This window comes from Pecten maximus, chromosome 5 (genome assembly GCF_902652985.1).
Source record: "Pecten maximus chromosome 5, xPecMax1.1, whole genome shotgun sequence".
In the NCBI taxonomy this organism is placed as follows: Eukaryota; Metazoa; Mollusca; class Bivalvia; order Pectinida; family Pectinidae; genus Pecten; species Pecten maximus.
The window spans coordinates 32,970,719-33,114,897 of NC_047019.1; the positions used below are offsets into that span (position 1 = coordinate 32,970,719).

Consider the following 144,179-nt stretch of genomic DNA (forward strand, 5'->3'; position numbering starts at 1 on the left):
GTTGTGTAGGTGTTACGAGATCACATAATTGTACAGTCTAGGGGAGATAATCTAACTCCATATGTATGAGTTATTCCCCTTTGTTGTAATTCTTTTCGTTTATGAGATACATTTTGATGATTCATATAAAGACATGGAACTGGAAAGACGTTTGTGGTTTTGCTTGTCGATATGTAACGTACAGCGAGTTCCCCATACCCCACAACATTACATGGTGGAGAATCTTAATCCGGTTTGCTGTTCAACTACTACTATGTAACTTTTTATATTGTATTTCGTCGTTTGGCCGGCGAGTCTTTGTACTCGTCCCGGCTCGTCGGCCAGACATTTCACGCCATGTGCTAAGTTGGCGGAAAGTGCTGACTTCAGGTGAATTCACACTGGTTATCATATCCACTGACAGCTAGATGTATCACTTAGTGACATTTATAATATATCGGATATATATATTCCACTGTTGATGATGTCTTTATATTTCATACAATGTGCCAAGACATCACCAACATGATGATAGATGGAGGATGTGAGTATGACTACGGTCCGCGGTATCACTTCATTTACTTCGTTTTTCCAAGGAAAAGTATTCCTTTATCCTGATTTGTACATTTTAACGATCCAGTATCCTGATTATCGTACCTGACGTCTAACCATGACCCCGGGATAATGCTGACGGTATTTTGCTGAATTCAGTTGTTGGCTTGTTGCAGTTAATTTTCCATTAACATTTCATCTCGGTTCCAGTTCCAGTCTGACAACTTCAACTTATATTATACTGGTCTACCTACAGATATCTGGACTTGTCTGGACTCCATACCAATATTTGAACTTATTTTCAACCTACTATAGCAGTGACGTTCGACTTGCAACAAATGAAGAATCTGAACTAGACATTTATTATATATAACACAAATAGGTACCTTTTATCTAGCTCTTAATTTATCGATGTTGATTATTATTGCTCTTTTGCCATGTTTTGATTATATTGCACATCATTGTTTTCCAAATGCTAGTGAATGTTTTTTCTCAGATATATTATATCAGAAATATACTATTAATTAAGAGCGAAATCTCTGTTGATATCACTGTGATAACATGTCATATTGGTTAACAATTTATAGGATGAGCATATGTCATTGGATAGATTTAGGATGGTATTATGTTGTATGTCGTGTATTTTGCCATGGAATTCTGTGCTTTGATATATGTGTTTTGATTGAATAACCATAAGGCCATGCCGAGATATTTTTCAGCGCGTATATGAAGCTACGGCAAGGCTGATAGGGATAAGTATAAAGCTGGCAGGTTAATGTTATATATTGTTTGATTAGTTGAAAGTTTTATTACGGTTCATTACTCTATAACTTTTAATCACATGGTCTTATGACGCAACATGATGATGTTGCAATGATATAAGCAGTTAGTTGAGTAATGCCAGAACAAACTATTTAGATGCCTCTGAAACATGTATCGATATTGTCTTATTGAATCTTGAGCTTGATAGAATGTTACAGAAGTTTAACTTGATATGCTTAGCTGAATATCTGAAGTCATCTGTATGTAAAATCTCTTTCATCTTTGCTATTGTTGTCTGGATGTTGTATGTGTGATCCATATTGAGCTCAGTGGAAAGTGCAAGTGTGAGAGTTAGATATCAGGAATTGCATTGTATGAGAATGATTTTTATACTGCCAGTTACATATCATTGATGCAAATTTTAGACATTGTCTTCTGGTTACAGTACTTCAACAATTTTCTAACATTTTCGTAACAGGTCAAATACAGTATGTCTATTTGGTTCGATATCATTTTGACCTTTTCATCATTTATGATAATCTCGTACACCCATGGTAAAATTGTGTATGCCAAATTTTATTTTGTGGGCGGGGATGTTGTGTATGAGGTTGTATGGGTGTTACGAGATCACATAATTGTACAGTCTAGGGGAGATAATCTAACTCCATATGTATATGAGTTATTCCCCTTTGTTGTAATTCTTTTCGTTTATGAGATACATTTTGATGATTCATATAAAGACTTTGAACTGGAAAGACGTTTGTGGTTTTGCTTGTCGATATGTAACGTACAGCGAGTTCCCCATACCTCACAACATTACATCATCTTACATTTGATATTTGGCATTTCGGGAGGACAACATTAGGAATACTTAACAACAGACAAAGGTAACACAGATATAGGGCCTAATGCACTCAATGTTTCCTTTGTTCATAATTAGTCGTCTGACTATGCCGTAAATATTTTTATTCATGCTGACGTCACGAAAACAATAAAAATACAACTAAAATAAAATGTTTTCCCCCAGTGATTTCTTCTTCCACTACGGCAAATTTTTATCACACAAAATCATTCGATTCAAACTTCATGCCCACGTTCGTAGTTCACGTAACAATGTAAACGTAAATCAACATAAATAAAAAAAAATCATCACTTAGATGTTAGACTACATGGTAGTGGCCATGATAAAACTTCGGACTGGTACCTAATACAAAATCACATAAAACAATACATGTAAGAGTTCACTATAACAGCGACACCTATCGGCGACGGCGGCGTGATCTCATCTTCCTTCTGTTCCCTCTTCTCCTACTGCTACCCTTAGTACGTGTTATAACTGTTCTGATTGGCTGTTTCCTCCTACTGTTTATGCTGCCGTTACTGTTTCCAGTATTGCCACTTCCACTAGTTTTAACCTCGTATGGTCGAGCTCCATTGATGTTTCCTCTGAAGAATGATGGAACAAATTAAGTTTTAAAATTATTTTTGTGTCACAGTTTACATGAAGAGAATAGAATAAAAAAAACTGTAGGAATTCTCGCTGTAAAGAGTGCAAATTAAAAAAAAATAAAATTAAAATAACCTTTTGAACCGAAAATTTTATGCAAACAACACGAGGACCTACACGATATGTGGAACTGAACATTAAAACCTTTGTCTTACCCTGGGCCGTAGTTGCATACGACATAGTAAGCGTCACCTCGTCTCCAGAACGCTACCTTCCTACAGAAATGAATTCCACAACCCACCATGTTCGTTGTCGCCCAAATCATCTGAAATCAATATGTTCTCTTAATAAAACTGCACGGTGAATTGGGTATACAAAAAAATGTAGGTGAGATGCGCACTATTTTACATGGGTCTAGAATATATATTCATGCTAATTTGGACCCAGGTTCATCAATATTCCCTAACTCGAAAATCCATTAACGTAAATTTTGCCATCACAAAATTAACTAGAAAAATATATCGATTTGTAAACGAGACTATAATTAATACTCAAACGAAACAAGATTTAAAAAGATACCACTGTAAAGTGCTTCAATACAATCAAGTCTGTCTTACAAATTAGCGTCGTCTGATGCATAGATGATACTCACCATCGAAATCAATGTCCTTGGTCAATATAAATGAAAACAAGAACCGGGATAGCGCCATATACTTAGTATAGTATATAGAGCAAGTAATGGAATACCAAATCAAAAGCGACATTATAATACTGCAGCTTGGGAAATCAAGTGCACTACTATTGATAAATGGAAATTTCACAGACTGCAAAGAAACTTCAGCAACCGATGGCGCGGTGTCGATATCATTAAAAGTAAGTGGAAATCTAGCTGAAATACTGAGGCACACATATCAGGACGTGCTCTAAATCATTCTCTTCTTGACGGCACTACCAATGAACTGGCCACTTACCTGAGTGTAGTGTCCACATTGCTGACCAGGGACACATGTATTGGCCCAGTAATCGTAGAACGCCTTTTCGTCCGCCCAACTCTTCACACTCTTCGTCACTCCATATGCTGTGATGGATAAACATACAGGCTATATTTCTACTTTGTTAATATAAACGAATATATTTGCTATTTTCAATATATTCCTCGATTGTAATAAGACTGGCGTGTTAAATCATATACACTATTTCTCTTTTGGGCCTATGGTTACCGCAAATATTACAATCACAAAATTTTCAAGAATTGGTTGTGCAATACTGAAGTCGAGAAATTAAGTCCAATTCACGGTTGATATTGTTATCTATCGAGAATGTATAAACTGGTTTGGTAAAATTCCATATTGCTATTTCTTCACATTGGTGATTTTACAGCCATGATGTTAACCTATGGTACAAAGACCATGACTAGTTTCTATGATTTACACACATTCACTTAGAAATCCTACATAATTGTGTATGTAGATATGGATTCAATAATTCAATGTCAGACATTGAATTAAGCAAAACACCACAATAAGCATTTCAGTATAAATATTTGACAAGGAAAAGGAAAACAATAATGAAATGTGAGGACATTTTGTGACTTTTGTCTTAACCATAATATCATTAAACGAAATACCAATTATGTTTATCGTTCGAGTCACAGGGATTTGGTTCGAATTCCCAACCCACGGTCCATATATACGTAGACACAATAATACACATATGTATGGGCCGTGAGTGGGGAATTCCTGCAAAGTGTCTGTGGTTCCAGCCATGTTTTTTTTGTGAATGATGTCATCTGGAAGGTTCTAATTGACCCGATATTTGCAGTCAATTAACGTGTATTCAGAGACCGTTTGCGATAAAAAACAAAACAAAAACTGTTGTATCGGCGTTTTGCGAGGATGATCTCTAAAAGACGAGAACGTACATGGTATTAGTGATAACTGTTGGCCTATAAGCAAGCTACTTATGAATGTTTTACCAGAACATGTACGCGTTTTATGTGACAAAAAGGCCAGTATTTATATACAAACTTACATGTGGAAATGTACAGGTTCTCCCCGATAAAGCGATAGCCAAGCTTATCTCTCCGACCAGATTTGTCACTGTGTTGCCACTCACACTTCTCTGCGTACTCCTGAGCTTTTTTAGCCAGGGCGTCGCTCCATTGCTGCAAAACATTGATATGAATATTAAAAACAACACCATGATTCCATTATTTCTGAATTTTGCATGGATACATTAAGTCCGTGTGACCATTAAAATACCTAGTTTGTTTCCATATTTCGCACCTCCGTTCGTATGTAAAGGTTTGTGTAGATTTAGTCGGTATACCACAATACAGTGACAATATTTGTCAGCCGTAATTGGACAGCTAAATAGAAAACGTCTAATGAACACTGTAGTTTTTATGTTAATAAATCTGGATTCACCAAAGGGAATTACTTCTTGTTATTAATACAACTATGTGTAATATGCCTCACTTAGAAAATTAAATATGCGAGGTCCGTATGAAAACTTAAGCAGATGAAAATACAATAAAATGAAAGAATCTTAACAAATGGATGAAAGTGTGTAAAACAAATAATAGAAGGATAGAGTCAATACATCTGACAAAATCATAACGAGAAAAAGAAACAGTAACTGAGAACAACCAATAGGGAACGACATGAGCATAAAAAGTGAAGGTAAAGCGATGTGTAATAGCTAGTCGGAATCCGTCATGGAAACATAGATATTTCGACTACACCAACAAAAAGTTAACACCAATGACTAAAACTAATGAAATCCCTCAATTTTGCATTTTGCTATCCAAGAAATGGTGCAAAATCCTGCATTCTGAGAAAGTGATCTATGGTATTTATGCAATCTATATTTTCAGTTATTTTTTTTTGTTTTTTGTTTTTGTTTTTGTTTTTGTTTTTTGTTTCTCATGATAAACTGTTTAGGATGCATATAACAACGGAAACAGGGCGGGGTCTGGGGCCGCCCAGGTCCCCAGAAGTTCTCGACAAGCTGATGTAATTCAGAGTCTTTTGACCATATTTTTCAAATTTTTCTTTTTAGTTTTTTGGTTTATATTTATGATATTTTTTTTTCTGAATGATGTTTTTAGGATTAACTGTTTAATGTGTACTAAAACGAAAACAGGGCAGGGGTCTGGGGGCCGCCCCAGAAGCACTGGAACAAAATGGTGTATTATCATCATCTTGTGGAAGTTTCAGGATCACATTTCCTACTTTAATTTTCACGATTAACTGTTTAGAGGGCGTATGACAATAAAGAAAATAAAGCGGGGATATCGGAGCAGTCTGAGACCGATTGGTTTTAAAATGGAGCTAACAAAACGATACTATCTGTTGTGATTATCTTTGAATGTGTTTATGTCCACACAAACTCCCAAAACTGCATTTTTTATAGATTTCATAGCACACATAAGATCGTTTTCTATTTCAATTTGTTGTCGTACATTCTTTGTTTTAGATTTACAAATGCTAAGGCAGCAAGATATTGTTTCGATTGTGAGTTTTCGAGGTGTTTTACAATGCAAACGACTGAAAACTGTAAAGGAAACTGAGAAAAGAAAGATGTTTGAAAGAAAAAATGAATGAAATACTACCCCCATATGAAAAACAGAAACAATTCTTTATGTTATTATTATTTTACATAAACATCACCTTCAGATGTCATTGCTAGGAGATACTCTTCTACACACTACATGTCGAAAAACTATAGCCATTGTCTGGAAAATGAGACCTATTAAGTACTCACTCTATTGTTATATATACATGTATATATGTATTATGGTAAAAGTACGGTATGAGTCTGATTTGGGGCGTAGCCCCGAAATTTTTATAAATATTTCTACCTAATATATGATTTGCAGTGCTTTCTGATGATAAAATTCTTTGATTTGATTCTTGCGAGATATGGTCACTTGGCAAATTTTAGGGGGTGGGGGGAGGGGGGAGGCGCCTATGTCCCCAATCGACAATCACAATTTTCTCCAGTCCATGTACCGGCCTGTACTCCAACTCGACCCCAACTGACGGTTGCATTGACAGACAAGGCGAATACATGTCAAGTCTATATACCGGCCTGTACCCCAACTCGACCTGAACTGACGGTTGTATTGACAGACGAGGTGAGTACATGTCCAGTCTATATACCGGTCTGCAACCCTTCTCAGTCCCAAATGACGGGTGTTCAAAACGACCCAGATGTATATGGATATGAACGTGATTGCCAATACTTGATGGCTAACGCGAACTTGTAAAATAGCTTAAAATTAGAATTTCGTTCCAGACATTCTGGTACAATGGTGTCTGATCAAAACATAACGCGAAAAAGCGAACATTTGATATCAAAATAACGTATAAATGAGCTATTAACTGCAAAAATCGAATAAGTGAAAATTACACTAATCAGCTACCACATATTACCCTTGTAGACAAGGTATCATAAGTAAACTCAGTCGCATTAACTTTTGTCAGCACATTTTGAATTATCCATTGCGCAGTTTATGGAAATTTTCCATAGCTAATAGGAAAACCTGTAATATAACTATCACTAAGTAACCATTTAACCAAAATCTTCATCGTATTCTATGATATAGTCTATAGCATATATATAGATACAGTCATCATTGCATCACATTACAATGAATAAAACCATTTGCGAAAAATATAACTTGAAATGTATCTAAACTATTAACTAGAATAATAGATATACTGCGACCTAGCATTTATATGGTACAGTACATTAATAAATATTTATAGTATACGGCCCAATTATCTATAGAACAGAGATCAATACAGGGATTTATTACCATATTTGGCTTGTGTTTTTATATTTCCAACATTAGTTGACATTTACAAATATCGTAGATACCGAATGAAGCTGTCACACATTGTAAGATGACACGTAAAAGCTAAGAGAATGTGGACTTAAGTTACTGAAAGATCGGATTAAGTAAAGATATGTGTCATGTGTCTGGTTTAGAGAGATAGATGAGATCTGATTAAAGACCCCCCCTGTCGTAACTGTGCTTAGTTTAGATGTTTTAATCGTGTTTTTTTAAAGTGATGTTGGGAACCTAATCGATCACAGTTTATAAATGATCATGCGTGGACATACGTTTAAAGCAAGCTACATAACACTAAATATAACAGAGTCAATCAAAATATTAAATAATATGACAATCCTGTTTCCAGGGAAGTGACTCTCAAATCAATACATATATTTGAAAGTGACTTACATTGTTTTGTTTTTACTTTCATAGTAAGATCGTTATTGAGATAGTGACAATTAATTTCTGACAACTCATTGTTATTGTACCGATTTTCAACATATATTTCTCGCATAAAATTCAAGGTAAAAGAATTTTTTATCCTTTTTTCAATGCGCATTGTACAGCAATATCAATTAAAACAGGCGATGCTTTTTATGAGTTAGTATCGTTAGATTACATTTGAATAACACGTTAATGACAGCTGATTCGATCTCGATACTTTGAAATAAGACTTCATCGGTGAACTACAGAAAGTTACTGCAACGTGTATTTAAACAATTTCTGTTTCACTCACCATCTGTTCCATAACCTTCGGAGGAGGGTTCAGATTCCGTCTTACATCATTGTGGTACTTCAATAACGTCGCTTGTTCTTGTGGAGTAAACGTCGTCGGTGGCTTTGTACTCTTGTCAGCTTGTTTTTTCCGAGGCAATGGCGCAACCTTGGCTAACCCTGTATATCAAGCCACACTATGTTATAATATACTATTATATTAATGGTAACTGTAAATGTAACAGAAAATGGGATTTAAATTGTACTCAACCTGATAATATTAATCAAACATAAAAAAGCTATACTTTACCATGATTGTACACGTTAACTCGGGTTTACTTTCTCTCAGCCGTAAATGTCAATACTATCATCTCGTGGGGATCACAAACAGCGACAAACACTGACATTTTGTGTTAATAGTTTTAGTTATATTTGATTAAACACATCAACGTGAACACATTAGTAAATTGGCATTTAAGGCAAATAAAATTAGTTGTTATTTGGGCAGCATGTCCAGGATTGAGAAACTTCTTCATTGATACCATTTTGCAGAGCAGAATACAAAAGAATGTCTCAAGTTAACCTCAATTGATCAAATACATAATATCATAACTATTCGTCAGATGTTTGCTGATTTATTTCACGATTGCGTTATTTATATTTACTTATCGCAAACAAAAAAGGGACACACAGATTTATTTTGTCATTTTATTTGATCACTACGGTAAATTCATATTCATGTCTTCACAAGTATTCTTTTGAATTAAAGTAAAGAAGATTTAAATCAACCCGACCCATACAGAAAGAATACACTAATTCGTCAAATGTAATTAGAGTTCAAAGCAATGGCCACGATATAGATTGTAGACTGCTTCCTAATGCAAGCATCACATGCAACAATATATCAGTTCACTGTTTTTTTAATGTAATAACACCGATTTCATATGAACACTGTCGTAGGTTCCAATTGTTTCATCTCTGACGTCATAACATTATCGTCACGAAAAAGAGAGGCATTTCAAATCAGTTGATTACATGTTGTTTTCACCAAATGATTGCGAATTGTGTGATAAAAAAATATTTTAGTTTCAATCTCATACGTGATTTATGATATTTTTTTTATCGAGCTTAACATAAACAATTAGACTTGCTTCATGATTTCCCTATGAAATGGACATTTTTATTTTGTTAGATGTGTCTTTAACCAATATTAACGTTAAACAGTATGACCACCTAATCTTATCAATATAACAGCGACACCTATCGGCGGCGGCGGCGGCGGCGTGATCTCATCCTTCTGCTTCCCCTTCTACTGCTACCCTTAGTGCGTGTTATAACTGTATTCCTGGTGTGTTGGTTGTGTGATCCATGTACCATATGCTGTCCACCAGTGTTTACACTGTCCCATTTGTTAGAAGGGTTCGTAGGTACATTATAGTTTCTATTATTCCATTTGTTAACAGGGTTAGTAGGTATACCATGGTCTCCACTATTCCATTTGTTATTAGGGTTAGTAGGTATGCCATTGTCTTCACTATTCCATTTGTTAGCAGGGTTAGTAGGTACATCATTGTTTCTACTATTCCAGTTGTTTCCAATATTACCATTACTGTGAACGTTCCCGTTAGTTCCACTGCTGCCGATATTTGTCTGGGTGCCCCAGTTATCCTGGACGGTTTTACTGATTGTCTGACTTCTCCAGTTGTTGACGCTGCCGTCACTGTTTCCAGTATTACTACTTCCGCTAGTTTTAGCTTCGTATGGTCGAGCACCATTGATATTTCCTCTGAAGTTTGAAAATTTTGTCTTACAATTTCGAAATTAGAAAAATATAAGTAAGGAATTCTTGTTCAAAAATAGTTCAAGCTTTAGCTATCATTTTAAATAGTAACTTTCAAACCGAACAATTTATGAAAAAAAAACCCATATTAGAACCTACAAGATATGTGGAACTGAACATTAAACCCTTTGTCTTACCCAGGTCCGTAGTTGCATACGACATAGTAAGCGTCACCTCGTCTCCAGAACGCTACCTTCTTACAGAAATGAATTCCACAGCCAACCATGTTCGTTGTCGCCCAAATCATCTGAAGTCAACATTGTTCTCTTATTAAAAAAAATGTACCTCATGTATAGAAATGATGATTTATTGAGTATTGTATTTTGGCCAGTATAACCTAATATTAACCGAAGGGGGGGGGGGGGGGGGGGGGGGGGGATAATTAAATCAAACATAAATAAATCAAAAATGATGATATTTTGAACAAGCCATTGAATTCCAATGTTAATACCGTAAGTGGGGAGACTAGGGATCTCGCTATCAAGGAAGAGAATGCTCACAATATAAACATTAAGAAGAGGTCAAAAGGGCCTTAACGATCATCTCAATTTAAACACCCTTGTAATGTTGCAGTATACATAAACAGTAGCGAGTGTAGAGGTGCTATTGGCCATGGCTGCCATCATGAATTTCGGAGCGACCCGAAAAATAACAACACTTCGTCAGGACTATCTCAGGATCATTCCAGGCCGGTTAAAGCTCAGCCCCTTCAGGTAAGATGACCTTAAAGTGTCAAGTTTACCATAACGTTCAGTATATGCCCATACAAAAATGATTGATAGAAAAATGCTTCGCGTTATTAAATCTGTATTTTTGTTTCAAGGATGTGTTCGATGCTGGATAATGTTATAATGTCATTTTCAAGGTAAAGCCACATCATGTTCATAATTTCGTTATGATATCGATATTCTCAGTTTTGTTAGGAAAAAGAAAGTTCCAAATAGAGATAATCAAAACGGATTACGACCACGTGCTTCTTACGAATATGTGTCTTCTCTCCATGCCACTCGCCATGGAAATCGAGGCTTTGGACGAAATAAAGAAAAGGAACACTGTAATGATAATGAGTACTGAGTCCGTCAAACTAGACATTGTAAAAGGAATTCTTTCTCTTTGTGAAAAGTCTATAATGGAAATAACTAGAACAAGACTACTGTATATTTGGGAAGAGGGTGTTACTATCGAAAAATCGAATATACAACAGGGACCTTGCCATCATCATGTCTATCAACTGGTTAAGGACGTAAGCTGTCGCTAATAGTGTTAAACGTGTCGGGAAATGTTCAAAGGATACCAAACACACACAAGTTATTAGCATCGTTCAAAGCAAGACAGACATACAATACAACGCACATGCCTGCATTCTGAATCAAACCAACATTAAAACGGATTAAAACGTGGGAACTTAATTCCATAAGCAGTGTCTACCATCTGTATAATCAAAGGTTTTTACATGCCACAATATAACATCATTTGTAAATATAAATTCAGAGATAGACACAGCAGAGCAAACAACTAATTTAACTGCTGTTTCGTTGGTTGTCCGAAGACTCATCAGTAAAAATCACACATAAATGTATAATTGAATCATACATTTGCAGAGTGTTTAATCGATGCAACTGCTTGAATATGTGAAAGAGTGAGAGGAAAATATATAGAATGGTATGAACGAAGTATGGCGAATGATAACCCTCTTGTGAGAGGACAATGTTGTATCTGTTTTGGTTTTAAAAAACAATATTTATTGAAAAAAAGACGAATCAGTGAAGCTTAGGGCCTAAACTGTTGATACCTAGGGGCAACAGAGAAAACTAAAGAAAAAGACGAATGAAATGTCTATACCTGGATGGGGACATGCAACACCGCAACAATTCAAAGCAAAATTTAAAATTCACAATGTTAGATTTCAAAAGATCTTCATACAACACACGTGTATATATTCTGAACCGTGCTACTATTCTAATGAATTACCTGTGTATAGTGTCCACACTGCTGACCAGGGACACATGTATTGGCCCAGTAATCGTAGAACGCCTTTTCGTCCGCCCAACTTTTCACACTCTTCGTCACTCCATATGCTGTGATTGATGAAAATAAAATAAAAATAATAACAATCCTCAATTATCGTCATTTAAAAGGTTACCAATCAACGTATGCTCTCAAACGCAGGCGCTTGGGAAAGTGGTCTGAAGTTCATGCTTGACTGCACTCATCACAACAGCATTCTACTGTCAGTGCATTACTGAGGATAATTATTTGTTATTCTCAATAAGCGAATCTTTTTTATCTTCAATAAACGGATCTAAATTATTTGTTATTCTCAATAAACGCATTCAACTTATTTGTTAGTCTTAATAAACGCGTTATTTTTTATATTCTCAATAAACGCATCCACATAATTTGATATTTTCAATAGATGCATCCAAATTATTTGATATTTCCAATAGATGCTGCCCCCCCCCCCCCCCCCCCCCCCCCCCCCCTTTTTTTTTTTTTTTTTTTTGCTGGGGTCATGATGTTGACTGCAGTTAATATTTACTTCGTAAAGTGGAAGACTTATTGTTATTATACTTGCTGTGCATGCGTACTTGAGTCGTCTGTGCGTCAGTATTACAAAGATTGTGCAATATCTCGTCAATAATTTAGTTCATATTGAAATCATTGAAGCATATAACCACACTTGTTTAAATATTTATTTCAATTTTACTGGCCGACGTTTCGTAAGCATATCAGTACAATTTAAACAAGAGTGCCGCGGGGCTGGAAATATACGCCCTTCGAATGCCATAAAGTATAATATACTACATGTTTCTTGCATTGAAATAAGATTTGAATCAACTTAAACTGCATGATTGGTTAAGTGGCATGCTACAACCATCATCTTTCAGTACAAAGTCAACGTTTGGTTTTCATTTGTGAAATACAAGTAACCAGGAACTGATATGCACATTTCAAAGAAATCAATAGAAAAATGTAGAACATCTTCGAACGAACAAGATTCTAGATATAAACAAACGTCAACTGTTAATTATATATAGACTACCAACTTTCAAAAGAAATCGGAGGTACTGTGTAGGAGGGAGAAACATTTTAATCAAGATTAGTCCGTTCAAAATGCCTCTCAGGGAAACAATTTTACATCATGATTTTAAAGCCTACAAAGTTTCAAAGAAATCGGTCTTAGGTGGAGATCTCTGGACAAAAAACCCTAATACTAAAACAAATGGCAATACCTTTTGCAAAAATATTAGAATCAATAAATCATCTAGGGAAACTCATCTACATATCATGATTATAAAGCCTACCTTGTTTCAAAGAAATCGGTCGATAAATATCTACAGACAAAAAGTTTACGCCGGACGGAAGACGCCATAAAGAGCTGGATTGTGTCAGGAAATATTCTATGAACGCATCCTACCATATCTAAATTGCATTTGTGTTGATCTAACGCATGTGACCTTTGTGATGGTATATATCACCAGATGTAACTATTGAATACTGTTTGCTGACTTCTGTCGTCCGCAACGACCAACAACTACAATGAGGGTAATCGTACCGATCTACTAACATATCGGATATAACCCGATAAAGAGATATGAAATTTAAATCGTGTATGGAAAGGAAAGTAGTATTGGTAGCACTAGTCGTATTTAGTTAAGCACATGTATATGCGGAGGTTTGCGTATGGTCTTTCGACATGTATTTGGGTTTCCATGTATTTATTCATTTTCTGTTTTTATTATTATTTTTGTTTTTTTTTGTGGTGTGTCTTGGGAGGCTGAAGTATGTATGCTTAGACTTAGACTTTCCTGTGATTGCCAAATTTATAGTGCTACCTCACTGCAGCATACTGTCGAAGACACCCAGCAGAACACCCTGTCCAGTCACATTATAATGCTCATGAGCGAAAAAGTCGTCCCACTGCAAATTTAATGAACGTTAAGCAGGAGTAGAAACAAATCTGGTATGCCTCGGCCAGGCGACAGGGCCCAAGACCTTCCTCACAGAGGTGACCAGTCGACTGAAGGCCAAAAGAGAGGCAGTGTTAAGGGAGATATTATGGAGAAGAAAGATGCATTGAAAAAGAGAAAAGATAATATTCCAAACTTAGTGTTCTTTTGCATTGGATGTAGCGCAGTGGTTTAAGTTGCGGGTATTTTGGCTTGTCGAATAAGTGCCGTAGATCGTGAGTTGGATGCCCGGTCAAGGCACGAGTCAGAGATTGTCTTCTTTCGTCATTTGTGTAATCTTATTGTATATATCTCAACCCTGTAGCAAGGGCAATGAACACACAACTTTATGGACTATCCGAATGTAATCTCTTCAAACAGGCGTAACTATAAATAGTAATCAATTATGAAATTCGGTCAACTTTTATCTATACAAATCTCTAATGTAGATTCTATATGCTAGTGTTGATAGGGCGTTGCTTTCTTGGATAGCTGGATACTTATATACAAACTTACATGTTGAAATGTACAGGTTCTCCCCTACAAAGCGATAACCAAGTTTATCTCTCCGACCAGATTTGTCACTGTGCTGCCATTCACACTGCTCTGCGTACTCCTGTGCCTTTCCCGCCAAGACGTCGCTCCATTGCTGTATTTTCACGGGAAACAATAATGCAGCTAGTCACAACAACGTCATGATTCCATCTTTAATGAATTTCGGACTATCAATAACTCGCATACTTAGACTGTGGTTTTACCTAATCACTACTATACAGATCCATTTCTCAAATAGGTGTTTCGAAGGGAAGACTCCTTGATTATGGTAAAATCTGCTTGTGTCGTTAAGACAATACAATGTATACTATTCCCTATTATGACGTCCTAGATACCGACATATAAAACACACACACACCAAATTAAATAGATTTGGATCCATAAATAAATGAAATAAATGTACATACATATAAAGAATTCGGTGACAATAAGTTTTGATAAATCAGAACTCAAGATACAGACACCAACATGAACTGAACGAAATCAAACGATAGGAAATTTCGCTAAGTCACCAATTCTGAAAATATAGCTAAATAGAACAATTTTATTCAATAATATATGTCTTGTCTGGATTCAAGAAGGATATATGTCTGACATATTTCAAAACAATTTGACTATAAACCATGTTAATTGAAGGAATGATAACATCCTTGCGTCTATTTACTCAATTTCATTTTTGAACCCAAAATACACAAAAATATTATATATGCTTCCGCGATTTTGTTTCAGGAGACACAAAAGTGGAAGTGAACCGTGGTGTATCAAGAATAAGCATCTGTTATTGTGTATCCAGAACAATAAATATATCGACTACAACACGGTAAACATCAAACGTGGGTTTCCCTCGGGTATCTTGATTACCTCAAATAGACTCATCACGCGCTTCTATCCAGGCCAACAAGCGTGATTAACATAAGTTGATATAACTAAGAAATTGTTAAATAAAGAAAGTTTAGACTTACAATTGGGAACACTACCTACTGGTTACGTTCTGTTTCACTCACCATCTGTTCCATAACCTTCGGAGGAGGGTTAAGCTTTTGTCTTACGTCATTGTGGTACTTCAATAGGGTTGCTTTTTCCTGCGCAGTAAACTTCGACGGCGTCAGTGGCTTTGAACTCTGATAAGGCTGTTTTGGCTGAGGCGCTGGTGCCGGGCCCTGGACCACTTGTGGTGCACTCTGAATTATGTGTGAGGTGTGACTCGTTATAATGAACTTTCCATTTCCGCCCTGTTTCTTTATGCGGTCCTGTTGATCTTTGAGCATCTTCCTCATCTGTTCCATCAATGCGTCTCGGGAAGCTCCTGACCCAGTTGCAGATATAAACACCCTTCGACTTGATCCCCCCTGTAATTAGACTGTTTATATTAAAACCAATAAGTAAACTCTATATTTACTAGTTTGCCATATTGTTAGCGATACTCCTCCACGTATATAAAACACAGTGCCATAAAGTTTTAACAATTTCCTTTCGTTTTCATAGGCTTCAACCTTACATATTACTATTATATCAGCCACCTGTCTAGCATCGGTAGTTGCCATCGATTAACTTATTTAAGAGCAGTATCAAGAAGCACTGGTCAACAACGATTTCAAATACAGTCAGTCTTGCTTCTAGCTATAAGATCAAAACAATTGTATGAAATTAATATATATAGTGCATAGTCCTGTCAGAGGGACAAGCACATGTATATGTGAGTATAGTCCTGTCAGAGGGACACACATATGTATATATGTGTATATATTAACTGGCAGGTTTCGAAAATCTGTTGTAGAAAGTGAGGAATGTCCCAATTAGGGAATGCGCGATGAAAATATTGCATTACTAGATAATTAAACAGTTGGTGAAGAAATCTTGCTTATAAGAAAATCGACACCATCTAATGTTATAGGTGTCTGCATACCTGGATATAGAGCTAATCATCTCTGTAAAAGTCGTCGCATTTGTATGTCTTTGTAACAGGTAAATAACTATACATTCAATTGATGTTTGCATTGATATTACTGTAAACTGCTCATCGCTGAGAAAAACCCACTACTGATAAAACGAAATACATTAAATTTATAGGATGATAAAACTGTCTGCTGTCAATATATGTGGTTATTCTCTCGAAATATTTCATAGTTCCTGCAAGATGATAAAGGTACATTTGGTCTATACAGAGTACAAGTAATAATCAAAACAGTTCGTCAGCTGAAAGGCCTCAAGGCCGTAATAGTGCACGTAAAACCCGTTAAATAAATAAATGATATTAAAACAATATTGTTTTCATTTGCATAATAATTATCATGAGCTAAATACCGTATGACAGTGGAATGTAGATCTTATGTTGGTAAAATTACATACACTTGATAGCAGGTCCAAAGTTCATTGTAAAAGACCGTTTTAAGATTATTGTCCGTCAAGCATTTCTTAATATTTCGATTCCAAACTAGCAAAAAAGCGATTAATTCAAATGAATAATACTTTTGTACAATACGCACTGGTAGTGATTACTTTAATTTGTTATTTACGATTTGTTTCTTAAAGATCAAAATTATATTATTCTGGTACGACATAAGGGTTGTCCTGTTGAAGTTGAAATATGAAAGTAAATTGAGTAAGTGTCGATATATCTGACGATGCCGGAAAATTGACATTTCAAACGGTGAAACAACTCACATTTTTTGCCAGGTCATAAATCTGGCATTCTCAATATGCTATGAAAACAAACCATACACTGAAATGTCAACTGAAAACTCACCCCACCAGACACGACCCGAGTCTGGATGTGCGGTTTTGGCGTTGGTGTAGGTATATAGCCTCCATGGCTATTCACTGGAAGACCTCCGGCGTTTATTCCAGAATTTCCGGAATTCCACACGGGTCTACTAGGTTTAGGTTCACGTCTCCGCAAATGTGAACTAGACTGACAAATATAAAATATCACAATACACAGAATAATTTCAATTTTGGACAACCGATCCACCATCTTGTTCGTGGTAAGACATATGCTGGGTCACCGAGCTCTCTCCCTCGGCACGTCAGAAACAACTCATATATTACGTCTCTCGCTCTGGACCTTAATACACACCAAATCTTTGTTTTTACAATTCAAATTAATTACAGTGTGAAATATATCCATTCTAATTAATAGCTTCCCGTATAAATTAATTGCAGGTAAAGCAGTACTGGATCGGAGTACTGAAATGAATAAATGTCATTAATAATTTCGTTCCTCTAAAAATCCCTACAGGTAACTAATATTAACAGTCCCTGAAACATAGTCCCCTCACAGTGTTTGCCACCGATACAACAGGTGCTCGGCAGATCAGCGCTCTTCCCCGGTAGCTATATATCCAGCGCCGAGATGTAATCCTTAAGAAATGTGACGCAGACTGTATGCTCAGTATCAGACTAAGATCCAATCCATCTCTTATTTTAAAAAGCTGTCATGTATAAGTACGCTTAGTTCACCATACTCCAAAACAATGAACGTCTTATATTTAAATTATGGCATGGAATGTTAATTGTTAGCCAACACAATTTACAAACTGTAAGCTATATTAGTTTTATTTTCACTTAGATGTCCAAGAAACGCTGACGTTTGAATAAAATGTTAGTGGAGACTATTAAAAACATGTAAAGCACAAATTGCCTGTAAAGCTCTGGTTTCTGGTCACCACATTTAAAAATATATATTTAAACTAACTCACGTTAAACTGCAATTTAGATATCCTTCTTTTACCCAAAACATTATTTTTATATAAACTTTTATTTAATATTCACTCATTTCTATTGGCGAAATCAAAATACCATATCTCCAAAGCGAATCGGTATACACAACCATATAAATTAATTATAAAATTTTGATTCAGTAACGTGAGAATTTTCTACTGTGTTGCGGACAACATCTTGTTATTAAATTTGGCAACAAAATTAGCCTACAGTCCGCTTATCTATATGGTCGAGATGATATTACAAGGAGGATTCTATATCAAATAATGTTATATGAAATAGATGTGATCACTGACTTCCCTAATGGTACCATGGTTATCAACCCGAAAAACATTTTGAGAACCTGACATCAATCTCTCCCAGATTTAAAGGCTGATTTCGTCAATAAAGCCTAACAAACTTATTCTCTCGGGAAACCTGGTCTTATTCGCTATGCTGTTTTTCGTGGTAGCCATACAAATCTCTCTTTTGCTGATAATCGGTACGTTTGAAGCACACAAGAAAGATATATAATTAAACATTACTTAAATACGATCAAGCTAGATCCGAAAAAGACAACTAATAGCCTTTTCCTAGATGTGCCAGCACACTAAAAGTCTCCAACTAAAGGTTGGTACCCATACTATTGAGGCAGTCCAAGCTGTAGGAAACCTTGGAGTATACTTTAATAGCCTCTGACATGAATAACAGAAACAGGTAAACGCTATCGCAAGTTCATGGTACTACCAAATCAGAAACATTGGGTATACCTGGCATTCCATCACTACATATGAATACAAGATCGTGATACGTTCGCTTGTTACTTCTCTATTAGACTATGGTAATGCTATGCTCTTTGGTGATGCACTGATCAATCGCCAGCAGAGAGTCCAGAACACCACAGCATGCATGGTTCCCCGCACTCGAAAGAGAGAGCACATCACACTAGTGCTTTATCTATTACATTACCTTGCGTTTCTGATAACAGTACATGTTTTGATGCACTCATACAAGGCAATAAATGGAACAGCACCAGAGTATTTACAGGAAGTAATCACTCTCTAACAGCCGTCACAATCACTACGATCGGAGACAGAATCCTTGTTATACCGAACTTTCATACTGTGACTTAAAGTAACCGGTGCTTTAGAAAGGTAGCGGCCACTTTGTGGAAAAGCTTACAATCTGTTACCAGGAAGTCGAAAAGACTGGCCTTATTCAAGAATCAGGTTAAATCTCGCTTGTTTATGTGTGCTTTTTAGAATCTCTTCCAGAGGTCATGTACACATTATCATTCTGTACATTGTTTCACACTTTAAATAAAATGTTATGTAATGTGATACACATTAGAGCAATTTTACAAATTAGATAATGCGCTATATAAATGTCGTAAAGTATTATAATTGTCATTATTATTAACGTGGCTATTGATGGGAATGTCATGAAATCTCAAAAGAGAGTTTTACTCGAAATCTTTGAAATATCATATGAACGCTTTAGTTAAAGCCAATTTAGAAATATCATAGAAAATGTCAGGTATAAGATTTGATGAACAAGTGACAAAAAATAACTTATCATTAAGAAAAAAAAACCCGTTGACATCAGGGTGACAACATTAGCACCCCCTCTCTTCGGCAGACGAACTAAAATGTATCGACGGTCAAAAAAGAGACTGATTTATTAGTGTTCTCGTTTATTTCGAATTTATTGAAAGATCATACTGTGTAAGACAGTAAGTAATTAAAACTATGGACAGTCGCACAGAGTGACAATGTGGGGCTAAAACAGGTTATAACCCCTTGTACCAGATCACAGGGGCTTGGCACGATTTTATAAATGATAGTCCATTTATATATATATATATATATATGTATTATAGTGACAATATATATATATGGACTATTCAACGATCTTCTTCTCTTCTGCGTTATAGTTGCTGGATCATGTATCTACGTATGCTTTATTTTTATCCATTCCATAAAAGTAAATAACAGCATATATCATAAAGTCATATGATAGAGCTAACCCCTTTACATAATGATAATCATATCAGCTGTTACATGTGATCATATTATTATTCAACTTATCAAGCTGGTAGATACATGTATAACATACACTGTACATCCAAATCATACATAAAGGGATGACACCATTAACCATTTAAATTAAACCCTGTGTCATAGTAGTTTTAATAAGAGTTACGAAAACAACAACTTAATGATATACAGAAAGATTCTCCGTTGTTTACTATAACGCTACCAAGCATTAAGTTTAGCAAGCAAACAGGACCATGTTATGAATATTTCATATGTTCCCATCTCCAATGATTTATTAATAACGTGTGTCATTATCATTACAAAACGAACAAGTTTCAGTGTTGTCAATCCGATTCACTACATGTATCTTTACAGCAGTCTAATGTTTACCTAGCGTCAGACAGATTTAAAAGCTGTATCATTACAGCAGAAATGTTTACCTAGCGTCAAACAGATTATAAAGCTGTAAAGCTGTACCATTACAGTAAACATGTTTACCTAGCGTCAAACAGATTCAAAATCTGTATCATTACAGCAGACATATTTACCTAGCGTCAATTTGATAAATAAACTGCACCATTACAGCAGACACGTTTATCTAGCGTCAATCCGATTCATAAGCTGTATCATTACAGTAGAAATGTTTATCTAGCGTCAGTCAGATTCAAAAGCTTTATCACTACGGTAGACATGTTTATCTGGCGTCAATCAGATACAAAGCTGCATCATTACAGCAGAAATGTATACGTAACCCAACCTTATTATCCCACTATCTGGCCACCTCTTATCCTTGTCCATCTACCGAGTCTCCGCTCATCCTGTTGTAATTTTATCAAGCCACAAATCATCTCATTGTTCCAATACTCTCTCTACACTCATCCTATTGTCCCGCTACCCAGCCTACACTCATCCTATTGTCCCACTACCCAGCCTACACTCATCTTATTGTCCCACTACCCAGCCTACACTCATCTTATTGTCCCACTACCCAGCCTACACTCATCTTATTGTCCCACTACCCGGTCTACACTCATCCTATTGTCCCTGAACCCAGCCTACACTCATCCTATTGTCCCACTACCCAGCCTACACTCATCCTATTGTCCCACTACCCAGCCTACACTCATCCTATTGTCCCGCTACCCAGCCTACACTCATCCTATTGTCCCTCTACCCAGCCTACACTCATCCTATTGTCCCTCTACCCAGCCTACACTCATCCTATTGTCCCGCTACCCAGCCTACACTCATCCTATTGTCCCGCTACCCAGCCTACACTCATCCTATGGTCCCGCTACCCAGCCTACACTCATCCTACTGTCCCGCCACCCAGCCTACACTCATCCTATGGCCCCGCTACCCAGCCAACACTCATCCTACTGTCCCGCTACCCAGCCTACACTCATCCTATTGTCCCGCCACCCAGCCTACATTCATCCTATTGTCCCGCCACCCAGCCTACACTCATCCTATTGTCCCTCTACCCAGCCTACACTCATCCTATCGTCCCGCTTCCGAGCCTACACTCATCATATTGTCCTGCTATCTAGCCTACACTCACCCTATTGTCCCGCTACCCAGCCTACACTCATCCTATTGTCCCGCCACCCAGCCTACACTCATCCTGTTGTCCCGCCACCCAGCCTATACTCATCATATTATCTGCTTCCCAGCCTACACTCATCCTATTGTCCTGCTATCCAGCCTACACTCATACTATTGTCCCGCCACCCAGCCTATACTCATCATATTGTCTGCTACCCAGCCTACACTCATCCTATTGTCCCGCTATCCAGCCTACACTCATCTTATTGTCCCGCTACCCAGCCTACACTCATCCTATTGTCCCACTACCCAGCCTACACTCATCCTATTGTCCCACTACCCAGCCTACACTCATCCTATTGTCCCGCTACCCAGCCTACACTCATCATATTGTCCCGCTACCCAGCCTACACTCATCCTACTGTCCCGCTACCCAGCCTACACTCATCCTATGGCCCCGCTACCCAGCCTACACTCATCCTATGGTCCCGCTACCCAGTCACATATCATCATATCGTCCCGCTACCCAGCCTACACTCATCCTATTGTCCCATTTTCTAAAAACCCATTATCATATTTTCCAGCTACCCTGCCTCCACTCAACCTAGTCACCTAATATCCTTGGCCCCACTACCCAGCCACTCACCCTATTGCCCCGCTATCAAGCAACTCCTATTCCACTATTCAGCCACCTTCTACCCTTGTCCCTTACCCAGCCTCCAATCATCCTACTGTCCCGCTATACAGCCGAATGATCCATTGTTCCAGTAGTCTGTGTATACTCATTCTTTTGTCCCACTACCTAGCCACCAAATGATCGTATTTCCCTGCTATCCAGTCACTTCTCATCATATCATCCCGCTACCCAACAGCCACTCCTTTTGTTGCCCCACTATCAGTCACAAATCATCCTACCCTTCCGCTATTGAACCACCAACTATCATTTTGTTCCACTTTTCAGGATCCATTGATCCTACACACCATTTTCTCCCTATATTTAGCCTGAAGTTGGTATATTTCTCCATTACCCAATTTAGCTATTTCTAATCTAGCCACAATTCGTCCTTATATCCACAATTCATTGCATTTTCTGAAGATTTATTCAGTCCCCTAAAGCTATAATGTAACACCTATAACCTCAGTGCATGTATTACAGTTGGAATATAGACATCAATAGAATTAAACCTTTGTATCTAAACAGACATTTAGCCTAAACCCAACATAAAGGTTGTTTATCATGCCTATGTTACAGTTGTGGATTGTTCTCAATTAATTCAAAGTGTGTTGATTAATCATATGCGTCGATAAACAAAGACGGTGCTTCGCCTGTTGTCGCAATTCCCAGTGACAACTCATGCTATTCACACATCACCATTCATCACACTACATATATAGCTTGGAGACGAGTGTTTACACTACATCTATAGCGATGAGACGAGTGTTTACACTACATATATAGCTTGGAGACGAGTGTTTACACTACATATATAGCTTGGAGACGGATGTTTACACTACGTCTATACTTGGAGACGAGTGTTTACACTACGTCTACAGCTTGGAGACGAATGTTTACACTACATATATAGCTTGGAGACGAGTGTTTACACTACATATATAGCATGGAGACGAGTGTTTACACTACATATATGGCATGGAGACGAGTGTTTACACTACATATATACTTGGAGACGAATGTTTACACTAAATCTATAGCTTGGAGACGAGTGTTTACACTACATTTATAGCTTGGAGACGAGTGTTTATACTACGTCTATATTTGGAGACGAGTGTTTATACTACGTCTATACTTGGAGACGAGTGTTTATACTACGTCTATACTTGGAGACGAGTGTTTACATTACATTTATAGCTTGGAGACGAGTGTTTACACTACATCTATAGCTTGAAGACGAGTGTTTCTACCACAATACCCTGCGTTATTCAACTCTCAGACCATCAGTTAATCATTACAGCTGTTGATTAATAATCTGTTTATACCACACGTGGTACGCATTTCGATTGGCTAACACGGTGAACTTTGACCCAAGCTGCAATTGTTATTGACGTCATCAATAATCTAATGACGTCACATCACCGGGTCCCGGACGTCACCGGTACACTTTATTTGCATACGCGAAATTATTCTCGGGCACGTTTCCCTTTGATTCAAGCCGATATTATTGTGGTAGAAACAGGTCACACGACTCGAAATTGTTGGATATGGAATTTATTTCACACTCGTAAGTTATTTTTTAAAAGTTGCAAAAAACACTCGCTAAAGCTCGTGTCTTTTGTAACTTTTAAAAAATAACTTACTCGTGTGAAATAAATTCAATATCCAACAACCACTCGTTGTGTAACCTCTATTTATACTACGTCTATACTTGGAGACGAATGTTTACACTAAATCTACAGCTTCGAGACGAGTGTTTATACTACATTTATAGCTTGGAGACGAGTGTTTATACTACGTCTATACTTGGAGACGAGTGTTTACACTACATTTATTTATTAAGGGGCCGCGGTGGCCGAGTGGTTAAGGTGTACCGACACTTTAACACTAGCCCTCCACCACTGGGTTGCGAGTTCGAAACCTACGCGGGGCAGTTGCCAGGTACTGACCGTAGGCCGGTGGTTTTTCTCCGGGTACTCCGGCTTTCCTCCACCTCCAAAACCTGGCACGTCCTTAAATGACCCTGGCTGTTAATAGGACGTTAAACAAAAACAAAACCAAAACCAAACCACTACATTTATAGCTTGGAGACGAGTGTTTACACTACATATATAGCTTGGAGACGAGTGTTTACACTACATCTATAGCTTGAAGACGAGTGTTTATACTACGTCTACAGCTTGGAGACGAATGTTTACACTAAATCTACAGCTTGGAGACGAGTGTTTACACTACATCTATAGCTTGGAGACGAGTGTTTACACTACATATATAGCTTGGAGACGAGTGTTTACACTACATATATAGCATGGAGACGAGTGTTAAAACTACATCTATAGCTTGGAGTCGAGTGTTTACACTACATATATAGCTTGGATACGAGTGTTAAAACTACATCTATAGCTTGGAGACGAGTGTTTACACTACATATATAGCTTGGAGACGAGAGTTTACACTACAAATATAGCTTGGAGACGGATGTTTACACTACGTCTATACTTGGAGACGAGTGTTTACACTACATATATAGCTTGGAGACGGATGTTTACACTACGTCTATACTTGGAGACGAGTGTTTACACTACATCTATAGCTTGGAGACGAGTGTTTACACTACATATATAGCTTGGAGTCGAGTGTTTACACTACATATATGGCATGGAGACGAATATTTACACTACATATATGGCATGGAGACGAATATTTACACTACACCTACAGCTTGGAGACGAATGTTAACACTACGTCTTTAGCTTGGAGACGAATATTTACACTACGCCTACAGCTTGGAGATGAATGTTTATACTACCTCTATAGTGTAGAGCTTAATGTTTCCTTGAGTATAAAGCTTGGTGACGAAATGGCTAGCGGATGAATATGTAATGTTTACACTACGTCTTTAGCTTGGGGTCGAATTTATACATTTCATCTATTGTTGGCGACGAATGTGTACACTACGTCTTTAGCTTGGGGACGAATGTGTACACTACGTCTTTAGCTTGGGGACGAATGTGTACACTAAGTCTTTAGCTTGGGGACGAATGTATATCGTTTGCTTGGGGACGAATATGCAATGTGTACACCATGTCCTTAGCTTGGGGACAAATGTATACACATCTATTGCTTTTGGACGAATGTGAACACAACGTCTCTTGCTTGGAGACGAAAGTTTACACTATATATATGACTAAGAGAAGGATGTGTGCACTACGTCTATAGCCTGGAGACGAATACATACAGCTCTATAGCTTTGAAAAGAATATACATTGTATTTTGTCAACTTCTATAATGTATATAGTAATATCTATCCCATGTGTACAGACACGAAAGGACTAATTCTACAGCCAGAAACAGAATGTTTATCAAAATAAGATAAATATTCAAAAGTCATACAACAGTGCCAATAATAAGTATTGGTGGAATGCCGATGGTAAAACACACCGGTATATATTAGCGAGATCATGACTGCATGCATTGAAAGAAAAAAACAAAACGTCCACCTGTCGGATAAATATGGTGTAGCGTATATAACAGCTTCATGTTGTATATACTGTCAGATTTTGTGGCCAGTTAAGCCGTAAGGCGAAAACTACAATAATATATGCATGATATGTGTAGTCTTAACCTTGTTTCTATGCATAGTCTGATACTTAGCAGCGAATATAAATTATTGTGATTTGTCGATGTTAACTCACGCTTAAGGCGGTCGATGAGCAGATCGACTAATCTCGCCGTTAGATGCTCTACCTCGGTCGCATGTGTAACAGATGTACAGTATATTGTAAAAATATTGTACTTTTATTTTCCGTTTACTTTAACAACGACAATACTATACATTATCATTTGAGATGTAAATCTCTTCCATCTATAATACCATACACGTATACTTGTTTAAGCATGCACAGAGTTGTTTGTTTGTACCACCCTCAGGAATATTGTACAGTTTTGTTTGATATGTGTCTTCATTGCAGCCAATCAAACAAAGGATGACGGTTCACTGTATTGGTAATTATGCCGAATAGATTTAAAATATATTCCGTGTAATTACCAACAAAGAATGTTAAATGATATCACTATAACATAGACAATTAACATATACATTATTCAATAAACATATTTTGTTCATACAATAGTAGAGGGATAAAAAGTAAAGGTTTTACGAAATGTAGGCTATGGCATGAACAATTTTGGTCAGATTCTTATACAAATTAAAGTTACTTAAAAATCATTTCAGTCGTTTTAATTGTACTCATTAAGATGTACTCTCTAAGTGAACATGCTAACATTTCCTTTCTGTTGATTATATGTATCCACCAATACATGGGAGGAACATTCGTTTCCTCGACATTATCTGTTTCTGTCAGTGTGAATGCTGACACGTATTATCTATTTCTGACGTAATATTAGCTTCAGCTAATCTATTGAAGCAGTAATCATTAATGTTGAACTTTTTGTCTAGATATTTCGGACATACATGTAGCCTAAACATTAATTTACTAACCACAAAATAGACGCCATACATAACTAACTCAGAAAATTGATTTACTATAAATAACTGACCTATTACAGTTAATCAAACACGGAGGATTATCCTAAGAATTAGATACAAAATCATTTTCTAAAAATCTCTTAGTTTACACAACAAACATTAAACAAATGACCGCTTTATACGACTACCAAATACACAGTAAAATTTACTATGTAACAGAAGAGACATCGCTAAATACATTCTTGATATAAACAAACTTTTGAATGAACGTTTCTTCATATAAATCATTTTCATTTGTCAAGAAAAGGACTATAAAAAGGACACCTCTTATTTATGACGCGAAGGTTTTGTTTTATGTCTCTCCTTGCTCATAGCCTTGTACATATATAAATTTTTGAGTGCCTAGTACATGATCTCGTATAATGTCCGCCTTTGCAATATCTCAGCACTTTCACATTTGATATGTTTCTGGAATCTTTAAAAACTGTCCAGAGAAGGTTAGTTTTTTTGTCCACTCCAAGAACATACGACTGCATAGCAGCATCTGGAGTAAAGATTTTCCTGAGAAACGCCCCGTTACCACTGAGGAGAAACACAGATCCAAGGCTGTCAGCAACAGTTAGGTTTCCGGAGTTGTCGTAGGCTACGTCATTGATGAGGTATCGCACAGGGAAATCACACTGATGCTTCTTCTTTAGTTGGTTGTTGAGGATCAGAATGAACGGCCTGCCCCCGTTTCCACCATCAATGATACGGTCCAAGTCGACGATGGCTATGTTGTTGGTAACTGGGCACTCCCTAACAACATGCGGAGTACAAACCACGGATCTTGTACGATTTTTGGGATTCTCTTTTCTGGCGATTACTGTTCTCTTCGTTTGACATTTTTGTATTTGTTGTGTTATGGAGCTCGGATAACTGGTCTCCTATTTCGAAATCAACATTTTTCAATGATGACTCAACAATCTTAGATCCTACCCTTGTATCATCTAAGCTTGTGTCAGAATTGATCACCGTCTCTAAAGAAGATGGCTTCAATGTCCCTGTATTTGCCGTGAGGAAAACATCTGCAGCTGAAAGAGTTTTCGCGGTTTCTCTCGTGAATATGGGATCAGCCAGCGGGGGATCTGGCATATGAAGTCCGGTATCCGTCAGTACATTATGTTTGGTCTCTGACGTGAGTATGACATTCCCGGTAAAGTCGTACAGAGCAAGCTTACCTGATAAACCAATACCTATTTGGTTATTCTGGGTGATGCATAAACACAAAATGGTGGTACCTACAGAGAATCGGAGGACAGGTTCTTCTCTGGATTGGATAAGCTCCATAACACGTCCACCAGCTCCAGAGGTCCAAAGGTTTCCCGAATCCTGGTCTATGTCCAGACCATTTATTAGAACTGGATACTCAACCTCCGTCAATACAGTTCCAACTTTGTCCAACAATGTCACAATCTTGCTGTTTTTACAACACACCCAAGCAGAAGCTCCCGATGACACCGGTGTTACCGTGTAAATATTAAAATGTTTATCAGGGGCTTCGAATTCAAACATTTTCCGTGTTCCTGAAAGCAATCTATAATTCGATGGCCTTTGTAATTCGTTTCCTTCGTCGGCTTTGGCATCAACATTTCGCAAAACGTCCCTCACGGTGTTTCTTCTTCGAAGACTTGATTTGATCATTGTTTAGAGAACTGTCGCATCAAGTTTCAATGCGTGTTCATAGGTTAATATCCGGTAAGGGTAAGAGTTCAATCAACTATATAACAGCCGATAGTATTCGGTACTTGATATGCTGATGTCAGTTGTACCAGTATGTATATAAATATCATCCATATCAATATACAATAATCATAGGTAAACATGTCATATCGTGTCTATTCCATGGTCGGGTAACCTAGCGTCTTTCGGAAATATCAGCGAAATCATCAAACAAAAAGTAGCAAGTATAATGGGCTGATAACGCTGTAGAGTTCACAAAATAGGCCATTGTACTTGATACCCTAAACGCCAGGCCAGAGTCCGGTAATGAGTGATTACCGAGTAACATATACAGATATCAAGTTAACATTAGTAAAGATTAGAGAGGTATCTATACGAAACAGTAAGCATAAACTATACCACACCGTCTATAAAGGAGGATAAAATATATCAATGCGCCAACATATGAAACAAGAGGCCCAGGGGCCTTAACGGTCATCTGACTCTAAATTAAAAACCTTCTATTATTGTAGTATGTATTCTCTGTAGCAAGTATATAGTGGCACTGTTGGCCATGGTGGCCATCTTGGATTTCTGACCGATCCAATAAATAACAACACTTGGCCAGAACCATCTCAGGATCATTTCTGGTAAGTTACAGCTGAATCCCACTGATGGAATTTGAGAAGAAGTTTGAAATAGGTGTTGTTCAGGAAAAACCATGATTGCGCAATCATGTTACAAAATGGCCGCCGTGGCTACCATGTCGAAGCTTTTACGAAGCCAAAAAATAACCACACTTTGTTGCCTCTCCTTCCTTAACATCCTCACCAATTTCCAGCTCAATCGCACCAGTGGAACTGGAGAAGAAGTTTAAAACGTGTTTTTCAAGATGGTTGCCATGGCGGCCATCTTGGATTTCTGACCGACTTGAAAAATAACAACACTTGGTCAGGACCATCTCAGGATCATTTCTGGTTAGTTAAAGCTGAATCCCACTGATGGAATTTGAGAAGAAGTTTGAAATAGGTGTTGTTCAGAAGAACAATGATTGCGCAATCATGTTACAAAATGGCTGCCGTGGCTGCCATGTCAAAGTTTTTACGAAGCCGAAAAATAACAACACTTTATTGGGTCTCCTTCCTTAACATCCTCACCAATTTCCAGCTCAATCACACCAGTGGAACTGGAGAAGAAGTTTAAAATGTGTTTTTCAAGATGGTTGCCATGGCGGCCATCTTGGATTTCTGACCGACCTGAAAAATAACAACACTTCCTCAGGACCATCCCAGGATCATTTCAGGCAAGTTTCAGCTCAATCTCACCAGTGGAACTTGAGAAGAAGTTTCAAATGTGTTTTCAAAATGGCGGCAATTGCTGCCATCTTGGATTTCGGACCGACCCGAAAATTAACAACACTTGGTCAGGACCATCCCAGCATCATTTCAGGCAAGTTTCAGCTCAATCGCACAGGTGGAACTTGAGAAGAAGTTTAAAATGTGAAAAGTTTACGCACGGCGGACGGCGGACGGCGCACGGCAGACGGCGCACGGCGCACGACGACGGACGAAGCATGATGACTATAGGTCATCCTGACCCTTCGGGTCAGATGACCTAAAAATAAAACACATCGCCACTCAAAGATAGAATTCGTCGACTCACAAGGACAGTGTTTGTCAACACAAAAACACCGATAAAACGGACAGGTTTCCATATACAAGGATAAGATATATCACCATCAGTATTCACAACAAGTTAAAGCAACATACTCCAATGCACAACGAATGAGGATTTAGCTTCTCAACCGTCAACACCTAATGATAAACTATATAGCAGTGACAACAAAGTGTACCCATTAAAATACACGATAAAATAATCCACATTAAAAAGACAAAAGAATTAAATGAAACCCAAACATACAGGATACAGCAGAGGAATATTTAGGCAACCTTTGTATGATGTTCATTGAAACATTGGATCTGTATACTTGTTCGTATTTCTTCTAAGTGGATACTGTTTCTATGTAAGTCATGTTGATGTAATGACATGTCTCAATACCGAGTCAATTCTGTCTCTAGGTAGAAAAACTACCGGTGCCCTCATGTAAATAAATCAAATGCTGCTGATGACACCAGTGTATACTTTCTTTTTGTATCGTAGACAAAATAGTTTTAGATAAATAAAAAAAAAACAATTTTATCTGAAGGCGACTTGTCCAGTTTTCCAGAGCTACGGTAGTAAACTTTTGTGTTACCAGTAGCAGACTTGTTCAGACTCTTCACATTATTTGTAGGAGATTTGTCGAGTTTCCTTGGGTTACCGGTAGGGAACTTGTTTAGATCAAATGTACTTGTAGGAGACATGTCGAGTTTCCTTGGGTTACCGGTAGGGGACTTGTTTAGATCAAATGTACTTGTAGAGACATGTCGAGATTCCTTGGGTTACCGGTAGGAGACTTGTTTAGATCAAATGTACTTGTAGGTGACATGTCGAGATTCCTTGGGTTACCGGTAGGAGACTTGTTTAGATCAAATGTACTTGTAGGTGACATGTCGAGTTTCCTTGGGTCACCGGTTAGGTTACTTGTCTCCCTGCCTTGGGTCACCGGAAGGAGACATTCTAGTCTCCTTTGATTATCCATAGGAACTTTTCCAGTCTCCTTGGATTATTCATAGGGATTTGTCCAGTCTGGATCACCCCAGTCTCCTCGGATTAGCCGCAGAAGACATGTCCAGTTGTCTTGGGTTATCCGTGGGAGATTTGTCCAATCTCCTTGGATTATCCGTGGAAGATTTGTCTAGTTTCTTTGGCTGGGGTCACCGATAGACAGCTGGTCCAGTCTTCTCGGATTATCCGTAAAAGACTTGTCCAGTCGCCTTAGATTATCCATGGGAGATCTCCAGTCGCCTTGGATTATCCATAGGAGATTTGTCCAGTCTCCTTGGATTATCCATGGGAGATTTATCCAGTCTCCTTTGAATTACTGGTATAGAATATATATTTTTGGGGGATTCACAACAAGAAAGTTAACTACAGGGTACTGAGGAAATAATTTAATGGCATTCTGTACAATACATAACCATGCTCCCAATAATTAAAATACATGTATATCATATCTCTCATGAATAAAAAAAACCCAATCATAAGCAACTAATTAACTCAATTGCTTAGCCTGATTGATACGAACATCATCTTTTTACTTTACTAAGTATATATATCTTAAGGCGTAAATTACTGATAAATACGAAAGATGGGTTGCTCTTTGATCTAATAGGTATCCGCTTTACATACGCCTACTTGGTGTGTCGAGACATCATATCTGGAAGAAAAAAGACGACACGTGACAAAAGTATATCCCATAACACATAGAGCATTTCCACGCCAGGCATTCACACAAATGAAGCATATACATGCGCACCGTTACTAAGTAATTATGGATTCATTCACGATGTTTAGAACAATATGCCTATACATCTGCCTCAAATTGGCATCATAAAACAATGCCAAATCCAGAAGAATGGAATTCCTTATGAGACTTACCAAAATGTATTAGGAACAGATAAAGACTATGTTTTCTTCTGTACTATGAAGGGTTGTAAAATCGGGTACGAGCATGACATGCATACGGGTCCGCGAGCTGTCAATTTTCGCTTTTTGTATGATGTATGTATACACAAGCTATGAACCTGGGTTGAATCATACAGAACACGAGAAAAACAAATACATTTCGTTCAATCGATTAAAAACGACACTTGGAGACTTATGTTAATTTTAACTTAGTTTTTAAAATACATGTTATGGGGTTGACATAAAATGTCAAAACAAAAATGCGACGATAAAAAGAAAACAGGGATGTTCCAATATTCAATGGATGTCAATTTGATGTCCGATCTCTCAATTTAAACCGGGCCGTGGGGGGTTTCTCCCCGAATTACACAAAGCACGTGCTTGTGTATCGTAAACATGTTCATGTAGTAACACTGTGTATTGTCTATAATTCTTTCGTGTGATTGGTTGGGTCGTTAAAATACATTATGCATTAACTTAAAATTATTCATAATGTCATCTAACATCAGCTTTGGCGAACACCTGTGAACAATCTAAATCTACACTTATGGCATTCACTAAAGACTCGGAGAATGAAGTCTTAAATATGTATACACTATTCTGGGCGTGGTTCTTTCCATCACTCACTCAATGTCCCCGAATGTATCACTGACGAACACATTTAACCATGTTAAAACACACAGATTACAGTTAAGTCATTTGTAAACCGATAGAGAATATATTTAAAACGATACTGTATATATATAGTTTTTTTACAACAAATATGAAAACCAACGTAGTATTAAAATGTTCATCAAAATTCTGATAGTTCACACGAAATCTCATTCAATATTGGTTACGAATGTATACAACATACGATACAATCATGATTACACGTGGAAAACATATACAGTGTACAAGGAAATTGAATTGGCTGTATAAAGGGAGATCACTTTGAAGTTGAAAGTTAAATGCATATGATGTCACATCACCGACAAAGAGTAATCATGATCGATTAAAAACAAGAAAAGTCTATTGTAAAAGTGAATACAAAATGTACAACAACATAAGTTACAAACATTGCGCTGTTATTACCCTCTAAAATGTTCATACTCTTTTTTTTTTGATATATGTATTTCTATACCGTCGGCGTCATTTTCTTTCTGTGACAATCAGCGCATATAGTGCACGTGATGTAGTTTCTGGGACAAAAGGAATAAAACGAAAGACAGAACAATATAACAACATATCATTGATTTAACCATTAAATACTAACAATTCATAAATAAAGTGAACAAATGTAATATTTTGTATAAACGAGAAAAGTATATTGTAAAATTTGAAAACCTTTACCAGCAACAACCAACAATGATAAGGAAGTGATATAAAATGTGGTGAAACCCGTGTTTTGGACTAGAAGTGAACGAAGCATAATCAGTACGAATTACACACAGTTTACAATACTGTAAATAATGTTGATTTCAACACATGATAATTTTCATATTAGGGTACATTCGACACGACATTATTAGAAGTTATTGGAAACAATCATTGAATTGTAATCAATACTAGCAGTTCGTGTGAAGGCCCTGTTAGACATGTAGTGCTATAGTATATAGCTCTATAACTTATGACAGAGTTTATATATTAATATTTGGCAGCGTTTAAATCATAGTGTTAGTTTAATTTGATAGGAAATAATTTGAAATACACGAAACAACATTGGAAACAACATAACACAAAACTGCCCTTTACCTAAAAATCTATAATAATAATTAATTGATATATTCATAACTAGTAAATCTGCAAAATTATAGGAATATTTAGATCGATTACCACGAACCTTAATATATTAAAACATACAGGCAATATCACATCGAGACCTCAGTAAAAGATACGGTCCATCATAAAATCATAATTAGGTTAAAAACAGTGACGTAGTGTCAGAGCAAGATCGGAACACGAATTCGACATGAACATATAACATCTGGTGATGATAGTAAGATATATTGAACATCGGTAAACAACCGACGATACATGCCTTGGAGAGGTAAGGATTTCCTGTAAAAGTTAGACAAGGACTAAAAACCACGAGTACTAGTTACTTATCCCATTTTAAACAGCACCATCAGAATAAAATAACAAACCGAAACAGCCGAGTTTACCATGAAATAGTATTCCGTCATAATCAGTTCAAACAGAACGAACACCGCCATTCAATCATTAGGAAACAGATTTTTCCAGAAAACAGTTGACGACACATAAATGTCGTGGTGAACTATGAAGATATTTTCTTATTTACACGAGACCAAGCTGGGATCACGAAAATGATCAATGTTAACAATACCATTACAGAGTAAGACTGTACCAAACTGTTTGTAAACCTATTATATACTTGTTTTCTAGTTTTCCGAAAACTCATCAAGACATACCAGAATGCCATTGATATATGCGATAAATACGATGTGCATTGTCTTTCGATATATATATATCTTTTTATTCTAATGGCTACAACAATTTAATCTTGAACACAGGTACTTGTGGACATGATTATGATGTTTTGAATCAAAATGTTACATTATAGACGAGTAAATTGTTGTATTACAATCGCATGCTTGATTTGTAAAAAAATAAATATCGTACATTTTAGTATTTATAAGGCCAGGGTACGATATTTTTTTCTTTTTTCTTTTTACAAATTAAGCATGCTATTGTAATACAATAATTTACTCGTCTATAATGTAATATTTTGATTAAAAACATCATAACCATGTCAGCAAGTACCTGTGGTCTTGAATTGGTGATACTGTGGGCTCTTGTTAATTGGCTGCTTAATTATCTCATAGATCTTTACTTACCAATTAGGATGTTCGTTAAGGCGGTTTCGAATTTTCTAACGTAATGTTCGTATTGTAAACTGTTCCTCCACAGCTCAATGTTGGAATCGTAAACGCTGTTTCTCTTCACAATTAACATTTACTATCGTAAACGCTGTTTCTCTTCACAGCTCAAATTTCCTATCGTAAACGCTGTTTTTCTTCACAGCTAAAATTTCTTATCGTAAACGCTGTTTTTCTTCACAGCTAAAATTTCTTATCGTAAACGCTGTTTTTCTTCAGTTCAAATTTCCTATCGTAAACGCTGTTTTTCTTCACAGTTAATATTTCCTATCGTAAACGCTGTTTCTCTTCACAGTTAAAATGTCCTATCGTAAACGCCGTCTGTCTTCACAGTTCAAATTTCCTATCGTAAACGCTGTTTCTTTTCACAGTTAACATTTATTATCGTAAACGCTGTTCATGGCGAAGCGCAAGATCAAATTTACTACAATGCTTGCTGATAATGCATAACATGTTTCATTTTCAGAGATGCCATCTTTCAGCAACCCTTCAGCACAGCTATGGACAGTCATCTTTTCCCAATGAAGGTCAACTATGCATCAAACATCTAAGATAATGAAGCTACAAACACTGCCCGATTACAGTTCAAACCTACAGCAGCCCTATGGAAACGATAAAGGATATTATGGAAGGTTCAATAGTACGTCTGTACCACCAACAGAGTAAAATTCACATGTGATGAGTAAATAAATAACACTATACCCTTCGTTGTGTTTCGTTTTGTGTAGAAAGTTGGTAGTCCAGTCAAAGTATTGGTTTACGGGGAAAACTATAGCACCAATTTCAATTGTCACAAAACAACAGGACAAAGTCAACAGCACAATCACGCTCATGACGCTATGAAAACATGCGGATGTCCTGACGGGCCAATCAATAGCGTCAGTAAACATTTCCTATATCATTATTATTAAAATCATTATAACGAAAGGGAAAGGACAAGAGTGATGACCAATGATGAAAGTATGCATACCAAACATAAAAGGGACTGACCCAAACAAGCATCCTGTGTATATCACTGTCACAGTATTTCAACGACAATGAGTACTACAAGACTCTCTGAACTATTTTAATATCACCTAATGATACTCAAAGAGGAGGTTATGGAATGTGTATACAAAATCGGATACAAAAGCAAAAATCTGCGATCAGATAGACTGGAAGGAGATTTAGAGCCATATTGACCACTGGCTTATCAATGCATTGTTTAAAAAAGTATCTTGATATGCTTAGTAGGTAGACGTTAGGGTAACAATAGACTGTCATACATCTATCACCAGGTGTTAAACAAAGCATAGCCAACCAACACTTGTGGATTATTATGTACAATATGTACAGCTAATGTGTGAATGGCATATAACAGCTTGATTTACTTACATTGTAGCCATTCCATACAAAATTTACTATCTCAGTATCCATATGGTTAGTGAGGTAACAAGAGGCCCAATTGGCCTGTATCGCTCACCTGGTTCTACAGCAACCTTGAAGTTGATCTATGTCATTTTTTGCAGAAACTAAGCTGATTACCATTTTATTCAAAGATCAGAGTAGGCTAGGGTTATTCATGTTAATAATGTTCTACTAGTCTTTCATTCCAGTATACTATTGGCCTAATATCAGGTATCAGAGTCTCTTTGCTATCAAAAAAATAATTGTTTAAAGATTTAAGCCTATTTTACTCATGTGACCATTAATGTAGGTCAAGGTCATTTATTTGAACAAACTTGGTAACCCTTCATCCCAGTATCCTACATGCCTAATATCAAGTCCCTGTGCCTCTTGGTTATTAAGAGTCTTTTTTAGCCTATTTGACCAATGTGACCTTGAATAAAGGTCAAGGTCATTCATTTCAACAACTGACCCCGGTGACCTTGAATGAAGGTCAAGGTCAAGAATGAAGGTCAAGATCATTCATTTGAACAAACATGGTAGCCCTTCATCCCAGCATGCTACTGGCCTAATATCAAATCCCTGTGTCTTTCGGTTATTGAGAAGAAGTTGTTGGAAGATTTTAGCCTATTTGACCCATGTGACCTTGAATAAAAGTCAAGGTCATTCATTCGAGCAAACATGGTAGCTCTTCATCCCAGCATGCTACAGGCCTAAAATCAAGTCCCTGTGCCTCTCGATTATTGAGAAGTTGTTTGACGATTTTAGCTTTTTTGACCCATGTGACCTTTAATGAAGGTCAAGGTCATTCATTTGAACAAACTCGGTAGCCCTTCAACGAAGCATGCTACAGGCCCAATATCAACTCCTTGGGCCTCTTGGTTATTGAGAAGAGTCGTTTAAAGATTTCATTTAGCCTATTTCACCTCTGTGACTTTGAATGTAAGTCAAGGTCATTCATTTGAACAACTTGGCAGCCCTTCACCCCAGCATGCTACAGGCCCAATATCAACTCCCTGGGCCTCTTGGTTATTAAGAAGGGTAGGTGAGCTAAAAACGACACATAAATTGTAATTACAATTATGTACGCTTTCACTCTACAATGACTATCCATTTGACAAGTGATAAGTTATGTCATAGAGACTTCACTCTACATATTAAATCTGTAATTAGTTGTGAGATATGAAAATCTATTACAAATTGACATTAATTGGATTTCATCTGACTTGCATAACAGGTGCCCTTCCTTGACAACTTATGAATCTTATTTTACTACAAAACGTAGTACATTTAGGAGAGTCCCCGTGTAAATCTTTCCTTGTTCTTATATCATCAATTTTGAGATCCGATTTCAGCTTTTCACACCATGGTACAAATTTGCTAGTCGTGTTTTTAATATAATACCCTCCTTGTATTGAACACAATCTGCAACATATATTACACTTGTTTTTTTTTTTATTACAGATATAGAGATTTCCCATCACTGAATATTGGTGTTGGTATAGCCAAGCCATACTTTTTTTCAACCTAAAGATAAGTTAAATCGTCTCTCCATTACATGTGCAAATATCTGTCAGTGAACTCCTTCGTCAGATCCAGATAGTAACGAGGACTCTGCTTATTTCCATAGTCTAGGTACAAATATTTGCCAGTATTCTTGGACACTGCTGGTTCTATCTGTGTACCTTCATGCCACTCATTGAAAGAGGTAATTGATATGATATCTGGCTTAATCTTAAAGGCAGCTTCAAACGCTGATTTATAGTAATTACCAGAATTTCTATTACGGGTGTTTTTAGCATTCCATGGTCGAACATTTGTGTCAATGTAACCTGGTCCAACACTTGGAATGAACATCTTTGAATGTGATTTTGCAAACTTTTGAATATCTTTCCACTTATCCCAGCTACTACCGAATGTGAAGCCATTGGTTGCAAAGTAGGTATAAAATCCATCAAAACCCGCAGAAAAGACATGTACCTTGTGTTGTTGTTCAACCAGCAAACCAATAAAAAATCCATCAAGTTCACTATCTCTTACTGTCATCTTGCCCTTAGGACTAAACAGATCAGCCCAGAGTTTAGCGTTTACTTGATAGGAGTCGTAGATGTAATACAAAGGAAGCATCCTATCCTTTTCCTTGTGGTACCGTCGATAAAAGGCAGAGTGGTTTCCATATGTATCTATTATGTATTTTAAGTTCTTTTTCATTGTCAAATGATCACGACCTTTATATGGCTCGATGTGAAACGCAACCTGAAAAATAAATATATATATGGTAATGCAAGTGAAGACGGACATCAACTACTCTCAGCATCAGAATATACTTCATAAAAACTCCCTGAACTGAGAGCTGCTGTCCTTGGATAAAATGGGATATCTAATAAATTCAAATAATGAAAGAGAAAATGTAACTCATCTTTAAATATCGGTTGTCTTGTTTGAAGAGGTATGTAACAGAAAGAAATTACCGGTAGATATAAAAATTGTTTGTTCTTATTCACTTTTTATCATATTCTCAAAGTAATTCTCTTAATAAAAACTCTGTACCTGGCTTAAACATAATGGACAGTGATAGCTGACTTGGATAAGTTTGGGTCAATAGGGACACAGAAGGAATTAAGGAACTACAGCTAATATGACCAGTGTATCAGTCAGGTGGAAAATTAGTAAGAGTTAATCAACACTTGCAAAAATGAAATAAAGTAGTTCATAGCAAGTTGGTGGCAATGGTGTACCAATATGTGCAACGTTGTGTTGAATCTAGAACCTGTAGAGATCATGCATGTAGAGAATGACAGTCATTGACAGAGGGGACATAACTCTAAGAAAAAATGGAATAACTGCAATTGTATGAAAATATGCCTGTACAACGAATCATAAATCGATCACAACAAAGCATGATGGACAGACAGATGGACAAATAAAGGGTCTGCCCAGATAGAACAAAAGGAGACGTGATATGTGCTCACAAACTGATGAAGGTTCAAACATTCACATAATAAGAAATAATCATGTTTAAAGATGTACACATTAGAAAATCGCTTAATACCTTAATTCCTTGTTCTGCTGCAATATCTAAGATCATTGGCATGAGATTGTCAGGCTCCTCTCCTTCGGAATCTGCATCCCCTGGAGGGTACCATGATACAGCCATTACACCTGAGAAGAGAAATACAGATAAACAGTGAGGAGCATTTATCAAAATTACTAATGATGTTATGAAACAACCCCGCCTAGTTCAATTTCACTACAGTCCTCCCTTTTTCCTACAACTTCACCCATTTTCTTTGGAACAAGGACCGATGACAAGCACCAAAGTACATATAGAAAAGACACATGTGCCATATTGGTTTCCTTAGTTCTGATATACTGGTAGATGATTTTTGCTTTTAAACTAAGATTTAACATATTTGACTGCTGTGACCTTGAAAATAGACCAAGGTAATTCATTAAACAAGAGGCCCATGGGCCTTAACGGTCACCTGAGTTCTGATATATTTAAGATAATTTAATTGACACTTTTTGGCCCCTCCCATCAGCCCAGGGGGTCAGTCAGTGCCAACATGTGCATACCATCGAGCTGTCATCCAATGTTGATAATGTTAAAGTTAGAATGAATTCCATTAGAAATCAAACAAATAATAATCAAATTGTGATTTGCCTATATAAAATAGGGTAAAGGGGCAAATGTTCACAATTTTGGTAGAGCACCTTAAGAGCTTTCGATCTATGAAGAGTATTTGATTCTACTATATCTGGGAGTTGAGAAGAAGATTTTTGAAATTTAAGTAAATTTGACCCTTTTTGGCCCACCTCTCAGGCACCTGGGGGGTCGGGACCACATAATTCACAATTTGGTTGACCTTTGGCCATGGAAGCTTCTTGCCATAATTCCTTGGATTTGGTTCAGCGGTTTTGGAGAAGAAGTCAAAAATATAAATTGATTATAGACGCATGATGAACAAAAGGCGGTTAGAGACTTCATCTCAGGTGACCTAAAATTTTGATAGTCCTTTATCACTGCAAGCTTACTGGTCCAATACAGCCCGCTACTACACCCAAGCCATACCGTCTCCTACTACAAACAGGCTATGCAGCCCCCTAATACTCATAGACTATACAGCCTCTACCACAAACAGACTATACACCTCCTAATACATACAGACTATACAGCCCCCTACTACACACAGACTATACAGTCTCCTACTACACACAGACTATACAGTCTCCTACTACACACAGACTATACAGTCTCCTACTACACACAGACTATACAGTCTCCTACTACACACAGACTATACAGTCTCCTACTACATACAGACTATACAGTCTCCTACTACACACAGACTATACAGTCTCCTACTACACACAGACTATACAGTCTCCTACTACACACAGACTATACAGTCTCCTACTACACACAGACTATACAGTCTCCTACTACACACAGAATATACAGTCTCCTACTACACACAGACTATACAGCCTCTACCACAAACAGACTATACACCTCCTACTACATACGAATACGGAGGGTGCGAAAGGACGGTAACCTTCTCTGACTCCAAAAAGTCCATCACAATACGTACCTTGTGAGCGGGTGCATTATCATGCAAAAGTCGGACATACTTAAGTCCTGTTTTGGGGCGGCGACTTTTGTAGTAGTTCTTCAACTTTCTCAGAACAACGTTTTTATAGAACTTGCCTGTGACCGTTCTGCCTTTTGGCACCGGGATTTGAATAGCTGGACCCTTATTAGTAAAAAAAATAGCATACAAATCCTTCTTTACCGTTCGTATTTGTTTGGCAATACTTGGGCGTCTGGCATTTTTAGTGGCCCATATTCGGTTGGCAACCTTCCGCTTTGGTTCAAAATAATACACCCAGGTCTCATCACCAGTGACTATATTATCAAAAGCCTTTTTACTATATTTTGGGTACATTTTGAGAAGTTTTTTTGCCATTGTTACACGCGTCTTCTTTTGCTCATCCGTTAACAAATGGGGTATCCATCTTGCATTTATCTTTCTAACTTTTAGGTGTTTCTTCAAAATTGCATGAACTCTTGCTAACGACAAGTTTGTCATTCGAGCCAATTGTCTTACGGTGAATCGAGCATCAGTTTTGAGGATATTTCTGATTTTTTCTATGTTACCTTTGGTCGTAGTTGTTGCAGGATGACCTGGGTGAGCAGCATCTTTCAGTTGCTGCTGCCCAGCACTAAATTTACCTACCCACCTACAAACAGTCCTGTGAGACATTTGGCTCTCCCCATAAATGTCACACACCTCGCGGTGAATATCTACAGCCTTTATGCCGAGTAATGACCTACCTTTTATATAGGCCCTAATTTCAAGAACATTTTCAGCTTGTTTTCCTGTCATTTTGTGTCTAGTCTAACGAATAGGCTATGAAAAGATGTACACTGTACCGAGGCCAGTGAACGTGTGGACGAGATATTTACCTGTGTCACGAGCCAGTGATCACTCAATTGACACGAGGTGGTTTTGTGCATCAATTGCACGATTTCCGTGAAATAAAGCACAGATGACATTATTTATGGAACACCCCTCGTACAGACTATACAGTCTCCTACTACATACAGACTATACAGCCTCTACCACAAACAGACTAAGCTTATATAGCCCCCTACTATACACATAGAATATACACCTAATACATACAGACTATACAGTCTCCTACTACACACAGGCTATACAGTCTCCTACTACACACAGGCTGTACAGTCTCCTACTATACACAGACTATACAGTCTCCTACTATACACAGGCTATACAGTCCCCTACTACACACAGACTATACAGTCCCCTACTACACACAGACTATATAGTCTCCTACTATACACAGACTATACAGTCTCCTACTACACACAGGCTATACAGTCTCCTACTACACACAGACTATACAGTCTCCTACTACACACAGACTATACAGTCTCCTACTCTACACAGACTATACAGTCTCCTACTACACACAGACTATACAGTCTCCTACTACACACATACTATACAGTCTCCTACTATATACAGACTATACAGCCCCCTACTACACACAGGCTATACAGTCTCCTACTACACACAGACTATACAGTCTCCTACTACATACAGACTATGTAGTCTCCTACTACACACAGACTATACAGTCTCCTACTACACACAGACTATACAGTCCCCTACTACACACAGACTATACAGTCTCCTACTACATACAGACTATACAGTCTCCTACTACACACAGACTATACAGTCCCCTACTACACACAGACTATACAGTCTCCTACTACACACAGACTATACACCCCCTACTACACACAGACTATACAGTCTCCTACTACACACAGCCTATACAGTCTCCTACTACATACAGACTATACAGTCCCCTACTACACACAGACTATACAGTCCCCTACTACACACAGACTATACAGTCTCCTACTACACACAGACTATACAGTCTCCTACTACACACAGACTATACAGTCTCCCTACTACACACAGACTATACAGTCCTCCTACTACACACAGACTATACAGTCTCCTACTACACACAGACTATACAGTCTCCTACTACACACAGACTATACAGTCTCCTACTACACACAGACTATACAGTCTCCTACTACACACAGACTATACAGTCTCCTACTACACACAGACTATACAGTCTCCTACTACACAGACTATACAGTCTCCTACTACACACAGACTATACAGTCTCCTACTACACACAGACTATACAGTCTCCTACTACACACAGACTATACAGTCTCCTACTACACACAGACTATACAGTCTCCTACTACACACAGACTATACAGTCTCCTACTACACACAGACTATACAGTCTCCTACTACACACAGACTATACAGTCTCCTACTACACACAGACTATACAGTCCCCTACTACACACAGACTATACAGTCTCCTACTACACACAGACTATACAGTCTCCTACTACACACAGACTATACAGTCCCCTAATACACACAGACTATACAGTATCCTACTACACACAGACTATACAGTCTCCTACTACACACAGACTATACAGTCTCCCTACTACACAGACTATACAGTCTCCTACTACACACAGACTATACAGTCTCCTACTACACACAGACTATACAGTCTCCTACTACACACAGACTATACAGTCTCCTACTACACACAGACTATACAGTCTCCTACTACACACAGACTATACAGTCTCCTACTACACACAGACTATACAGTCTCCTACTACACACAGACTATACAGTCTCCTACTACACACAGACTATACAGTCTCCTACTACACAGACTATACAGTCTCCTACTACACACAGACTATAGTCTCCTACTACACACAGACTATACAGTCTCCTACTACACACAGACTATACAGTCTCCTACTACACACAGACTATACAGTCTCCTACTACACACAGACTATACAGTCTCCTACTACACACAGACTATACAGTCTCCTACTACACACAGACTATACAGTCTCCTACTACACACAGACTATACAGTCTCCTACTACACACAGACTATACAGTCTCCTACTACACAGACTATACAGTCTCCTACTACACAGACTATACAGTCTCCTACTACACAGACTATACAGTCTCCTACTACACACAGACTATACAGTCTCCTACTACACACAGACTATACAGTCTCCTACTACACACAGACTATACAGTCTCCTACTACACACAGACTATACAGTCTCCTACTACACACAGACTATACAGTCTCCTACTACACACAGACTATACAGTCTCCTACTACACACAGACTATACAGTCCTCCTACTACACACAGACTATACAGTCTCCTACTACACACAGACTATACAGTCTCCTACTACACACAGACTATACAGTCTCCTACTACACACAGACTATACAGTCTCCTACTACTACACAGACTATACAGTCTCCTCTACACACAGACTATACAGTCCCCTACTACACACAGACTATACAGTCTCCTACTACACACAGACTATACAGTCTCCTACTACACACAGACTATACAGTCTCCTACTACACACAGACTATACACTACACAGACTATACAGTCTCCTACTACACAGACTATACAGTCTCCTACTACACACAGACTATACAGTCTCCTACTACACAGACTATACAGTCTCCTACTACACACAGACTATACAGTCTCCTACTACACACAGACTATACAGTCTCCTACTACACACAGACTATACAGTCTCCTACTACACACAGACTATACAGTCTCCTACTACACACAGACTATAGTATCCTACTACACACAGACTATACAGTCTCCTACTACACACAGACTATACAGTCTCCTACTACACACAGACTATACAGTCTCCTACTACATACAGACTATAGTCTCCTTCTACACACAGACTATACAGTCTCCTACTACACACAGACTATACAGTCTCCTACTACACACAGACTATACAGTCTCCTACTACTCACAGACTATACAGTCTCCTACTACACACAGACTATACAGTCTCCTACTACACAGACTATACAGTCTCCTACTACATACAGACTATACAGCCCCTACTACACACAGACTATACAGTCCCCTAATACACACAGACTGTACAGTATCCTACTACACAGACTGTACAGTCTCCTAATACACACAGACTGTACAGTATCCTACTACAAACAGACTATACAGTCCCCTACTACATACAGACTATACAGTCTCCTACTACACACAGACTAAACAGTCTCCTACTACATACAGACTATACAGTCCCCTACTACACACAGACTATACAGTCCCCTACTACACACAGACTATACAGTCTCCTACTACATACAGACTATACAGTCTCCTACTACATACAGACTATACAGCCCCCTACTACACACAGGCTATACAGTCTCCTACTACACACAGACTATACAGTCTCCTACTACACACAGACTATACAGTCTCCTACTACATACAGACTATGTAGTCTCCTACTACACACAGACTATACAGTCTCCTACTACACACAGACTATACAGTCCCCTACTACACACAGACTATACAGTCTCCTACTACATACAGACTATACAGTCTCCTACTACACACAGACTATACAGTCCCCTACTACACACAGACTATACAGTCTCCTACTACACACAGACTATACACCCCCTACTACACACAGACTATACAGTCTCCTACTACACACAGACTATACAGTCTCGTACTACACACAGACTATACAGTCTCCTACTATACACAGACTATACAGTCTCCTACTACATACAGACTATAGTCTCCTTCTACACACAGACTATACAGTCTCCTACTACACACAGGCTATACAGTCTCCTACTACACACAGACTATACAGTCCCCTACTACACACAGACTATACAGTCTCCTACTACACACAGACTATACAGTCTCCTACTACACACAGACTATACAGTCTCCTACAACACAGACTATACAGTCTCCTACAACACACAGACTATACAGTCTCCTACTACACAGACTATACAGTCTCCTACTACATACAGACTATACAGCCCCTACTACACACAGATTATACAGTCCCCTAATACACACAGACTGTACAGTATCCTACTACACACAGACTGTACAGTCTCCTAATACACACAGACTGTACAGTATCCTACTACACACAGACTATACAGTCCCCTACTACATACAGACTATACAGTCTCCTACTACACACAGACTAAACAGTCTCCTACTACATACAGACTATACAGTCCCCTACTACACACAGACTATACAGTCCCCTACTACACACAGACTATACAGTCTCCTACTACATACAGACTATACAGTCTCCTACTACATACAGACTATACAGTCTCCTACTACACACAGACTATAGTCTCCTACTACACACAGGCTATACAGTCTCCTACTACACACAGGCTATATTGTATCCTATTACACACAGACTATAGTCTCCTACTACACACAGACTATACAGTCTCCTACTACACACAGACTATACAGTCTCCTACTACATACAGACTATACAGCCCCCTACTAAACACAGACTATACAGTCTCCTACTACACACAGACTATACAGTATCCTACTACACACATACTATACAGTCTCCTACTACACAGACTATACAGTCTCCTACTACACACAGACTATACAGTCTCCTACTACACACAGACTATACAGTCTCCTACTACACACAGACTATACAGTCTCCTACTACACACAGACTATACAGTCTCCTACTATACACAGGCTATACAGTCCCCTACTACACACAGACTATACAGTCCCCTACTACACACAGACTATACAGTCTCCTACTATACACAGACTATACAGTCTCCTACTACACACAGGCTATACAGTCTCCTACTACACACAGACTATACAGTCTCCTACTACACACAGACTATACAGTCTCCTACTCTACACAGACTATACAGTCTCCTACTACACACAGACTATACAGTCTCCTACTACACACATACTATACAGTCTCCTACTATATACAGACTATACAGCCCCCTACTACACACAGGCTATACAGTCTCCTACTACACACAGACTATACAGTCTCCTACTACACACAGACTATACAGTCTCCTACTACATACAGACTATGTAGTCTCCTACTACACACAGACTATACAGTCTCCTACTACACACAGACTATACAGTCCCCTACTACACACAGACTATACAGTCTCCTACTACATACAGACTATACAGTCTCCTACTACACACAGACTATACAGTCCCCTACTACACACAGACTATACAGTCTCCTACTACACACAGACTATACACCCCCTACTACACACAGACTATACAGTCTCCTACTACACACAGACTATACAGTCTCCTACTACACACAGACTATACAGTCTCCTACTATACACAGACTATACAGTCTCCTACTACATACAGACTATAGTCTCCTTCTACACACAGACTATACAGTCTCCTACTACACACAGGCTATACAGTCTCCTACTACACACAGACTATACAGTCCCCTACTACACACAGACTATACAGTCTCCTACTACACACAGACTATACAGTCTCCTACTACACACAGACTATACAGTCTCCTACAACACAGACTATACAGTCTCCTACAACACACAGACTATACAGTCTCCTACTACACAGACTATACAGTCTCCTACTACATACAGACTATACAGCCCCTACTACACACAGATTATACAGTCCCCTAATACACACAGACTGTACAGTATCCTACTACACACAGACTGTACAGTCTCCTAATACACACAGACTGTACAGTATCCTACTACACACAGACTATACAGTCCCCTACTACATACAGACTATACAGTCTCCTACTACACACAGACTAAACAGTCTCCTACTACATACAGACTATACAGTCCCCTACTACACACAGACTATACAGTCCCCTACTACACACAGACTATACAGTCTCCTACTACATACAGACTATACAGTCTCCTACTACATACAGACTATACAGTCTCCTACTACACACAGACTATAGTCTCCTACTACACACAGGCTATACAGTCTCCTACTACACACAGGCTATATTGTATCCTATTACACACAGACTATAGTCTCCTACTACACACAGACTATACAGTCTCCTACTACACACAGACTATACAGTCTCCTACTACATACAGACTATACAGCCCCCTACTAAACACAGACTATACAGTCTCCTACTACACACAGACTATACAGTATCCTACTACACACATACTATACAGTCTCCTACTACACAGACTATACAGTCTCCTACTACACACAGACTATACAGTCTCCTACTACACACAGACTATACAGTCTCCTACTACACACAGACTATACAGTATCCTACTACACACAGACTATAGTATCCTACTACACACAGACTGTACAGTATCCTACTACACACAGACTATACAGTCTCCTACTACACACAGACTATAGTCTCCTACTACACACAGACTATACAGTCTCCTACTACACACAGACTATATAGTCTCCTACTACACACAGACTGTACAGTCTCCTACTACACAGACTATACAGTCTCCTACTACACAGACTATACAGTCCCCTACTATACACAGACTATACAGTCTCCTACTACACAGACTATACAGTCTCCTACTACACAGACTATACAGTCTCCTACTACACAGACTATATTCTCCTACTACACACTGACTATACAGTCTCCTACTACACACAGACTATACAGTATCCTACTACACACAGACTATAGTCTCCTACTACACACAGACTATACAGTCTCCTACTACACACAGACTATACAGTCTCCTACTACACACAGACTATACAGTCTCCTACTACACACAGACTATACAGTCTCCTACAACACACAGACTATACAGTCTCCTACAACACACAGACTATACAGTCTCCTACTACATAGACTATACAGTCTCCTACTACATACAGACTATACAGCCCCTACTACACACAGACTATACAGTCCCCTAATACACACAGACTGTACAGTATCCTACTACACACAGACTGTACAGTCTCCTAATACACACAGACTGTACAGTATCCTACTACACACAGACTATACAGTCCCCTACTACATACAGACTATACAGTCTCCTACTACACACAGACTAAACAGTCTCCTACTACACAGACTATACAGTCCCCTACTACATACAGACTATACAGTCTCCTACTAAATACAGACTATACAGTCTTCTACTACATACAGGCTGTACAGTCTCCTACTATACACAGACTATACAGTATATGAACATGCAGGCTATAGAACATGGTACTACATGAAGGCTATGTAAGTTATATACATAATTTACACCACCAACTATATGGTCATGAAGTAATATATATTATCTGTCATCTTTGTATTGGATAGATTTAACATCAATTTAAATCCAAAGGCACTGTGCATATATAAATAGAGTAAGACTTCAATTAGGAAAATAATGACATTACCTATACCAGCATATTTCATGTCTTTTACATGTTTCCTCACTACATTTGGATCTTTGGAGCTGTAGGGTCCAAGCTCTGGATAAAAGTTAGCTCCAATATCATCTGGTGGATTATGATGTCCAGAAGGCCATTTCTTTGCTTCATTTTTGTTCCAGTGTGGTAAAAACGGATGATTCCAGTGTAAATATTTTCCATCAGTTTTTGGATTTCCATACCAAGGATAGTAAAATATGTGAACATTATAGTTGATATTCCTGACCTCATTACTTCTTTTTTCATCACCAACTGGTTGCTTTGGTTGATTCAATGTTGTTTTCGGCACCAAATTGACATAACTCTTCTTTCCAGACATCGTCAAATTATTAATTTCTGATTCAGTATGCTTTATTTTTTCTAATTGTTCATCAATCTCTATTCTTAGTGCTGCAAGTATGTCTTTGTTTTCCATAGGTGATTTTATTTTTTCCAGTTGTTTTTCTAATGTTCTTTTTCCTTTTTCTGCAACATTGTAAAACATCAACACTGTAGTCCCAATGAGGCAAACAATAATAGCAGCTATTACGATGCGTAACAATGCTTTCCTTGACCAGAATTTAACCATGTTGTGACGTTATTTGAAATATTTATCTCATCTCACTGATGTTGGCCCAGCATTTTCCTTTCACATGAAAATGGATCTAACAAAATTCATCTGTAATATCCTGAAAAAGAAAAAACACAGTCAACTAACTTTGGATACAAAGACTTTAAATATAGAACAATCTCTGAAAACCATAAGTTATAAAATCAAATTTGAAATTTGAAACCTTACATCTGAACACAAATTTAAAATTTCTAAAATCATTTTTTTTGTCCTTATTTATAAGATAATTTTCATCTGTAATAGAGAACAAACACAGAACTGCTGAAATCTAGACAAATGGAAAAACAAACTCTGCACCACTAAACTCTAAACAGACGGAAAACAAACTCAGGACCACTGAACTCTAGACAGACAGGAAACAAACCCAGGACCACAGAACTCTAGACAGACGGAAAACAAACTCAGGACACCAAACTCTAGACAGATGGAAAACAAACTCAGGACACCAAATGTATGTAATGTTGCGGAACTAGACCTAGCTGAATGCAGGTGGTCATGAAGCTCAAATGGTTAGAGCATTAAGAAGATCTATATATGATATGCTGTAGCGACAGTTTCTGAATTAATCAGCTCAACTCAGATTGATTCCTGATCTGGTCGATGCATTTTCCCTCTCCTATAATTATTGTAATAAAGACATCAGAAATTACAATTTCTCACACAGGATTGTGGACACATGGAACAGTCTACTGGAGCAATTTACCTCTTCCAGGTTAACAAACCAGTTAAAAAACAGGCTAGACAAGCTATGGGAGAACCATCCACTCAGGTTTGTTCACACCGTCAGCTATGGGCCAGCCTGTACTGGAACGGAGGATAAGTTACCCAGCGTTAAATCAAAACTCTGAGATAATGCAGGCGGAAACTACATCAGGTAACATTATAGTCATTATATACTGGACAAACGTAAACAAACGCGAGGTCTGGTCAGATTTTTCCTCCAAGAACGAACATTCTTATTCTGCCTACCCCTCTCTCTGAAGACGGCCATAAAGAACCTATCAGAAATCAGTCCGTCCGTCATCCACAGTTACGTTTATCAAATTAAAGCTAACGTTAACAGCTGGTCTATTTTCTTTCTTTTTTTGTGGGGACCATATTTTATAATTGTATAAACGACATTTTATACTTTGACAGTGAACAAGTGGTGCAGTAATACATAAATAATTAAAGGCGATATTCTTACATTCATTATTCACATGTTTATACAATTATTGCGATAAAGTGCATTTCGTGTAAAATATTAGTTGATATTACAGGTAGGACCTACATGGTAATGAGTTTACTTTCGTTTCCCCTTGTTCGCAACTATGTTCGCAGAAAGGGAGTACCTGATTGGTTCATGGTGTCAAAAGCGTCCAATCAAAACACATATTACAAATTGCGAATTTGGAAATTATGGGTTGGCGTGTGACCGCCATATTGAACACCACGCCAGCGTAATGACTGCGTAAGATCAGTAAAAAACACACGTTTTTATCCGACAGAAACAGTTTACTACGTGCTGATTCAAGAATATCGGAAAGATGGAGGCAGTAAGAGCCTTCAACAATGAGGTAAATATAGACACTGAATATATTCACCCCCTGTTTCTCTCAGTGATTACCATGTGGCTTCTCGTCCACTGATAAAGCCGGCATGCAAGCGTGGTTATTGTTCACACGCGTCTCGTCGTGTATTCAACATTCATATGGCGATATTGGTTTTGTTAAACTTGGTCGGCATTTGAGGAGTTTTCGTGTACGCAATACCATGATTCTGTTCGTTTGCAAGTTTGACGGTTCTTTGACTTTCCAACTGGGAAGTGATTCCTAACTCAATATCCTGACTTGTGTCAACTTCATAACTCAGTGACGTTGTTGATATCGCTGTCATTGACAGTTTCTCCTTTTTGTTTACTCGAAAGTTTTTATCGATAATCCTTAGTCGCAAATTCAGAAACTGTCCAGACTGCATTCTATTCGATGATGGTCTTGGGTTTCATTACAACACTAAATAAAATTACGATTCTTCATACTAGAAATGTTTGAGTGTCAAGTGGTTCTGGGTCTTAGTTTACACATCCCATGTATCTTTGGTTTTTAAATATGTCTAATCTGTCTATCATAATCAATGAGACCTTGGTATTTATTTGGTTTGCTCAAGCACGGGTTCGTTACAAGTGATATGAGATGGGTTGCACAAAAGGGAAGAAGCTACATCCTGACAGACCTGCCCCCCCCCCCCCCCCCCCCCCCCCTTTTTTTTAAAACAAACATCTGCAACGTTAACACTTTCATTCTTTTTTGTCCACCAGAACGAGTGTGTTCTTTTCCTTTTATATTCTACTGAGTTGGGGAAAAAAATTACCCATTCCCTGAAGCATATGAAATAGTGTCGGACATTGAGCAAGAAATACATTTTTTTTAAAGTACTAAACAGTTACAGCTTGATATCATGAAAAATAAAGTACTAATCAAATACCACATAGCCTATGTCCAATGGTCACATGATATGAATTGGAGTGCTAATAAATGGAGAAGCTAGTTCTGTAAAGGTGCCAGTGTTACAACATTTGGTGCCATCTCTTAGAGTTTAAATATGGCAAAATATTTTCCTTTTCACAATCCTCTGGTAAAATTTCACAATAAACACTGGATTCTAAACTAAAATGCCTTTGTATCATTAGGATTTTGCAGTTAGTATTGTTTCTCCCACCATCTTTACTTCCACTGCAGAGCATATCCAGCTTGTTTTTCTTTATGTAGTTTTATAGCAAAACAGAAAATAGTGGGACAACCAAGAAAGCTATGAGGCTGAATCTGTGCCTAGTTGATCAGCAAATTTTATAGAAATTAAAGACTAATGAAAGTACATCTCAATTTGTTTGTAAGTAGCCCCAACTCTATGTTGAAATATCAATACTGGCTTCAATTCCTGTACTTACCATCACAGCTTTTTACTTTGGTATACCTGTTAACCTGTAACAATTCAGGATTTTCCCCCGCAATATATTGAAGGGACATTTTTTTTCTTTCATTCTGATAATCATTGTTTTAAGCACTTCTAGGTATATACACTATAAATTTATTTCAATCCAAATGGTTGATCCTCTTTAAGACACTCTTGAGATTGCAAAAGGCACTAGTCAGTGTAACTTCTCATAGTGTTACTGTCACTCAGGTCATGCTTCTCGGCTCGGGTAGTAGAGCAAACGTTTATCATGCCGAAAGACTTCAAATGTTAGCTTGGCTTGAAATATGATATTTGTCATTCAGCTGATTGAGTATTATGATTCTATGGATAGATTGATAGATCTGTGGATTAAAATCTTCACACCAGAGACCTGGTTCTAGTATATATTCTTGCTGCGATGCTTAGTTTAACCTTAAACTTTTACAAAAAGGAATTGCAAAGTACCCTCCTTTACAAACTAATGAAACTATATGTTATACAATCAAACCTGCCTTAAAAAAGGACAGTCATACCTATATCATAATACAATAATTTTTACCTGCTATAGCTCTCGGGGATATTCCTGACTGATAATCTACAAAACATGTCATTCAATTTGGATTCCCTTATCTTTCCAAACACCAATTAATTACATGTACCTGTATTTTGTTACATATGATATTAAAATTGATATATGATTGTTTATTTTTGCATGGAGCACTGTAGGGTGGCTGCAGTGGTGCCATAGAATATTGTATTGGTACTTTCACTCAACAGCTAACTATCACTTTACATATTCATCAAAAGATAACTTCGGTATAATAAGAAGTTCATCATTTTACAATATCTGTCTCGATCATTAAAATCATCGGTATAATAAGAAGTTCAACATTTTACAATATCTGTCTCGATCATTAAAATCATCCATTAGGAAATGTCTCTTAGTCTGAGGTGGAGCCTTGTTCATTCAAACTAGTTCAGATTTGTTGTTACAATAAATATCCCAGAATACCCTACCTTCGGAAAAGAAACCCGTTCTTACTGAATAAAAAAATGTTGAGTGTCCCCTGATCGGAGAGACCAGACATATCTCAGACTGCAAAACCATGTACTCTGTTGTTTGCATTGAAGAGGTCTGTTATTAAACTTGCTCCATACTTTTGTTGAGTTAACAGTATCTTGCTGGAACCTGTGGCACTGTGTTCTTAATATGTGATAGCTTACTTCAGTAACTTGAACTTGATTTTGCCTAATGAATTGATTGCATACTAAATTGAGAGTCAATTGTTATTGATTCAAATCAATATGAACGCTTAAATGTGTAAAATAGTTCATTATGATCAGTTACTCCCACTCTAAGTAATATGGCGATGCTGATGGATGTGACTGATGAGATTTGTTGTCCCTAGCATGCAAACTGCCATATTACCAATGATGTTTCTGTTTACTTTTTTCACCTTAAAATGTGTTTGTATTAATCATGATTACTTTGAGCATTTCACGTTCATCACTGGATGGAGTGTCCTAGTCAGTCACTCTCATTTATGTATGTCAACAAAAACATGTTCTATTAATACTGAGAACTCAGGTTAATGCAATAACGTTTTTGATATTTTAGCAGGAACAATATACTGGTTTCCCTAGAATTGTGTATCATTGTATTGACCTTTGTGATTATATCACACACTGCGAGTGTCCGTTAAGCAGGTTTTACTGTATTTAATAACATTTCACTGGTTATCACTCAAACAAGTGTCTTTTGTGTGATTCAAGTGATTTCTTTATATAATTATGTATGGTAATATAAAGTAGAACTGTTACAAGTACCCTAACATGGGTTGGGTTTGTCATGAACCCGTGCCAGGTTCAAAAATGTGTACTTAGGTATCTCAAAATATATATATAGGAAACACTGTCACTCTCCAAATACAATATCCCTGTACTTAATTCTCACAAGAGGAATGCTTTATAAATCTCTTTGGAATGTATTCAAATGCAACATTGTTAGGCTATAATTTTAATTTCATATTGCTGGCTTTCCCAATGTATGGATAGCACAAGATGTTTGTCCCAATGAGATTATGTCCTGCTTCTTGCATTGGTTCCAATGAGATTGTGTCATGCTTCTTGCATTGGTTCCAGTGAGATTGTGTCATGCTTCTTGCTGCGATTTTTGAATGGTCATAATTATGTTGGGTACGTATACCTAGATACGGTTCAGGTATCAAAATTTTGGGTACCTGCGGACAAAATTCTGTACCCATGATGACTGCCCTGATAAAAAGGTACAGGAAAAAAATGTATTGATATCAGAATATGTCCAAAAATTACTGGAATAGAAAATTAATAACCTGCTTTAATATGGACCTCTCTCTTTTTAAAAAAAAAAAAGAGATTAATGCAATCCTCATTAAAGTCATATTTATTTTTCTGTTTTCAGCTCTCTTCATTGTATGAGACCCGGCCACCAATATCTCGGGCAAAAATGGCCAATGTTACTAAAGGTGCAATAAAGGCCATCAAGTTCTACAAGCATGTTGTGCAGAGTGTGGAAAAATTTATTCAAAAGGCAAGTGCTCATTTTTGTCTTTTTTTGTTGATTATAAAAAGGGGAAATTTTCAGAGATAATTTTCGGTATTCATTCTGTAATATGTATTGTCAATACTTGTGTACAGTTCTCCCATTGAAAACTGTTTTCTGCAAAACCAACCTCAGACAGGGGATTCAGGTCCCACTGTAATATATTACATCGTCATTCAACCAACTACTTCTGAAATCTGTGTGAGAATATGACCCAGATTCAGGCTTGGTGTACAGTAGTGCTTGATTTATGATAATTCACTGTTTATAATAATGTTTTTACTTTTGCAGTGTAAGCCAGAGTACAAAGTTCCAGGGCTTTACGTGATAGATTCTATAGTTCGACAATCTCGTCACCAGTTTGGATCAGATAAAGATGTATTTGCACCAAGGTTTACAAAAAATGTAGTTGCTACGTTCCAAAATTTACTGAAGTGTCCCAATGAGGAAAAGGTAATAATAAATAAAAACATAAAAAGATTTTATAGAAGATAGATAAAATCACAATAATGGCATTATGTCTGGTATGTATGTAGATTTACTGGAAGTCCCTAATTAAGAATAAATCTGAAGTGAAGGGAAATTTAGACAATTTTAAGCAAAGAAACTATATTTATGTGTTTTATAGAAAAATCTTAGCGAAATCTAGAAATATATAGAAATATTCTCTGTTAATAGCTAGAGATGCAGGAGTATTACTACTTGAGAGAGTCTAGGTTTGCTCCTGACTAGTCTCATAGGGCATATCTGAGACATATCTCAAAAAAACTGTATTGAAGTTGCATTGTTTGTACGTACACAAGGTTTTATATTTAAACAGCATTGTGAAAAATCAAGAAGAAAAAAATTCTCTTAAATATGTCATCTTCAAAATATTTCTTTTAAACATTTCAGAGTAAAGTTATCAGAGTATTAAACTTGTGGCAGAAAAATGGTGTTTTTCAAAGTGAGATTGTACAACCCTTACTGGATCTAGCTGTTGACTCTAATGACATGAATCTTGTGGCCGCAGGTAAGGCAATACAACATTATAAAATTCAAATTTCATGAATTTACGGATAAATTAATCACAGAAATATGGTAAAATTTTAAGCTTGTTGACATTCAAATGTCATTATGTCTGTTAATTCCCTATCAAAGAGAAATGAGAATACTCATCTGCTGTCATCCATTCCAGTCTGAGATTCTGTATATTGTGTCGTGTTCTAATAGAAAAAAATTAAAATGTAACAATAAGAATCAGTTGAAGTCTAGCCAATTAAAAGCTCAATTAAGTTCTCATCCATATTTGTATGATAGGCTTTTGTTTTGTTCTCTGAAGTAATATGATAATAAAATTTGTATAGAAAAAAAAGAATTCTTTATAGTTCTCTTATCCTCATAAATTCATTTAAATTGAGCTTCACAATCCTGCGTTGTCAGTCTCTTTTTTTGTAACATATTTTGTGTGCGTTGTAATGTAACAAAGTTGTCTGCATGGATTGATTTTGTAGCTCAAAGAGCTGTGGACAATTTGTCAGCGAATAAAGCTGGACCCAGTGCAGCTCCTCAAGCAGTACCACCCCAGCCCAATACTGCTGAGGGAAGTGGTGAGGGTATGGAAATGTCTTCACAGAATGACATGCTCAACACCGTCACCCAGCTACTTCAGCAGACCCAAACGGTAGGGTATGACTCGGTATGAATTATATATCATATCTCAACAGCTATAAAGCTTTCTAAACAATTCAGCTTTTAAAATGAAAAGATAATAGTTCTCATTTTCTGAGATTATAGATATATTTTAAATTCAATGAGATAAGGAAGTGTTGGGCTTCCAAATGTTTAGCTATATAAGGGTGTCATGATACAGGTTCTTCATACCACAATATAAATATTGGTCTGAATTTTTTGCAAACTCAAAATCAAATGTCAAGGATTTATAGAATAGAGTAATAGGTGTCCTGGAATGTAATTTGGTTTTTGGCAGTTGAAGAAATGTAGCTTATGAGTCAACAGATTTGTCGTTCCCTTACCAGATCAAACCTAAGTATTGCAGTGGTTGCAAAAGACATTGCTTTCACACTGAACTTTTTTAGTCTATACTATGGGCTGTTCCAGGAAAACATATATGGGATGGGAGGGAAGGCACTTCGAAATTAGGGACCCACCTATATAAGCCATTTTAAGTTTTGACGACCCTCCAACATATCAACTTTTTTTTGGAACATTACCCTGGTAAAGAAGCAGTTTTAATGTTAAGAAGAAAATCGTAATTTTGTACATAAGACCCGTTTTAGGTTGTTACCCTGGTGAATACTAGCCGCAATATATCGTTCAGCTAGAGAACTCTTCTCTTCAGCTTGATAGGGTAAACGTAAGACTAGTAAGCCTGAGGTCTTGGGTTCGATCCCTTGCGGAGGCAGTGATTTAGATTCAATTAATCATGCGCTCTGTTTTATCTGCAAGAATTTTTGTTACATATGGGTGTAATAAAAGAGAATATTTACAAATTACAAATCAAAACTTCTAAAAATGAAAAAAAAAAAAGAATGCATGAGAGAATTCATAATGAACCGACAATACCAACTGAAGGCTAATATTGAAGAATAAAGCATCCTGTTGCTCCACAGACATCATTTTCTGGTAAAATGTAAATATAACTGCTGAAAAGATTGAAAACATGAAACACATTTACATGAAAAGACATATTTTTAATACCATAGATTTGCGCATATGTGCAGATACGTTTTTGAGGTTAATTTTCCGAAAAGAAAATGGGGAAAAAAATAGAGTAATGTTTAACTTTAACTGCTTGGTAGCTGAATATTCCAGCACAAGACAATAGAAATCTGTAACTTATTAAGGCTGAAATACAACATTTAGTTGAAATCATCGGTCAGATTTGACACATTGGATTGACAGGTTGTTTACATTACGCCATGATAGGCCTAGTCAGCTTGCAAATTAGAGTGGTCCCATCTACAGTGTTTGTACAAACAAATTAATTAATCCTTCCCCGATAAGCTTGTGATTTTTATGCTAGTATGATCTTTTGTGGCATCTGTACAAGATATATACAAAGCTAATTAGGCCCAATTATAACAAGATTGACTAGTCACTAGTTTAAATCAATAAATTAAACATGTCGATAGGATAAATTTTGTAGAAATCATTTGTCGCTGTTTATTTGATAGTGGAAGAATTGTCTTGCTCAAAATTGACTACACGGAATACCATTGCCGATTTACGTAATTCGGACGCGTCTTGTGGTTTGAGTCTTATAAAATTTCAAAAGTTAAAGCATTCTAGTGTTAATTACCAATTACAAGAGTACAAGACTGAATCAAATCGTTGGTACTTAACATACTTTTTCTTTCTACAGAACGTTCACTAATTTTTTTCCTTGTCTGAAAGTACCTATACATTGATTTCTTAAGGTAATTACCTGTGGAAATTGTGATTAAAGTGTCCAATTTTATATCTGACAAAAATTTGCTACTTCTTCTTGGGACCACAATGTGAACACCATTTTCAAAGTCTTGTCCAAATCTTGCTTGTCACGACTACCCCCTTTGCCTAAAAGCAACACATTATGAAAATGAAAACAAGATTTCAATCAAATGATTTTAAAATGATTTAATTGTAATTTATTAAAGTACTGTCCTGGGATCCCATATATGTTTTCCTGGATTTGTATTGAAAACAATTACATGAATAGGAGGGTGGGAGAAGTCGTTAAGTTGGTAAAACTTGCTCACTAATCCCTTTGTCAATTTATGGCAATAAAATATGTTTAAACTAATAGAAGGATGTCTTTGATTTTCTTTCTGCAGCTAAACAAGTAACAAATATCAGAAACATTGACAATATTCTATACAGTGGGATGATATACTATTTATGTCCTGTATTCAAAATGACACCTCGGCCATATATAGATAAAGAATTTGGAAATGTGTAAAAATAAATTTACCGATAAATTGTGAAATATTAAAACATCAAATAAAGCATGATTAGGTAGGTTTTTGTGTACATATACATTATAAATATGGTGTTTTGTATCAGGGAACCACAAGTCTCAGTGCCCAGCAGCAGCAGTTACAACAACTTCAGCTACTGCAGCAACAGTTAATACAGCAGACACAGTTAATGCAACAGGCCCCTTCTCAACAGGGATCATCTCATGCTATTGACAGCAATCTTCTCTCCCACATACAGACTCTCACAAACCAGCTTCTCAACAAGACTGATAAGTCCACAGAAGGAGGATTCAATAAGGTGGGTGTATACTTGTTGGAAGCTTGCTCATCAGATATCGGTACTATGAACATAGCGCAAAGAACTAAATATATTCTTCTTGGGTGCTAACAAGATTCCTGTAGTGATGAATAAGTACCATTGTTTGGATCTCTTTTTCAGAAATTATTAGATTTCGACTACGGTGAAAGTGATGATGAAGATGAGCATGGGATGCCAGGTGGAGGAGGGGGTGGTGGGTAAGTGTGGAAATTTTTAACAAAAATTTTATGCATGAATACAAAAAAAGAAAGCTCTACTACTTGTAGTGGAAATTGATTTGTTTTTAACAGATGCACTATTTCTTCGATTGAACTGAAAGAAAATTTTAAAATTCCATACTTAAATCTCATATTCCATTGTCATGCTCCATGGATTTTGATACTGATAAAGGCTGACGGGAAACCATCTACAATTTTGATAATGGCCATAATGCTCAAAAAGAATGCCTGATCTAAAAGAATCATCTCTTGTGATCCCTAACTCTGTATATTAAATTATGGTACCAATAAAAACAAAATGGCTGATAGATGGCAATCTTGGAACTTTAGATATGTGATTAAAAATAAGTGCTGAAAAAAATTCATGGATTAATTGTTGTTGTCACATATTTTCAGAGTGCCAAATCTTTTAAACGATCCAGCTTTCTTACAACAAATACAACAGATGTCTCAAACAATCCAGAAGACAGAGCAAATACAAAATGAACTGAGCATGCAGAAACTATTACAGCAACAAGCTGAATTTGACCAGCAAATTAGACAGGTGAGAATTCTCATGTAGTGACAAGGCCCGAGGATAATAAGAAAAAGTCATGTATCATAGTCATGGTTTATAAGCCGACCATCATAACATGTTGCGCTAAACAAATCGCCCTTTGTCATCCATCCATGAACAGAATTGTTATCACTATTTCCAGAAAAGTGCTAGATCGAATTCACTCATTTTATTTGGAGGTTCATTTTGGTCTTGATTTTGATTTTTCTCTAATTCATAGATAGTATGATTTTCTTGTTGTCCGCAAATGCAAGTACAAAATCAGTCATTTTGAGACTGTTCAGAAAAACAAAAAATGGCCGACAGCCAGTTATCACTATTTCTATAAAAAGTTCTTCATGGATTGGTTCTCAAATATCAAGGTAGATATTCCTCTTTGTCTCTATTTGTATATGATCATTGGCTGATTAGAATTACAACAGTTGTAGTTTGTTATCACTCTTTCTCGGCCTCATATGTAGGTTCCCGTTGTTTAAATATGATTATAAACAAAAGAAGAAGATGAGAAAAGATCATTCCTACATACACCAAAAAAAGGTTATTTAATGATGGGTACCAATATCCCTCTTTTATAGGTTATCTGGTGAAATTGGCAAAAAATATGAGGGCTACCTGTCTTAATGTATTCAGAAGGGCTACCTGAAAACATTTATGCCTATATATATATATGACATACAAAAATATTTTAAGACACTTAAAACATTAAGACAAGTCAAGATACTTGTTCAAACAGATAAATAGGGTAAAAGTTAACTTAAATCATTGAGTACAAAAGCACAGGAAATTCCACATGCTAGGAAAAGTGATTGATGAAATTTTGAAATAAATATATCATGTCATGTCATTTTTTTTTCTTTCAGCCTCAAATGTCACAGATCCCCTCCCTTATGCCCCCTGAACCACACCCTCCCCCTCCTATGCAGCCTGGGTACCCAATGATGCCTGACCATCAGCCTCCATCGGATGATTATCAGGATATTGATGAGCGAACTCAGGAGCCCATGGAAGAAGAACGTCACAGAGAGGATAGAGATCGGGACCGTAAACACCGTAGATCAAAGCAATCTTCAAGAGATCGATCTCGCTCTAGGTAGTTGTTTGTTAGTGTGGAAGGGTGGTATGTTAGCTCACTTTGCCTTTAAGCAACCCAAATGTTTACCTCATTTTTAGAGATTTACACCATCTAAATTGATTCATGAACAACTTCATTCTAAGAGTATATTATGTCTTACAACAGATTGTTATCAAACTTCTATTTTGCAGAACACCTAAAAGAAGAAGACGCACAAGATCTCGTTCTAGAGACAGGCGGAGACGGTCAAGGTCACGAGATAGGCATCGCAGGTCAAGGTTAGTAAATAAACATGTCATAAGGGGTATCTAGTAAACAAGATGCAATTTTTGTTTATATATTGTCTTGAAAACCCTGTAGTTATAGATATTAAGATATATTTGTTGGCCTATATTCTGGAGCTATTTTTGAGGGCAAAGTCATATAGAAATACAGTCAAACTTCGATGTTTCGAAGTTCAAGGGACTAACAGAAAAACTTCGAAACAGCGGGACTTCGAATTATTCATGGTTGACAATAGATCGATGTTTTCTTGATAATGACCATATCTGTTAACGTTACATGTCCTCAGTGTCTTCGTGTTGATCGTCGCCTGTCAGGCTCACATCGAAAAGTTTAGTTAATTTATACCTCAAACACAACAAAATAAAAATTCTTTTCATTAATTATATCTAAGCATTTTATTAATTAAACAAAATATGTATCGTTACAAAACACTTATATCGCGTTTAACAGATAAAGCAAAAGAAGTACAATGCACACTTACGTAAGTCGTTAGGCTTTTCTGCTAAAGACATGTGCGTTTACGTTATGTGCATATAAAATACGGAATGCCGATCGGTTGGAGAATGCATGATTGAATGACAAATAATCGATTTACTTGGATATTTATGTATAAGTTTGAAACGTGACACTTTGAATATGAGTGAAGCCATCGCTAATTGTTTGTGTTTAAAATTCGTCCGGTTGTTTTACAGTTCCGTAAAATTTACTCACCGACCGCTGATTTCAATGGTGGCGGAGATTATCAGAGACGACTACCGAAATGTTTTACCGGAGTGATTAAATGTCATGGCTTCTAAATACACCTTTTATCTATCAATTTGGTCTGATTATTAATTAACCCCATGACCGGGAGTGACAACACACGCTATCGTTATCCCTATTGTCAGTCAGGGCATTTGGGGGAGAGGTGTGAAATCTTGCCGCAGGGGTCACGACAAACACCTGTCCAGTGGTCAGTACAGGTGAATTTTTTGTTCGAATCATGAGATGTCAATTACCTATAATATCATAGCTAACGGGTCATGAAAAAAGTTCGATACATCGAAAACTTCGATTTAAAAAAAATCGAATCATACATAGTTTCTTTAGTAGTGTTATATAGTGAGAAAATTCGGGACCAAGCAAAAAGTTCGATACAGCGAGAAATTCGAATCAACGAAGTTCGAATCATCGAGGTTTGACTGTAGCTCCAACCAATGGGTTGAAAATTGCAGCCATGACGACATTTGAAGCTTTTGGTCAGGATCTAGGATTGGACTGTCAGTTAGTGTTGTTTCATTTTGATATGTACATATTTGTGTACATTTCAGGTCCCGTGACAGGGAAAGGGAGAAACAGAGGGAACGCGAAAGAGAAAGGAGAAAGAAAGGTTTACCAGCAATCAAAGAGGAATGTCTTAGCAGTAAGTTTTCAATAGTTTTACATTAAATTTCTTGCTGCACATGTCTATATAAAACATTAAATACATTGATGTTTCTGTTGAAATTTTAAGGTTTTAGAGAACATCCTGGCATCAAATTATCTTTATTATTGGAAATTTTTGGGGATAAAAATGAAATTCTTTTATAGTTACTGTAATCGGTTATCTGTAATATTTTCTGACATTTGACATAAAGTTTCAGGGGGCCACGGTGGCTGAGTGGTTAAAGCGTCCCGAAACTTTATTACTAGCCTTCCACCTCTGGGTAGCGAGTTCTAAAAACAACATGGGGCAGTTGCCAGACTGATAGTAGGTCGTTGGTTGTTCTCTGAGTACTCCGGCTTTCCACCATCTCCAAATCCTGGCATGTCCTTACTGACCCTGGCTGTTAATGGGATGTTAAACAAACTAAACCAACCATAAAGTTTTAGTATTATGATTATGAACAGAAATTTAGGTTTACAATATTTTTTCAGTCTGTACCACAACGCTCTTCATTGGACATTTGGCAAAAAGCACATCAGAAGAAGAGTTACGGGAGGAACTTGACAAATATGGAACCGTGGAAACACTTCATGTAAGTTACTAGATATTTATTGTGATTACCTGGAGGGAAAATCCAGTAGAAACTTGGAATAGACGACTTTGGTTCAGCAAAGAAATGTTCATATACAATAACAAAACTAGCCCCTTCTTAAGTTACACAAATAAGCCCACTGCAGCTTTGAATAAAAGTCAGATAAATGTGTAAAAACATTTCTGTAGGTTTGTTTTGTATTTTGCACAACACGTTTGCGTCTCCCATACTCCCAACATCATGTCCAGTTAAGAAGAATGGTTAAGATCATTCTTGAGTAATAACAAGTAGCTTTCAACCCATCTTACATGACTGAGGTATCTAGTGATGTTTATCACATACTATGTTAAATTGGCTGGATCTGACCTATATTTTATGTTTGATTGGCCCATGTTTTCCCCATTACTTTGTGTATCTATTGGTAAACCTTTTGTTATTGAATTAGTTTATGACTAGGGACCCTGAGCTTCCTATATAAGTCGAGTAATGTATTTCGATTTTTCAGATTATACCTCCAAGAGGATGTGCATTTGTGTGTATGTCAAGGAGGAAAGATGCTAACAAAGCATTAGACAGATTGAAGGGATACAAGCTCAATGGATCTGATTTGAGGGTAAGTGCTGTACATGCATATCTGTGTTACAGGAAAATAAAGTTCTGTTTATCTATCTATCCTAACCACTCAAGATACTTTCATGAAGCTTCCTCCATGTGTACCTTAACCTTGATACCTTATATTTCCTTTTGCTATAGCGAAATTTATATTTTCAAAAAATGTTCTTGTTACCATAGAAACAAATCCAGCATTTTCCAGTTTTGCTGTAGTGTTCGTATATGTCTCAAAAACAAAGACAATCTTCATGAAACCTGAGTTAATCTATCAATCTGGTGCTCAGCTGTATTCTATACTTCATTTGACATAACAATGCCATTTGTTTTTAGGTTGCTTGGGCTCCAGGCATAGGTGTAAAGGAGTCGGAATTTCGGGATAAATGGGATGTTGATGCAGGGACCACATACATTCCCTGGAGCAAACTGCCAGATGATCTCAGTAACTTAATAGAGGGTGGAATCATTGATGAAGAAACTTTACCAGAGCACCTCAAAGGTATAAAACATGTGCTAATATAATCTAAAGCTATTAATTACATTTACATCATCAGCCATAGAAGAGCAAGGACTGTTTCGATGGTTGGCATGCCATGTCATTTGCACCCTTTCACATTAGCATGGTTCTTGGTAAAATCCAACTTCAGTCTATATAGTTCATTCTTAGGATATTTCTCTCCTTTGAAGAAAGGGAGACATATTGTGTTAGTCCCGGTTCTGGTTGTTCTTATGATGATTTCTTTTCTGGGACATAACTTCTGAACCCTTGCTGATATGTTGATGAATCTTAGAGGATACTTGCACCACCTAAAGCTGACATGCAGTGCATTACCATTAGGTCACAGTGACCTTGACCTGAAGGTTAAATAAGTGCAAATTTTTTAACAATTTCCTGTCCATACCAATCTTTCTACGCTTTTGAAGATATGTTGATGAAACGTGTAGCATAGTTACGTTGCTTTCTCTGAAGATGTTGTGCTGTGCATAGTATATAACCTTGATAAATCATTAAAATAAACGAAGATTTGCCATTATGTCCCATTTGATAGTCACAGGAGTCCAATCTGCAGTAGCATTATTGGATATCCCTGCTATTAAATTTATAAGTGCCTCAAAGTTTTTGTAGGATTTGAATTTTAAAGATTACTTTATTGTTGGTGTAGGCTCTCTTATTGGGAGAGAAAAGCCAGATATTGTTGAGGAACAGACTCAACAGGCTCCCCCACCTCATCCACCTTTACCCAACAACCAGGGACCACCACCTATGGGACTACCAGGACCCCCCACCAGTGGGCCTCCAGGAGGCCAATTCCCACCGCCTGTTCCAGGTAAGTCTATTCTGAATAAAACAGACATCTTTTAGGAAAATAATGCAGCTACAATGCTGTCAATTATGGCTGCTATCATGAGAATTCTCTTCCAATTTCTACTACGGAACAAATTAAACTTAGAATTAGCACCCGTTAAAATGGAGTTTACTGTACTGCATATAGAGATAATTGATGGAATAGAAAAGGTAGGTATGTATGGCAACTTTTGAAGTTAAATATTGTGATTTTAATACCCAGCATAGCCAGTTGCTCAGTGTCATTGTATAATGTTGCAGGTATGTTGCCCCCTACCTCTGTCATGCAACACATGGGAGTGATGCAGCACATGATGGTACAGGGTGGACTTCCTGGACAAATGCCAGCAATGCCACCACAAATGACAATGGCAGGCATGCCCCCTCAATTACAGTCAAGTCAGGGCATACCCTCAGTACCTGGCATGATACCCCTCCCAAGTGGGATGCCGACAGTCAGACCTCAGGTAATTAATATTTGGCAAACAATTATTTTGCAGTCAGCAGGTTTTCATTATTTTGAGATAGATATTTAAAAGATAAGATCACTGAGAAATTCATCAACCAATATCAAGTTAGTTAATAGAAAAGATGGAAATGATGTGATATATTTGATAAGATCTTTTGTGATAACATTTACATGAATTTGAATTGCAAACATTGTGTTTGAAATAACTGGTGTTACTACTAGGGCAGCAGTGCCCAGCCAATTCAGTTGTTTTGTTCTGAAGTCTACTGAAAATCAAATTGTATGATATATATATGTAAAACCAAATTAAAGAAAAAAAAATACATATTCTGTTAAGGGCTATTCTGGAATTAACCTTATGGGGGAGAGGGCAGCACCTTTACCAACCAGTCAACCAAAATTGGAAAAAACACCAACAGAAAATAGTTCAAAAAATTATTTAAGTATAAATAAGTGAAATTTGTGATGGTATACAGAGATATCCAATAAATTTGACTTATTATTTGCATAACATTTTCAGGTCCCCAGTTTTTCCTTCTTTGTCTTTACAACTCGGGGTATTTGTATTAGACTTTAACACTGACTTTGCATATTTGCATATGAAAATTCTGAAAATATAAGTATTTTGGGGGTGTTAATTTCATGTTTCATTTTACTGGTTATGTCAGCATACACATTGATAAATACAGTCCTGATCCAGTCCAAATCAGACATCACCGCGATCCCTTTTTAATGAATAATTATTGATTAAAACATTTTAAAAGCACATTGATTCTTGAGATTTATTTATTTGGTATATCATCATACCTGTAGTTTGACATTGGTGAAACCATGCTTTCACTACCACTGCTACTGTTAACAAGTGATAATGACTAGCGACAATTGTATGGGGATGCATGAAAAGAAGTTGTTTTAATGTTTGTAAAATGCACATTTGTTTCAAATTCTTAATAATGTAAAGATTTTAAACTTTTTCGCATATGTTTAGTATGCATACCATACACATTTGTTTTGTCAACTGTTACCGCCATTTTCGAAACACAAGCAAATTTGGTCATGACATCATTAATGCTGTATGGCCAGTAAACCCATGCTTCTGATTTTACTTCTTAATGATTTCCTTACAAAATGCAAAATAGCCACCTTATATTTTTAGCCCACCATCATCAGATGGTGGGCTTTTCAAATCGCCCTGCGTCCGTGGTCCGTCGTCCGTCCGTCCCTCCGTCCGTCCGTCCCCCCGTCCCTCCGTCCGTCCGTAAACAATTCTTGTTATCGCTATTTCTCGGAAAGTACTGAAGGGATCTTTCTCAAATTTTATATGTAGGTTCCCCTTGGTACCTAGTTATGCATATTGCATTTTGAGACTAATCGGAAAACAACATGGCCGACAGGCAGCCATCTTGGATTTTGACAATTGAAGTTTGTTATCGCTAATTCTCAGAAAGCACTGAAGGGATCTTTCCCAAATTTCATATGTAGGTTCCCCCTGGTGCCTAGTTATGCATATTGCATTTTGAGACCAATCGGAAAACAACATGGCCGACAGGCAGCCATCTTGGATTTTGACAATTGAAGTTTGTTATCGCTATTTCTCAGAAAGTACTGAAGGGATCTTTCTCAAATTTCATATTTAGGTTCCCCTTGATGCTTAGTTATGCATATTGCATTTTGAGACTAATCGGAAAACAACATGGCCGACAGGCAGCCATCTTGGATTTCGACAATTGAAGTTTGTTATCGCTATTTCTAAGAAACTAATGAAGGGATCTTACTGAAATTTCATATGTAGGTTCCCCGCGGTGTTTAGTTATGCATATTGCATTTTGAGACCAATCAGAAAACAACATGGCCGACAGGCGGCCATCTTGGATTTTGACATTTGAAGTTTGTTATCGCTAAATCTCAGAAAGTACTGAAGGGATCTTTCTCAAATTTCACATGCAGGTTCCCCTTAGTCCCTAGTTGTGCATATTCCATTTTGGTAGCGATCAGAAAAGAATATGGCCGACAGGCGGCCATCTTGGATTTTGACATTTGAAGTTTGTTATCGCTAAATCTCAGAAAGTACTAAAGGGATCTTTCTCAAATTTCACATGCAGGTTCCCCTTAGTCCCTAGTTGTGTATTTTCCATTTTGGTAGCAATCAGAAAAGAATATGGCCGACAGGCGGCCATCTTATATTTTGACATTTGAAGTTTGTTATCGCTAAATCTCAGAAAGAACTGAAGGGATCTTTTTTCAAATTTCACATGCAGGTTCCCCTTGGTCCCTAGTTGTGCATATTCCATTTTGGTAGTGATCAGAAAAAGAATATGGCCGACAGGCGGCCATCTTGGATTTTGACATTTGAAGTTTGTTATCGCTATTTCTGAGAAAGCACTGAAGGGATCTTTCTCAAATTTCATAAGTAGGTTCCTCTTGGTGCCTATTTATGCATATTGCATTTTGAGACCAATCGGAAAACAACATGGCCGACAGGCAGCCATCTTGGATTTTGACAATTGAAGTTTGTTATCGCATTTCTCAGAAGGTAATGAAGGGATCTTTCTCAAATTTCATATGTAGGTTCCCCTTGGTACCTAGTTATGCATATTGCATTTTGAGACCAATCGGAAAACAACATGGCCGACAGGCAGCCATCTTGGATTTTGACAATTGAAGTTATCGCTTATTCTCAGAAAGCACTGAAGGGATCTTTCTCAAATTTCATATGTAGGTTCCCCTCAGTGCCTAGTTTTGCATATTGGGACCAATCCAAAAACAACATGGTCGACAGACAGCCATTATCGCTAAATCTTAAATTTTATACATTTTGTATATAGGTTCCCCTTGTTTGAAAAGTACTAGCTATAGAGGGCTGTTTCTGAATTTACACAGATTAGTAAGATTTAAAGGAAGGGAAAAGTAGAGAAAAGATCAATCTGACATGGAACCTATGAAGATCATTCAATGGTGGGCGCCAAGATCCCTCTGGGATCTCTTGTTTTTACTGAACACACAAAATACCCAGCTTTATTGATTTTGTGACAATTTTACCCCATCATGCTCAAATTAAACATAAACCCTTGTCAGCCACCCACAACCCCATCAGTCAACCCCTTGCAAGGTATTACCGTAATGAAATATTAACTGCCACTCGCCTACCCATGTGGACATTTCTGGAATAGCCCTAAATTCATTCTCAGAAATATGAAATGTTTTAAATGGTTCATTGGTTTCCATTACGAAATGACTGGCCAGATATGGTTAGTATTGAGCAGTCTTCAATTACAAGTATTATACACCAAATCTCTACAGTTATTCTCTTTCGAACTGTTTTTAGGGATCTTGATGAGTTGTGAACAATTCTTTGTTTTTGAAATAAAATGTGAAATACCACTTTTACATTACAGATTGGTCAAATATCCTCTGCAGGAGGCTTAACACAGATCACATCATCTGCAGGAATACCTCCCTCCTCTGTGGGTAGTTTGTTCACTAGCACAGGTGGGCTTCCCCATGTGTCTGAAGCTGCCATCAATGCTGCTCTGCGCCCGGGATTTCCTGCTGGGGCAGGATTCCCTCAACGCTTTGGAATCAATCTGCCACCAGGACAAGGCTTTAGGATGCCTCTCTTCAATCCAACACAGGGTGTTATCCAACAACCTCAACTACAGCCTAAGCCATCTCTGTTGGGTATAAGACCACCATTTAATGTGAATCCTGCCGATAAAAAAGAAGAAAAACCGTCTCTACTCGGTCGCCCTCCTGGTGACTGGCAGCAACAGTCTAAACCTCAGCCACCACCAGATTTCTCAGATGATCTAGACACTGATGATCGTGATATTAGAGAAAATGCTGGTAGTGGTTCCCAGTCAAAACAAGAATTTGGTGGTATGCCACCATTTGGATCTCAGGGAGTGCCGGCAGCTACATCACAAGACAATATGAATCAATCTGGCCATCCCCCAGGGGCAGGTAGAGGTATGGGACCAGGTCTTGGGCACCCACCTAATGTTGGTATGGCTCCCCCTAATTTTCGGGGACCTAGACCATTAATGGACATGAATGGACCCATGGGCCCTGGCATGGGTCCAAGAATGGGAGGACCACCAGATGGATCAAACAGGTTCATGAGTCCAAGGGGACCAATGCCAGGCAACATGGGACCCAGAGGATACCAGGGAGGTCCTCCAGGGCCTGGTGGACCTGGAGGACCCAGAGCAGGTTTCATTGGCAACAGGCCAGGGATGCCTTTTCAAAGGTTCCCTGGTAATTTTCAACCAAGACCTGGTTTTAGAGGACCTCCTGGTGATATGATGAGACCTAGGTTTGATATGGGAGGCAGAATGAATGCCCATGATGGGGAATTACGTAATGATGAAGAGGAGGACAATTTCCGTAAGGAAGAAAAATTTGATAGAGGACACCCTCCTTTTGGTAAAGAGGAAAGTGGTCCCCCAGGAAAGAATTGGGGAGACAATGATGACAAAGAGGATGACTTTCAAGATGGTGGTGGATTTAGAAGGGACTTCAATAGAAGGGATAGAGGAGGACGAGGTGGAAGACGAGGAAGGGGTAGAGATAGTTTTGGCGGTAGAGATGATAGACGGGGAGATTTTGATAGAAGAGACAGACGTGATGACAGGTATAACAGAGATGACCGGGGAAGGAGTGACTGGGGAAACCGTGATAGAGGGGGAAGGGATAGACGTGACAGAGACCAGGATGGTCCTAGCTTCAGGGATAGGGGACGTGACAGGGATGAAGAGCAGGAGAATGTGGGATTCAGAGACAGGGGTAGGGAAAGGGACAATGAACAAGAAGGTCCTGGGTTCAGAGATAGGGGACGTGATCGTGACAGTGAGCAAGAGGGAGGTTTTGGCAGAGATCGAGGTAGGGATAGGAGGGAACGCGACAACCGTGATCAGGAACGTGACAGGGGAGCAAGGAGAGCAAGTAGATGGAGTGATGTGACAGATGTTGAACTTCAAGAAAGTACACCCACTTTAACGGGAGTGTTACCCGATAAACGTGTTGAAGAGGGTGAGGTAGGAGGTACAAAGGATGAAGAGGTGAGTGCACCTCAGGAGGAAGGGGAGGTAACAAGTGCCCCTGCTCCACTCCCACCTGCTGTAATTAATGAACCAGACAGTGTAGTTACTAAAGTGAATGGTCCAGAACTTGAAAAGGAGGCCGAACATGCTCCTCCTTCAGAAAATATAGTGCCGGTAGTTAAACCAGTGACAAATGGAGAAAGTGAACCCAAACCTGAGGTACCTCCTACACGAGACCCAGAATCATTAGAGGAGGGCGAGATAGAATGAAATTAATGATCATATTAGGCTAATATTTTTTGTTTCTTTGTATTGTGCATCTTTTAAAAGTTTGCTCTGTTCATCAGTTGAAAAGACAGATGAAGTAATGAATGTGATAGGACACGAGTCGTTTTCATGAATTTGAATCATCCTTCATCCTCGTTGGTATACATTTGTATGATTAAAAACAGAACTAAGAATGAAAATATCGTTTGCCTGTTGATATTTTATGAATCTGTTTATATTTTATAGGCTTTAAACTGCTTATAACCAGAAATAGCTACATTTTATTTCTCTGTTACTACACCCGACATCCGTGATGTATAATAAAATAAATTATATGTATATAAAGGTAGGAGCGGCAATTCAAAGTTGCATCCTTGTGTTCATTTTTTTAGATCATGTGAAATTTAATAATTGTAAATATATGGTTTTAATGCTGTGTCTAGCCCTTTGAATGCAAGAGACAGGAAGTAAGAATGTTGTATGAGTGTCTTAGGAAACGAGTTGTACTGAAATTTGTTTCCTGGTATAACATACTATCTTTGTTGTATACTGAATATACCATGTGTGGTTAGAAATGTTGCCAATATCTCTTTGAAAGTAGATGTACCAGCAATGGATTAAGTATCAATTTCCAGTTATTCTGTATATTTTATTTTAATATTGGTATTTTTATATACCTGTCAAATTTCAATGTATTATGCAATACTGACTGCCTGTCAGTCGACAATTTGACAAGTTTTTTTTAAAGTTTTTCTTCAAAGACCTGCAGTTAATTCAAAACGGTGTTTCATTATTGATTCCTTAAAGGGAACTTCATGTAGGTTTAATTTGTTAGAATCTTTTAATTTTTTTTTTTACTAATTTTGGACATGTTTTTACTTTTCGATTACAGCAAAATTTTCAGAGGAAGTATTTTTAAGATATTTCAATATGTATGTACCAATAGTTACAATGAAAAGTACTGTACTGAAAAGGCTCAAAAGGGCCTGTTTAGCACAATGTTAAACTGCTTACGAAGTACACTGTTGCATCCATTTGTGGTGCTACTGTTATATGGTTTTCAAAATTTCAAATCCAGTAGGACATATAGTATAAGCTGTAGTCTTATTTCAACACTTCTCATTGAAAACATTCCGCTAAATTATGCTAAATGCAGACACATATTGTTTCTAAGGAAATTATTGTGACTGTTAAATTCATTATTGTGTTAATTTATTCAAATTCTGGTATATGCTAAAATTTGAGTTTGCCAAAATAAATACTGGTACATTTAAATGCACAGTACTTGGTTTTGCCACTTTCCATTTATTGTAAATTTGTAGTCTTCGTATTTTGAGTTTGCTTGTACATGTATTAATACTCTTCACAAAATTCACAAATGTTCAGAAAGGAATATACATGCATATGTAATGGTTAGTTCAATACAATTCAATTTTATTCAACTTTAGGCCTTACAGCCCATCAGTTAAGTTAAAACAAAACGACCAAATTGTAGAACATAATACCGTAAGTTTGTTTGGGTGGGTTATTTACTTTCTATTTTTAATTACTGTACTATTGGTACATCATTCATACCATCTTTGGTATATATTGTATGCCATTAATGATTCTATTTATGCTAGTGAAACATGATGAATGAGTCTTGTTGGTGGAAACAGAGATGTCTTCTCAAAAAGAAGAAATCTCCAATAAACTTATGAAATGTGAGATGTGTTGAATTCTGTTTTAAGGATATATATGTATGGTTCCGAATATTGGCTAAGGAGATGTTATTAGAAATTATACATTATATTACAAATCATCATCTATGGAGGGAAGTAAGTATATATCTGGTATTTCAACTGCAATAAAATGAGGAACTCCTATAGAAATGCTTTTCAGTTGGATCATTGCAAATAAAAAGGATGGAAGGGTAAAATCAAGGAATGCTCCAGTGGAGTAATGTAGGACAGCAACTTAATTCTTTTTATATCCTTTTTATTTAGCAACTTCGGTGCCTAGAAATCAGTTTCTTGATGTCTTTTAAGACAAACATCAAGTAAGCATAAAGGACGATGGGATGAATCTTAATTTGTACTGAAAACAATTGAAGAAACGGGCATTGTATCGGAATTGGTCTTCAAACCATTGAAAGTGACTGATGGTTCCTACAAAACTTTTGAATACTAACCTAATAAGTCCAATTTTGTAATAAAGGAATCTTTATATTGTCATTCTATTCTAATTGAAGAAATATACAAAAATATCTCCATCCTGGGAAGTCTGCAGCAACTAACATAGGTCACGGAAGGTAAGTGGATATGTTTTGCCGTGATGAAAATAGGTTTCAGCACTACCAATAGAATTTACCAAAATTGATGCAAATGTTAATTGTCTAACCTTAAACTGGGTTTCATTGAAAATCAAAGTCTTCGGTTAGTCGAATCATTTTGCAGACATTGACCTGGTGAATCTTTAAATGATTTTTTTTTCAGTATCCTGTGTTGTGTCTCGAGTTAATCTTGATCTAGTATATTGTAATTTACTAAGTAATTTGGGAATCCTGTGCAATCAGTACATTAAAAAAATTTAAGCAACAATCTTGTGCTCACGTTAAATCCGACTGCAACAAAAATGTTAATTATGGACTTGGAAGGCCAGAGCATGGTTCCAGAGCCATGCTTATTTACCCTACTAGGTCCTGCTAAATTAGAACAATACAAACATCTTTATTTTGTATTTATTTCAGTTTAATAATTTGTTAAACAGGACAACCTATGTATGGACTATTTAGGTTTTCCTCGCTTGAAGAACTATTGCTCTATCGTGTTGCTTATTCCACAGGATCGATACAAGTTGACAAAAATCACATCCAATTCTGTTTCTGATTAGATACATTTTAATTCCATAACTTTGCAGATAAACACTAATTTGTATCAAGATTTGTGCAAATAAAAGGAAGTTGTGTCAAACCTTTGTTGTTATTGCTTCATATCTGTTATGCCTTGTTTACTTAGCCTGCAGTGATCAGTTTTGAACAAAAAAACTGCAATGATCTATCAGAAAAATAATCCTAGCTGGCTGTCATCACTACAACCAAACCTAAATCTTTTCTAACAAAAACGAAATGACAAAGTAGAAAAAAAAAGAATACATTTTTACATGTTCTACATGCTTTAAGGACATGTCTCGTAGTGAAGATATGACTAGTCCACAAAAGTGCTCAAGTGGTGAAAATAATGTCTTTGGCGTCTCATTATTATTAAACAGATAAAGACCACTACACTTTGTCTCTTGAAAACTAGATTTTCTGGATAAACTGTATTTTTCATTATATAACACTGATGTACACAAATTCCTTGGAATGGAGATCTACTTTGAGATGCCAATAACACCACATGCCAATCTTGCCCCAGCATTGCCAGTTGTTTTGCTTAGGTCGTGGCCTCCTTTACCTAGATCATCGACATCAGCATGGATCTGAAACAGGAAATGTGTCTTTAAGTAATTTAATCTTGGAATATTTAGATTGTTAGATGGATATTTGATTAGAAGAAAATTTAGACCCAAACCTAATGTCAGAAGTGTCAAGTCCTAAGGGGGTCAAATTGGCTAAACTTTCAACACTTTTCTTCATATTGGCAAAATCCTACAATCCAACACACTATCTTTGGAAAGGTCCTATGGTGTTTTCTCATATTTGTAAATTTCTCATTCCCTTGAGTCGCAGTTTCCCCGTAGACATGGTGCAAAGTTTACTATAATTTTAAAATAAATCGAAGTCTTGTATGGCAAAAAACATCCATCTTATTTAAAACAAGGACACAGTTGTCAAGATCCCCCCCCCGTCCACGCAGATATTGTATTACATAAAAGTGGGCAACATGCATAAAAACATGAAACACATGACATAGCATAAATTTATAATCAAAACATGTATCATCAAGTTGCTGTGAAAGTAATTAGTAACGATTTAATAACATAATATACTGTATAGTGAACTATCAAAATGAGATGGTCATGCTTGAATTCTCCCTTTCTTCCTACTAGATAGTTCTAACTAAATATGAGTATGACGATAATCAAACTTAGCGACCGGTTTAGGCAATGTCTACCAAGCAAGTTTCATCAAAATCTGATCATTACTTCAAAAGATATCGTGCTGAAACCAATAGGCCAATAAGATAGCAGCAGCCTCATTAAATATGCGCGGAATATGTTGATAATGGAACTTGAGCAAGGGATTTAGGTAATATTGTCTACCAAGCAATTTTCATCAAAATCTTATCATTCCTTCAAAAGATATTGTGTGGAAAGCGAATCCGGAAGGACAGAACCTATCTGGACCCCAAACCTATCACAGAGAATGTATATTTATCCGTCTGATCCCAAGAACCTTGGGTGCAGTGGTAAAACTGGTTGATTTGGCAATTTTTTTTTTCACATCTAGAAATCCTAAAACCAAACTCTTTGTCATTGAATGGGATTCAGGTTCTTTAACCTAACTGAAAATTTCATTATGTTTGGGGTCCACCATTTCACCTTGGGGACGAGATGCATTTTAATGTCATTTACACTTTTTACCAGAAAAGGATAAATAAGCATAGAGTTAATTATTATAATTTCATTATTAATATTTCACACTGAATTATGACACTACTGGAGAACAAAGAAGATGGTATACCCGTTTGTATACACACAGGGACTGGTAGCAAATTGCCCACCTTAACATAGTAGTTTATAATTTATGTAGACTTGTGTTGTAATGACTGCTGTATTTTCATGTACTGAAATTTTGGTTAATCACCATTTTGCATTTTGAAGGCAAATTCAAAGATAATTGTATTTGACATTGATATTACTTTTGATGCATGGCTATTTCACTGCCTTTCAAAAATCATATTTAGGCCAATGAACATCAGAACTCTCTGTAGTGATTGTGGTAATTACTACATATGACCCCGAAATGTTTGGAAACTTGAGTTGGATTATAAAATGAGCGGACTGATCTGTTTATGTGTGGTGACATGTATATGTATGGTATTTTGAAAAATGACCAATGTTTCAATATATTTGTGTTTCTGTCCACAAAATGTGCTGAATATAGATGAAAACATAGACAAAGTGCTGACCCAATGTCGGCAGTTTTTGATTACTTTCATTAAGGCAGGAATTCTGATGTTAGTCGGCCCATATCAGGTTATTAAAAGGCCAATAAAACACCAGAAACCTTTGTTTTAGTATAACCTACCACCATAGTTCTGCCAATGACGGACTCTTCCCCTGTCAGTGAGACCAAACTGTCGGTTATGTTAACTTGAGCTACTCCATCTGCCCCAGCAGTTACATTTCCCAGATCGCCATGATGTCTTTCCTCATCTGAAGGTGCACCATGAGTTTTACCCTTAGGGTTGAAATGTGCCCCAGCACTCGTACAGCCTAGCAAAAAATAATGCAAGAAAATAGTTAAGTAGCAGTGAGTAATTTACTGGACAATACATACTCCAGTAATGATGGGCCTTAATGATCACTAATCTTTATGTGAACATCAAATAAGTGATAAGAATTTTAATAGCAAATAACCGATGCTGCACCACGGCATAATGATCTCACTTGCCCTTTGGGCAGGTGATTAAAGGGCAAGTGAGCTGAAAACTTTGGGAGCGGGATGCCGATGGGTACGACGGGGCAACAGCATAAGCTCATGGTTACTTGTAACCAGCGAGTTAAAAAAAAGGATAAACGAGATCCTAGAGGGATCTTGGCACCAGCCATTGAATGAACTATATTGGTTCTATGTCAGACTGATCTTCTCTCTAGTTTTCCCCATCTTTCCTATTAATAAGAGGCCCAATGGGCCTGAATCGCTCACCTGCTTCTATAGAATGACTTTGGAAGTTAATCTAAGTCATTTATGCAGATACTAAATAATGCAGATTACCACTTAATTAAATTATCAGAGAAGGCTAGTTAGGTTTATTCATTTAAGTAAATTTTGTATAAAGCTTCATTCCAGCATACTATTGGCCCAATATCAGATTTATCATCTCTTGGCTATCAAGAAATCTTTATTTATGGATTTTAACATTACTCCTGTGACCTTGAATGTATGTTAAGGTCATTCATTTGAACAAATTGATAGCAAGGATTGTTTACGGATGGACAGACCATGGACCACGGACGTAGAGCAATTTGAAAAGCTCACCATCATCAGATGGTAGGCTAAAAATGGCACTAATAAAATTTCTGAAAATAAGCATAAACTTGAGGAAAAACTGTAGGAACAAGATATGGCATATTGATCAGATCCAAAACATGACATCTGGAAATCCCTCTTAATACCCACCATTAGTATTGTCACCAAACTCATGCACGTGGAAGCCATGATCACCTTGGGCCAGTCCTTTCAGCTCTCCTGTCAACTTGACTGTATCACCTTCCTGAGAACAAAGTACCAGAAAAATGGAAGAATAAAACATGACTTTACTTACATCAAATCATTAAATCTAGATTTTTTTACACATAAACAAAAGAAGTCATTCATCACAAGTATTATAATGTGGAATTTGGTGATGTTTTCACAGATTAATGTTTTTTGGATGCAACGCTTCGTATTGAGCGACACAGTATGTTAAAGAAGAATGTTTCTCAATGACTGTCGAATATAGTATGCGACTATGCGCTGTATCAGTTTAAATAAACGTTTTTTTTCATAGTCGATTTTAGTGAGGTGGGGTGTGTTTCGCTCGCGACGGAGTTACCAACCTTATAATTTCCCAGGTATGTGTACTGTGGAAACTATAAGGTTGGCAGCTCCGTCGCAAGTGAAAGAGCATCCCACCTGACTTCAATCAACTAAAAAACACATTTATTTAAACGAACGGTAATAATATAGCTAAATCCTTTGTTTGCATTTTCCCCAATGATTGTCCAGTAGAAGTTTAAGTTGTCTTGCATCTGTTGCATCTACAACAGATAGGCACATGCTGTGGCAAGTTGTTCAAGGCATCTAACGTTACAAGTTACAACGCGGAAACTAAAGAAGTTTTTTTCCGGATGTCCAGGTTACATCGATTTTTTAATGACATGTCCTCTTGCGACAAATAATATAGGCCTAACGTTTCGCTAGGCTACACTCCACAGCCTATATACATGTATATAATATATACTATAGGCCTAGATCCTACCGCCTGGTCGGGTTTTGGCCTTCCGGTGGAGTGTCATTCACTTGAAGTCTAGCTAGTACATTACCTGTTCGAAATGCACAGTACCAGTGACATCTCCGTCACCTTTAAACACGCAAACAGCTTTGACTGGCATCTTGATATGGGTCTCTAGTTGTAAAATCTACAATACGATTCGTGACCTATGTACTACGGGCATGGAACTGTGTTGTGCTCGTATACTTTTCTACTGCTAATAAATTCGGAAAACGAAATTATCTTTAATCATAAAAAAACAAATAATTACTGCCACCCTTTTTATCTCATGGTTAAATCTACTCTCAACTCAAAATGAACAATGTGTGAGAAAGAATTTAATTAGGTAAATAACCTATTCGCCCGAATGATGGGAATGCGTTTTCCGTATAAATGTCAGCATTTAGGATTTTATATTATTTAGACCTACCTTTGTCGTACCGTGTGCAAAACTATATGGTTGAATCGATTCATGTTTGAGGTGTATACATCCGGAAAGCACGTAAGAGCAGCACTAATAACCATAGTCTCATTGGCTACTTCCTAGCAGATCCGGGTCATTGGTCGTAGGTCAAAGGTCAAGCAGGGACACCTACACGGCATTCGGCTAACTTCGGCCGATTCCGGTACCCTTCATCTATAGATGGAGTTACGGAATCGGCCGAGATGTGACGAGTGACCTACACGGGTTTCACAGCTATTTCAGCTGTCCAGATAGAATGTGTACATGACAGTTTTGTTCGGAACAATCATTATATAGATCTATATATATATAATCGATTTCAAACAAAATATTCAAACTAATATTGTTTTTCAAAATGTATGTCACTTGTTTAAGAATCGTAAAGAATGCAGTTGTAAATGATATTATATAATGTATTTCTGTAAAAGTAAATTTAATCATATTTTGATTTAGAATCTAATACGAAATATAATGACTTTAATATTAAATGTCTTGTATTGTCTTGGTGTTTTTCTCTTCTTTTTATTAGGAGCTGTCCAGAAAATCGATAAGATCCTGCAGAACTTTTTATCGTCGTAAAATGGTAAAATACACAGATACAAGTTTTTGTAAAACCCACACAGGGTGAGTCCATCGCATTGATAATGCATATGGTGTTTAAAAAAGTATCTAGCTGACCAACACCACATGCACATGAGAGTACGGCTATAAAGTATATATACAAGTAACTTATGGATATGATAAAAGCAATATAAACATTTAAGAAAATGGGCAGACATTAAAAGACTCTAAAAAAGAGAAAACGCTTTGTGAAAACTTTTGAACAGGTACATCTGTAAGAGAATGCTTTTGCCCTATCCCTCCCCTTGCATTCTGGCTTAGGCAGATACGGTGGAGGCTTTCCTTTAAGTTTTAAATAATATGTGACATAAAACTTATAAAGTTACATACAGTACAACTATAATCTAACCTATCGTAAACTTTCTGATCGTATTTCCTAGCTTCCGATACTTCCCCTCCTCCTATGTGGTTTGCCAAAATTAATCGAATATTGCTTAGGCAAAAATATTTCTGCCTAGGCAATATTCGATTTTTGCCCAGGCAAAATTATTTCTGTCGATGCAAAAATAATTTTGTTTCGATTATTGCCTAGGCAAAAACTCGAATTTTGCCTAGGCAAAATTCGATTACTGACTAGACAAAAATAATTTTGCCTATGCAAAAATATTTAATTATGACATCCTTCCCGCGCCATAGATTCCCCAGATTTAAGGTTGCCTCTTTTTTCTTACCCTTTTACATATGTATGACCCGATAAAATTGGTGGAAGTATTTAGTATATACGTCAAAAATTACATATCGGCAATACGTAGGCCAGATCTGGAGATCCCAACTTTTGAATGCGTTTGGCTTGAACTAACTCTTTCTGGTGATACAATTCTGTATAATGCTCTATGGCACTTTTTCCGCCCTCCTAACTCGCCTGTACATTCTTGGGACCATATTGCCCAGTCTACTTGGCACACAATTGCGGATTTCCAAACATTATAGTAACTGTGATCTTAATGTTAATTTGTCATCTAATTTAAATCATTCAGACAAGTTACGACAATTACTCTTTTAATCTTACGCAGCTGGTACGCCCACATTTTTACTAAAACGCCCTCCTACCTTCTTTACATAGTCTGTGTAAGTAACAAAATTCTTATTGACAAATTCATTAGAAGTGATGATATTTTGGCAAGTACATATGAATAGCCATTGGTAAAATTTATTTACAATGAATGTTGCATTGCTTAGCACCTGTGTGCATGCTCATTATAGGTAGGGTACGCAAGGATACGAAATTAATGCTTAAAAGCTAAGCTTACACATGTGGGGTTGATCAACTGCACATGAAGCATTGTCCTCTAATATTATAGTTTAGTAACATTATGTAAAAGTACAGTTGTTACGGCAGTAGCGGATCATCGGCTATAGCGGATCACTCGAAAAACTAAAGCTGATTGTGAAAAAAGTACAACTCCCAGGAGGGTGTTTGTTGTACACATTTTCTCTCCGGCTGCCGATGTAGGCTCGAAGCCGCATCAGAAAAACTCAAAATACCTTGTCAAGTACAGTAATGTTTACAAGTACCTCGACAGAAAGATAGTTGTGGTTATTCAACTTCAAATGCATGACTTACGATCTCCTATGATAACGCACAGTTTGAAAACGTGGATTTCGTACGCATGTTAAAATGACTACTAGTCTACAATATTCTTGGAAGTGACGACAGGACTGATGACGTAACAAAGTGCATATTTTGATGACGTCATAGCAATAGTGTAAAAATGGAAGTGCATAACAACCGACAAGTCAGTAGAGGGGTGGAAAATGCAATGAGCATCGTATTACCAAAAAGGGCTAATGTCGATTTCCTAGCACCGTCGCAGGCTTTGCAGGATGCAAGGAAGAAACTTGGACCGATTTATTTTGACGCCAAATTAATTGAATGTCCACAAAATGCTGTGGAACTTTCAAAACTTATACAGGAATGGGATGAAATAGACAAGAAGAAATTCAAGGTTCTTGAAGAAGCAAGAAGGAATCAGAGGGTGTTACTTCATACGCTGGGCTCTCGGTACTCTTTTTCTAAGCATGTGTCAGGTTTAAGCTCTGCCTCTGACCTACGAGACGTAAAGCTTCCGCCACCAGGCTTCCGTTATCATTCGAACGGGTTACCAAAATTATCTCTTGTCCCCGATCAAGACCGCTTTCCCGAATATACTCCATCGCAAAGCTGGTTAGATTTAAAGTTTGAAGGCAACGAGGAGAAATTTGTGAGACCACTTAGTCCGCCACGACACCATTTGCATGATAAAGATCTTGATATTTCGGAAACTCCGATTGAAAATGTTTCCGGCAATGTTAGCCTTTCTTCGGTAAATTCGGACGCACAGACGACGGAAACTGATAAATATGTTCAAGGCGAGTCTAGAATCACTATTGCGAAGATTGAAAAACAGGAACCGTCTTACCATATTGACTATGAAAATGAAATTAAGAATCTCGAGAACATTATTAAGGAAATAAACGAGGATCTGGAGAAAAACAACATCGACCTTTATGAAAATTCTGGCAGTGCCAAAGGTAAAGTTTATGCGTTTCTTAGAGCGCATGCTCGCGGTGACAAGGTATCTTTAAAACAGCTCGTGGAACCACACGAATCGTCTAGACCTAACGATAGATTTGCTATACTACCTGGATCTTCTACGTTTGATGTTCGTGATTCTTTAGGAAAATCAAAGAGTTTGAAATCAGATCTCCATAAACGAAAAATTAACACCCGGAATCATGGTAATTGTGTGGCATGTGTATGCAGAATTAAACACGACAATGCCGCCCTAACCCAAAAGAGGAAGGATGTCAGCAAAATGGTTCTAAAACGATGGAACAGCTCAACGCGCGGAACGATATACGATAGCGCCTCAACCCTATCAACAGCGTTTCTCAACAAGCGTGCGTGTTCATCTGAGGCGTTACGAAAAAAACAAAGTTCTCCTTCACGAGCAGGCATTGCTTCTCCCACAAGGCTCTCGAAAACTGCCGTTCCTCAGCAGGACGAGAAAAAAAATAATTCAAATATACGAACGAAGAAATCCTCGCAAGTGGTGTTCAGGACAGAAAGTCGGCCTACAAATACCCATTTATTATTAGGCACCACAAAGAGCACACCCGAAACTTCTATACGGAAGCAAAGTTCGAGAGAACATGTACAATTAAGGAATACTAAGAGTGCAATGAGCGAGAGAAAAATAGAGGCATTTGAGAGAAGAGCACAAAGCGTCATGTTTAATCGTCCTTCGTCTTCTTCAAGGGAGAATCAGTCTAGAATGGACTTCCTCAAAGCGGATGCGGTAAGTTACGTTTGCCACAGAAATATGATTCAGTGTCAATCTTGTCATTAACTAGATGCCAGTGAGTGGCATCTATGACCAATTTTGATACTGGTTGCTATCGTTTTCACTTGTGGCGCATTTCCAGGTTTGATTTTTCCAATATTCATTTTTAAGATGCCACAGCGCCGTCAGAGAGTAATTATGATCCATCGATTTACAACACGAATAGCATGTTAAGCATATTTTATACCATACCCAAAGTTAGATACTTTATTTTATTACCACCCTCCAAAACGTAGAGATTCTAATTATATCGTTGTATACCGAAGAAATCAAACCGTGCTCCACCTCTACCAACATGTCACGTCGACCTTTTCCCCGAATACGCAAAGCAGGCGATCCATTTGTATATTGTATTTATCTATCTTGGTGCCTCGAGTACATATAACGTACATGTGCACATTGTGGAGTAACTGGCTGCGATATATACATACAAGCGATTTGGGAAGACAACAGCGAACACTGACGGGTCTTTGAGGAAAAATTGTAATGGATTAATGTTGTATTATAAAATAATATTAAGCTTACTGAGTATAGTCCCTGTGTCGCACGAGACACTTTACTCTAATTGCTTTGGATGGCATGCAGCGGGACTCCAGTATGTTGTTCAGTGGGGTAGTAACCAACTACTACAAGGAGACCCCGGCCCAAAATGACCCTGGCTGTTCATGGGTCGATGAACCCAGCAGAACAAACAAATCGCTGTGATATACTGATCAATGTGTCTTCCTGATGGCTAAAAAAAAGAAACATATCACGGTTTTTGAAATGTAAACAAGTACAGCCAAGGCTTCTGATTACGTTACAAGCCTTGGCTAGCGAAGATGAGTGTACATGTACAAACGTTTATTTGTATAATAATATAACATGTATTAGTTGAGGTTATGAATCGTACTGACATGTTTGATCATAAACATTTAAAAATCGAATGTTCTTGGTCATTGGAGTATCGAACGTGACCTGTGTCTTTCTGGAGTGAATTCGATTTGGCAACAAGGATTTATATACACATTACAAGACAAAATAAATTTGATTATTATTAAGGACTCTTTGCAGTCTCGAGCTTCATGTTTTAAACGGTTACATATACATGTACATACGTATATGCAATATACCTATTTTCCCTTTATGAATACCGACTTGTCTGCCAATCAAATGTCAACACATGTCACCAATGGTATTACATGTATAACTTTAGAGCCTTATCAATCAGCAATATATATCAGAACACTATAATTATCATTATTTGTAACTGTTTCAATTAAGCTCGCCTCTTGAGGGGTTACAACGGCGAGTGCTACAATATAAAGAGTGGTTACAATGGTGAGTGTTACAAAATAGAGAGTTGTTACAATGGTGGGTGTTACAATATAGAGTGGTTATAATGGTGAGTGTTACAATATAGAGAGTGGTTACAATGGCGAGTGTTATAATATAGAGAATGGTTACAATAGTGAGTGTTACAAAATAGAGAATGGTTACAATGACGAGTGTTACAATATAGAGAGTGGTTACAGTGATGAGTGTTACAATATAGAGAGTGGTTATAATGGTGAGTGTTATAATATAGAGAGTGGTTATAATGGTGAGTGTTACAATATAGAATGGTTACAATGGTTAGTGTTACAATATAGAGATTGGTTACAGTGATGAGTGTTACAATATAGAGAGTGGTTATAATGGTGAGTGTTACAATATAGAGAGTGGTTATAATGGTGAGTGTTACAATATAGAGTGGTTACAATAGTGAGTGTTACAATATAGAGAATGGTTACAATGACGAGTGTTACAATATAGAGAATGGTTACAATGACGAGTGTTACAATATAGAGAGTGGTTACAATGGTGAGTGTTACAATATAGAGAATGGTTACAATGGTGAGTGTTACAATACAGAGAATGGTTATAATGGTGAGTGTTACAATATAGAAAGTGGTTACAATGGTGAGTGTTATACTATAGAGAATGGTTATAATGGTGAGTGTTACAATATAGAGAGTCGTTACAATAGTGAGTGTTACAATATAGAGAGTGGTTACAATAGTGAGTGTGCAATATAGAGAATGGTTACAATGGTTAGTGTTATAATATAGAGAATGGTTATAATGGTGAGTGTTACAATATAGAGAATTGTTACAATGGTGAGTGTTACAATATACAGGGTGGTTACAATGGTGAGTGTTACAATAAAGAGAATGGTTACAATAGTGAGTGTTACAATATAGAGAGTTGTTACAATAGTGAGTGTGCAATATCTAGAGAATGGTTACAATGGTTAGTGTTATAATATAGAGAATGGTTACAATGGTGAGTGTTACAATATAGAGAGTGGTTACAATGGTGAGTGTTACAATAAAGAGAATGGTTATAATGGTGAGTGTTACAATATAGAAAGTGGTTACAATGGTGAGTGTTATACTATAGAGAATGGTTATAATGGTGAGTGTTACAATATAGAGAGTCGTTACAATAGTGAGTGTTACAATATAGAGAGTGGTTACAATAGTGAGTGTGCAATATAGAGAATGGTTACAATGGTTAGTGTTATAATATAGAGAATGGTTATAATGGTGAGTGTTACAATATAGAGAATGGTTACAATGGTGAGTGTTACAATATACAGGGTGGTTACAATGGTGAGTGTTACAATAAAGAGAATGGTTACAATAGTGAGTGTTACAATATAGAGAGTTGTTACAATAGTGAGTGTGCAATATCTAGAGAATGGTTACAATGGTTAGTGTTATAATATAGAGAATGGTTACAATGGTGAGTGTTACAATATAGAGAGTGGTTACAATGGTGAGTGTTACAATAAAGAGAATGGTTACAATAGTGAGTGTTACAATATAGAGAGTGGCTATAATGGTGAGTGTTACAATAAAGAGAATGGTTATAATAGTGAGTGTTACAATATAGAGAGTGGTTATAATGGTGAGTGTTATAATATAGAGAGTTGTTACAATGACGAGTGTTACAATATAGAGAGTGGTTATAATGGTGAGTGTTACAATATAGAGAGTGGTTACAATAGTGAGTGTTACAATATAGAGAATGGTTACAATAGTGAGTGTTACAAAATAGAGAATGGTTACAATGACGAGTGTTACAATATAGAGAGTGGTTACAGTGATGAGTGTTACAATATAGAGAGTGGTTATAATGGTGAGTGTTATAATATAGAGAGTGGTTATAATGGTGAGTGTTACAATATAGAATGGTTACAATGGTTAGTGTTACAATATAGAGATTGGTTACAGTGATGAGTGTTACAATATAGAGAGTGGTTATAATGGTGAGTGTTACAATATAGAGAGTGGTTATAATGGTGAGTGTTACAATATAGAGTGGTTACAATAGTGAGTGTTACAATATAGAGAATGGTTACAATGACGAGTGTTACAATATAGAGAATGGTTACAATGACGAGTGTTACAATATAGAGAGTGGTTACAATGGTGAGTGTTACAATATAGAGAATGGTTACAATGGTGAGTGTTACAATACAGAGAATGGTTATAATGGTGAGTGTTACAATATAGAAAGTGGTTACAATGGTGAGTGTTATACTATAGAGAATGGTTATAATGGTGAGTGTTACAATATAGAGAGTCGTTACAATAGTGAGTGTTACAATATAGAGAGTGGTTACAATAGTGAGTGTGCAATATAGAGAATGGTTACAATGGTTAGTGTTATAATATAGAGAATGGTTATAATGGTGAGTGTTACAATATAGAGAATGGTTACAATGGTGAGTGTTACAATATACAGGGTGGTTACAATGGTGAGTGTTACAATAAAGAGAATGGTTACAATAGTGAGTGTTACAATATAGAGAGTTGTTACAATAGTGAGTGTGCAATATCTAGAGAATGGTTACAATGGTTAGTGTTATAATATAGAGAATGGTTACAATGGTGAGTGTTACAATATAGAGAGTGGTTACAATGGTGAGTGTTACAATAAAGAGAATGGTTATAATGGTGAGTGTTACAATATAGAAAGTGGTTACAATGGTGAGTGTTATACTATAGAGAATGGTTATAATGGTGAGTGTTACAATATAGAGAGTCGTTACAATAGTGAGTGTTACAATATAGAGAGTGGTTACAATAGTGAGTGTGCAATATAGAGAATGGTTACAATGGTTAGTGTTATAATATAGAGAATGGTTATAATGGTGAGTGTTACAATATAGAGAATGGTTACAATGGTGAGTGTTACAATATACAGGGTGGTTACAATGGTGAGTGTTACAATAAAGAGAATGGTTACAATAGTGAGTGTTACAATATAGAGAGTTGTTACAATAGTGAGTGTGCAATATCTAGAGAATGGTTACAATGGTTAGTGTTATAATATAGAGAATGGTTACAATGGTGAGTGTTACAATATAGAGAGTGGTTACAATGGTGAGTGTTACAATAAAGAGAATGGTTACAATAGTGAGTGTTACAATATAGAGAGTGGTTATAATGGTGAGTGTTACAATAAAGAGAATGGTTATAATAGTGAGTGTTACAATATAGAGAGTGGTTATAATGGTGAGTGTTATAATATAGAGAGTTGTTACAATGACGAGTGTTACAATATAGAGAGTGGTTATAATGGTGAGTGTTACAATATAGAGAGTGGTTACAATAGTGAGTGTTACAATATAGAGAGTGGTTACAGTGATGAGTGTTACAATATAGAAAGTGGTTACAATGGTGAGTGTTACAATATAGAGAGTGGTTATAATGGTGAGTGTTACAATATAGAGAGTGGTTACAATGGTGAGTGTTACAATATAGAGAATGGTTACAATGGTGAGTGTTACAATATAGAGAATGGTTACAATAGTGAGTGTTACAATATAGAGAGTGGTTATAATGGTGAGTGTTACAATATAGAGAGTGGTTATAATGGTGAGTGTTATAATATAGAGAATGGTTGCAATGGTGAGTGTTACAATATAGAGAGTGGTTACAATGGTGAGTGTTATAATATAGAGAATGGTTGCAATGGTGAGTGTGACAATATAGAGAGTGGTTACAATGGTGAGGGTTACAATATAGAGAGTGGTTATAATGGTGAGTGTTACAATATAGAAAGTGGTTACAATGGTGAGTGTTACAATATAAAGAGTGGTTATAATGGTGAGTGTTACAATATAGAGAGTGGTTATAATGGTGAGTGTTATAATATATAGAGTGGTTATAATGGTGAGTGTTACAATATAGAGAGTGGTTATAATGGTGAGTGTTACAATATAGAGAGTGGTTACAATAGTGAGTGTTACAATATAGAGAATGGTTATAATGGTGAGTGTTACAATATAGAGAGTGGTTATAATGGTGAGTGTTATAATATAGAGAGTGGTTACAATAGTGAGTGTTACAATATAGAGAGTGGTTACAATAGTGAGTGTTACAATATAGAGAATGGTTATAATGGTGAGTGTTACAATATAGAGAGTGGTTACAATGGTGAGTGTTACAATATAGAGAGTGGTTACAATAGTGAGTGTTACAATATAGAGAGTGGTTACAATAGTGAGTGTTACAATATAGAGAATGGTTATAATGGTGAGTGTTACAATATAGAGAGTGGTTACAATGGTGAGTGTTACAATATAGAGAATGGTTATAATGGTGAGTGTTACAATATAGAAAGTGGTTATAATGGTGAGTGTTATAATATAGAGAGTGGTTATAATGGTGAGTGTTATAATACAGGGAGTTGTTACAATAGTGAGTGTTACAATATAGAAAGTGGTTATAATGTAGAGTGTTATAATATAGAGAGTTGTTACAATAGTGAGTGTTAAAATATAGAAAGTGGTTATAATGGTGATTGTTATAATATAGAGAGTTGTTACAATGGTGGGTGTTATAATATAGAGAATGGTTATAATGGTGAGTGTTAAAATATAGAGAATGGTTGCAATAGTGAGTGTTATAATATAGAGAATGGTTATAATGTTGAGTGTTATAAAATAGAGAGCTGTTACATTACGTCTGTGGGTAGTTCCAATATAAGGAGTGGTTACATTACGTCTATGGGTATTTACAATATAGGGAGTGGTTACATTACGTCTATGGATGGTTACAAAATAGAGAGTGGTTACATTACGTCAATGGGTAGTTACAAAATAGAGAGTTGTTACATTACGTCTATGGGTAGTTACAATATAGGGAGTTGTTACATTACGTCTATGGATGGTTGCAATATAGGGAGTGGTTACATTACGTCTATGGATGGTTACAATATAGGGAGTGGTTACATTACGTCTATGGATGGTTACAATATAGGGAGTGGTTACATTACGTCCATGGATGGTTACAATATAGGGAGTGGTTACATTACGTCTATGGATGGTTGCAATATAGGGAGTGGTTACATTACGTCTATGGGTGGTTACAATAAAGGGAGTGTTTACATTACGTCTATGGGTGGTTACAATATAGAGAGTTGTTACATTACGTCAATGGGTGGTTACAATAAAGGGAGTGGTTACATTACGTCTATGGGTGGTTACAATATAGAGAGTTGTTACATTACGTCTATGGATGGTTACAATATACGGAGTGGTTACATTACGTCTATGGGTAGTTACAATATAGAGAGTGGTTACATTACGTCTATGGGTGGTTACAATATAGAGAGTTGTTACATTACGTCTATGGATGGTTACAATATAGGGAGTGGTTACATTACGTCTATGGATGGTTACAATATAGGGAGTGGTTACATTACGTCTATGGATGGTTACAATATAGGGAGTCGTTACATTATGTCAATGGGTGGTTACAATATAATGCGTGTTTAAAATAGTGGATGGTTACAATATAGGGAGTGGTTACATTACGTCTATGGGTGGTTACAATATAGGGAGTGGTTACATTACGTCTATGGGTAGTTCCAATATAGGGAGTGGTTACATTACGTCTATGGGTGGTTACAATATAGGGAGTTGTTACATTACGTCTATGGGTAGTTACAATATAGGGAGTGGCTACATTACGTCTATGGATGGTTACAATATAGGGAATGGTAACATTACGTCAATGGGTGGTTATAATATAGAGAGTTGTTACATTATGTCTATGGGTGGTTACAATATAGGGAGTTGTTACATTACGTCTATGGGTGGTTATAATATAGAGAGTTGTTACATTACGTCTATGGGTGGTTACAATATAGGGAGTGGTTACATTACGTCTACGGGTGGTTACAATATAGTGAGTGGTTACATTACGTCTATGGATGGTTACAATATACGGAGTGGTTACATTATGTCAATTGGTGGTTACAAAATATAATGCGTGTTTAAAATAGTGGATGGTTACAATATAGCGAATGATTTTAACATTTAATAGTCAGTTACACTGTAGTGGGTGGTTGCAAAATAATGGGTGATGATTGATTATGTTACATTGTGGTTTTCGCTCCTTAAATTGTTACATTGTGGTTTTCGCTCCTTAAATGATAACACAATGCTAACACTTGTCTCCATACATAATAACAGCTTTAGGATGGAGTTTATAGGTGTAATTCAAGACCTAGAGTGGGGTTAAGGAGGTAACTGGAATGAGTGCTTTGGGTATATGAGACAAATGCGTGTGTATGGTCGTGGGATGCATATTGTTGAATTGGGTTACAGAGGGTGGGGATGGTACCCGGGGGTGGGGATGGTACCCGAGGGTGGGGAGGGTACTGGGCATTTTGAAATGGTCGAATGGTGTATTGTAGGCTATAACGATCAAACTAGATGGGGCCAGGGATGATTTGGTCGTATGTCTAAGGATTAACCCTTTGTTTTGTCTGGTTTATGAGATCATCAATCCTACGTAAACGAGGTGAATTATGTAGATTATTACGCGAAGTGTTTTAGAATTTACCGACTGAGTTTAGTATAGTATTCTATCTATCATTTCAGCGTTTGGAAGAACTGGAGTGTACTCGGAAAGTGGAAGCGTTCGTCGAGAAAATAAAGAAAATGACTGCGCCACCCAAACCAAATTATGCATTTATTTAGCACATGACACTTAGTGTCCATTTATTACGTGTTGATGTGTGCATCTAACAGTACTGCAATATCCTTCCACCTCCCGGAAGTAATGGGTGCCACCGGTACAAACAGCCGCCTCTATCCTGACCGGATTAATGGCTATGCCCCGTGTACATAGTAGGATGCTTGTTGCTTGTATGGACATGCTGTATATAAACTAGTACGAAGTAAACAGCATGTACATTTTTGTTGATGTGTTGTTTTTATATGAATTTTAGTTCCCACCCCTGAAGACTTAGTTCCATTGTTATATCTTTGAAACCATTGAGATCCCCACCCCATAACCGTAGCATTGTTGGGCATCAAGTGATAAACACATCCACATTGTAAAAAATGGGCCCTGGGGTCTTTAGTCACCCCTTGTGACTTGGATTTTTTTGTTATATCTTTGAAACTGTTGAGATCCCCATCCCATAAATAAACCATAATTATATAGAATTCTTTGAACATGAGCATTATTTTGAAGTTTGGTCAAATCAACCAGGTGAGTGATACAGGCCCTCTGAGTCTCTTGTTTATTTATCAGGAATTTCCATTTCGGATGAAAATCCCTATCGTTTTCGTTATGTTTGCTTGCTGTGAACACTTTCAAGCAAAAACGAAAACAGATAAAACGTTCATATTACAGTACATGATACCGAACAACCGAGCTGGTGATTTTTCTTACATTTTGGTGATAATAAGTTCAAAGGTCAAGGTCACAGGTCAAAACACAGTTGTTGTTTTTTATTTGAACGACCTTAACTTCATACACGATAGTTCTATTTCATGCACGCTCAGTGTGGCATGTAGATCATTGTCGAGGCTAACTTTTTCCATGCAACTTATCATCAAACTGCACTTTATATGCTTTTCTACCAATACTCGGACACATACAGACTTGATATTTAGCACATTTATAGCATGAATGGCTAGCAACAAAGGCTTTATGGAAGCTCAAGGTTACGGTCAAGGTTCAAAGTCAAATGACCGGTTAGAGTAGGGAAGCGAAGAGAAAACTGAGAAAGCGTAGGGAAAATGTAGGTAAAACACATGAGAGCGACCGGCAGAACGATAACATGTCAACGATCATTTTCTGGATGGAAATCCCCTGTTTTGATCTTTATCAAATCTAATTTATATTTATCTTTTTCATAGTGAATTTGCTCGAAGTTTTCACTTAATGAGCGGCGGTGAGATATCTATAACTGATGGGAAAGCGCACGTGGGATCATGAATATAGTTCATGCTCGGAGATATATCCTGGCTGTGGACTTCTTTAGAGTAGTTCGTGAAAATCTATCGAATATCCCTCCAACAAAAATCGTATGCCCACGTTGGATTTTCCCCGACAGGTAAAACAATGCAAATGATCAAGATTAAACTGAAACTCGTTTAAAAATGAATTTGACACATACTAGACAAATCAAAAGAACTAATGTGTGATTAGAAGCTATAATATCAAACTATAACTTATTGTATACATTCAAGTCGAGTCTGGCGTAGAGGATTGTCTTAGCAGTCCTGAACCAGAAATAAACTTAATTAAACGATGCTCCAAAGTGATCTTTTAGGGATAGATATAATCGAATTATTCAAACTTTGGAAAAGAGTTTATTTTTTAATATCACTTCAGTCTGATAGTATAGTCAAGAGATGGTATAGTACCCGAGCCAGAGGCGAGCATATTTTTAGTGCCTCACGCTTACATTTTACTTGTTTAATTTCAACGGAACATTTCACCGCCTATCAACGTCAGCAATTATCGTTGTCGAAAAATTGAAAATATATTAAAATCACCATTTTAAAGTTTTTTTAGTTTTTTTTTAACTTTTTCATAAACAATAAGAAACCAGTGGTGTGATCAGATGCATAGTTAAGGGGCATCTAAACAGCAAACTCGGCAAACTCTTTAAAACAGTGATATTTTACAAGCCTATCAATTCTAGGAGAACGTTGTTGAATTTCAAACACGAATCAACAAAAATAGTCATGCAATATATCAAAATGTTTGTTTGGGCATGTAGTTTCTTAAAATCACCAATAATTTGCTGGAGATGCTAAAAGTATTTTCTTTAGACTTAATTTGTGGTAAGATGTAGCACGGAATCACTCTAAGTCACACAAATAATCAAACCTGAGAAACAGCCAAGCTGTTATGCCCACAAGTGTCTATAGCACACGAAAGGAGTATTTGTTTGACCGGATTAGAATTTATCAACACATAAACTCTTATTTTGCTTTGACCTTGAAATGCAAATGGCGGCTGAGAACAATATTACACACGTGTAACATAAAGGGAAGCATTTCATTAATAAAAATGCTCCTATATCATACTTTTTAAGACATCTGATCATAGACTAGTAGGAAAGACGTTTTAAGACAAATTGTTAAACTGGTGAGTTTGGAACCTTTTTCAGAAATATGTATCTTTATCTCCAAACTAAGCAGTTGGACACTTTGGTCTATAAATAGTCTTCTTGTCATGTCTAGAGTTCTTGATAGCGTTTAATAAGATAATTTGTGATGCTTGAAATACCTCCTTATATGCTATATTTTTTTGTGATATTATTCAAAACCGCCATTTGCATTTCAAGGTCAAACTAGAATCAGTGTTTATAATATTGTAAAGTCGAACATAGTAAAAGAAATACTCCTGTTTTGTGCTTTGACACCTGTGAGCAAAACGGCATGGCTTTATTGTGCAATAAATGTGAAACAAATAAGCTAATTTTGTCCCCCTGAAACATGCATTTTCCCCATTTTGTGGTGGTATTTATATGTAAATTGAATTTTAGATAGTTTCGTATCTGCTGTTTTTCTAATGCTAGTTTTGCCTAAAATTGTAACGCGGTAGTTTCGTATCTGCTGTTTTTCTAATGCTAGCTTTGCCTAACTTGTAACGCGGCCTCGTTTTAGTTATTAGTGTCACGCCATGCTTAGTCTCGCATTCCCCAGACTCTCGTCCTCGCTCGAGACTGCCTCTCGCATTCCCCAGACTCTCGTCCTCGCTCGAGACTGCCTCTCGCATTCCCCAGACTCTCGTCCTCGCTCGAGACTGCCTCTCGTTTGAGGCAGTCTCGAGCGAGGACGAGAGTCTGGGGAATGCGAGACTACGCCATGCTGTGCTAGCTTAGTGGTTGCTGACCGCTGCTTTTTAAATCGTTTTTTAATCTTGCCTCACCAATGTCATCTAGACCTAAAAGATTCAATGCCGGTAACAAGATGGCAGACATCATTCAGAACATCAACCATTCTGAAGAAAGCGACGACGAATTCCACGAATCCATACAGGAGGGTGATCACAGTTCTGATCACGATACCCTTGACGATCATGGGGCAGACGAACACGTGGCTACGAATGATACCGACCCTGAGTTACAAGACCTGGAGCAACAACTCCAGCAACTTCAACGGGCTCGCCGGAAAGCAGAACTAAGACAAACAATTGAAAAGGAACAGGAACAACTACGTCAGCTAACGGTTTGTCGTAACCAGGATAAGCATAAGGAGCCGGGGGCGGCCATGTCTCCTACCCGCAGTCAACAAACCACCACTCCACCAACTTCAGATCCCTCGGGAGGCTTACCGATCGGGACTGCCACCATCACAGAATCAGGTGAGCATAAAACCAAGGCATTGAAAATTGTAGACTTCGTCTGGCAGGACCCCGTCCAGACGTATGAAACCGTATGTATGGGCGGGGGAATGGAATTCCGCATTGGCAAACAAAAAACACTAGATAGAGTTTCAATCGAACAGTGGGGATATGCCAATATTAAGATTATGAATGCATTGATTAGGGATAAAAAGCTGGAGGACCCCGCCCCATATTTGAACTATTCTGCCAAGATTTTCCGGTTAGCTTCAAAATATATTTGGCTAATCGTACTGCTGTATGACCGAGAGTATAGAGAGTTACAAGCCACAGAGGGGTTCCAATGGGGAACATATCGCCAAGATTTAATGGACTTCAATCTCCTCCTCAAAACTGACAATGCAACAAACAAAGCCTTGCTTGATGCTAGAAACAATAGACTTGGTCACACTAGAAACACGAATGGCACACAGGTACACCAATATCAAGACCGACGTCGTGGTCCTGTTCTCAACAATGGGCAAGAAATTTGTCGTAACTTCAATGCAGACAAGTGTTTTAAAAACAACTGTAGAATGGCTCATGTTTGTGCTGTGTGTATGGCTACTGATCACTCATCTACTGGCCATGGTCACCCAAGAGTTCGTCAACAAGGTGTTTCAAAAAACGGGGCCCCCGAAAGGGAGTAGATGTTAAGGCCACGCCCCCTCCCACTACAGACAATTGTTTACATCTTAGTGCATGGGAGGAATTTTTACCCATAGACTATCCGGAGAGAGAGTGGATACTCGATGGTGTACGGAATGGTTTTCGACTTACTACCATGTATGAACCCTATCAGCATCTCGAATGTGATAATTATGGATCTACGTCAAAATTTAAGGCTCTGGTTGAGGAACAGATACGGACAGAGATTGGTCTTGGGAACTATGTCATTACTACAGAAAAACCTACTATCATGAGTGCTTTAGGTGCTGTCGGTAAACCTAATGGAGGTATCAGACTGATACATGACGCTAGTATGTCTAATTTTGGTTGTTTAAATTCCTACACAACGGACAATAGTTGCACATACATGGATTTACGTCATGCCATAAAACTGATAAAGCCATATTCATATCTGGCCAAAGTTGACTTAAAAAGCGCCTACCGGTCAGTACAGATAAATAGTGCAGAATATCCACTCACTGGACTCAAATGGACTTTTAGTGGGGACAAGAATCCCACCTACATGTATGATGCAAAACTGCCTTTTGGCCATTCACGTAGCCCTAGTATTTTTCAAAAACTCAGTTCATCGGTCTGTGCAATCATGCGTAAAAAGTACAATGTCACGGTCATCGCCTACTTGGATGATTTTCTGATAATTGAGGACGACTTCCACTTGTGCAGTAGAGCCCTCCGTATACTGTTAAATGTCCTACGTCGTTTGGGTTTTAATATAAGCTGGTCAAAAGTTGTGGATCCTACCCAGCGACTGGTATTCTTGGGGATTGAAATTGATACATGTGACCTTTCGCTCAGCTTGCCTCCAGAAAAAATGAAAGAATTTCATGACGTGTTGTGTTCATTTCATGTAGGAAAAGAGCGAGTGTTAAACAAATACAAGCCTTGTGTGGAAAATTAAATTGGGCTAGTATTGTGGTTAGAGGAGGACGCACCTTCCTTCGACGCATGTTATCTCTCATCCCAAAATGTGCAAAAGGTTCTCACAAAGTGATTCTTTCCCCGGATTTTTTCGCGGATCTTTCATGGTGGATACAATTTATGTCTGTTTTTAATGGCAAAGTGAATTTTTTATGCAAGCGTCCCATAACTGGATTACAAACCGATGCATGCGACTTTGGCGGTGCTGGATATTTCAATGGTGATTTTTTCTACACAAACTGGCCACTAGACCTTCCCTTTATTGTTACGGAACATATCAATGTTAAAGAAACTGCTGCAGTGGTCTTAGCAGCAGCTAGGTGGGGTCGGTTGTGGTCAGGGAAGCGTGTGATTGTATCAACGGACAATACTACAACTATGTATGCTATAAACAAGGGGTCGTCTAGACATCCTGTGATTATGACTCTACTACGAGTTCTATTTTGGTTTTCGGCACTCTTTAATTTTGAAATAGTTGCAAAACATTTACCAGGTCGTTTGAACATTATTGCTGATAGTGCCTCTCGTTTACATGAAAATGACCAGTTAGCTCGTCTATATAATATACTGAGTAGCTATGAATACTATGACTTTAATGTGCAGGAACTATTACGACATATGTCTCCACTTTTTGTATTCTGCAGATGGTGGTACCCCGGACTTGCAGACAGAAAAAGGGAGACTATCAGAGACAGTCGTTCGCCTACAAAAACAGGGGTGGGCTAATTCCACGTCAGAAACTTACTCCACGCATTTTAAAACATAAAGAACTTTTTGTGATGTGTATAAGGTTGAAAGTGTACCGGCTGACACTACCACTATTGAACACTATATAGCATATTTAGTAGATGTCAAACACTTGAAGTTTAACAGTGTAAAATGTTATCTAAACATTGTATCAATTTTGCACAAATCTGCAGGGTTGCCTGACCCTATTGCATCATCTTGGGCTGTACAACACCTCCTAAAAGGTGTAAAGCGTGAACTTGGTACCGCCCAGTCTTGTAAAACTGCTTTATCACCACATGTACTTTTAAAAATGCATAATGCTTTGGATTTTTCATACCAAAACAATCGTGTTTTTTGGGCAGCCTGCTTAACAGGTTTTTGGGGGTTTTTACGACCAAACAATTTTTTGGTTAAGGGTGCCTTTAACCCTTCTGTTCATGTTCAATACATTGATTTGTTACAATACCCTTGGGGTTTTTTGCTTTCGCTAAAAATTTTAAAAACTCTCCAGTTTAGGCAACACCCTATAGATATTGTTTTACCTAAGCTAGATTCCCACCCGCTCTGTCCTTGTCGGGCTATTCGTAATGCCCTTGTGTCGGGCCAGGACCCCCTCGGCCCCCTTTTTGTGTTATCATCAGGTTCCTGTCTCACATACTCAGTATTTCTAAGAGCTTTGCGTGTTGTATTGAGTGATATCGGTTTTGACCAGTCTTCCTTTGGGGGGCATTCGTTCCGCCGGGGAGCTGCTACATGGGCTCATTCGGCTGGTTTGGAGGGTTCCCGAATTCAATTATTGGGATATTGGGCTAGTGATTGTTTTAAACGATATGTTGACCACGCAAATGATGACAAGCATGCTGCTCTACAAGTTTTTTGCAAAAACCTACCTTTTTTTTCAGCAGTTACACATTACCAACACTCTATCTTCGGGTTTGGAATAATGTATTCTACCAGTATATTGTATATTTTTCCATTAGTCCATCGGATATACTTGTACAATGTTATGTATATGGTGTGAGGAGATACAGTCAAAGGGAGATAATTCAACTCCATTTGTACATGAGTTGTTCCCCTTGTTAACCTCTTTTGTAAGAAAAGAACACTTTTTGGAGAGAGAAGAAGAATAAACGGGAGACATCCATGAGAAGCCTCGTTGATTATATTTTATTGAGCTCTACCCCAATTCCCCGATCACATGGTGGAGAATCCGAAGTCCGGAAGTGTATGTGGAACAGAACTGTATAAACATTATCGCCTGGCAGTGACCTTTTAGTGGAAATGACAATCGACCGTAGGGAATTTTCCCCCCCCCACGTGGTCAGCCATGATGGGTAGCCATGACGGATGAGCGAGAAAACGGAGACCATGATATATTGACACCACAATTTATCCAACAGTTTCATTTTCAGTCATCACCCGGACCAATCGTAATAAACAGTCCGCGGACGCCAGTTGCGGAACAACTGGAGGAGTCATTCAACAGGTTGGCTATAGACAATACATCGGAGAAATATAAATTTGTGTCATCTGATACGCCTATGAACAATGCTGATTTACATGTAAACCTTACCCCACCCAACGATTTTTGTCACGGTATTGATATGAACACTGCTATGGCCAGTAAAGTGGTTTGTGATACATTTTCGGGTTATCCCCACGAGAACGCTTCAAAATTTCTGTCACAATTTGAATCCTATGCACAATTCCTCAATTTGAATGACCCTTACCAAGATTCACGGAAAGTGGCTGCTTTTCATTTGCATCTACGTGGGCCAGCTGTTTCCTGGTTTAACACTCTAACAGACAAATCTTGGGAATGTGTATTGGCAGCATTCAGAACAAGGTTCTTTCTTAACAGTGGAGAGAACCCGACCCTCTTTCTGGAAATGGAGAACTTTTCCAATCTAAAATTATGCGAGGGTCAACCCATTGAGGATTTTCATGCAAATGTTATGGACAAAGGTATGATGTTGGGAAAACCGGATTATGAAATCTTAGGGAAATTTATCAGCGGGTTGCCTGATAAGCTGCGCTTATTTGTAGGTGCAGGTGCCCCAAAGGACATCATGACGGCTTTAACACAAGCAAAGCTAGGGGAAGCTTCAGGATGGCGTCATAGTCAGAATGCTACTAGTACTCCTGTGGTGGCAGCACTTCAGAAGAAGGAACTTGAGAGTCATGCAAATGATAGTATTAAAGAACTTAGCCTCCAGGTGGAGCAATTGACCCAAATGATGAACCATTGTATGACAACGGCCAATAATTCGCATTCCCCAGTTGATGGACAATCTCAATTCCGCCGACAAACATATGGCCCATGTCACAAGTGTCTTGGAGACGGACATCGGAAGGCCCAATGTAACTGGGACGGCCAAGGAGAACGCGCATCTAAGATCAGCTGTCAAATCTGTGGACAAAATGGACACATTGCCCCTCGCTGTCTTCGATACCAAGCTACCATCGGTCCCTTACCACAGTCGGGAAACGCGTATGCCCCGAGAGGCAGTCGCGGTCTCTCGGGAGGGAAGAACTAGACTCGGTATATCGATACAGGCATCGTAGCCTATCTCTGGAGCGTCCAGTAGTAAATAACATTGAGAATGTTACTGATAGTGAGTCTTCTACCATTACATGTACTGATAGTGATGATTCTAATGAAAATGTTGATTGTAAATTTATGTTCATGTCTGTTCAGATTGATCATTTAAAAGTTCAAGCATTGCTCGACTCAGGATGTGATATCAATGTTATTTCAGAGTCATTTTTTAACTCTTTGCCAAGAAAATGTAAATCTCATGTTCAGAAATCAAAAATACAGGTCAAGGTTGCAGATTCCAGTTTTGTTGATGTACATGGAACTGCAAATGTAACAATGAACACACCCTATGGAGAATGTAATTTACATGTACACATTTTATCGAATACTTCTCACCCCTTGATTGTTGGTTCTAGATTTATGTCAAAATATCATGTTGTGTTAGATTTTGGCAGGCAATCCTTTGGTACAAACACACTCAAAGTAAAATGTATGTCAAAGTGCAGTATCAATGCTAATTCTGAATGTATCATGTTATGTAAATTACCAAAGGGTTCACAAATAGGACTACAGGGTATTTGTTCTGTTAGTAAGAAGGCTCTCAAGAAAGGTTTACTTGTTGCCAGATCTATTGTAACTGTACATAAACAGAGAATGTTACATGTGAAGGTTATGAATCCAGGTCCTAGTTCTGTCATTGTAAATAGAAACACAACATTGGCAAATTTTGAATTATTTGATGGATCATATAATGTTTTCCCTACAGAGAATGATTTCGCAAATGTAAAGAGTTCTGAGTTCAACAATGTTGAAGTTCTCAAAGCGGAAAAACTGAATATGTTTGATGACAAAATACATGATCATTCTTGTCCTGAAAGTTCTAGTAATTTTACACAAGCTACTAGTTCTAGTCATGATGTTTATTTTAGTCAAAGTACTGGAAGTACTGCGAACACTACCAGCCCACCAGACAGTGATTTTGATAAATTTGTATCATATTTTGATTTAGATGTTGACTCATGTACACTGTCTAGTTCACAAAAGAGTGAATTACAAAATTGTTTGTACAGAAATAAGGATATTTTTGTGACTGATGAAAACCCATCTTTAGGGTATACTGATGTTGTGAAACACGTTATTCATTTACAACCAAATGCTGTATCAAAACATCACCAACCTTATAGGTTACCACCTGAGAAGCGTGAGGTTTTACGTTCACAATTGGATGAATTGTTGAAGCAAGGTGTCATTGCGCCTGTCAATGAGAGGGAAGATATTCCTATATCTAGCCCTATAGTGTTAGTTTCCAAACAGAAAAAGAATCAGTCTTCTGACCCTCAAAAAGTAAAATCCTCACACTTGTCAGCCTATAGATTCTGTTGTGATTTTAGATATTTAAATTCTCAGACACAACCGTTCCGTTATACAATTCCAAATATACAAGAGTTAACTGAATCATTCACCAATAATGCTCCCAACTTTATCACTGCTATTGACATGAGCTCAGGGTTTTTCCAAATGGGAATAGATCCTGCATGTTCAAAGTATACAGCTTTCAATACCTGTTTTGGTACATTCAAATTTAACAGACTTCCCATGGGACTAAGCACGGCACCAAATAGTTTCCAGTTGCTTATGGATACTGTATTGAAAGGTTTAACATTTAAATCAGTTTTATGTTACTTGGACGACGTTCTTATATGTTCATCAACTTTTGAGGACCACTTGAAAGATATACAGGAAGTGTTTTCTAGATTTGCAAAGGCCAGTTTGAAACTTAATCCACGCAAATGCCTTTTTGCACGGAATCAGTGTGTCTTTTTAGGTCATGAAATTTCACACAAGGGAATCCTTCCACCGAAAGACTAGCTTGACGTAATTCGTGAGTACCCGACACCCAGATCTCTAAAGGAGCTAAAACGAGCTATGGGATTATTTAATTGGTTTCGGAAGTACATTCCAAGGTTCAGTGACACAGCCTATCCTTTGAATAACTTGCTTAAGAAGGGAACACGCTTTCACTGGAAGGACATTCATCAAAGTGCTTTTGATAAACTGAAGTTTCAACTACTCAATTCTAAAGCTTTGGCTTTCCCAAACTTTGACAAAGAATTCAGACTTGCTGTCGACACATCAAGCCACGGAATAGGGTACATGCTTTACCAAATGTCAGATGACAAGGAGATACGTGTTGTTCGCTTTGGCTCAAAAGGTCTTAACAAAACACAGCACAGTTATGGACCTACGAAACTTGAACTGTTAGGCATGGTTTATGCCGTTCTTGATTGTGCTTCGTATCTCCGAGGACGCCAGTTTACTGTAGAGTGTGATCACCAAGCCCTCCAACCATTATTCCAAAAGCAACTACGTGGAGCCATATATGAGCGATGGCTTGCCATTCTACAGGAATTTGAGTTTCAAATAGTGTATAAACCTGCAGCTAGTATGGTAGTACCGGATGCATTATCGCGGTGTCATCCTTTCCCGTTTGTCGGAACACTAGACCAAAGTCCAGATGAGGACGATTTGAATTTTCCATACACTACAGAGTCACCAAAACAGATTACACTACCAACTGGACAGACATTATCATCTTTGTTAGTACAGGATGGGGAATCCACAGATGAGATTAACAATATCATGATACAACCAAATTTCCAGAACTTATCTACTTTTGACATTCCTGATAAGGAATATGATGCTGACTCCGAGGAAGATATCTCAGAGACGCGCAAAAGAAAATGTTATTCTCACAGGAAATCGAAGGACACAGCCAACTTAAGTTTTGGTTCTAGAACAGACTTACCTGTACATTCTGGTCGTGATCAGGATCGGGACGATATTGTACAGAGCGATGCCCATTTAATTGATTCAACAAACATATGTGATTTGACTACAGACATTGACAGTCCTTTACCTGATGGTTTACCGGAACCACTTGTTCCGACAGATATTTATGATTTCACTACAGACATTGATAGTTCTTTACCTGATGGTTTGCCGGAACCACTTGTCCCAACACAAGTTGATCCACATAACACTGTATATTATCAAAATGACACTGTTGTTGATACATCTGTCTCTGACGATCAATACCAACAAGATCCTATGATAGATGTAAGCTCACATGTGGAGGACCTCACCAATGCTGGAAGCTTACCAGAGACCCTTGGTAAAGGTGTTGAGGAACTTGCCAACTTACAACGACAAGATCCCGCTCTTAAAAGTATGATAGACTATCTTCAGTCCAACATTCTACCAACTTCGCAGAAGGAAGCACGACGCTTACTATTGGAGAGCTCTGCTTTCGTCATGGTTAATTCACTTTTGTACCATTCTCGTATAGCCAAGTCTCAACGCACAAAATCTATGTGCCATATTTCAACTTGTGTGTACCTTTGGTGTTTGTGACACCTTAATATCTGACAGAGGGACAGAATTTATCTCAAAGGCAACTACAGAAACTTGTCGCTTACTAAAGGTACAACAAAATTTTACTCCGAGCTATGTTCACCATTGTCTAGGTGCATGTGAAAGGACACATTCTGTGCTTGCTACAAAACTCACACCATATATGAACAATGCAAGAGATAATTGGGAGGAGCTACTACCTGCCATAGTATTTGCAATGAATAATGGAGCAAACTCAACAACAGGATACTCTCCTTATGAAATTGTTTTCGGATATCGTCCACAGTTCCCTCTTTGCTCTGTGGAACAGGATCTTGGAAATGTATTGCCGGACATTGACAACTACATGACGTCTATGAAGCAGAAGATCAATATGATTCGTGAACAGTTACTCGTCAATGTTGAGAAATCTCAAACTGTCATGAAGGATAAAGCTAACTCCAAAGCTAAGCCACTTGTGTTGGAGAAAGGTGACTATGTATTTCTCTACCAGGAACCTACAGGGAAAGGACAAAAGCTTCAAAGTATATATAGAGGTGTGTATGTTGTTAAGGATGTAGTTTCGCCTCACTTAGTCACATTGGAGGATCCAGAGACAACAAAGATTTTACCACGCCCTATTCATCTTGATAGACTTAAACGTGCATTTGTCCGTGCTCCAACTCCAGCCAACTACTTTAACAATTCAACAACCGTGAAAGTTGAATCGGCATCCCAAACTGATCCAGTTTCATTAGATTATGAGGACAGTGCTGACCTTGAAAAGAACATCAACCTTCATTCTGATAGTGTTGTTAATAGTAGTTCCAGTGATGCTACTTCGTCGATGCCAGAACCTTCAGTTCCAACTCCGAGACGTCCTGCTAGGATTGTTGGAAAGCCTCTACGATACCGTAGTTTTCAGAGTAGTTCTTCTGAGTCTTCTGATGCCCATGATAAACATTATAAGATAAAGAGGATATTAGCTCAAAGGAAATCCAAAAATGGCCTTGAATATTTGATCCATTGGGTTGGTGAGCCATCACAAAACGCACAATGGATCCCTTATGATGATCTTAACACTGCTGCTAAGAAGACTATCTTAGCCAAACCACCACCATTTGTGTAGAGCCTAGAGGTGGGGATTCAAACTGAAATATGAACATTTGTATACAATATGTGAATTTTGAACTGCTTTCCACATATATTTCTTATTGTTGAAATACATTGTTGATTAATTAGATCATAAGTTTTGTCAATAGATCTTGTCATTTTTTTTTCATTGTAGATGGAATTTCATCCATTCTAGTCATATATTTGCATTATGAAGTGGAAAAGTGTCATTCCTTATTCTTTGCAAGGTCTTTATATATGCATGGATGAATTCTTTTGTGTGTTATACTTGTATACACAATGATCAGTTGGTTATTATTGAATTACTTTAAAGTTTAATCAGATATATGTCAACACATAACTGAACTTTTCTACATGCCATATGCCAATATTATCTCATAAATTGTTCATTAGCAGTACAGGTTTATGCATATTTGTGTACAATTCCAATTTACATATGATTATAAGCTTTCCAAGATATCTATGAAATAATATGCCAGCCATGCTTTTTGCATGTTTGTTGAAGTTATTTTTGACAATTTGTTTTGATAGTAAAAGTGTGTGAGATAGTGGTAATTTTTTTTTAAGCCATGGCAAATATAAATTAGTAAAAATGTTTGTATGTATGAAATTGATCAAGGTAAATTTTCATGCTTTACCAAACTGCAGAGAAAAGAGTTATAATTTTACTGCTGGTATGGAAGTAATTTGGTCAAATGGATAGTAGAGTCCAGAGGTACCTATGTATCAATATTGCTTTCCTATATTTTTCTGAAGATAACCTTGTTGTATAAGCTGGACACCTGATGTCCAATATGTCAGATATGTACTTATGGATATTGTTGAGATTTGCAGTCTTTTAACAAGTATAACCTGCATACCCAGAGGATAATGTAGTTTCAAGTTACTTGATGAAGTTTAAAAGTCAATGTTTTCATCAAATGTTTCATGAACTTGAGGTGATTATGAACATACCATTGTATGAATGTACTGTATTAATTAGAATGACATCTCTGATGCATGGAATGATATGTGGCATATATTTTAAGAGAAACAATTGTATTTTGATAATGATCATAACATTTAATTGATAATTCGTGCTTCCTTATATGTAATTTTCTCTATGTTAATATTATAATATGCCAAAAAGCTGATTTGATTGTTGGTACTTTAATTTCTTTGCTCAAGTAGAGTTATTCCATTTATATCCATTTTTAAATGTTTTGCATTTTAAGAATTGTCTCCCTTTAATGGGAAAATCCTATTCATGTAATTACCTCCGTTTATAAGATAGTGGTTTTCTGTCTTTTGTCAAGTTCATAATGTTTTAAATCTATGGCCACAGCAGATATTCGTTGACATTTGTTATCTTTTGAAAATATTTTTCTTGACACTATAAGTATCTATCAGTAGTAGTATTCCAATCCAAATAATTACTTTTCCTTTTCATCTTTGATTGTAATCTCTCACACCCATAATAAAATTGTGTATGCCCAATTTTAAATTTGGGGGCCGGATGTTATGTATATGGTGTGAGGAGATACAGTCAAAGGGAGATAATTCAACTCCATTTGTATATGAGTTGTTCCCCTTGTTAACCTCTTTTGTAAGAAAAGAACACTTTTTGGAGAGAGAAGAAGAATAAACGGGAGACATCCATGAGAAGCCTCGTTGATTATATTTTATTGAGCTCTACCCCAATTCCCCGATCACAACAATATATTTGATTGTAATTTGTGTCTGTGTTTATTAAAGCCATTCTGAATTTATATCATCGGTATTGCCTTCTTGATAATAATAGAAACTAGGTAAAGTGGTATTTATATGTAAATTGAATTTTAGATAGTTTCGTATCTGCTGTTTTTCTAATGCTAGTTTTGCCTAAAATTGTAACGCGGTAGTTTCGTATCTGCTGTTTTTCTAATGCTAGCTTTGCCTAACTTGTAACGCGGCCTCGTTTTAGTTATTAGTGTCACGCCATGCTGTGCTAGCTTAGTGGTTGCTGACCGCTGCTTTTTAAATCGCCTCTCCCACCCTCCCAGTAGAATTACTAGGGTGCTTGTAGGTTGTTTTTTCAACTTGCTAAATTTGCTATCTATTTGCTTTTTACTAGTCTATTATGTATATATGTGTGTTAATTCGTTTATGTTATAGGTATGTGGAATAATGTATTCTACCAGTATATTGTATATTTTTCCATTAGTCCATCGGATATACTTGTACAATATATTTGATTGTAATTTGTGTCTGTGTTTATTAATAGTCTAGTCAATCTACGATTTTACCTCAAACTAATTGCAACAAAAACTATTTTTATTGATTCTATATCTATATCCATATATGAACACACTACAAAAAATCGAAATACAGAAAAAATCGGGAAAGCAGTTATTTTCGCAAATAAAATCTTGAAATTACGAATAGTGTCATATGGCGACTATGGGCCACCGTACTACAGAAGAGTTCACAAAGGGAGGTAATATGAAAAACTATGACATTGCAGACGACGCTTCTGAGATGCTTTTCGATTTGGGTAAGTCTATATTTTATACATTTGAATGTTAAAATTTGGTTAAGTCAATAAAATATGGCCTCAAGATATTGTTTTAACAGATCAACCGAAGCAAAAAGATCATAATATTATCTGGACGACCTTTATTTACCATGCTTGCTTACTGTTGTCAACGTAACCGATCACGACCTTTTCTTTAAAATAATTATGCATTTAGAATATGTATTTGTTCACGATTATTCCATATGTTGTTTGAACATATTAAGCATCATTTTTATTATCCTTGCGTACGAAAAATAAATATTTCACACATAATTATAATGCTACTTTTTGTACGGTGGAAAAAAGTATGGAAGCCTTATTGAGCCAAGCGCGAGTCAGTTTACTCGTTTTGCGTACTTATTTGCAAAGTTGAAATACAGTTGTTAACGCGATTTTACGTATACTCTAATAACTTTCTTTTGTATTTTGATTAATTTGCTATTGTATAGCTAATATTTTGCAAGGGAACTGGTATCTAATGATTTTCTGTCGGAAATTAGGCTATACACAAAATCTAGCGAGTAGATTCTAAATTTAGAGTTTGTATTGTAAGACAGTTTTATTCAAAGAGTTTCAATGTACTTTTTAAAGGCTACAGCTTTGGTAAAAACTTATTAATAATTTCTGTCGATTTGTTTAGGTTGTCATGGAATGCTGCGTGATTTGTGGAGATGGACTAGATAATGGTAAAGAAGTTGTTCAGCTCCGTCAGAAGGGAAGTGACACAATAAACAACGTGAGTACATTGAAAAATGCACCAGTAGCAACTTATCCAGGACAAAGTGTGCACCAGCTTTGCCGAAGAGACTATGTGAACGCTAATACATTAGGAATACGAGATACCCCAAACAAAGAAAATAACAACATCCCAGTCCGTCGTTCACTGACACAAACTTTTAATTTCAATGAGCATTGTATATTTTGTGGAAATTTCGCAAAAATATCGCATAAGAAACGTGGCTATGACGTCATCCAAGTCCGTACAACAGATTTTCAAAGAACAATAGAAGCGGTGTGTAAAGCAAGAGATGATGAATGGGCTGAACAAGTCAAAACAAGACTGCTTACAGCACTTGCAGACCTTCCTGCAGCTGATGCTGTATATCACAGGAAATGTAGTGTTAATTTCCGCACGAAAAGACAAACACCAAAGTCCATTGATCAAACGTATTCCAATGGTAGGACTACCCCTGGGAGACCAAAGAAGGCCCGTACTGTTGGAAGACCAAAGGAATCAACATCGGAAGAAGCATTCTTGGAAGTTATGAGGAGATTTGAAAACAGTAATGAAGAACAGATCACCGTCATAGATCTTGTTAAGAATATGGAGGAACTACTACCAGCTAAAGATAAAGCATACAGCGTGGTACATATGAAAAAGAGGATCCTTGATCACTTTGGATTGTCTGTGATGATCACGGATATCAATGGTAAATGCAATGTTGTGACTCTAAAGAAGACAGTATCAACTATACTTCAAGATTTCTATGAAATGCCGAAACCGATAAATCAAGAGGAGGAAAAGAAGAACATCATTCTAACAGCTGCGAAATTAATCAAGGCCGATATAAAATCAATGGAAGCAACGACATCAACCTATCCAACTGCTGATGACATCTCATCTACCGAAAAGAACATGGCTTTTCTCCCAGACATCCTCAGACTATTTCTGACTGAACTTTTTAACAAAACGGATCCAGAAGTCAGGATTGCAGCAATTGGCCAAGCTATTGTGCAGTCAACGAGACCAAGGACGTTAATAGCTCCTCTTCAAATAGGTCTCGCGGTTCAAATGCATCATCAATTCGGATCAAGATTTTTGTCCGATATTTTAAACAAAATGGGATTCGCGTCATCATATTCGGAGGTTCAAAAGTATGAGCTTAATGCTGCAGCAACCCGTGGAAATGAAGTCAGCAAACTCCAAGACGGCTCATTCATTCAATACGTCGCCGACAATGTCGATCACAATATATGCACAATAGACGGACACGGCACATTTCATGGGATGGGTATTATTTCAGCCGTTACACCAGCAGCTCATAATATGAAGATCATATCACGACAAAGTCCATCTTTGCAAGAGGTGATACACCTGGCGAAAATCGATATTGTGACACCCTCTAGTTCATTCACTAGTTTGAAATTTGAAGTTCTGAAAGACATGGCCATTCAAGACGACACGTGGAAGATGGATCTCCTCTCTGCGGTCAGTTGGTCCCTGCGATATTTGAGTCCAAGCTGGTCTGCGATCATGCATAAGACAGCAGTTGGAAACTTTCCCGGGAAATCTGCAATAGAATTTCTGCCAATGATTGACATGAATCCTAGTGATTTAACTTGCGTCTATTCCACCCTCCACTTTGTTTGTAAGGAAGCAGCAGCTAATGGATTTACGCCGATTCTGACTTTCGACCAGCCACTGTATTGGAAGGCGGCCAATATTATTGAAAGTGAGCCAATGCGTAGTCCCCTGAAGTCCATAATTCTCCGACTTGGCGGTTTCCATACTGAAATGAGCTTTGCCGGGAGTATAGGACATTTTATGGTTGGATCTGGATTAGCCGAACTGCTTGAAACCGTGTATGCACCAAACACTGTGTTGCATATGCTTACTGGGAAAGCAATTGCCCGAGCTGTACGTGGACACATGATGGTGAAAAGAGCACTAACGGCCATTATTATGCATCAGATATACTCCATTCCATTACCCGGTGTCCAAGGAGACAATGACACCACACCGGTCATGACACAGGAGGCAGAAGAATATCAAGCTAACCCAGATTCCGCTCAAAATCATGACATTATGGATATAGGTAAAATCCTGGATTCATTGCTAGACAGCAGTATCACGGTTGCAGACGTGTGTGAAAATGAGATGTTAGAACACGTGAAATCGGAAATGGATAGCTACAGAAGTAACCACGCTAATCATCGCACAGCGCTATTGTGGTTTCAATACATGGAAATGGTTAGCATCCTTCAGAAATTCATAAAGACAGAACGAACAGGGAATTGGAATCTCCATCTGCAGACCATAAGGGCAATGCTTCCATATCTCGCAGCCTCAGGGCATAACTTGTATGTCAAATCTGCACGTGTGTACCTGCAGCAAATGGATCAGCTTGAGTCCAAACACCCTGGAGTTTACGCATTTTTTATGTCTGGCCACCACGTTGTTAGGCGAACTGACAGATACTGGGCTGGGATATCATCTGATTTAGCAATTGAGCAAGTTTTGATGAGGAGCATGAAAACATCTGGAGGCTTGACTAGGGGCAGAGGCATGACGGAAGGCCAGCGTGCACAGTGGCTACTATCTATGCCGGACTGCTCGCAGATGAACGCCGCAATGCAAGAAATCACAGGAATAAATTTCAGCACAAGCTGGCAGCACAAAGAAGAAGGCGAATCTAGACGACAAAGAGACTCAAAGGACACACAGACATTGACAACGTTCTTGTATGATCGCAATCCGTTTATTGCAGAAGAAAATCTTAGGAACATCGAGACAGGTGTCACCGCAGATTCCTCAGTAGACGCTTATAACGCAAAACAAAAAGGGCTCGAAAACCTTAAGTCAATGGATGTCAAACTTGTTGAAGAATTCTCTTTCAAAAGGAAACATCAAGTCGTCACTTTAAGCGAAAAATTGTCTGTCAAAGTTGAAGGGGAAACAATACCCGTAGATCCTCAACTTCTATTCCAGAGGTTTATTGCGGCTGCAAATGGAACATATGATGACAAAACAGAAATATTTGCGCACGAGCTGTGCAGTCAACCAAGCGCAATGTTTGACTCCTCTGGACTCATGAGATTAGCACAGAAGTCATCGCTTGGTGAAGCCATCTGGAATCTGGGAGATTGCAATGCCACGGAATTGGAAGCTATCGATGACGATATGATGTACATTATAGACGGCGGCTCACTTCTCCACAGAATTCCATGGATAGCAGGCCAGACATTTGGTGATATTTGCAGTCGGTACAAAGATTATGTTTGCCATCACTACAGGAAAGCCGTCGTCGTTTTTGATGGATACGAGTCGGGTCCGGACACAAAAGATTCTATTCATCTTCGTCGAACCAAAGGTTTATGTGGTACCGAGGTGAAGTTCAAGGAATCAACACCATTTAGGTCGAACAAAGATGTATTTCTGGCAAATCATGAAAATAAGCAAACATTCATTCACATGCTTGGAACAACATTAAATGCAAACGGAATCGAAACAAAACACGACAAATCAGACGCTGATACATTGATCGCAAAAACCGCTATAGCTGCGTGTAAAACCAACCCTACTGTCTTGCTGGGAGAAGACACTGACCTACTTGTACTGCTACTCTATCACGCCGAGTTGCAGTCGTTTCCTCTTTATTTCCGATCAGACATCTCGAAAAAGAATAGCAAGGCAAAGATTTGGGATATTCGGAAGACAAAGGATTTGTTAGGATCTGAGTTGTGTACCCTTTTGCCTGTTATACATGCCATAACAGGTTGTGATACGACATCGCGATTGTTTGGGATTGGAAAAGGACTAACACTCAAGAAGGTATCAAATAATACATTTATGAAGTCTCAAGCACACGTTTTCATCAACAAGCAAAGTACGAAAAACGAAATTATTGCTGCGGGAGAGCATCTGATAGCTCTACAGTGGACTACAATATGAAGGACTGGACATCCTGCGATACCGGAAGTTTGCTAATAGCGTGCTAACAAACAAGACATTTTTGCAAATACATACTCTACCACCTACATCTAGTGCCACTGCCTTCCATAGTCAAAGGACCTACTTTCAAGTGCAAACATGGATTGAGGGAAATGTTCTGAACCCAACTGAATGGGGATGGGTTCTTTCCAATAACAAACTGCTGCCAGTGAAAACTGACAAAGCCCCAGCTCCTGAAAGACTTCTGACAATCATTCGATGCAAATGCAAGAAAAACTGTGACACTAGAAAATGTACTTGCCGAAAGCATGGTCTTGAATGTTCACCTGTATGCAGTGATTGCAAGGGAAATAGCTGTTCCAACTCAAACATGTTGGATGTCTTTGGAAAGGATTGAAGTGACATGCAATGTACCAAAGATACGTTTAAACGGACCTTGACTATCTAAATTCATGGGAAGTTTTTGACCAAGATATTTTATTAACGATTACCATTTCAGCAACGTGTTGCTGTTGTTATTATGAATCTTATAGCTAGCGAGACAACTCGTCCCAAAATACAAACTCGATTTATAATACATACACATGTAAAAATCTTGAAACGTGCCAATATGTTAATGTAATTATAACAGCATTTTTTAGTTTCGTCCAAATGCGACATAAAAGCCCTTTGTAAAAAAAAAACTCCATGCCATAAACCCCCCATGCTTTCTCTTTTAAAGCAATACAAGGTAGGTTGATGCACTTAGGACAACTCGTCCAAAAAGACTCGGACCATAATTATAAGCAAATATAGTCAAAAACACCATATAGTTTTGATATAATGCTTATTTGTATGCTCAATGGCTTTGTTTGTCATCAATTTATTGATTAGAGATGCTATTAAATGAATTTGAATGAAATTTATCATTCGTTTATTGTATTGGAATACGATTCAGAATGTGATTAAACATGTGACCTTTGACCCCCGATATCTTTTTTTCCCGAATTTTCCCCCTTCTCGATTTTTGATATGTGTTAGGGTACTTATACAGGACATCAGTGATACATCAACTGTTTTTGTTGCAATTAGTTTGAGGTTGTGGTATTTTGAGAGTAGATTGACTAGACTATAAAGCCATTCTGAATTTATATCATCGGTATTGCCTTCTTGATAATAATAGAAACTAGGTAAAATGGAATTTACAAACAGCTTAACAAAATACATGTCAAAGGCGAGGCCCACGGTTGGTCATGATACATTCTAAAAGTTGATAAAGTTACTTCTAAATTGTATTAGATTATAGAAAATGTTTAATGATTCGTGTTTGAAAAACAATGTTATCCTATATAGATAACCCTTAATGGATTTTTAGGCTGTGTTATAAATTTGGTATATATGTTCTGCCAGGACTTTCCTCCGACATACCATGGATTGTTAAATGTACCCCATGCATCCCGTTCAAGAATCGTACCTCATATCAGTTGAAACTTTCTGGCTTCGAGATCTGAACTACTTATCAGTTGGTATTTCGTCAAAACTCAAGTTATAACACATGGAAATTATGAGGTAAACGATAGTATCAACGGGACCAGAAACCAAAACCAGCAATATTTCAAAGTTTACCAACGCGCATGCCCCAAAAGGTTGATTTTGGTATTATGGTTTTCTATTGGTTGAATCTGTCTATGATATTGCATATACATCACATTCATCATAAACCTTATAAAACTACAACCGAAAAAAACGGGATCTTCACAGCAACATATTATAAAGATAACTGGTTTGTGGAGCTTCATGAGGACCATAAAGGCACGTATTCCCTGGTAAGTGTGGAACAGACAGGTAATTAATATGCAAGTTACATCTAGGGCTACAATCATTCAACGAACATGTTAATATCCAATAACAGGTATACTGTGTAATAAATTGATATTTATCTATATCATCTATTACATGTAATCCCAACGTCTGAAAATTAACCTGTTATTGGTCACGTGATATAGAAGTGTACAGCTAAGAACTACTTATGACTCCTCGTACTGCACACCAGTTCGACTGGCTTCGGTAGTATTATATCTAAAAATTACCAAGTGTTGCTTTCCTAAATGATGCATTAAATACAAACGAACAAGCTGAAACTTTGTAATTATCGTCAGATTATAATGCCTGGAAATATCAACAATTGTTTTAAACGGCTAATGTTAAAAAAAAAATCGAATTACGGAAGAATTAAGAAAATATCCGTGATCACTTGCCCCTGTTGTGCATCTTTATATCCGCAATATATCCAGAGAGAAAAGTAGACCACACATAACAGTTATTCCACATGGCTTGTTCAATGTTCGTAGTACGTTTACTTTTATTACGCTCGTGAACATTGTTAAAATGCTATCCTAATTATTATTTCCATTGCTAGTCAACGAACGTTGTCTTTTCCACTTTACTCTACAGTTCAGATCCATGCATCAGCTCATTGAGCGAGCTAGAATGATTATCAGTAAAACGCAACAATTCTGACACTGACTTCCTAGAAATACTTGCGTTTCGACTAGTTTCCGTTTCTAGATATTTTCGGAAATGTATCACGATAGCTATTTTTAAGCAATGTATGTTGTACTGTTTACTAGATCGATAACTATGTAGTACGAAATGAATGTGACCTTACGCTGATATGTCCGTAAAGCGGTAAGGGAAGACTGATATATCGTATCTCATCATACACACGAGCACTATTGTATTTTCCACGTATTTCTATAATTTGACATCTTTTGACATGATAACTGTTTCTGTATTGCGACAGAGAATTGTGACTTGTTATTTTATATTGTGACAGAGAATTGTGACTTGTTATTTTATATTGTGACAGAGAATTGTGACTTGTTATTTTATATTGCGACAGAGAATTGTGACTTGTTATTTTATATTGCGACAGAGAATTGTGACTTGGTATTTTATATTGTGACAGAGAATTGTGACTTGTTATTTCATATTGCGACAAAAACTTGTGACTGTATTTTATATTTAAACAGAAAATTTTGACTGCATTTTATATTACGACTGTATTTTATATTGTGACAAATAATTGTGACTGCATTTTATATTGTGACAGAGAATGGTGACCGTATTTTATATTGCGAGAGAGAATTGTGACTGTATTCTATATTTAAATAGAAAATTGTGTCTGTATTTCATATTGTGAGAGGATTGTGACTTTATTTTATATTGCGAGAGAGAAATGTGGCCGTATTTCATATCGCGACAGAGAACTGTGACTATATTTCGAATTTTAACAGAAAATTGTGACTGCATTTTATATTGTGACAAAAAAATTGTGACTATGTTTTATATTTAAACAGAAAATGTTGACTGTACTTTATAGTAGGACAGAGAATTGTGACTGTATGTTATATTAAAACAGAATATTGTGACTATATTTCATATTGCGGCAGAGAATTGTAGCTGTATTTTATATTTAAACAGAAAATTGTGACTGTATTTTATATTACGACAAATAATTGTGACTATATTTTATATTGCAACAAATAATTGTGACTGTATTTTATATTACGACAAATAATTGTGACTATATTTTATATTGCAACAAATAATTGTGATTGTATTTTATATGGCGAGATAGGATGGTGACGGTATTTTATTTTACGAAAAATAATTGTGACTGTATTTCATATTGCGAGAGAGAATTGTGACTTTATTTTAAATGCGAGAGAGAGGTGTGACTATATTCTATATTGCGACAGAGAAATGTGACTATATTATATATTACGACAAATAACTGACTGTATTTTAAATGTGACAAATAATTGTGACCGTATTTTATATTGCGACAGAGAATTGTGACTATCTTTCATATTACAGCAGAGAATTGTGACTATATTTCATATTACGGCAGATAATTGTGACTGTATTTTATATTGCGAGAGAGAATTGTGACTGTATTTTATATTGCGAGAGAGAATTGTGACTATACATGTATTTTATATTTAAACAGAAAAGTGTGACTCCATTTTATATTGCGACAGAGATACATAATTATGTTCTGAGTGAGAAAATTTCATTATAAATAACAGTAGGAGATATGCGATATCAGTCAAATTTGAAATGCATTTAAGTAGACGGCAAAAATATCTTAATGATGAAATTTTATTAAATGCCCAGGCATTGTTCCTGTCTTGTACAGCTTTGCCAGTACAGGTACTTTTCCTGTGAGCAAAGCCTAGTAATTTCAGCTTAAAGGGGCGCAACTCCGCAATCATGCTACGAACAGATCTACCGGTCTCACCAATGTGCTATTTTTCGTTAAAAAAATAGTAAATAGTGAAATATAATGAGGTACTTTATTTGTACTGGATCATTTATAAAGTGTTTACTTTTTCTTGAATATATTTGAAAGGAAAACTTTATTCACCAACGGAACATATACATGTACGTGTTCATGTCATGTTATCTTAAGTGGCGTTTAATGTAGCTAATTTGTCCAAGCCCAATTTTTAAAAAGTCACATAATTCAACCAAAAATTCAACTGGATAATCCAATTAATATTCTTAATTTTTAAATGTCATCTTGGACCCCATGAAACCTTATTTGCCATGGTGTGTTTTTATCTTCCTATTATTATATTTGGATGACAGTCGTCATGAGTAAATCATTACGTTCATTATTACGTCAGACAAAAAGTATTCACTTAAGGATTGAATCTTGATTTGGTCGATTTCATGGGGTCATGAATTGAGTTGCTCTTGAGACAAATTTAATGAATTGCGAAGCAGTTCATGTTGAATTTGTCTCAAGAGCAACTGTGAAAATTGTATCCGTGTATGTTTCTTACCCTTGAGAAATTTCAAGTTGATCTGACTTCTCCCTGATAGAACATTTATGGGACGAGTTGGACAGAGGGATTAGACGTAGGCCGAGCCCTCCAAACAACGTGATGAATGGAATGGTATGCCAATTCAATACAATCACTGTAGCTCATGGGGGCATACACGATATTGACAGACCCAGAAGGCTGTTCATTTTAAGAGTGGTGCCCTTGGATCAACCTGAAATGTGTCAAGGGTACTAAACGTACATGGATGGATGAAATGTTCACAGACGACAGCCCTATTTTTTTTCTTGGTAAATCGGGCAATTTCTAAATTGCATTTCTTCTCCCTTTCAGTATAAGTGTAATGATTTCAAGTTCCCCTCTTAGTAATTTTCCATTTCTAGATAGTAACACCACAATTTTCCCGACCTGTGGTATCAACATGTCCCAGTTCATTCGAGGACTTATTCTATTGAGATTTTCTTGACGGATGTCGACGCCTGACAGTAAAATAACATCACGGGGTTTCGAGAGATGCAGATTGGGAAATCATAATCTCATCAGGAAATGTGACACGTGTTTGTTGCTGAGATGCCTTACTGTTCCGATGCCACCACTCTAGTACACATTCGGACCACTCTAGTACACATTCGGACCACTATAGTACATATTCGTACCACTCTAGTACACATTCGGGCCACTCTAGTACACATTCGGACCACTCTAGTACACATTCGGACCACTCTAGTACATATTCGTACCACTCTAGTACACATTCGGACCACTCTAGTACATATTCGGACCACTCTAGTACACATTCGGGCCACTCTAGTACACATTCGGACCACTCTAGTTACACATTCGGACCACTCTAGTTACACATTCGGATCACTCTAGTACACATTCGGACCACTCTAGTTACACATTCGGACCACTCGAGTACACATTCGGACCACTCGAGTACACATTCGGACCACTCTAGTACACATTCGGACCATTCTAGTACACATTCGAACCACTCTAATATACATTCGGACCACTCTAGTACACATTCGGACCACTCTAGTTACACATTCGGACCACTCGAGTACACATTCGGACCACTCTAGTACACATTCGAACCACTCTAGTTACACATTCGGACCACTCGAGTACACATTCGGATCACTCTAGTACACATTCGGACCACTCTAGTACATATTCGAACCACTCTAGTACACATTCGGGCCACTCTCGTACACATTCGGACCATTCTAGTACACATTCGGGCCACTCTAGTACACATTCGGACCACTCTAGTACACATTCGGGCCACTCTAGTACACATTCGGACCACTCTAGTACACGTTCGAACCACTCTAATACACATTCGGACCACTCTAGTTACACATTCGGATCATTCTAGCACACATTCGGGCCACTCTAGTACACATTCGGACCACTCTAGTACACATTCGGACCACACTAGTTACACATTCGAACCACTCTAGTACACATTCGGGCCACTCTAGTACACATTCGGACCACTCTTATACACATTCGAACCACTCAAGTACACATTCGGACCACTCTAGCACACATTCGAACCACTCTAGTACACATTCGGACCACTCTAGTTACACATTCGGACCACTCTAATACACATTCGGACCACTCTAGTACACATTCGAACCACTCTAGTACACATTCGGACCACTCTAGTACACATTCGGACCACTCTAGTACACATTCGGACCACACTAGTTACACATTCGAACCATTCTAGTACACATTCGGACCACTCTAGTACACATTCGGACCACTCTAGTTACACATTCGGACCACTCTAGTACACATTCGGACCACTCTAATGCACATTCGGACCACTCTAGTTACACATTCGGACCACTCTAATACACATTCGGACCACTCAAGTACACATTCGAACCACTCTAGTACACATTCGGACCACTCTAGTACACATTCGGACCACTCTAGTTACACATTCGGACCACTCTAGTTACACATTCGGACCACTCTAATACACATTCGGACCACTCAAGTACACATTCGAACCACTCTAGTACACATTCGGACCACTCGAATACACATTCGGACCACTCTAGTACACATTCGAACCACTCTAGTACACATTCGGACCACTCGAGTACACATTCGGACCACTCTAGTACACATTCGGACCACTCTAGTACATATTCGGACCACACTAGTACACACTCGAACCACTCTAGTACACATTCGGGCCACTCTAGTACACTTTCGGACCACTCTAGTACACATTCGAAGTCAGACACGCTTTACCATCCGGTACACCTGGTCTGTTTTCTTTGTATTTTAAACGAACTCCGTGTAAATCTATATCCAGCTCGTAGTTTGTCCTTGTTTTATTGAGTTTGAGATAGAATTACGGTTTCGTTTACTTGTCGATATATATATATATATATTTCTCGATCTGGGGCGTGGCAAGTTTTTATAATGTTTACTTGCTGCAATTAGAGGCATGCTTTAGATATACTGTATGCATATAAATGTCGATTTGGAAAGACAGAGTGGAACGTGAAGGCTATGTAAATTAATATCTACCATAAATACCACCACAGTCCGATATCGACCCGACCGACACGTCACGATGTGGCTGTGTGTTAATGGGTTTAAATACACAACGTTCTGTCTGATACAACCAGGTAGATATATTTAGCAACGGAGTGTGACTCTCGGTAAATTCAAAACGTGCGGACCGACAGAAAGGCTGACAAAAATATCCGCATGAAGTCACGACTTGGCCCTGGAGCTAAGTCAGTCGAGCGGAACACGCCAAACTACACCGCATGTCTATACTTTACAACAACAGGTATTGGTATATCGAAAGTATTATCTTATACAAGTACACCAGTCATTGTTGTGATATCACTGAGATGGTCGAGTACACGTCATGGATGTATGCAAGGACATGCACGCGCATTTAGATGTTCGTATCCGTGGACCAGTTTTATCATTGTTTGAAAAGTATTTTCGTGATAATTATATTATCTTTTAGTTCTAATTGGATACACGTGGGTCTCGACCATGACGTTTAAATCACGGTAAGTGCGCTTTGTTTTGTCTCAAATAATATTTTTCACTTGCAACGTTCGCAAGAAAATGAGCAGATATGCTGAATTAGATAATAATTATATATATATAACAAAAACAACAACAAACAAACAACAAAAATAAATGGGTATGCTTTACTTTATTCTCCGTGTTAATTAGAGTCTACGTTAGATATATATAGAGATGGAAGTTGCACGCGAATAACGTACGTAGGGTATGGCGATATGGGGTAACATGGTAGGGTATGACAGTGTGGAAGTGTTGGGATGACGATATGGGGTAACGTGGTAGGGTATGACGTTGTGGTGACGATATGGGTAACGTGGTAGGGTATGACGTTGTGGTGACGATATGGGTAACGTGGTAGGGTATGACGTTGTGGTGACGATATGGGTAACGTGGTAGGGTATGACGGTGTGGAAGTGTTGGGATGACGATATGGGTAACGTGGTAGGGTATGACGGTATTGAAGTGTTGGGATGACGATATGGGGTAACGTGGTAGGGTATGACGTTGTGGTGACGATATGGGTAACGTGGTAGGGTATGACGGTGTGGTGACGATATGGGTAACGTGGTAGGGTATGACGGTGTGGAAGTGTTGGGATGACGATATGGGTAACGTGGTAGGGTATGACGTTGTGGTGACGATATGGGTAACGTGGTAGGGTATGACGTTGTGGTGACGATATGGGTAACGTGGTAGGGTATGACGGTATTGAAGTGTTGGGATGACGATATAGGTAATGTGGTAGGGTATGACGGTGTGGTGACGATATGGGTAACGTGGTAGGGTATGACGTTGTGGTGACGATATGGGTAACGTGGTAGGGTATGACGGTGTGGAAGTGTTGGGATGACGATATGGGTAACGTGGTAGGGTATAACGTTGTGGTGACGATATGGGTAACGTGGTAGGGTATGACGTTGTGGTGACGATATGGGTAACGTGGTAGGGTATGACGGTGTGGTGACGATATGGGGTAACGTGGTAGGGTATGACGGTATTGAAGTGTTGGGATGACGATATAGGTAATGTGGTAGGGTATGACGGTGTGGAAGTGTTGGGATGACGATATGGGGTAACGTGGTAGGATATGACGGTATGGTGACGATATGGGTAACGTGGTAGGGTATGACGGTATGATGACGATATGGGTAACGTGGTAGGGTATGACGTTGTGGTGACGATATGGGGTAACGTGGTAGGGTATGACGGTGTGGTGACGATATGGGGTAACGTGGTAGGGTCATGCGTTGTGGTGAGATTGGGTACCGTGGTAGTGTAATGGCGGTGTGGAAGTGTTTGGGATGACGATATGGGGTAACGTGGTAGGGTATGACGGTGTGGAAGTGTTGGGATGACGATATGGGGTAACGTGGTAGGGTATGACGGTGTGGAAGTGTTGGGATGACGATATGGGGTAACGTCGTAGGGTATGACGGTGTGGAAGTGTTGGGATGACGATATGGGTAACGTGGTAGGGTATGACGTTGTGGTGACGATATGGGTAACGTGGTAGGGTATGGCGGTATGGAAGTGTTGGGATGACGATATGGGGTAACGTGGTAGATTATGACGTTGTGGTGACGATATGGGTAACGTGGTAGGGTATGAGGGTATGGAAGTGTTGGGATGACGATATGGGTAACGTGGTAGGGTATGACGGTATTGAAGTGTTGGGATGACGATATAGGTAATGTGGTAGGGTATGACGGTGTGGTGACGATATGGGGTAACGTGGTAGGGTATGACGATATGGGTAACGTGGTAGGGTATGAGGGTATGGAAGTGTTGGGATGACGATATGGGTAACGTGGTAGGGTATGACGGTATTGAAGTGTTGGGATGACGATATAGGTAATGTGGTAGGGTATGACGGTGTGGAAGTGTTGGGATGACGATATGGGGTAACGTGGTAGGGTATGACGTTGTGGTGACGATATGGGTGACGTGGTAGGGTATGACGTTGTGGTGACGATATGGGGTAACGTGGTAGGGTATGACGGTGTGGAAGTGTTGGGATGACGATATGGGGTGACGTGGTAGGGTATGACGTTGTGGTGACGATATGGGGTAACTTGGTAGGATATGACGGTGTGGTGATGATATGGAGTGATGTGGTATGGGACTTTGAAAAACGAAATATTTGCTGAAAATGAGAGAACAGCTTTTTATTCTTTGTTTAAAGTTTAATTTTGTGTGTTATATCTTTTGTCAAGAATGCATTTTAACTAAGATATAGCTAATATGTATAACTGAATTATAATTTAGGATATATTATTGTATTTAAGTTACTTATTTGTATCTAAGCTGTTCAAAATTTAATTTCTTACGTCGCACAGTGATGTGCGTTTGCTTATAACCTCCGCGGTTATAACGGTTTGATTTTAGTCATACGACTGATAGGGACGTGGTGTGATGATATTCTATAGCTATTGTGAACGAATAACAGAATATAGAATTTAACACTGGGAAACAGTCACACACCAGTGAAATAAAATCCCAAATATGACCCACAACCATGTTTTTGCTTGTTTTAGCACTAATTAAAAATAAATGTTCACTTTCATAACTATAGATATTTCAAAGACATGCGGAACACTGTATATATCGTATCCGTGCCGGTATTGAATTAATTTGTTTAAAATAACATTAATAAAGCAGAACTTTTATTTCGCTAGTCGACATCATTTTTAACTTAAAAAGTTGTTTGAATAGTAAAATAAAGTTCTACTTAAATATATCTTGCAGAAGATATAGACATGCAAATTCAATGCTAACACAGTTACTAATTAGCTACTTACAGCATAAATAATAGTGTGTTAAAATAATTCAGCACTATTTATCAAATTATATATTGTGGCTAGAGAATTAAGCTAAGAGCTTTTAACACCTCTACCGAGTGAATAGACGTATTTCTTGGAAAGCATGTACGCCACACTGCAACATTGACTGTAAAGTAACATGTGGTTTATCGTATCGCAATCACGAGTACAACTTAATTGTAAGAAATTAAAAACGAAACACGATTGATGTAAATTATGTTTTAGTCTCGGGATGGTTAAATGCACTAATATACATCTTTATAGGCAGATGGCTAATAATTTATCCACTATATTTGTTTAGTGCGCTAATGTGTGTATAGCATTACGATAATCAATACTGTCGAACCGATTCATCTATTAGACGTGACGTAAGCACTAATCTTAATACTGTACATATTCAGGCAATCTATTGTGATAATGGGTCTCGATGACATGCATTCCACGAGTCTTGTTTATTTCGTTGCGCTCCGCTGAATCGTTGACCTCATAGGTCAAATAACAGCGCCGTCTGGCGACCTCAATTGAAAATACACATTCTGAAAGGAGTGAAACTCGGGAATCGTTCAGTGTTTATGGAGTGTTTACAGATCAGAATGAGAGATAAATTTATTTCTCGTATGCTGTACAATGAACACAGATGATGTGAAAGTTGTAGGATCCAAATTACCCCTGATATTAGGCGCTAAGGAGCATATAGAATGTTTGTTTGGGGTGTGTGTGGTCTTGCCACCAAATCACGATGACTTCCTGATTGGTAATGACAGTAAAGATGTTTGTGAGGAGTCTCGTTGTACGAATATTCTTTTGTCGTCAGAGATTTCATCGGAAAATGTTCAAAAGGCGAAAGTAAGTACAAAGTCCAACAACTGAGTGATAATAATTTGTAATACCACATCTATCGCTAACCTTGTCTACCGAGGGGACGTAATACACACGAGGCGATACTAAAATAAGACAAATTATCCGGATACAATAATTTCTCGGTGTTTATGGCTTGACATGGAAATTTGACACTCTGTACGGTATATATGTTCATATTTAACTAGACATAGAATAAAAGTGCATGTTTTTTAATGTGATTTCTTCGATCTTATGAGTGTAGTGATATGTACACACTGGTGTAACAACCAGGAAGTTGGCATTTCCCGTAGAGTTGCCTACTTGTAAAAGCGTGTTCGATTTTGAACTCTCTTTTAATAATACATCACTTCGTGCATGAACTTTGCATTATCAATCTATGTATATAGAATACATTACCTATCAACGTACAATCATTTGGTCTTGGTTCATATTAGGCTTAAGGCTGGGGACATCAGTGTAAATTCTAATAATAGATCAAGAAAGCAGCTACAGTAAAATAGTTTTACATAAGAATATTTGTAACTGTGATTTTAGACAGGTCTTCGTCTAACTAGGGAACTTATAGAAGGAGGATCCGTTTTTGTTTTTACACTTAATCTACACTTTCTAGCCCCGCCCCTATTGCATGTGTACAGATCGAGGCGATTTAACCTCAACAGTTTTAAAAGTTCTTGATGTAGTTTTTTGTACCCAACCGTTTTAAATATTACACATGACCTAGCTCAATATTGTTTGGCACAAAATTACCACGGCTATCGACGGGTCGTCAAACACAAGGTGTTACGCCCACTTACATGTTTTTTTTCTGATACGTAAATAGAAGTTATTGTTAATTACTTTAGTAAAGGGATGATTGATTTCAGTGGCAATACGAATCATTAGTGTCATAACAATGTGTGTGTATTTCTAGTCATACACAGACCTTCCGACTCGAGCGTATTTTGCACTCAAGCATGCTGTGTGGGCGAAGCTGATTCATGGCTCAAAATCTTACAATCGTATAACAATTTGTAAATGAAGTATTTCGTACCTAGTCATAATAGTAACAACAACGACATGTAGGAGAAATGTGGGTTGTTCAAAGAAATATATAAGTTATTTCCTCTCGCGTGAAGTGTCCGTAAAGTGTGTGTATCAAACAAGTTCACAAGAGGGGACAGCAGTAGATTAACGCGTATGACTCTCTAGACAGAACTAGGATTTATTAACGACAACTATTACGGGTACAGGTTGGTGAGTAAATAAAACCCGTATAAACGTCATACGATTTATTAGTGTAGCTCTGTTAAATGGTATAGCCATGTCGACAGTATTGTGTATAATTTGTTCCAAACTTGACACTATTAAAAGGTTTGTAAGCTGTTGATATATAGGTTTGTAAGCTGTTGATATATGGTTTTCTTGCTTATGTCCCTCTGTGAGGATGACGAGTATGTACAGCAATTTATGTTTTAATAACCATCCCGAATTTGTTATATTTACTTTGTCCTGATGAAGGAAGACGACTATATATCTTTAGGATGTGTGGGAGGAAATTGGAAAATCATTAGATAGGTTATATCTTTGACGACCCCAGGAAATCATCTATTCCCCTTTAAAGGATTTATACTGGATTCGTTAATATGACCGAAATTGTTGTTTTAGTAATCACTTACTCGTTTTTTAACTGAAATTATTTATGCTCATGTATCATTACCTTGATTTGACACACATTATATACATTTGCGCTTCTGATACTTCTCAGAAGACGCTTACGCTTCTGGACCACTTGGTCTTAATCTGCGTTTATTTCATGATTTACTTTATAGCTATCGTTTTATTGGTGTTGATATTGCAGTGAATGTACTAAATAATATAATACTTTAGAATTGATATCATCTTTCTTAACAAGTCACGAAAAAGTTAAAAACAAAACGAAGACAAACCAGAATACGGAGAGAATTTTAGCGTGGATAAATATATGTTGTTTAGTTTCCTGGCATTTGAAAAACAAACCGGTCTTTATGTTATGATATCGTTATACATAAACAGTGTGAGCGGACTAAGTCACTTTCGAATATAGTCAATGGCAGTTTTATGTTGTAGGTTTTTTATCAGTCTTCCTACATTTTATCAGCACCCGCCACCTGGCCTAGTCCCATACCTACATATTTATGACACCGAGCGTCAAGGAATGTCCGCTACTTTTACATGCCCTTCCCCGACTATTTATCAAGATAAGACAGTAATATTGACCAAGCGGGTCCCTCAGTGTTCAACCGCCGTCCTTATGTATAAATAAAATATTTAGGGCATTTTCGTTATCCGCGCTTCCCAGTAATGAATTGTTTGATACGCATATGTACCGTATTGAGCACGTATTACATTAATCTACCGTGTTAAGTCTCCTGTTTGTAGTTTAAATAATCCGGACTTTTGCAATCATCATCAGTATATACTTATTTGATAATCTGTGTATCTGTCATTGTCCGTATATGTAGACTGGGACAGTACCTACGTGTACTGAAATCGGGGCGATATAACGCACATATCAATCATTACAATGCTGTCATCCCGCTAGGACGTAATTGTCGTTTTACGAGTTATATTTATAATATTTCCTATGCCAGTACATGGCGCGAGCTCATAATGTATTCAGGGTTTCCTTACCTACATGTATATGTCTTTTTCTCAGAAAGAGCCCTGTCTTCCTTGTAAGACAAATCGGTAATTAGTGAGTTTGGCGGTCTATATCGCTCCAGGATGAAAAGCCTGTAATTCTCAGAATTCAAAAAACAAAGGATTTAAATTGTGTTAGATACAATATGTTACGAGCCGCAAATACACGTTTAAGTAACATTTTATTTGAAATTAATTTAATCAGACATTTTATCAGCGTTACTTCAAACGTTGAACGAAATTAGCATAAATATACAATAATTTAAATTGCGCATTACGGCATAAGATATATTTTTTTTCATACTGGGAAGTTCATTATGGATTGTGAAATGAGACTATCACACAATAAATTATATAAAACGCGAGTGTACATGTATACTATGGACTGTTATAATACTTCGGATTGCGTTGTATAGCTGGAGTGGTCAACAGGTGGAGCAGGTATATATCGGGGATTGTCCTAATCCAGCTCAGTGTTGACATTATCAGTTACCATGTGATCTGTGTAGTTACAATTCGAATCTGTAGGACTGTTATGGATACCTCTTTTTTTGACGACTTATCTAATATTATAATGTTCTGTGGTTATGACGTGTATAATGTATAATATTATGTGTTTATCCTTTTTTGTTTATATTTTAGAACTACATTTCATCTCTGACTGCCGAAGGAGAGGAGAGCGCCACATTTACAATTAATTTAACAGGACCTTCATTAACAATGCTGATAGAAAGTCGGGACTCGATAGAGCAGTGTTCCCAGGCTGTGCTGGAGCTCAATCGGGAGGCCGATATACTCCGTGTCTACGGAAAAGTAGACAGTGTCAGGTCGGCCAAGTTAATGATAGACATGATGCTGAGTAAAAGTGAAGTTGATTCCTCACTGAACGTACGGACAAGAAAGGATAATGGCGATGGAAACGATGAAAGTAACGATGTTTCAGCAAGAACAGCGGAAAATACGTTACAGTCTGAACCGGAAGTGCAGACATTGCAAGAATTAACCGACGGTGAGGATATTGGGTGTTGTAGGGAAAATGTACGAACACTTGTTAGCGAAGACGATTCTAGTTTGCAAACTGACAGTGAACCAGTAACATGTCATTCCTTTGTTCATGTGGGGTTTTCCGACAATTTCTTAAAACGAGGTTGTGATTCCGTTCCAACGCGAGATTTGGACGATGTTAGTGATTTGACAGTCGATACAGAAGTACTTAAAGATGAGTTGTGTACACAATCAGACGCACAGCTCATCGATACACAGTTAACACACCTCAGTCTATCTAGTCCTCATACCGAACTCAAGAGCTCTTCTGACGAAGAGGTAGAAAGACTCCACAGTGTTGTAGAATATGATGGGAAAGTAGAATTCGCCTTAAAGTTAGGCTATACAGAAAATCAACTGACAACTGTGATAAATAAATTAGGCCATGAAGCCAGTCAGAATGAAATTCTATCAGAACTCATAAAATTGGGAAAATGTGGAATTCCCGATGATGAGTCTAGACTTGATTCATTAGAATGTGACTCTGGATTAAAAATAACGGAAAGTCACACGAGAACAGCACCACTGTCTCCTCATCACAGCAGTCCTGATCACCTGGGACGGGAGTTGGAGTTCGTCGACAAATTCAGACCGGTTGTCATTGACGGTAGTAATGTTGCCATGAGGTAGGTACCGTAGAGAATATTTAGTAAGGGTAGTTGGGCAATATAGACCATAAGGATTAGGTATTTATATACTAGGGGGAGGGGGGATGCAAGTTTATTTTAGATAGTTATTATTTTACATGATATTTTGATGATGTGTTCGTGGTGTGGGTTTCTCGATTATAGCATCATTACTGGATACATTTTAATGGTTTTTGTTGTCCTATCACAGACGGTGTTTGCGTGAATACCATTAAAACAATGATGCCCTACGCCGTTTCCTGATCCAAATAAGTAGCGTGTGTCCTCCCTTGGCATCAGTCGCTGCTGTCACTCTCCCTCTCCTAAATCAGTGCACGGTGTTTATTGCCCTTTGAGGGATAGTATTCCACTCATGAATAAGGGCCTGCGTGTGTTGAGCGACGTTATATGGGACTTTGACGCGCTCCATAACCTCCCTGTCTAGCTCGTCCCACAAATGCTCGATTGGGGACATATCTGGACTGTTTGGTGGCCAATCAAGAACCGAAACGTTGTTTTGAGCGAGAAAGTCGCGACAAACCCTAGCAACGTGGGCCCTCGTGTTGTCCTGCTGCAGCGTAAGGTTACGTTGGTGATAAGAGGAAGAACGTGTGGTCACAACACCTGATCCCTATACATTACTGCTGTAAGATTACCATGGATAACCACGAAAGGCGTTTTGAAACTGTTTTCACGCCTTGTAATATCCCTGCTCATACCATAACAGACCCTCCCCCGAATCTGTCGCTTTCCGTTACGGAAGGGGCAGAATATCGCTCACCACGACGTCGATAGACACGTCGTCCACCTGACACGTAAAGCGAGACTCGTCAGTGAACAACACGCGTCTCCAATGAGCCAAACGAAACCGAGTCGGTGCATGTGCAAGCAACCACTGCATTCCACATTGGCGTCGCCTTTGCGTAAGTGGCAACATAGGGACGTCGTGGCCTTAAATGGAACTCTCGGAACCGATTCCTAGCCGTTTGGACACAATGGCCGACCATGAGTACCGACAACTTGACGTTCCATCTCTGTCGCCGCCTAGTCGATTGCGGAAGTGAGAGAGACGTATGCCTCTATCTTGACGTCGCGACGCCATCCGTGGGCGTCCGTTCCTGGGACGGTCACGGCCCTAAGACGCCCAGCAAAACGAGATATTCTTGTCTCATGTTCACCATATTGCTGGACTACACGACGTTGCGAATGCTCCTGCATTATCAGAGCAATGACCCTACCCCTATCGACTTCACTCTGTCGCGGTAATTCGCTATATAACCGATCTGTACTGTCCAATATTCTATTTGTAATGCTTTACCAGCATACATGTATATGGTGAAATAGTACCCCGGATGCACGTTTTCATTGAAAAATCTACTGAAAGCACGTAGCGTCGAGCGGATTCATGGCCGGCTGCATTTTAACTGAAGAATTTTTTCCCAGTGCACGGAGGTAGCTCAGTGTGAAATTTGATTGAATTTAGACCACGTGTCTAAAAGTTTATTAGAAAAAACGAACTTACATTTCTGTTTTCCGCTAGTATATTTTGTGAATTTTTAGATGTGTCAGAAGTTGTTTACCTGGCGGTAAAATAAAGTTAAAATATGAGAAAAATATGGTAATTTTATGAGTAACGTGTGTCCTGTCGACTCCTGCGTGTCAGGTTATAGACTAACAGATTCGTCAGGAAGGAATCGTGCCAGTTACATCCTACCATAACATTGGTATGCTTTGATACTATTTAGCATATTACCAATGTACCATTCAATTGTTATATAATAGTAAACTGATACAGTACCGAACCAGGTCACTATTCGAACACGCAAGATCTCATTCCCTGATAGGACGTTATACATACACAACACAAACCTAGAGTATGAACGGACCACGACTTAGTCAGGTAATAGTTCAAACATTGTCAGGTCAATACAAAAGCTTGACGCAATTCGTTTTCAAACGCTTAAAATTCAGTTTTCTGTATCGTGTAGATAAGCTGTAACTTAGTGTATTGATGCTGTTTTAATTAGATATTTATTAATTAAAGCCAATTTGTAATATATGTAGATTAAATAATATATATTGGACAGGTAGGTTCGAGTAGATAAAGTCACAGACTGACACCAATACACATTGGTTCGTGTAGATAAAGTCACAGACTGACACCAATACACATTGGTTCGTGTAGATAAAGTCACAGACTGACACCAATACACATTGGTTCGTGTAGATAAAGTCACAGACTGATACCATTACACATTGGTTCGTGTAGATAAAGTCAGACTGATACCAATACACATTGGTTCGTGTAGATAAAGTCAGACTGATACCAATACACATTGGTTCGTGTAGATAAAGTCACAGACTGATACCAATACACATTGGTTCGTGTAGATAAAGTCAGACTGATACCAATACACATTGGTTCATGTAGATAAAGTCAGACTGATACCAATACACATTGGTTCGTGTAGATAAAGTCACAGACTGATACCAATACACATTGGTTCGTGTAGATAAAGTCAGACTGATACCAATACACATTGGTTCATGTAGATAAAGTCACAGACTGATACCAATATCGTGTAGATAAAGTCAGACTGATACCATGGCCAATATACATTGGTTCGTGTAGATAAAGTCACAGACTGACACCAATACACATTGGTTCGTGTAGATAAAGTCAGACTGATACAATACCAATATACATTGGTTCGTGTAGATAAAGTCACAGACTGACACCAATACACATTGGTTCGTGTAGATAAAGTCAGACTGATACAATACCAATATACATTGGTTCGTGTAGATAAAGTCACAGACTGATACCAATATACATTGGTTCGTGTAGATAAAGTCAGACTGATACAATACCAATATACATTGGTTCGTGTAGATAAAGTCACAGACTGATACCAATACACATTGGTTCGTGTAGATAAAGTCAGACTGATACAATACCAATATACATGATGTGCAAGTTGACAGTTATGAGTATGCGCAGAGGAAAGTCTTCCAAATTGATAGCACATGCATATGAGATAAGAAATGGAGAAAGAAAAAAAGTGATTTGAACGGGAGGGAATTCTAACTAGATCAAGCAAATCGTTGTGGGGTTCAAATACATATACTATATCTGTATTAACTATTTTTCAATAAAACAAATTAAAGTAGACAATATATTATATAACAATCACATACTGTGTCTATATATAAAGATATGTCCACAACTTATTAATCCATTAATCCGATGATGATCATTACACTAAATCGTATCATTTTCTCCACCCACTCATTGACGTATGATACCCACGCCAACCTCAAAGTAATGATCAGTTCAAATTTTAGAATCCTTTTTAGAGGTGTATTGTACTATTCGGTACGGCCTGGCATGATCAATGGAGCGTTGTATTGAATCACATCTTATATAACTGTGTATAATGAGTAAAATTCTTCACGTATGTTGTCAAACAGTTTATGCGGATACGCCCGTGTCTTTGTCTATTATGTAGTTAGTAGGCGTCGTGGGCTCTTATCATAACATATTGCAGAAAACAATATGTTTTCATCAGAAATGCAAATTTTACATAACAATAGTACAAAAGAATATGATACTCATTCTTGTAACCGTCAATCTGGCGGTTATCAACGGCGTTGAGTTAATTATCACTGTTTTTTCGCCGACAATGGACATGACTACGCCCATTGCTAAATCTCGACTACCAACTGTAGTCAGTGGTCTGTCGGCATGAGGGAGTACCCCACTGTTATGGAATCGCCTATCCTATAATAAGTTTTTGACTTGTTTTAGCAGACGGTTCCTGGTCATAATAACACCTTATCCTATTTATTGGTTATGACGTCAGCCACGTCACACGCCATATCATGGTAACTTTAAGCGGCAGGGAAAGGATGGTGATGAGCGTCGGTCAGGAAGCACAAACAAAAGAAAGCCAAACAATTCTGTTGTATAACCGAGCATTACTTGTAACAGTTTCGAGTAACAGTTTCGAAAGAACACCGTGTCCTTATCTGTTTTATATTTCTTTGTAGTCATGGAAACAAGGAGGTATTCTCATGTCGAGGTATTGAATTGGCTGTGGAATGGTTCAGAATGCGGGGTCACACTGAAATCACAGTGTTTGTGCCCCAGTGGCGCAAGGAAACATCACGACCGGACTCCAAAATAAGAGGTAGGTAACCGTTACATACACGACACGGACTCCAAAATAAGAGGTAGGTAACCGTTACATACACGACCGGACTCCAAAATAAGAGGTAGGTAACCGTTACATACACGACCGGACTCCAAAATAAGAGGTAGGTAACCGTTACACACACGACCGGACTCCAAAATAAGAGGTAGGTAACCGTTACACACACGACCGGACTCCAAAATAAGAGGTAGGTTACCGTTACATACACGACCGGACTCCAAAATAAGAGGTAGGTAACCGTTACATACACGACCGGACTCCAAAATAAGAGGTAGGTAACCGTTACATACACGACCAGACTCCAAAATAAGAGGTAGGTTACCGTTACATACACGACACGGACTCCAAAATAAGAGGTAGGTAACCGTTACATACACGACCGGACTCCAAAATAAGAGGTAGGTAACCGTTACATACACGACACGGACTCCAAAATAAGAGGTAGGTAACCGTTACACACACGACCGGACTCCAAAATAAGAGGTAGGTAACCGTTACACACACGACCGGACTCCAAAATAAGAGGTAGGTAACCGTTACACACACGACCGGACTCCAAAATAAGAGGTAGGTAACCGTTACATACACGACCGGACTCCAAAATAAGAGGTAGGTAACCGTTACACACACGACCGGACTCCAAAATAAGAGGTAGGTAACCGTTACACACACGACCGGACTCCAAAATAAGAGGTAGGTTACCGTTACATACACGACCGGACTCCAAAATAAGAGGTAGGTAACCGTTACATACACGACCGGACTCCAAAATAAGAGGTAGGTAACCGTTACACACACGACCGGACTCCAAAATAAGAGGTAGGTAACCGTTACACACACGACCGGACTCCAAAATAAGAGGTAGGTTACCGTTACATACACGACCGGACTCCAAAATAAGAGGTAGGTAACCGTTACACACACGACCGGACTCCAAAATAAGAGGTAGGTAACCGTTACATACACGACCGGACTCCAAAATAAGAGGTAGGTAACCGTTACACACACGACCGGACTCCAAAATAAGAGGTAGGTAACCGTTACATACACGACCGGACTCCAAAATAAGAGGTAGGTAACCGTTACACACACGACCGGACTCCAAAATAAAAGGTAGGTAACCGTTACATACACGACCGGACTCCAAAATAAGAGGTAGGTAACCGTTACATACACGACCGGACTCCAAAATAAGAGGTAGGTAACCGTTACACACACGACCGGACTCCAAAATAAGAGGTAGGTAACCGTTACATACACGACCGGACTCCAAAATAAGAGGTAGGTAACCGTTACACACACGACCGGATTCCAAAATAAGAGGAAGGTAACCGTTACATACACGACCGGACTCCAAAATAAGAGGTAGGTAACCGTTACATACACGACCGGACTCCAAAATAAGAGGTAACCGTTACACACACGACCGGACTCCAAAATTAGAGGTAACCGTTACACACACGACCGGACTCCAAAATAAGAGGTAGGTAACCGTTACATACACGACCGGACTCCAAAATAAGAGGTAGGTAACCGTTACACACACGACCGGACTCCAAAATAAGAGGTAACCGTTACACACACGACCGGACTCCAAAATTAGAGGTAACCGTTACACACACGACCGGACTCCAAAATAAGAGGTAGGTAACCGTTACATACACGACCGGACTCGAAAATAAGAGGTAGGTAACCGTTACATACACGACCGGACTCCAAAATAAGAGGTAGGTAACCGTTACACACACGACCGGACTCCAAAATTAGAGGAAGGTAACCGTTACATACACGACCACATCGCTGTGAAGTGAGGCCATGGGGAGACCAACTATGGCAGGTGCTGTGGTGTGTTGGACGTCCGTCACTCTATCTAACACACCTACCAAGATGCTCATGGATATCCATGCAGTCGACAAGAAATATATTTTTCGTACAAGTGAATAACTTTGAAATATAGCATATATCTAATAACGGGGCAGGGTTGTTTTGTGCCAAAAGAGTGGAAACTCGGAGTGAAATTGCAGAAATCGGAAAAGATCTAGGCCTAAAGACATTTTAAAATCTGTAAAGAAAAGTGCTTTAGCTCCTTAACTAACCCATAAAATTTGATTAATTTGTTATATAACGCTGAGGGTACATAACGATGTTCATATAGGCTATATCCAGACACAATTATTACACATACCATATTCATTATCTTTTCTTTCACAATATAATTACATTTGCCAATTTGCAAAGTCATTTAAAAACAAAAACAGCAAGTAACGCCGCCGTCAAATATAGAGTTCCATGTGAACACGATCAGTTTGACGTGTACCTGGTCCTACACACTGACGTACAACCCAGTGTTGCTGGGCGTCGGCCCACTACTGATTACGCGTATGTCATGTTACAAGCTTACATGTTAATCTCGTAGCTCTCAGTGGTAAGCTAAATATACGATACCTCGACAGGAACACGAGAAACAATGTTTGGCCGTACGGTGTTGGGGGTTGTATAAGTGTTACGTGGTTAAGACTAATGCTAAATAAAAACCATCCTTAATGACGGTATAATATTATAAAGGTTCATCTTATATTCCGTATAGTTGAACCCGCCATTGTGTAAAAATAATCCTTTAATATCACGTTGGGTCCAAATATACATCTTGTCATCGATTTCCAGACCTTATACGTCCATCAACATCACCAAATTAGCAACCGACTTACTTTCATTTTGTATATGAATTATCGCATTACGACACCAAAATCCGCCTATATCCCGCACATAAAATGTGAATGAGAAACTTTGATACACCTCCTGGTAATTATTTGAATTACACAATAAAGGCATTGACTACATAACAAAAAGACGATAGCAACAGCCTGGATTGAATAATTTCAGTTTCAAAATTATTCAAGGCGCTTCACCGCCGACATAGAGTATTCATGATCTATTGAAAGCAATACTAGGTTGTTGTGTAATTTTATAAAGTACAAAGGATTAAATACTTCACACTGTTTTCATACCTAAAATGAGTTTTTGTGGTGTTTTTCTTTTAAATAAAAAGCGGGAAAACTATTGCGTCCTAAGAGACTATATGCTACTCCGCCTCTATATTTGGTGCGTTATTTTGAATCTTTTAAGACCAGTTATAAGGGACTGTTATCAAGACATTTGTTTCAATTTTATATTGAGGTCATGATTTAGGATTCATCATTAGAGGGGATTTGTTAATATATGTACATCCAGTGATCTGAGAACAGTTAAAGAATGCAAAACAGTACTAGTGTAACAGCTTATTGCTAATTTGTCTTTCGGGATTCCCTACTGCAAATGTACGTGAACGAAAGTACAGTTGTACAAATGAAAAACATTTTTCTATTTTGTTTTTGTTTTTGTTTTCTACAGACCAAAATATTCTCATGCATCTGGAGAAAGAAAAGGTGTTGGTGTTCACGCCGGCCAGGAGAATAGGCGGCAAACGTGTCGTCTGCTATGATGATCGTTACATCCTTAAACTGGCTGCAGAAACAGGGGGCATCGTGGTTTCTAATGACAATTACAGGGATCTTCTGAACGAGAATCCAGAGTACAAAAAGGTCGTAGAGGAACGACTTCTCATGTACTCCTTCGTGAACGACAGGTACTAAATTTATTCACACACGTATCGTGTGGGGGTAGTGTTACTATATTACCAATTGTCTGTAAACACCACTGACTGAACAGTCTCGAGTATTGTCTCCACTTTAGAATCAGCTTATTATCTCTTAGAATAGTAATATATCTTATAACTTATGAACTGGGGAATGACTGAATATTTTGCTTTTAAATTACACTGGATCAGACGTTTCGATATTATGCTGAGGTGTTAATTTGGAACTTATCATACAAGCTTAGCTTATTGCCCTTTCGTATTACTTGGGATATTCCCTTTTCTCTTTCCGTGTTTCTTATCTGGTTTGAAGTCTTCAGCGAAATATATAGCCAAGATTTATCAAATGGGTTCCTTAATTGTTTTAATCCATGCTTGAACCTATTTTGTGATTCGGCATCAAGCTAATTTAATCTAGCACTGGCGTTTTTTGTATAATAATAAATGTGTTACAACCTGTATTAGGGCGTTTGGTATGATGCATTCAGAAGTCTCCGTTATTACGTTATAGATTCATGCCTCCTGATGATCCACTCGGTAGACACGGACCTAGTCTGGACAACTTCCTGAGTCGCGAACCAACAGTCCCCGTGTCCTTACCCCCGGTCTGTCCGTATGGCAGCAAGAAGTGCACCTACGGCAACAAATGCAAGTTCTACCACCCAGAGCGAGGAAATCTTCCACAGAAGACTGTCACCGAAACGCTAGCTGAACAGACAAAGCAGAAGATGCAGGACTTGATGGAAAGAGGGAGCAAAAGCGGGGAAGGTAAACATTTTGTTTACACCCAGCAACCAAAATAAATTGATGACATTGCATATGCCACCCGGAATATGAAAAATACAAACAAATATGTCATACAGTAAAAAACATCTTTACATTACACAATGAATTATGGTTTAACTATGAAATTTGTGTTCATGTTTGAATCGTCAAATGCTTTTAAGACTAATACTTTTTGACATTTTAGGCGACAAGAAGAAAGTACCGGTCCGAAAGCAGCCATTAAAGCCGAAGTTGTCACTACAGCGAACTCAATCTCTAGTTCCTATGGAACCTTTAGCCAACAGGCCTCCTCCCGACTTCAGTGACCTAGCTGCGGACAATCCACCACCACCCAAGTCGGAGCAGACAATTCAAAGTTCAGAGAAAACTGAAAAGTGGAAGTCGTATGATGACAAACTCACGGGTTTCAGGAAAAAAATGGAACAAGCAGAACAAGAAGAAAAGCAACGACAGGAGGAAGGTGCTTCTTCAGATGCAGAGACGTCTTCATTAAAGATGCTACCAACAAGCGAATCTTTACATACTCCCCTGTCGACCAGTGATCATATCAGTTCTCGGTCGTCTTCACCTTTACAAAGAAGTAGTCCTACGCAACCGATAAAACCACAGGAACAGTTTCTAAGTGGGCATCTTCTTTTGGCAAAGAAGCTTTCTGATGAGGCTGCAGACAAGAAAGTGCGACAGAAAGTTTCGGAGGAGCGAGACCATACCAGAACACCTCCAACGGACCTACAACAGTCGCGAACGGCTTTACATAGGTGTAACTCCCCTCTGGCACAATTCAGTCAGCCACAAATGCAAAACCAAACCTTGTCGCACCAAATGTTGTCGCCTGAGCAGCAGCCACAACCTCGTCACCAAAAACTGAGCCGACAATTATCTCTACAGGGAGCTAATGATCCTAGAACACATCGCTCACTACAACAGCAGTTGTCATACGACCCACGATATTCTAGTCAACAAACATACCAGAGACGACCGCAACCAATTCCAGGGAGACAACAAGGATTTTATGATCTGCGTGGGTCAGAAAACTTTGGCAATGTAAGTGTAGGAGCAGTTGACTCTGGAATGAGGCATACTATGCAGAATATTCAACAAGACACAAGAGCGTGTAACGAACCGTTTTTCTCTGGGAGTAGTGGTAGGCATTTGAATGTTGAGCATGCCACACTTGCCAGGATGCAGAGCGCACCGGAAGTCCCTCAACTTCGAAGTGCTGCAGCTGCACCACCGATCGCGAGAATGGTTCGTCAAAACAGCAACTCGGACACACAATTACATATCATAGGTGGGGAAATGGAACAAACTGACTATAACTTCTCTGAATTCCAAGGCGGAAGGTCTGATTATCAACAGGGAGACGGGTTTTCTTCTAGTTATGTTCCACGTGGCCCCGGTTTTGAAGTTCATCATCAGCCTGTAGCACATCAGTTTAATCGAGGGTTTACCCACGGTGTTCCGAGTTATCCACATAGTCAAGGATACACACAACCACAAAAACACCATGCTGGAAACACCACGTGGTCTTTTAGCGACCAAGGATTTGCTCCTGGACAAATAAAACAACCTGCACAATTTCCAGGGTTTCATCGACACGCACCGATACAACATTCACGTTCGTATCAAATGATGCAGTCTCGGCCTTCACAACCAAACGAATCGTATACAGAGCGGGATCCTAATTTCCACACGGGAATCCTCACAAAACGGGAGGACGACATTTGGGGACCATCCGTTGCTTCAACTTCGTCGTCATCGGTGTTTTCTCAAAATTATGCTCAAGGAGATAATCGCTATGGTGACATTCCAAGAAGTCGGTCAGGGATGGCCTCTCCAGTTTCCGAACAAAACCGGGGTCATGTTGGCCAATCAAATACGTCCTCAAATAGTCACACTCGGTCGACGGTCGAGACACCTAGCGCGCCTTCACCACTAATTGCTGAGGATGCTCCAATACACCGCAATGACTCCCGATATAGTCTATACTACCACCTGTGTGGACTGTTCCCGGAACAAAAAGTTAGGACTGTCATGAACGAACACCCAGACCAGACTGATCCACAGGAACTTTGTGCTTATATAATTGGAGCAAAATGAGAGAAAGATTTTGATCCGTAAGCAGTGCTTACATCATAAGGGCCAGTAGGGCGAAGGAATTTTGTGATTACACTATAAAGTGTATAGTCATACCGGTTACTGAAAGTGCCGGACAGACCACAGATCGTTTTTGTAAGTTAAATGTCAAAGTACATTGTCGTTGTTAACGATCATTTTCAAATATATTGCACACATGTAAGTTCAGTGAAGTAAAAGGTATCGATTTAGTTTTTATCATCAAATCTTATCGAAATAATTAATAGACGAAGAAGGTTTCTCATGATTGCTATATTGTTATCATCCATATAATTTGATCTACATATGTCAGTGTATTAATATAGGAAAATATCTAATCAGAGGAGCCGCCAGGACATCACTATAGTCCGCACTACAGCCACATACTTGAAGCGTTCCTATTACAACAATGAGTGATCTAGCGGTCGGAGCCTGGGATTAAGTTTTCACTTTGGGTCAAAGGAACGCGTCCCTATTACAATATTAAGTAATCTAGCGGTCGGAGCCTGGGATTAAGTTTTCACTTTGGGTCAAAGGAACGCGTCCCTATTACAATATTAAGTGATCTAGCGGAAGGAGCCTGGTATTCAGTTTTCACTTTGGGTCAAAGGAACGCGTCCCTATTACAATATTAAGTGATCTAGCGGTCGGAGCCTGGGATTCAGTTTTCACTTTGGGCCATAGGAACGCGTCAAGTCCATGTTTCTACACCAATATTATCCCTAACAACCAGACAAAACCAGAGGATATCTTAACGACGTTTATGCTCGTTAGTTACATGTAGTGTTCAGGAATACAGTTTCAATTCACATACCTTCACGGCCAAATAATTAAGATTTGAACCCATTTCTCAGATATTATGACACTTTCTGGGAATCGTTAATCTAACTAGATTCTAAAAAAAGTTTGTGCTAGTGCTGGTGCTGGTGCTGGTAGCCATTTTCGGTTCAGGGTCTATTGCTATTCGTCAATAAAGTGATAGCTGTTATATACGGTATGCACGGGTTCTTTACTAAATTCATATGATTAAATGACATTAGCTGTTAAAAAGACGTTAAGCAATGACAAACACACACCCTTATTATAACTTTGAAACATCGTTCTATGCAAAATGCATAGCAATATAACCATAACTTAGGTTATAGATAAACGAAACCTGTTTGTTTTTCGTGACAGTGCAGTCTTAATTAAATGTATTGCTATGAAGTGATACACACAACATTACCAACTTGATACAAGACTCGAGAGTTGTGAAAGAGAAATGCCTTTCCTTCGTGAAAAATAATTTATGATTACAACAGAAGGAGCATATACAAATGTCAAATCTGATTTTAGGAGTTTTGGCTGGACTTTATAGATCTTCTAATAAATTCGTATAATATTGACCCAGAAGTAAGTAATACAGAAATGAACAAAATAATTAATCGGTCGAGATTTGGGGAAATTGTGTTTAATCTAGGATTTGTGTACTGAAGTTAAATCTGTACGACCGCCCTTCTGACAGAGTGTGGTTAGACTAAGTGAAGTTTCGGTCTATGGTCTTTGGCAAACGAGGACCTTGAATTAAGGCTCTAAAAAGAAATCGGTAAAGATGTGATGACACATTTGTGTGTATACTTATCAGAGGTTGTTGCATATTATTTTGTTAATATTGACATAAGTAAATTGATGTTTTTAAAACCATCATTCAAAAACCTATATAAATTTTTACTCTTTTTTTTCGCGTTTTCAAGTATGTTCAATGCATATTGCATGTACTTCCGTATATATTTGTATTTCGTCCAGCATTTCTTTTAAGAATTGATGTTTTACTGCTATTGCGTTGCTGGCGTTAATTGTAACATTGCGTTCTCCATTCATTAGTGTACATTGCCAAATTATTGTATCATGTTTTGTAAGATCTGTTTTTACTCCAACAAACTATCAGCTGTTATACAAAATCTCTTTGAAGTCGGGTGTGATGCACTGTTGGTAGAGCTCGGGTCTTTGGAACCCAGTGTGACATAAGACTACGCAGGAAATAGAGAGAGCACATTTGTTATACTGACCCAGTGTTAAGGAAGGTCATTGGTGATGCTAACAGGAGTTTAAGTTCGTTTCGTGTGAAGGGATTGAGAGTGATGAAAGGTTGTGCCAAAATCTGATGAGAGGATTATGGGAGAAACAATATGCATACCAAGATAATCGTGAGGGAAAAACAAAACCTTGTCATATCGTTACCTTCACAGCAAACGATATTGTAGTCATGTTTTCTATCATGTGGTTGTTTTAAAAATTGCTTCAGCAGTAAGTTGGAGTGATATATTGACTTATGTAGTACCACGTGGTACGGACATTCCTCTGACTCTCCCCAGCGTTTGACACCTTTAAGTTTTAGAATAAGGCGTTGTAAAACACCGGGGAGAATCTGAAGAATGGTAATAAGGTTTTTAATTGAACGCATCAAAAGGTTTTGATACGTCGCCAAATGTTTGATACAGATACAGTGTGTCATGTCAAGTCACCAGTTAGGTGAACAATAATCGGTACCTCTTTTTGAGGCAATATATTTTTATGAATATCATATAACATTTATCGTTTTAGGTGTATTATATGGAATAACTATAATTCACATGTTGTAAGTTCGCTATCTGTCACTCACATACTATACAAAATGGAGTTGTTTTTTTGTAAAGTGGATTTTTTTCTGAGTTGGGTTAGTTTTCGTACGTGCAAATATTCCACACAAGAGCATCAATCAACCAGTCAGTTTCAACAGAGAGCATTTCCACGCCACGAACCTGTCCACTCTATACCCCATTTTCCTTCACGGTCCTGACTACTGCCTTGTGGGCACAGTCCGAGGACGTAATCTATGGTATTGTTGTATTGTTGTACTCGAATATTCTGCTTATAGCGAAATATTAAAGGGTTGACAAGTAACATATATTGCGTTATTTTTGTGCTTTGTGAATCCTGAATTTACACAAACTATTACGTGGTCGGACTGTCATGCAAATCTGTTGTGTACAAACCGTGATCGGTAAACTCAACATTTAGTCAGTACATAATGATAACGAAGAAGACGTACGAGACTTTAACACGAAACCAGGTGTCGGTCAACCTCAGAAAATAAGGTCACCATGTCTTCACATTAGATAAAGTATCCCTGACTGAAAATTGATTAACAGGTGACGTTATCTTGTGGGAACTCCTTTGCAAAAGCGAGTCGAGAAGAAATACAGGTTCATTGTTTCGAACTATATATACTGGAACGTATTTCGCGAAATACACGACCTAGAAGAAATGAGTAAAGAGAGAAGAGTGTGAATGTTGTGACAAGAATTTGAAGCAGATTATTGACATACCCATAGAAACAATCTGCCTCTCATTTGGTAGATAAACTTCTGTTTTCATACGAAGGTGACATAATCAAATCTATCTCTACAAGATGTATCGGTGATAAACTATCCTTTTTAAACGAAAATTTAGTAACCATTTCGAACGGATATACCCTAAAGAAGAAGCACTACGAAGTCTTCAACATCAGCCGCCTACCTCAATCTTTATTGACACCAATTTACCAACAGACACCTTACTAGCAATTTCCCTATTGGAATAATGCTTGCTGCAGAAGTAAATTAATCGGGTGTGGATTTCGAAGAAGTACAAAAAGCTTTAAATCAATCCTGAATATTCGCTCCTAAAAACGTTTTTTTCTATCGAAACATTTTCCCGCAATTTGTGAGACGTAAGCTAAGGCAGACGGCGCTATAAATACATGGTTTTGAGCCGTACTAGCATTTTTCGATAAACATACAACAATTCGTTAAATATACGGCAATGGTCCAAAATATTCACTGAAGATAAAATCCTGTGAATGATTGAATTTCTGATCGACAACTCTTCCAATAAACAATTGATAACCTAAACTGGGACTCCCTGTTGACCGACTTGTTTTGTTTGATACGAGGCTGATTATATTAAAGAGCTTGTCTGACCATGTAACAAAGACGGTGACCTTACAAAGTCCTTCATTTTCACCTATAGATATATTGACGATGTATTTAAATAACTTAATTCATCAGCGTCAATCGGATATACCATATAGAATTTGAAATTGACAAAATACACTTTATACCAGCCGCTTACCTCGCTCTTCACTGACAAGGTAACTAACAGGGACAGCCTACAACTAAGCTGTATGATTTCAATTTCACCATAGCTAATTTTCCTTTTCTAGATAGTAACATACCTACTTCGCCTACCTGCAGAGTTTGCACATCCCAGTTGGTTCGATGTTTAAGGACGTATTCCCATTATCACGATTTCCGTGACAAATGTCGACTTTTGACAGAAAAAATTCTAAAATGTTTCGATAAATGCTGGTTGATGAAGATCATGGGAAAGTTCTATGGTCAAGATCATGATCTTATTTTGAAATATTATATATTACGCGATATTCAGTTCGAAGTGTTCATTATTTTTTAATATGTCTGGTGGTTCCGTTGCCATCACTCTAGTTCTCACTTCAACAACATCTGGTATTATTCTCCTGCTACTCTTTCTTCTCTTCCTGACTTGCCCTTGTTTTATAAATGCGGAGATATAATTACGGTATCATTTTAATGTCGGAATCATTCCATGTTGTTTTGGATTTGTTAACAGATAAATTAATTCTCTCTGACATCTGGGATAAGTACTGTTTATTATCACATTAATACCTTGCCCTGAACAACTTACTGTAAAAGAGCTGGAGAAATGGCACTGCTACGTAGAATAAGATCAGCATTCGACAACATTTCTTCTGTCTTCCTGGTGTCTATCACCAAATAAAATATAAAACAGATCTGGATATGGTCAGATTCCGAAATCCGTAAATTACCCATCATCACAATACTACCGAGATACATTTAAATTCATTCCTAGCGATTTTACTCCCCCGTCCCTGGACTTATTCGGGGTAAGTGATAACAAGAGGCCCAAAGGGCCTTAACGGTCACCTGAGATTTGAAATATTTCGGCCAACTAAATTGAGCCTTTTTGGCCCCACCCATCAGTCCTAATGGGGTCAGTCTATGAAGAGTATTTGATTCTAACATATAGTTGATAAGACGATTTTGGAAATTTCAGTCAATTTGACCCTTTTTGGCCCCGCCCACCAGCCCCTGGGGGTCAACCAGGGCCAACATGTACATACCATCAAACTGTCATCCCATGCTGATAATTTGAACCAAGTTAGAATGAATTCCAATACAAATCCAACAAATAATAGTCAAAAATGTGATTTCCCTATATAAACTATAGTAAAGTTTACCCCCTCCCCAGGGGCAAACGTGAGACCCCAGGGTCATGAAATTCACAATTTTGGTAAAGCACCTTAAGACCCTTCCATCTATGAAGAGTATTTGATTCTACCACATCTGAGAGTAGAGAAGAAGATTTTTGAAATTTTAGTCAATTTGACCCTTTTTGGCCCCGCCAACCAGCCCCTGGGGGTCAATTAGGGCCAACATGTACATAACATCAAACTGTCATCCCATGCTGATAATTTGATACAAGTTAGAATGAATTCCAATACAAATCCAACAAATAATAGTCAAAAATGTGATTTCCCTATATAAACTATAGTAAAGTTTACCCCCTCCCCAGGGGCAAACGTGAGACCCCAGGGTCATGAAATTCACAATTTTGGTAAAGCACCTTAAGACCCTTCCATCTATGAAGAGTGTTTGACTCCACCATATCTGAGAGTAGAGAAGAAGATT

At 37.9% G+C, this 144,179-nt stretch overlaps 7 protein-coding genes across 10 annotated transcripts; 4 read left to right on the forward strand and 3 right to left on the reverse strand.

Annotated features, from left to right (window-relative positions):
- Positions 1 to 2,199: 2,199 nt before the first annotated feature.
- Positions 2,200 to 18,471, reverse strand: LOC117327823 (ancylostoma secreted protein-like). The gene is made up of 11 exons (XM_033885021.1): positions 17,389 to 18,471; positions 15,647 to 15,991; positions 14,604 to 14,736; positions 12,109 to 12,215; positions 10,275 to 10,384; positions 9,902 to 10,083; positions 8,320 to 8,477; positions 4,772 to 4,904; positions 3,712 to 3,818; positions 2,956 to 3,065; positions 2,200 to 2,739 (listed from the first exon to the last, which is right to left on the reverse strand). Exons 1-11 carry the CDS (start codon positions 17,614 to 17,616, stop codon positions 2,553 to 2,555), a joined length of 1,800 nt encoding a protein of 599 aa, XP_033740912.1. The 5' UTR covers positions 17,617 to 18,471; the 3' UTR covers positions 2,200 to 2,552.
- Positions 18,472 to 37,578: 19,107 nt separating this feature from the next.
- Positions 37,579 to 51,579, reverse strand: LOC117327825 (glycoprotein endo-alpha-1,2-mannosidase-like). The gene is made up of 4 exons (XM_033885024.1): positions 51,527 to 51,579; positions 49,614 to 50,314; positions 39,670 to 39,779; positions 37,579 to 38,873 (listed from the first exon to the last, which is right to left on the reverse strand). The coding sequence occupies exons 2-4, from the start codon at positions 50,212 to 50,214 to the stop codon at positions 38,172 to 38,174; spliced, it is 1,413 nt and encodes a 470-aa protein (XP_033740915.1). The 5' UTR covers positions 50,215 to 50,314; positions 51,527 to 51,579; the 3' UTR covers positions 37,579 to 38,171.
- Positions 51,580 to 51,648: 69 nt separating this feature from the next.
- On the forward strand, positions 51,649 to 74,857 carry LOC117327824 (SR-related and CTD-associated factor 4-like). Of its 2 annotated transcripts, none has more exons than XM_033885022.1 (17): positions 51,649 to 51,812; positions 55,631 to 55,759; positions 56,063 to 56,224; positions 56,666 to 56,783; positions 57,265 to 57,449; positions 59,816 to 60,028; positions 60,170 to 60,246; positions 60,664 to 60,811; positions 61,684 to 61,913; positions 62,087 to 62,173; positions 63,491 to 63,582; positions 64,077 to 64,177; positions 64,683 to 64,790; positions 65,120 to 65,285; positions 65,950 to 66,114; positions 66,393 to 66,598; positions 69,996 to 74,857. In XM_033885022.1, exons 1-17 carry the CDS (start codon positions 51,783 to 51,785, stop codon positions 71,907 to 71,909), a joined length of 4,131 nt encoding a protein of 1,376 aa, XP_033740913.1. In that variant the 5' UTR covers positions 51,649 to 51,782; the 3' UTR covers positions 71,910 to 74,857. The 2 variants fall into 2 exon arrangements, with proteins under 2 accessions (XP_033740913.1, XP_033740914.1); XM_033885023.1 differs by having other exon boundaries at positions 57,265 to 57,434.
- On the reverse strand, positions 74,767 to 79,305 carry LOC117327826 (superoxide dismutase [Cu-Zn]-like). Its single transcript, XM_033885026.1, has 4 exons — positions 79,137 to 79,305; positions 78,232 to 78,325; positions 77,137 to 77,324; positions 74,767 to 75,365 (listed from the first exon to the last, which is right to left on the reverse strand). Exons 1-4 carry the CDS (start codon positions 79,203 to 79,205, stop codon positions 75,258 to 75,260), a joined length of 459 nt encoding a protein of 152 aa, XP_033740917.1. The 5' UTR covers positions 79,206 to 79,305; the 3' UTR covers positions 74,767 to 75,257.
- Positions 79,306 to 81,869: 2,564 nt separating this feature from the next.
- On the forward strand, positions 81,870 to 91,732 carry LOC117327827. The gene is made up of 2 exons (XM_033885027.1): positions 81,870 to 83,446; positions 91,413 to 91,732. Exons 1-2 carry the CDS (start codon positions 81,881 to 81,883, stop codon positions 91,509 to 91,511), a joined length of 1,665 nt encoding a protein of 554 aa, XP_033740918.1. The 5' UTR covers positions 81,870 to 81,880; the 3' UTR covers positions 91,512 to 91,732.
- Positions 91,733 to 94,748: 3,016 nt separating this feature from the next.
- On the forward strand, positions 94,749 to 98,068 carry LOC117328420. The gene is made up of 2 exons (XM_033885948.1): positions 94,749 to 95,142; positions 97,413 to 98,068. Exons 1-2 carry the CDS (start codon positions 94,749 to 94,751, stop codon positions 97,532 to 97,534), a joined length of 516 nt encoding a protein of 171 aa, XP_033741839.1. The 3' UTR covers positions 97,535 to 98,068.
- A 21,337-nt stretch (positions 98,069 to 119,405) lies between these two features.
- Positions 119,406 to 141,358, forward strand: LOC117327828 (probable ribonuclease ZC3H12C). Of its 3 annotated transcripts, none has more exons than XM_033885030.1 (6): positions 119,406 to 119,424; positions 126,656 to 127,683; positions 131,734 to 131,873; positions 135,288 to 135,522; positions 136,043 to 136,299; positions 136,502 to 141,358. In XM_033885030.1, the coding sequence occupies exons 2-6, from the start codon at positions 126,734 to 126,736 to the stop codon at positions 138,415 to 138,417; spliced, it is 3,498 nt and encodes a 1,165-aa protein (XP_033740921.1). In that variant the 5' UTR covers positions 119,406 to 119,424; positions 126,656 to 126,733; the 3' UTR covers positions 138,418 to 141,358. The 3 variants fall into 3 exon arrangements, with proteins under 3 accessions (XP_033740921.1, XP_033740920.1, XP_033740919.1); XM_033885029.1 differs by lacking the exon at positions 119,406 to 119,424 and adding an exon at positions 119,460 to 119,656; XM_033885028.1 differs by lacking the exon at positions 119,406 to 119,424 and adding an exon at positions 123,006 to 123,340.
- The last annotated feature ends 2,821 nt before the right edge of the window (positions 141,359 to 144,179 follow it).

Bases quoted from the DNA above. Each gene is read 5' to 3' on its own strand.
- LOC117327823 (XM_033885021.1), bottom strand. From the start codon at position 17,616: ATGGTGGATCGGTTGTCCAAAATTGAAATTATTCTGTGTATTGTGATA. The intron at 3,066-3,711 runs GTAAGTGGCCAG...TATTGATTTCAG, and splicing joins AATGTGGACACTACACTCAG to ATGATTTGGGCGACAACGAA. The intron at 2,740-2,955 runs GTAAGACAAAGG...ATCATTCTTCAG, and splicing joins GTATGCAACTACGGCCCAGG to AGGAAACATCAATGGAGCTC.
- LOC117327825 (XM_033885024.1), bottom strand. From the start codon at position 50,214: ATGGTTAAATTCTGGTCAAGGAAAGCATTGTTACGCATCGTAATAGCT. The intron at 39,780-49,613 runs GTAATGTCATTA...TTCTCTTCTCAG, and splicing joins CATGAAATATGCTGGTATAG to GTGTAATGGCTGTATCATGG. The intron at 38,874-39,669 runs GTATTAAGCGAT...TTTATTTTTCAG, and splicing joins CAGCAGAACAAGGAATTAAG to GTTGCGTTTCACATCGAGCC.
- LOC117327824 (XM_033885022.1), top strand. From the start codon at position 51,783: ATGGAGGCAGTAAGAGCCTTCAACAATGAG. The intron at 55,760-56,062 runs GCAAGTGCTCAT...TTACTTTTGCAG, and splicing joins TGGAAAAATTTATTCAAAAG to TGTAAGCCAGAGTACAAAGT. The intron at 66,115-66,392 runs GTAAGTCTATTC...ATAATGTTGCAG, and splicing joins ATTCCCACCGCCTGTTCCAG to GTATGTTGCCCCCTACCTCT.
- LOC117327826 (XM_033885026.1), bottom strand. From the start codon at position 79,205: ATGCCAGTCAAAGCTGTTTGCGTGTTTAAAGGTGACGGAGATGTCACT. The intron at 78,326-79,136 runs GTAATGTACTAG...CTTTGTTCTCAG, and splicing joins GTACTGTGCATTTCGAACAG to GAAGGTGATACAGTCAAGTT. The intron at 75,366-77,136 runs GTAGGTTATACT...TTCCTGTTTCAG, and splicing joins TCATTGGCAGAACTATGGTG to ATCCATGCTGATGTCGATGA.
- LOC117327827 (XM_033885027.1), top strand. From the start codon at position 81,881: ATGGAAGTGCATAACAACCGACAAGTCAGTAGAGGGGTGGAAAATGCA. The intron at 83,447-91,412 runs GTAAGTTACGTT...CTATCATTTCAG, and splicing joins ACTTCCTCAAAGCGGATGCG to CGTTTGGAAGAACTGGAGTG.
- LOC117328420 (XM_033885948.1), top strand. From the start codon at position 94,749: ATGGCAGACATCATTCAGAACATCAACCATTCTGAAGAAAGCGACGAC. The intron at 95,143-97,412 runs GTGAGCATAAAA...TGTATTCTGCAG, and splicing joins TGCCACCATCACAGAATCAG to ATGGTGGTACCCCGGACTTG.
- LOC117327828 (XM_033885028.1), top strand. From the start codon at position 123,122: ATGAACACAGATGATGTGAAAGTTGTAGGATCCAAATTACCCCTGATA. The intron at 127,684-131,733 runs GTAGGTACCGTA...ATTTCTTTGTAG, and splicing joins GGTAGTAATGTTGCCATGAG to TCATGGAAACAAGGAGGTAT. The intron at 135,523-136,042 runs GTACTAAATTTA...ATTACGTTATAG, and splicing joins TACTCCTTCGTGAACGACAG to ATTCATGCCTCCTGATGATC.